General features: G+C 44.3%; 1 protein-coding gene across 1 annotated transcript; it reads right to left on the reverse strand.

Moving 5' to 3' along the window:
• Positions 1-22,876: 22,876 nt before the first annotated feature.
• Positions 22,877-97,537, reverse strand: mtpn (myotrophin). The gene is made up of 4 exons (XM_070900427.1): positions 97,356-97,537; positions 52,459-52,572; positions 51,413-51,496; positions 22,877-23,664 (listed from the first exon to the last, which is right to left on the reverse strand). The coding sequence occupies exons 1-4, from the start codon at positions 97,431-97,433 to the stop codon at positions 23,578-23,580; spliced, it is 363 nt and encodes a 120-aa protein (XP_070756528.1). The 5' UTR covers positions 97,434-97,537; the 3' UTR covers positions 22,877-23,577.
• Between the last annotated feature and the right edge of the window lie 46,642 nt (positions 97,538-144,179).

Here is a 144,179-nt window from a genome sequence, read left to right on the forward strand (position 1 = left end):
CAGCCTCAAAATACGGGGGAGCCAATTTAAAACCGTGTTGAGAAGGAATTTCTTCTCCCAGAGGGTTGTGAATCTGTGGAATTCTCTGCCCAAGGAAGCAGTTGAGGCTAGCTCATTGAATGTATTCAAGTCACAGATAGATAGATTTTTAACCAATAAGGGAATTAAGGGTTATGGGGAGCGGGTGGGTAAGTGGAGCTGAGTCCATGGCCAGATCAGCCATGATCTTGTTGAATGGCGGAGCAGGCTCGAGGGGCTAGATCGCCTACTGTTCCTAATTCTTATGACTCTTATTATGAAAACCGTCCATGACTCCAAGCTCAGGCTGAAGACCATAACCCGTGGCTTCTTTTCTCCTCTACCAACCATCTCCTTAAATCCATCATCCCTTTCACTCTCACCTCCAACAAATGTAAGAAACTGTTAGACTTCTTTGTCACTATGGTTGAGACGATCCATTCAGCGGTGAACTGCTATTTTCCCCTTCCACATTCCCACCAAGCCAAACCTCCCCCAGGCTCTTCCCTGCCCTAGTCCTGAACCTGCATCTTTCTAGTTTCTCTCCTATCTCCCCTCATTCCCTCTCAGCACTCATGTTGTCCATGAGACCCACCTGCTCCCTTGACACGATTCCTATTAAATTGATGAGACTGTAAATGGCTCCCTCTCCTCAGATACTGTTCTCCCTTTCAAAACTGCCATCATCACTTACCTCCTCAAAAAAACCACTTGAGCATTCTGTCCTTGCAAACTACTGTTGCTTCTTCAATCCCCGTTTCCTCTTCTTGAATGTTTTATTGCCCCCCAAATCTGTGACCATCTTTTCTCCAACTCTTTGCTTGAATCTCTCGAATAAGGTTTCCACCCCTGCCACAGCACTAAGGCAGCCCTGAACAAAGTCATACATGTCGTTCTCTGCAACTGTGACCAGACTGTAAAATCCCTCTCCGGCCGGCTCAGTCCCTCTGCTGCCTGACACAGATAACCATATCGTTGTCCTCCAATGTCCCTATTTAAGAAAGGAGAGAGACAGCAAGCAGGCAACTATAGACCAGTTACCCTAACATCTGTCATTGGGAAAATGCTGGAGTCTATTGTTAAGGAAGTGGTAGCAGGACATTTAGAAAATCATAATACAGTCAAGCAGAGTCAGCATGGTTTTATGAAAGGGAAATCATGTTTGTCAAATTTGCTGCAGTTCTTTGAGGATGTAATGAGCAGGGTGGATAAGGGGGAACCAGTGGATGTAGTGTATTTGGATTTCCAAAAGGCATTCGATAAGGTGCCATATAAAAGGTTACTGCACAAGAGAAGAGCTCACGGGAATGAAGGGAGATAGGAGAGAAACTATATTAGAATGGATAGAGGATTGGATAACTAACAGAAAACAGAGAGTTGGGATAAATGGATCATTTTCAGGTTGGCAAACTGTAACTAGTGGGGTGCCACAGGGATCAGTGCTGGGGCCTCAATTATTTACAATCTATATTAATGACTTAGATGAAGGGACCGAGTGTAATGTAGCCAAATTTGCAGATGATACAAAGATAGGTGGGAAAGCAAGTTGTGAAGAGGACATAAAGAATCTGCAAAGGGATATAAATAGGTTAAGTGAGTGGGAAAAACATTTGGCAGATGGAGTATAATGTGGGAAAATGTGAGCTTATCCACTTTGGTAGGAAAAATAAAAAAGCAAATTATATTTAAATGGGGAGAGATTACAAAATGCTGAGGTGTAGTGGGATCTCGGGGTCCTTGTACATGAAACACAAAAAGTTATCATGCAGGTACAGCAATGACTAGGAAGATAAATGGAATGTTCGCCTTTATTGCAAGGGGGATGGAGTATAAAAGTACGGAAGTCCTGCTTCAACTGTACAAGGTATTGGTGAGACCACACCTGGAGTATTGTGTACAGTTTTGGTCTCCTTATTTGAGGAAGGATATACTTGCATTGGAGGCAATTCAGATAAGGTTCACGAAGTTGACTCCTGAGATGAAGGGGTTGTCTTATGAAGAAATGTTGAGCAGGTTGGGCCTATACTCATTGGAGTTTAGAAGAATGAGAGGTGATCTTATTGAAACATACAAGATACTGAAGGTACTTGACAGGGTAGATGCAGAGAGGATGTTTCCCCTCGTGGGGGAATCTAGAACTGGGGGGATAATTTCAGAATAAGGAGTCGCCCATTTAAAATGGAAATGAGAAGGAATTTCTTCTTTCAGGCTCGTGAATCTTTGGAATTATTTCCCCCAGAGAGCTGTGGAGGCTGGGTCATTGAATATATCTAAGGTGGAGACAGACAGATTTTTGAATGATAAGGGAGTCAAGGGTTATGGGTAGCGGGCAGGGATGTGGAGTTGAGGCCAAGATCAGATCAGCCATGATCTTATTGAATGGCGGAGCAGGCTCAAGAAGCTAAATGGTCTACTCTTGCTCCTTTTTCTTATGTTCTTATGTTCCATTGCCCACCTCAGTGGGACCATAGCCTGTATCTCCAGTTTTTGTTCCTGCCCCCAACACTGATACTGCTCCAGTCCCCAAAGGAACTATGCTTGCTCACCCCACTTAATATCTCCTTTAGCTCAGCTTCCACAAAAAAAATTCACCTCTGAAGGGCCTGAAGAAATTTTTCTACGTTAAGTGCGCTATATTAATCCAAGTTGTTGTTGATATGCTTGCTTCCAGAGCTCTAGTGCTTACTATCAAACAAAGTAACAGTGGAATGATTCTCTATTTTTGACAGGAATTTAGAATAAGTTTTTTTCTCCTCAGTAATATTTTTCCCCTCCTGAAGCATTGATACCTTTCTGGAATATGGTTTAACAGATGTCAGTCATGCTCTGATACCTCACTCAAAAGGGTCATTATTCATGTGTGAGCCTCAATAGCAATTGTATACAAGCTAATCAACCACAGGAATATAATTTCTGGGTGCAGTCCAGTATTCATCTGTCATACACATACACACGCACTTCCAATGGAGGTTGCTAGATAGTGGTCAGGAGCAAGGAATAGGTCGGACAGAGGGGTCAGTATTGGAAACAGAGAAAATCTTGATGCCAATATAAGGTACACATAGCATCAGTGTGGGAGATAGGGCAAATGTAATGACGTGGGACACACATAGTGATGATTCTGATGCAGTGCTACAAATAATGGGTAAATCTTTGGAGTAACATTGTCAATGGTTTAACTGTTTTTAATTCCCACCACAAATTATGCACTTCAGACATTGATTACTGCGACATTAATCCTAGCTGCTTACTCAGTCTGAACCTGTCACCAAAAGCACTGGCTTTTATCTTCACCGCTAGCTTAAGTCCGTGCCTTACCTCACTGCTAAAATCCTTATCCATACCTGCCATAAAAACATAAACAGGAGTAGGTCATATGGCCCCTCGAGCCTGCTCCACCATTCAATAAGATCATGGCTGCTCTGATCATGAACTCAGCTCCACTTCCCTGCCCGCTCCCCATAACCTCTTATCCCCTTATCATTCAAGAAACTGTCTATTTCTGTCTTAAATTAATTCAATGTCCCAGCTTCCACAGCTCTCTGAGGCAGCAAATTCCACAGATTTACAACCCTCAGAGAAGAAATTCCTCCTCATCTCTGTTTTAAATGGGCGGTCCCTTATTCTAAGATCATGCCCTCTGGTTTTAGTCTCTCCCATTAGTGGAAGCATCCTCTCTGCATCCACCTTGTCAAGCCCCCTCATAATCTTATACGTTTCGATAAGATCGCCTCTCATTCTTCTGAATTCCAATGAGTAGAGGCTCAACCTACACAACCTTTCCTCATAAGTCAATCCTCTCATCCCTGGAATCAATGTAGTGAAACTTCTCTGAACTGCCTCCAAAGCAAGTATATCCTTTCCTAAATATGGAAACCGAAACTGCATGCGGTATTCCAGGTGTGGCTTCATCCCCTTTGCAATAAACGCCAAGATACCATTGGCCTTCCTGATCATTTGCTGTACCTACATACTATCCTTTTGTGTTTCAAGCACAAGTACCCCCAGGTCCCGCTGTACTGCGGCACTTTGCAATCTTTCTTCATTTAAATAATAATTTTCTCTTTGATTTTTTTCTGCCAAAGTTCATGACCTCACAATTTCCAACATTATACTCCATCTGACAAATTTTTGCCCACTCACTTAGCCTGTCTATGTCCTTTTGCAGATTTCTTGTGTCCTCCTCATATATTGCTTTTCCTCCCATCCTTGTATCGTCAGCAAAATTGGCTACATTATACTCAGTCCCTTCTTCCAAGTCGTTAATATAGATTGTAAATAGTTGGGGACCCAGCACTGATCCCTGTGGCACCCCACTAGTTACTGCTTGCCAACCAGAGAATAAACCATTTATCCTGACTCTCTGTTTTCTGTTAGTTAGCCAATCCTCTCTCCATGCTGATATATTACCCACAACCCTGTGAACTTTTATCTTGTGCAGTAACCTTCTATGCGGCATTTTGTCAAATGCCTTCTGGAAGTCCAAATACACCACATTCACTGGTTCCCCTTTATTCACCCCATTGTTACATCCTCAAAGAACTCCAGCAAATTTGTCAAACATGACTTCCCCTTCATAAATCCATGCTGACTCTGCCTGACCAAATTTTGCTTTTCCGAATGTCCTGCTACTGCTTCTTTAATAATGGACTCCAACATTTTCCCAACCACAGATGTTAGGCTAACTGGTCTATAGTTTCCTGCTTTTTGTCGGCCTCCTTTTTTAAATAGGGGCATTACATTTGCAGTTTTGCAATCTGCTGGGACCTCCCTAGAAGCCAGGGAATTTTGGTAAATTACAACCAACGCATCCACAATCCCTGCCGCTACTTCTCTTAAGACCCTAGGATGCAAGCCATCAGGTCCAGGGGATTTATCTGCCTTTAGTCACATTATCTTACTGAGTACCGCCTCCTTAGTGATTATGATTGTGTTAAGTTCCTCCCGCCCTATAGCCCCTTCACTGTTCCAGTGTTGGAATATTATTAGTGTCCTCTACCGTAAAGACTGATACAAAATATTTGTTCAGAGTTTCTGCCATCTCCATGTTCCCCATTACTAGTTCCCTGGTCTCGTCCTCTAAGGACCAACATTTACTTTAGCCACACTTTTCCTTTTTATGGGCCCAAGTTTCGGCCTCAGTTGCTCCTGATTTTTTGGAACAACTGGTGGAGAACGGAGTTACTTAGAAATTCAAATTCTCGGCATTTAGTTTGCTCCAGTGCTAGTCAGTTAGAGCAGTTTCACTTTGGAACAGAATTTTTTTTTCAAAAGGGGGCGTGTCCGGCCACTTACGCCTGTTTTCAAAATTTCAGCAGTGAAAACTTACTCCAAACTAACTTAGAATGGAGTAAGTGAAGATTTTTGTACACTGGAAAAAACCTTGTCTACACTTTAGAAAATCAGGCGTAGGTTACAAATCAGGCGTAGGGAATGGGGGGGGGGTTTAAAGGGAAGTTTACAAACATTAAACACTTCAGTTTTACAAATAAAGAGCCATCATCAATAATAAATGATAAAAACATCAATAAATCAACTAATAAATCAATCAAAAAAAATTAATAAGAAATAATTTTTTTTTAAATCAATAAATAAAACATTTTCTACTTACCGACTGCAACACCGGGAGTCCTCCAACAGCGTGCTGGGATGTCCCCCCACCCCAGTGTGTCTCTGTCAGTGTTTCTATCTCTCTGTCTGTCTGTCTATGTGTGTCTCTCACTCTCTGTCTGTCAGTGTCTGTGTTTCTGACAGCGAGGGGAGGAGGAGGAGGGGGGTAGAGGGAGAGAGGGGGGGTGTAGAGGGAGGGAGGGGGACAGGGGAGGGGAGGGGGGGCAGGGTGGCAGAGGAATGGGGGAGAAGGAGGAGGGAAGGGGGAGAAGGGGGAGGGGGGAGAGAAGTGGGAGGGGGAGAGAAGGGGGAGGGAGGGAGGGGGGGTGAGAAGGGGGAGGGGGGTGAGAAGGGGGAGGGGGAGAGAAGGGGGAAGAGAAGGGGGGAGGAGGAGGAGAAGGGGGGAGGAGGAGAAGGGGAAGGGAAGGAGGAGAAGGGGAAGGGGGGAGGAAAAGGGGGGAGGAGAAGAAGGGAGAAGGGAAGGGGGAGAGGAGAAGGGGAAAGGAGAAGGGGGGCAAAGGGGAAGGGGGGAAAGGGGAAGGGGGAAAGGGGAAGGGGGAAAGGGGAATGGGGGGGAAAGGGGAAAGGGGGAAGGAGAAGGGGGAAAGGGGAAGGGGGAAAGGAGAAGGGGAAGGAGAAGGGGGGAAAGGAGAAGAGGAGGGGAAAGGAGAATGAGGGGAAGGAGAAGGGCGGGGGGGGGGAGGCTGAATGGGCCGGGCCCGGCCGGGACCAAGACTTTGGGCAGGGCCCGTCCCCAGCACCAGATTTACAGGTAGGTGGCATTGGGTCGGGCCGGGTCCGGGGTCGGGAGTGCGGGTCGGGTCGGGGGGAGCGCGGGTCGGGGTCGGGAGCGCGGGTCGGGTCGGGTCGGGTCCAGTCGGGGTGGGGGTTGGGGGTCGGGAGCGTGGGTCGGGTCGGTGGGGGGGAGGATGGAGGTCGGGTTGGTTTGGGTAGGGGGGGGAGGGGGGGAGGGAGGGAGTGTGGGTCGGTTTGTGTCGGGGGCAGGGGGAGGGAGGTCAGGTTGGGTCGGGTGCGGTCCGGGGGGGGGGGGGGGGGCGGTCGGGAGCGTGGGTCGGGTCGGGGGGGTGGTGGGAGGGAGGTCGGTTCGGTTCGGGTTGGGGGGGAGGGAGAGGGAGGTCAGGTCGGGGAGGGGGGGAGCGCGGGTCAGGTCCAGTCCGGTGGCGGGGGGTGGGGGGGTGGTGGAAGGGGGAGTCGGGTCGGGTCGGGAGGAAGCAGGAGCTAGGTGTAGTGAGGCCATTCGGCCAGGGCTAGGGGCTGCGTGCTTCGGGCCCCTCCCACACAGTTTTGGGCGCCTGGAGCTACTACACATGCGCGCCCACTGTAGCTCTATGAACTCTTCCTCAAGGCTACACTGACCAATTTGATTTGTCCAATCAATATGGAGGTTAAAATCACCCATGATTATTGCTGTTCCCTTTTTACAAACCCCCACTACTTCCTAGTTTGTGCTCCAACCAATAGAGTTGCTACTGTTAGGGGGCCTATAGACTATGCCGACCAGCGACTTTTTCTCTTTATTATTCCTTATCTCCACCCAAATTGATTCAACCTCTTGATCCTCTGAGCCAATATCATTTCTCACTAATGCACTGATCCCATTCTTTATTAACAGTGCTACCCCACCTCCTTTTCTTTTCTGTCTGTCCATCCGAATTGTCAAATACCCCTGAATATTTAGTTCCCAGTCCTGGTCACCTTGCAACCATGTCTCTGTAATGGCTATCAGATCATACCCATTTGTCTCAATTTGTGCCATCAACTCATCTATTTTGTTACAAATGCTATGTGCATTTAGACAAAGTGCTTTTAAGTTTGTTTTTTTACCCTTTTTTCCTGCTTGTTTCCTCTCCCCTTCAAACTCACTTTCTTTATTTTTCCTTTCTAATACCAGCTTTACTACCCTCCCTACTGAATCTATTTTCAGGTTCCCAACCCCCTGCCAAGCTAGTTTAAACCCTCCCCAACAGCACTAGCAAACCACCCCTGGGAGGATATTGGACCCGGCTCTGTTGAGGTGCAACCCGTCTGGCTTGTACAGCTCCCACCTCCCCCAGAAACGGTCCCAATGCCTCAGGAAACTAAAGCCCTCCCACCTGCACCATCTCTCCAGCCATGTATTCATCTGCTCTATCCTCCTATTTCTGTACTCACTAGCTCGTGCATTGGGAGTAATCCAGAGATTACTACCTTTGAGGTCCTGCTTTTTAATCTAGCTCCCTAAACTCTGTCTGCAGGACCTCATCCCCCTTCCTACCTATGTCATTGGTACCGATGTGGACCACGACCTCTGGCTGTTCACCCTCTCCCCCCAGAATGCCCTGCAGCCGCTCGGTGAAATCCTTGACCCTGGCACCAGGGAGGCTGTTATGTCTTTAATAATCTTATGAATGACTCCATGAGGTCTAGTATTGTACTTGAGCTGTTGTGACCTTAGTCCCATTTATTGTAACTCCAGAGTGAAGCACAAGCATGGTGGGCAACCTTTTATACTGGGCCCTATGCAGGTGACCCTCAGGTCTCCCACCGCAGTGCCCTCTGGTGGCACTCCTTATGTGACTATACAATTAGTATACATGGTCTACAAACATGACAGAGGCAACATACCATCGTGGAGTCACGTCTGCGGCCGCAGAAACGCCTGTTTGCTCCCCTGACTAGTGAATCCCCTACCACTATAGCTCTTCTATTCTTTTTCCTCCCCCCTGTGCAGCTGAGCCACCCATGGTGCCATGGACTTGGCTCTGACTGCACTCCCCAGAGCCACCATCGCCCCCACCAGTACTCAGAACAGAGTACCGGTTGGAGAGCGAGATGGACTCAGGGGACTCCTACACTACCTGCCTAGTCCTCCTCTTCTGTCCGGCGGTCCCCCACTCCCTCTCTGCCTGCACACTCTTAAGCTGTGGGGTGACCACCACTTTGTATGCCCTTGTTTTTAATTGGATACCGTCCTTTATTTCTTTAGTTAGCCATGGATGGCTATCTTTTCTCTTATACCCTTTCCTCCTCACTGCCTCCCCTCCCCTCCCCTCTCTCCCTCCCTTTAGAAATCCCTTCCTAAACTTACAATGAAAAACCTCCTTAAAACAACATATTTTGCTTTCAGCCATCTTCCTATTCCCACTCTATGAAGCGCAATGCTTCAACCAGAGTCAGAAGGTCAGGGATCAAGCCCCACTTCAGAGACTTGAGCATGTGTTCTCAGCTGACATTTCAGAGCATTATTGAGGGATTGCTGCACTCTCAGAGATGCCAACTTTTGGATGAGATGTTAAACCAAGTCTTTACACTGTCAGGAAGGACCTATTTCCCTTAGCAGAGAGGTCAATAAGCAGATGGCATAGGTTTAAAGTAGTTGGTAGAAGGATTAGAGGGGAGATGAGGAATTTTCTTTTTATCCAGCAGGTGGCGAGGGTCTGGAACTCACTGCTTGAAAGGATGGTAGAGCAGAAACCCTCAAAACATTTAAAAAGTACTTGGATGTGCATTTAAAGAGGCATGACCTACAGGGCTACGAACCTAGTGCTGGAAGGTGGGATTGGGCTGGGTAACTGCTAGAACTTGCTTTGTGTAAAGTCAATCAGCATATCTCAAGGCCATTAGTTTGTATGAGTCTATTGTATACCCATAATAGTTATTATACTATTGGTGTCTGAGTAACAACTTGCATTTGGAGACACTCGAGCCTGAATCATGAGGAATCATTTAATAGAGTTTAAGAGATTTCCTTACATATTGGCATCCCTGGGTAGGCTCGAGATAAAGTGTTGAATAAAAATAAGTTGGATTGTTAGACACGGTTCCGATGGAAGGGATACAGTTTGCGACTAAGTGAAATAAATTAGTGGAGCACCCTTTGGGTTATAAAAAGGAAGATGTTTACGACTAAGTGAAATAAATTAGTGGACAGTCTCTCTGTGACAAGTTGAGTACAGGAGGTAGGCGCCATAGTGGAAGAGTTAGTCAGTACTATTCAGAAATATGCGGATAAGCTAGGAGCATGCAAATCGTTAGTATCTGAGGTATACAGTCTGGGACAGATATCGGATTACCCAAAAGGTTATGGAAAGAAAAGAAAGTTAAATGGCATGATTGGAAAGCCATGATCATTCTGTGGCAAATCAGAAAATAACCAAATTAAAAGGATTAGAAGGACACAGGGCAGTGGGAGGGATGAATCAGAGTAGGTTGATTGAGGTTAAGGAGCAGTTAGAGGACAAAAAGCAGCATTGCAAGTCTCTGTTCGGATCACTTTCTTATTTATGGATTGAGATTGGCGATAAGGCCACAGCTGGGAGAAAAGGGCTGATAAAACAATACCAAAGGAAAGTCGACAACGGAATGCCGCTCTAAGGGGTATTCTTAAGCAACAAGTGAAGGACCAGAAAATTGCTGGAAAGAAAGCCAATCATGATGTGTGTCAAGAAAGAGGGAGGAGTAAGAAGGAATTAGAGGAAGAAAGAGAGAGGAGTAAAACGGAGCAGGAGAAGGAGTTAGCGGAAAAGTTTGTAAAGGCATAGAAGTTCGAGGAAAAGTTTGAGGAGGAAAAGATTGAAAAGGAGAAGATGGAGGAGACGTGTGAAGAGAAGTTTGAAAAGGAGAAGGGGAAATTGTGCAATAAAGAGCAATATTTGGAAAGTCAGTGTGTGAATCAAGGGAATGAGAGTAGTAGCCAGCAGCAACGGGCAGGAAAAGCAGAGAAGGATAGTGAGGATTTGAAAGCTGCCATTAGAGTAGTGCAGAAACAGGTTGTGGATAAATTATGGGATCAGCAGGACCATGTGGAATGCAAAAGGAAGTTTAAAGAGTTGCAGGATCAATTCGGAGTTCAGAGAAGCATCATGTGTGCCATGACCTCATGGTCTGGGAAGCTGCTGAGGCGATTGTTTAGAAGATGGAAAAAAAAGAAACTTGAAGGCGAAACCGACTCTTAAGCTGCCAGCCTTTGTGCCAAGAGAAATAAAACAGGATTTGCTACGATGGATTTTTGAGAAGTCATGGAATGTCTTGTGTGTAAAAAGGTGTCTGTTACGTTTGTTTTAGCTCCATCCACTTTTATGTGCCGAGAGCTAAAGCTGTTTAACCCTTTGTGTGCTGATAAATTTGTTAATGTATGGTTTTGTTTAAAATCAATTTGAATTGTAACAAAGCAGTGCCTTCTTAATTTGGTTACTGCACATTGGAAAAAAGAGGGAAAAAAGAGGAAAAAAAGGGGAAGACATCCTATACAGTGTGGAACAGAATTGCTTCACAGAATGTTTCAATTTAATAGTGATGTTAATAACGATTTTTGCTGCGGCCCCGTCCAACTACCCAACCGGCGAGGGTGACTATATGGCCCTGGGACTCTCTCCCTCACCCTGGTTATTCACGCACTGGTCAAAACAGGACCGGAGGCCAGAAGAAACAGAAAACAAACTGATAAGTAACTAGATACTGTGTTTCATCACTTCCCAGGTATGGCGAGAATCGTTAGGTGGATGCACATGATAATCGAATTGGGCATGCTTCAAATGTGTCACTCAGCGATGATTAAAGGTTGGTGGTCCTCAAGATGAAAGGTATAAATATAATCCGACCAGGGAAGAAAGGGATAGAGAAATCGAATAACAACTGAGTCGATGGTGGAACTGCTGCTGGGAGGTGGCAAGCATACTGTTTTATGGGAATCGAACTACTGGCGCACATGTGGAGGAAGGGAATGGAGGTCGGTAAAATGCATTTATAATGGAAATGGAACAGCGGTGGGGATTAGTGGTGGTGGTTTCAAGACCGATTTGGCATGTTTGTCCCTCCTGTAGGGGATGTCAGGTGCCCTATAAAGGGAAAATATATCAACAACCTGATGAAAAGAATGGCCTGGTAATAATCCAAATGATAAACAGGCACCAGTTCTGGAATAGGCAGTGGTAACGTCCGTTGTGAACCGGGTGACGATAGTGCCGATGGCAACTCTCGTGAGGTTAGAGGCCATTGGGAAACGCTGTCGGAAGTCCGGGTCCCCCTTGTCCTATGGCACTCCCTAATCCACAAACAAATGGGTTAGAAGTGATGGAATCAACTGATTTGTTATATAATATGCACTTTGAAATTGGTCCGGTTTTTTATTTAACCTCTCTGCATATGCTTGATGATTGTGCCACAGTAGCTACCTTAATTTGTTTTGTCCCATGTTGAAGGAAGTGATAGGAAGTTGTAAGCGAGGAACTAAAGGAAAGGTTGGAGGAGCCCTGACTCAGACATGGGTGAAGAGCCGAAGGATGAGGACAGGAGCTACCGCTGGCGTGGGCGGCCTAAATCGTATAAATGTCGAATCTATGTGAGAACATGATGAAGTCATGCGCAGGCAACTGCAGGGGCTTTTAACCAAATTAAATGACCAAAGTGGTGACCTAATCCATGAACAAGGTAATATGCTGTTATCCACCCAAGAGACAGTGGCGGCCATGCAGTCCATCTCGGATAAGGTCAATGAGATTATTGGGGAAAACAACCAAGAGTACGCACAGCAGAATGTCTCCAAAGCAGTCATCTGTAGTATGTTGGAAGCTTTGCGCTGACCTTGCTACAAAAAGGATTGTCTGACCTTGAATCTAATTGTATTCCTGCCTTTGTCAAGAATCACTACTTGCCCATCTGGCTAGGAACCAATAAGATGGAGGAAGAATATACATGCATCAGGCGCAAGGCCTGGCCTTTTTCGCCCCTCAGGCCAACTCTCAGGGCAGTGAAGGCCAGGTCCCAGTGATATTGGCAATCCCGATCATTGTGAACTCTACAGCTCCTCCTATGCGGTTGTGTACGGTAGAATAAGGAATTTCGGGACCATCCCCATGTTCATTGTCAAAAAAGGGCACGTGGCTAGCCCCAGACTTTGCCCCAGAGTGTTGCCGACAAGTTGGAAATGAGTGGGTGTGTAGGTGTGATGAGTACCAACACACTACACCTGCGTGTGGATTCACATTGAACGAGCATTCTCCAAACTGCACAGTTGCCCTAAGCTGATGCAGTTCTGGCCAGGCGAGAACTGCCTACGTGGGCAGGGGAAGGTACTGCGTTACAATTAGTGCCTCACACTTACATCATGGGGAAACCCTTTGCCCCATTAATAGCCCTATGTTCTGTCTCTCCCAAGAGTTACCGGTCAAAGTTGGAGGTAAAATGTTATTACCAGTTCACCTGCACAATGTTACAGAAATACAGTTGGAGCTGCCCCTTCAAGAGCAAGCTCTAAGGTCGGTGGTCGACTTTGGCCACCCGATTCCCCATCCCCTATCTCTTAGTTTGAAGTCAATCCTTCAACGTACAGCTGTCTCGCAAGAACATTTGGTTCGTATGCAACAGGATAATAAAGATATCTGGAGAGGAATCAAAACCTTAGGAGACCACAAATGGTGGGAAATGGTATATAATGTGGGGCAATCTATCTGGGCTCATATGCTCTTTTATGCTTTCTTAGTTGTTCAATTTGTTTTGACCATTACTGTCATGAGTACTTTGATTATTAGTAAATAAGTTGGTACTGTGCAATTTGTAGGTTTGCAGACTCAAGATGATCAGGCTGAGAGCTGAACGCAATTGGAGAGAAAAGGAAAAAAAATGAACCAGAGTGTGAAACTAAGGTTCATTAGGGGGGAATCTTAGAACTTGCTTTGTGTAAGGTCAATCATCATATCTTTAACCCATTAGGATGTGCTGGTATTGGAGATTAGTCGGGACAATGGGAGTAGCAGAAAGCAGACAGGTTGGCTACATCCCATGTGAGGTCATCATAGGCAGTCACTCGGAATTGAGGAAGATTTGCTTCCACTCTTAAAATAAGTCCTTAAGTGGCTGAACAGTCCAATAAGAGAACCATAGTCCCTGTCACAGGTGGGACAGATAGTCGTTGAGGGAAAGAGTGGGTGGGACAGGTTTGCCACAAACTCTTTCCAGCGCAGCCTTCGGTCATCTGAGGAAGAGACTGTTTGAAGACCAGGACCTCAAATCTGGCACCAAGCTTATGTCTACAGGGCAGTAGTGATACCCACCCTCCTATATGGCTCAGAGACGTGGACCATATACAGTAGACACCTCAAAGCGCTGGAGAAGTACACCAGTGCTGCCTCCGTAAGATCCTGCAAATTCACTGGGAGGATAGATGCACCAACATCCCCAGCATCGAAGCACTGACCACACTCGACCAGCTCCATTGGGCGGGAAACATCGTCCGCATGCCAGACACGCGACTCCCAAAGCAAGTGCTCTACTCGGAATTCCTACACAGCAAGCAAGCCCCAGGTGGGCAGAGGAAACGTTTCAAGGACACCCTCAAAGCCTCCTTGATAAAGTGCAACAATCCCACCGGCACCTGGGAATCCGTGGCCCAAGACGGCCCTAAGTGGAGGAAGAGCTTCCGGGAGGACACTGAGCACCTCGAGTCTCATTGCCGAGAGCATGTAGAAATCAAGTGCAGACAGCGTAAGGAGCGTGTGACAAATCAGACACCCCACCAACCCTTTCCTTCAACCACTGTCTGTCCCACCTGTGACATACTGTAATTCCTGTATAGAACTGTAGTCACCTGAGAACTCACTTTTAGAGTGGAAGCAAGTCTTCCTTGCTCTCGAGGGACTGTCTATGATGATGGAGGATTGGGAAGGAACCTCACTTCAATATACATTCTGGGCATCATGTGATATGACTCACATTAAGAGGGAATGTACTTTAAGGATGGCTGGAAGGCTTTTGAACTGGTGACAAAGTACAGATAACAGCCTTCTTATAGGGAGAGCTCACGGGATGGTCGGAAGTCTAACACCATGCAAAGGCCAAGCTTGGCCACCTTGGGTCTGCAGGAATCCAGGTTGTATTAGTCTATTATATAACCATAATTGTCATTATATTATTGGTGTCTGAGTAATAAACTTCCATTTGGACAATACGCTCAAGTCTTAATCATTTAATTGAGTTTAAGAGATTTCCTTACAGTAGCTCTTTTTTGACCAGTGCGGACACGATGGGCCGAAGGCCTCCTTCGGTGTCGTAACCTTTGCATGATTCTATCTCTAGGGCCTCCTCCTCTGCTGGAGTCAATTGACTTAAGACTGGCGGGCTACCTTCGATTCTCTGCCTCTCCCTATTGTTGTGGGCTCTCTTCTGCAAGGAGGGAAAGAGAACCTTGAGTGAGAGTGAGGGAATGAGTGTAAGGAATGGTTGGACTACATTTGTAGAGGGTGACTATGAGGGAATGGCATGACATTGTCAAATCGTGTTACTTGCTGTGATTGCATTAGGATGAGGGGGAGTGTCAATGGTGGTTAGTCAGATGAGGATGTGAGTAGGTGCATAGACAGAGAGGAATAGATAGATCTGCAAGGTAGGTTGGTGTGCCAAGTGATGTGCAGGTGTGGATTCGGCAAGGCAGAGTGATAAGACTGTGGTGACAGGCACATCAGGGTGTAGGTGAGTGTGGCATTGCACTCACCATTCCTGAGCTCATGAGATAATTGAATCTTTTCCAGCACTGGATCTACATCTTTCTGACCACATACCTGCTACCGACCTCCTCTGTGATCTCCAGCCATGCCCTTGTGTTTTTGGGTGGTCGTTTCCGTCGATCGCCAGGGAAGAGGAACTCCCTGTGTGCTCTTACTGCCTGTACCAGAACTTCCAGGGAGGCATCGGTAAATCTTGGTGCTGCCCTCTGCCTTATCTCCATGACCAACAGTTATTTTATAAAGCGTTATTGAGGCCTCTAGAAACCACCTTATGAATTCTTACATCAACCTGCAAATGAGATGTGTGCAAAGTTGCTTTAAATATCAGCTTTGAAAATGAGTCATCGGTGAGGTCATCAGATGTGCTCCATTTCATTGGGCCAGGAAACTCATGACTTTTAATCAAGGCCAGAGTTAAAACGCGCAGTGCAGAACATGCTATTCACATCTTCGGGTTCTCTGCCCGCACATAAATAACCCGACTCTAAGGTAAAGATTTTGGCCTACTAGTCTATCCCCCTCCATTGAGGTTTTTGCTCCAACATCCCACATTTATTGAGAATAATTCTAATATGCCCTTTCCAAGTCAAACATCATTCTATAATTAATATCAACGTAATTAGTAAACAAGTCCATGCAGTCTTCGAATCAGGTAATCAATGATGTCCACCTCCACCTAGTAAGTCTACCCAATTTCAATTATTAGTTCAAAGAGTAATTACTTCACGCTGGTGCAGGTATTATTTTTGAATGAAGATCATGTTGCTACTTTAAAATTAGGGGACATTTGTGTCGGAGACTTTTTACCAGAACCCGTATGACCATCCTATAGGTCCTATGCCAGCACCTGGTGCAGCCATTTCAGATTCCTTTCACTGCACAAGACATCCAAGTGTTAAGTTGTGTGGCATTTTGATTGTGGTAGCTAGATGTATGAAAGTCAGTCTCAATGGTTCTTCACATGATATACTTGGCTATGAGGTATCAGAGATACCAAGCATGTTCATCAATGACAGAGTACAGTACTATACAAGTAGTATGGAATTTAAAGCCAAAACATGACATATGGCAGCTAAAGACAGCCAAACTCCTATACTCTTCATGGGCAGTAATCATCATCATCATAGGCGGTCCCTCGAATGAGGATGACTGGCTTCCACAAGAGCTCACGTTTCAATGAAGGACCCGATGTTCCAGTCCTGAACTCAAGTTGAGGGGTGGAAGATGCCTGTACGTGAATTTTTTAACGTGTGGTGACCGTTGCACATCAGCCACCACATGGGCTTGAGAGAGCTAGGCCTTTATCCAGTGACAGGGATTAACCAGGACGACTGGAGACCTGCTCTTCTGCACGGACCTAGTGCACACACACATTGCAGTGTGGGCTGGTCCATGCTGCCCCATGGCACTCGGCTCTTCTGGACCCCATACCCTCATTCGCCGTATCTCGACCACCATGTTCCAGGGCCCAGCCCTCCAGCTCGATTTATAGCCCCAACCTGCACTATAATACAATGGGTACCAATAACAGAAGAAAAACTGAACGTGGTCGTGGGAGTTCCAGGCAGAGATAAAGGGGCCTGAGAGTCGAGAGGAGCCAGCTGCTGCAGGGACAAAAAAAGTTAAAAAAAAAAATCTAAATGTGACATCACAGCCAAGCGGGTAAGCGATTGCCGAGTATTTTTCTTTTCAGTAGGGAACCTTTGACATCGCTGTAAGTAGGAACTGTAAGTAAATATACATGATCTTTATTATGTAAGAAGAGCTAGATAATTAAATCGGCTGTTTGCTGAGTAGCAGCTGGGTGTGTTCTGCTAAAGTTGAGAGTTTAGTTCTACTCGCTAGTTGCGAATGTAACTAGAGGGATGGCAGGGCAGCTCATTCCTGTGGATTGCACATCCTGTGGCATGTGGGAAGTCCTGGATGCTTCGCGCAGCAGGGGCAACCATGTGTGCAGGTAGTGTCTCCAGTTGCACCAACTCAAGCTCCGTGTTTTGGAGCTTGAGCAACAGCGGCACATGCGTGGGACTGAGAGCAACGTGGATAGCATGTTTCTTGAGATGGTCAGCCCGCAGCTTAAGAGTGTGCAGGCAGAGAGGAAGTGGGTGACCGCCAGACAGAAGAGGAGGACTAGGCAGGTAGTGCAGGAGTTCCCCGAGTCCATCTCGCTTTCCAGCCGGTACTCTGTTCTGAATATCGTTGGGGGCGATGGTGGCTCTGGGGAATACAGCCAGAGCCAAGTTCATGGCACCATAGGTGGCTCAGCTGCACTGGGGGCAGGTTGGGTTGGGGGGGGGGGGGGGGGGAAGGTGGAGAAAGGAGGATTCAATAGTCAAGCGAGCAGATAGGCATTTCTGCAGCTGCAGACCTGACTCCAGGATGGTATGTTGCCTCCCTGGTACCAGGGTCAAGGATGTCACTGAGCAGCGGCAGGGCATTCGAGGGGAGGGGTGGGGGGGGGCAGGAGAGGGTGAACAGCCAGAGGTCATGGTCCACATCGGTACCAATGACAGAGGTAGGAAGAGGGATGAGGTCCTACAGGCAGAATTTAGGGAGTAAGGAGAGAGAGATTAAAAAGCAGGACCTCAAAAGGTAGTAATCTTCAGATTACTCCCAGTGCCACGAGCTAATGACTGCAGACATAGGAGGATAGAGCAGATGAATACGTGGCTGGAGAGATGGTGTAGGCGGGAGGGCTTTAGTTTCCTGAGGCATTGGGACCACTTCTGGGGGAGGTGGGACCTGTACAAGCCAGACAGGTTGCACCTCAACAGAACCGGAACCAATATCCTCGCAAGGGCCGGGGGGGGGGGGGGGGGTTACTCGTGCTGTTGGGGAGGTTTTAAAGTAGCTTGGCAGAGGGATGGGAACCTGAAAATAGATTCAGTAGGGAGGGGAGTAAAGCTGGAATTAGAAAGCAAAAATAAAGAAAGTGAGTTTGAAGGGGAGAGGAAACAAGCAGGAAAAAAGGGCAAAAAAAACAAACTTAAAGACACTTTGTCTAAATGCACATAGCATTGTAACAAAATAGATGAGTTGATGGCACAAATTGAGACAAATGGGTATGATCTGATAGCCATTACAGCGACGTGGTTGCAAGGTGACCAGGACTGGGAATTAAATATTCAGGGGTACTTGACAATCCGGAAGGACAGAAAGAAAGGAAGTGGGGTAGCTCTATTGATAAAGGATGGAATCACTGCAATAGTAAGAAACGATATTGGCTCAAACGATAAGGATGTTGAAACAGTTTGGAGTGGAGATGAGGAACAAGAAGGGGGAAGTCACTGGTGGGCGTAGTCTATAGGACCCCTAACAGTAGCAACTCTGTTGGTCGGAGCATAAACCAGGAAATAGTGGGGGCTTGTAAAAAGGGAACAGCAATAATCATGGGTGATTTTAAACTCCATATTGATTGGACAAATCAAATTGGTCAGGGTAGCCTTGAGGAAGAGTTCATAGAGTGCGTAAGGGACGGGTTCCTTGAGCAGTATGTAACGGAACCAAGCAGGGGTCAGGTTATCTTAGATCTGGTCCTGTGTAATGAGACAGGATTAATAAACAATCTCCTCATAAAGGATCCCCTCAGAATGAGTGATCATAGCATGATTGAATTTCAATTTCAGATGGAGGGTGAGAAAGTTGGATCTCTAACCAGTGTACTAAGCTTAAATAAAGAAGACTATGAAGGTATGAGAGTAGAGTTGGGTAAACTCAACTGAGAAAATAGATAAAAAAATGTAGGACGGATGATGAACAGTGGTGTACTTAAGGAGATATTTCACAACTCTTAAAAATATATTCCAGTGAGGAGGAAAGGGTGTAAGAGAAAAGATAGCCATCCGTGGCTAACTAAAGAAATGAAGGACGGTATCCAATTAAAAACAAGGGTGTACAAAGTGGCCAAAACTAGTGGGAGGACAGAAGACTGGGAAGCTTTTAAAAGCCAGCAAAGAATGACTAAAAAAATTATGAAAGGGAAGATGGACTATGAAAGTAAACTAGCACAAAATATAAAAACAGATAGCAAGAGTTATTATAGGTATATAAAAAGGAAAAGTATGGCTAAAGTAAATGTTGGTCCCTTAGAGGAAGAGACCGGGGAACTAATAATGGGGAACATGGAGATGGCAGAAATTCTGAACAAATATTTTGCATCAGTCTTTCCGGTAGAGGACACCAACAAAATTCCAATAGTGCATAGTCAAGGGGCTATTGGTGGGGGGGGGGGGGGGGGGGGAAAAGAGAAATCACAATCACGAAGGAGGTGGAACTCAGTAAGATAATGGGACTAAAGGCAGATAAATCCCCTGGACCTGATGGCTTGCATCCTAGGGTCTTGAGAAGTAGCAGCAGGGATTGTGGATGCATTGGTTGTAATTTACCAAAATTCCCTGGATTCTGGGGAGGTCCCAGCAGATTGGAAAACTGCAAATGTAACGTCACTATTTAAAAAAGGAGACAGACAAAAAGCAGGAAACTATAGACCAGTTAGCCTAACATCTGTGGTTGGGAAAATGTTGGAGTCCATTATTAAAGAAGCAGTGTCAGGACATTCGGAAAAGCAAAACTCGGTCAGGCAGAGTCAGCATGGATTTATGAAAGGGGAGTCATGTTTCACAAATGTGCTGGAGTTCTTTGAGGATGTAACAACGGGTGAATAAAGGGGAACCAGTGAATGTGGTGTATTTGGACTTCCAGAAGACATTTGACAAGGCGCCACATAAAAGGTTACTGCACAAGATAAAAGTTCACAGAGTTGGGGGTAATACATTAGCATGGATAGAGGATTGGCTAACTAACAGAAGAGAGTGGGAGATAAATGGTTCGTTCTCTGGTTGGCAAGCAGTAACTAGTGGGGTGCCGCAGAGATCAGTGCTGGGACCCCAACTATTTACAATCTATATTAACGACTTGGAAAAAGGGACTGAATGGAACGTAGCCAAGTTTGCTGACAATACAAAGATGGGAGGAAAAGCAATATGTGAGGAGGACACAAAAAATCTGCAAAAGGACATAGACAAGTTAAGTGAGTGGGCAAAAATTTGGCAGGTGGAGTATAATGTTGGAAAGTGAGAGGTCATGCAACTTGGCAGAAAAAAAAAAATCAAAGAGCAAGTTATTATTTAAATGGAGAAAGATTGCAAAGTGCCGCAGTACAGCAGGACCTGGGGTTACTTGTGCATGAAACATAAAAGGATAGTATGCAGGTACAGCAAGTGATCATGAAGGCCAATGGAATCTTGGCCTTTATTGCAAAGGGGATGGAGTATAAAAGCAGGGAAATCTTGTTACAGCTATACAAGGTATTGGTGAGGCCACACTTGGAGTTCTGTATGCAGTTTTGGTTTTCATATTTACGAAAGGATATATTTGCTTTGGAGGCAGTTCAGAGAAGGTTCACTAGGTTGATTCCGGGGATGACTTATGAGGAAAGGTTGAGTGGGTTGGGCCTCTACTTATTGGAATTCAGAAGAACGAGAGGTGATCTTATCGAAACGTATAAGATTATGAGGGGGCTTGACAAGGTGGATGCAGAGAGGATGTTTCCACTGATGGGGGAGACTAGAACTGGAGGGCATGATCTTAGAATAAGGGGCCACCATTTAAAACAGAAATGAGGAGACATTTCTTGAGGGTTGTAAATCTATGAAATTCACTGCCTCAGAGCTGTGGAAGCTGCGACATTGAATAAATTTGACAGAAATAGACAGTTTCTTCAACGATAAGGGGATTAAGGGGTTATGGGGAGCGGACGGGGAAGTGGAGCTGAATCCATGATCAGATCAGCCATGATCTTATTGAATGGCGGAGCAGACTCTAGGGGCCATATGGCTTACTCCTGCTCCTATTTCTTATGTTCTTATCTTATTTATTTATAGGGAATGTTGATTAGGTTCAAATATTGGTGCCTCTTAAATGGTACAGGAGTTCCTCTGAATTTCTGGTGATGCAACTTGTTTATTTATGAAATAAAGAACTATTTTTAAAAAAGTCAACCGTTCATATGGCTTTTGCTAAAAGGGGAAGGGGATAGGAAAAAAAAAAAAGAGAGAAAAGGAAGGCAACACGAGAGAATTCAAAACAGCCTGTTATTAGACGCTTTAGACAGCAGAACATAATTAGCTCTCAGAAAAAAAGATAAAACAGTAACAGGTGAAATGTAATCGAACACAATTCAGCAACTGGCCTCCATTAATGCCATTTTTGACAAAAGCTCACATCCTTCATTGCACTTCCGATTAGGGAGTAGGGTCATTGCTCTGCAGTATAAAGTTTGGCAGCTCTTTATTGTCGAGCACAGTATGTGCCCTGTCAAGGTGATGGAGAAAGATGGTGCCAGTCAGGTATGTTCATTTATTTTACAGCAGTCTTCCTATTTGACTGAATTTAATGGAAGAAAGTAATTAGTTACATCCAGAATGAGCCTCTGAAATGATTTTGCAGACAGGCATCATGCTTGCTTGCACTAAAGAATAAATTGAATCAGATAGCACAATTGAACACACACATGATCTGTATACACAAGGAACCCTGCAGCTACTCAATTGTTAATTTCCTTTAATTCCAATAACATTTTAATGTATTGCATTTAATATATATGTCAGTTGCTAATATCTATTTGAAAATCACCATCCTATGAAATTTGCAAAGTGGAAAGCACAGCCCTAATTACCCAATTTCCAGTCTCTGACCCCCCCCCCCCCACCCCCCCCCCCCACAGCCACATGCGCACACACACACAAATACCATTGTTCAATTTAATACTGTGTTTATATGACTGATTCTGAAGTGATATATCTTGTATGCAGGCATGTTTTGTTAAATAAATAAAGCTCAATCCAAACTGACTAAAATCACACATTTAACCATACTTTAATCTAGCACATGATGAAAGAACTACAAATAACTCTTATAGGCTGACACACTCACCAATCACTTGCCCACATAAAAGAGGTTGCAGCTAAACTTACACCTACACTTCCAGTGTCAGGCAACAGTGGTACCATTGAGCCAAGGCTGATTCAGAATATTACGAGTTCAAGTCCCACTCCAGAGACTTGAACACATGAATCAAGACCAACACTTCGGTGCTGTACAGAGGGAATGCTGCGGTGTCGGAGGTGCTGCCTTTAATACGAGATTTTAAACCAAGTTCCCTTCTGCTCTCAGGTGGATGTGAATGATCCCATGGCACCATACAAAGAACAAAGTTTTTTTTTTCTGGTGTCTTTGTCAATATTCATCCCTCAATACCCACTACCAAAGACACATTAACTGATCATTTATCTCATTATTTGTGGGACCTTGTGCACAAATTGGCTACTGCATTTCCCTACAACAGTAAATATTTCACTGGCTGAAGTGCATTGGGAAGTCGTGAAAGGCACAACATAAATGCAAGTTTGTTCTCTCTTTCTGATTAACCAGCTTGCTTAACCAAATTTCACATTTTCCCCTTCCTGGGCTGTGTCAGTTTTGTTTTAAATTAAGAGGATATAATCCAGGGGAAAAAAAACAATTGCACATGAAGGAGTCAGGCTCCTGAGGTTACTTGACAATTTGAAAATGAGCATGCAGCATTCTCAATGGAGGTGCTCGGAGATAAGCCGGTTGTTGGTTCCAGAAACCTGCCTGGATAGTTTGCATCTCCCACAGTCAACAACATGGAAAGTTTAAAGCAAAGGCAAAATCGGAGGGTTTGTAATATACACCAATAGAAAGTCTACAAGACAATGAAAACAAGGTAGATTACACACATCTTTATTTTATTAAAACAGATTTCTCAAGTCACTGATTATGCAACAGGAATAGTGATAGTTCATCACTCAATAATCCAATTGTTATCACGATCATCCTTAGAATTGTATTTTTTTTTTACAACATTCAAGAATCATTATGGTTCACATGATAATCAATACCCAAAAGTCAAAACGGGAAACAAAACACTTGAAAGGTGCCTTCAAAACAGTGAGGCTTTGCCACTGCCAAATCCTCAAATTTTAGAACTGACCTGCCACACTTTGGGTACTGTATGAGGGGAACATAACAATAAACCTCTTAACTCTGGATAACTTTTCAGCACAATCATTTAAAGAGCTTCTGCTTCACTCTATGGTCCACAACGTAGGAACACAAGCCTGAGTAAAAGTGACTCAGGAAGATGGGCACGTGTAGCATAATCGTGATACGAACTGCCTTCAATAATCGCAGCAATTTATTTTTGTGTTGAACTATCTCTAGTGAGGCGTGGAATCAGTCCATTGTATGCTGTGCAAGAGCTCTGATATTTATGTTAACCAAGATGTCTGTAACTGTACAAAAACATGCTACAAACTTGTCTGTTTAGTCAGAATTAAAAGGTGCACTCGGAAGCGGAAAGAAGTGAAAAGGGAAAAAAACGATATGAGATGGTGCGGCACAAGGCCACGGCAAAGCAAGACAACCGTCACTTGAGGAGTTCTCTCATTTCAGGGCTTCCAGCAAGTTCCAAATAGCTCTTTCCATCAGGGCCTTTCACTGTTTTATCAGCACCCTGTGGGGGCAGGAAAAGATGAAAAAACACAATTAATTAGAAACAAACTAGACAGATGATGTTCACATTACAAAGTCCTAAATATTGGCTTTTGTTCAAAATGAAAAGAAACAAATAGGATCATCACTTAAAAATAACACCCAGGGGAACAAAACAACGAGACAGGCTTTAAAATAAATGTCTCTGCTGATCTAATAGCAGCAAGCTGGTGAAAAGAGAGAGCATGGACTACAGATTAATAAGTCTACCACTGCCAGTGTGAGGCTGCCTTGAAGCAACTAACAGGTCTTACTCAAGTGAAAAAAAGTAGTCACTTTGATCAATTTCCAAGGTTCAAGCAATATAACCTATAATAATAAAACATTAGTCATCTTAAAAGGAATCATTTAATATTTGAACCATTCCCAAGCACATCCAAACTGACCAATGAATTTACCCAATACAGCTTCACTGCTGAGGGACAGTTACTGAAGCTCCGCTACAGTGGGAAAATAACTAAACATGATTTCAGGCAAATTAGATCATGCATGTGCCTGTTAGCAGATTAGTTCAATGTCCTTTCTAAATATCCTCACATTCATTTCAGTTCTAACAACATAACTACTGGATCTTGGATATTCTGCTACTGTATATTGTGTACTAAATAATTAAAGCTTTGATCCAGAGCAGCCTCTGCTGGTTTGACAATCAGTGCCTGGGTGCCATTAACGTTCTGGCCTTTTTGCAGGTCTCTGGTCTGTAAAAACATTTCCCGTTTCCACTATAATGCTTTACTGAAATGCTAGTGACAGCTTAATGATGTATGTGGTGAATTTAATGTGTTCAATTATCACACATGAAATAGATTGGTAGAACATTAAAGCTAATGGTATAAGGACAATTTTCCCATAATATATTGGTGGCAATACACTAAATCAGTCTAGTGAAACACTGGAACATCATGCGTCAGGAACATAGCCATCAAAAGTGAAGACCATTAAATACATGTTTTAAATGTTCAAGTCTTAATGATATAAAAACATGGAATAAAAGATCTTATGGTCACCTCTGCAACACGCACTTTACAGATTTCAAACTACTCAAAATGAAGAACAATGCCTATTTCTGATTGAGTGCAGGCACGATCATTGCCCCTCTGCTAACATGGAGACTGGATTGTATGCAAGTCAGCTTTTTCCATCGCCAGGCAACTCTTTGAATGACCGCATCATAACATCGGTTGCGGGAAATTGGCCGAGATTGGCATTATTTCTTTGATTATTTAGTTATTTATTTAATAAATCTGAAATTCTTAGTTGAGCTGGACTCCTGGGCCTGGCAGATAAATCAAATGCAAGTGAATGGCCTACACATTTGGCCAGGCAGAACTTGGAACAGTGAGCCTGTCACAGCAGTCAATACATCTGATGTAGTCAGTCAGTGAGTGACAGAAGAGGCTGGACTGACCAGGCTTTTTAAAATAATTAAAAGGAAATGTGTATTTATTTTATAAAAAGTGCTTACCTGCAATGATATTCTATACCTTACACCATATAGTAGCTACTGCACATAAAACATTTCCTCTCCCAGCAGAGATCAGAGAACCTTGCATTGAATTCTACAAAATCACTAGGACCTACTTCCTTCCAAGTATCAAGGAATGAATATTTGTACTAAATCCAAACACTCAGTGCATTTTGTACATTGTCCTTCCTCTCAGTGGTTACAACATACATTCCCATAACTTATCAGTAGGATTTTACACTCTAGATACCACCTAGACTTCCCCCTTGAGGGGGAAGAGAGAGAGAGACACGAAGGAATTGAATGTAATAGCTCCAAGTTTGCAGATGACACTAACCTGGGTGGCAGTGTGAGCTGTGAGGAGGATGCTAAGAGGCTGCAGGGTGACTTGGACAGGTTAGGTGAGTGGGCAAATGCATGGCAGATGCAGTACAATGTAGATAAATGTGAGGTTATTCACTTTGGTGGCAAAAACAGGAAGGCAGATTATCTGAATGGTGACAGATTAGGAAAAGGGGAGGTACAACGAGACCTGGTGTCATGGTACAGCAGTCATTGAAAGTTGGCATGCAGGTACAGCAGGCAGTGAAGGCAGCAAATGGCATGTTGGCCTTCATAGCGTGAGGATTTGAGTATAGGAGCAGGGAGGTCTTGCTGCAGCCACATCTTGAATATTGTGTACAGTTTTGGTCTCCTAATCTGAGGAAGGACATTCTTGCTATTGAGGGAGTGCAACGAAAATTCACCAGACTGATTCCCAGGATGGCAGGACTGACATATGAAGAAAGACTGGATCGACTATGCTTATATTCACTGGAATTTAGATGAATGAGAGGGGATCTCATTGAAACATAAAATTCTGACAGGATTGGACAGGTTAGATGCAGGAAGAATGTTCCCGATGTTGGGGAAGTCCAGAACCAAGGGTCAGTCTAAGGATAAAGGGGTAAGCCATTTAGGACCGAGATGAGGAGAAACTTCTTCACTCAGAGTTGTGAACCTGTGGAATTGTCTACCACAGAAAGTTGTTGAGGCCAGTTCATTAGATATATTCAAAAGGGAGTTAGATGTGGCCTGTACAGCTAAAGGGATCAAGGGGTATGGAGAGAAAGTAGGAATGGGGTACTGAAGTTGCATGATCAACCATGATCATAGTGAATGGTGGTGCAGGCTCAAAAGGGCCAAATAGCCTACTCCTGCACCTATTTTCTATGTTTCTATTGCACTAACAGCAACACTTATCCTATGTAACCAAAACCCTTGCTCGACAACCTTATGGCATCATCAGAGCAAGGGATCTCATGTCAGTAATAAAATGTTAGCATACATGAAAGATAAAAATTTGGTGCACAACATACAAAACCAACGATACAAAAATAACTCGCAAAAAGACACAGTAAGCTACACCACCAAACTGTGTCTGGTCAGAAAGAAAGGAGGGGCTAGCTAAGAGGATGATTTGCATTTAAGTTTGAACTTCTTTCAAGGAATAAGGAAGTTTAGCCTTTGGAAAGTAATCTTCTATTGTTATTTGTTCAATATCTACATACAAAATAAGCAGACCATTCTACAAACTACTGGAAGTGGATCTGAGAGGACCTGCACCTTCAGATTAACTTTGAGTTGTGATGATGCATACAATTCACACTATTTTGTCAGCCACTGTTTTATTAGTCAGTCAGTTGAGATCAATCTAAAGCCAGAACTTGGAACTTTGCTCTGTTGCATTTAGTATCCTTGGAGGATTCAAGCTCTAGACTTGCACAGCCATGCAATCTGTCCATATAGCTTGAATGACTTGTGAAAGATGCTAACAGCTTTTGGGTTACAAACAGCTAGTGTTTCCATCAACCCAAAGAACTACGCTCTACGGCCTGATAACCGTAACGGTATGTTTTATTTATAAAAGAAACATGATTGGGCTGCAGGAGTTAAATCAAAAAGGTACCACACTTACTCGTGTACCACAGCAAACGAGTCTAAACTTATGGAACATCTTACTTTACACAAAAAGAACTGCCATAGAAGCACCAGGCAAAAAGCAGATTTGAGTTAGATTCAGTTTTGCCCCATTCAAAAGTTGCCATGCAAGCATCTGTCTTCCTAAAATGTGGAACCAATGTATTTTTGTAACCTGGAAAATAAAATGGCTGCTGCAGCATTTTATATATTTAGTTCCCTTGGGGCTCCACGGGACGAGCAAACACGCCGAATACACTTGTGACACCAGCAGTGTGTATAGTCCAGCACAGCACAGTTTTCATTCACTTAGAACTAGACTGTTGCTGCACAAACAGAGGCCACTCATCCCATCAAGTTTGCACCAGTATTTAGCTTCATGTGCCATCTGGACTAATCACCACTCCCCTATTCTATCCCTTACCTTATCATAATCCTTCATAAACTTGAAGATTTCATTCAGGTCACTTCCACACCTTCTCAGATGAATAAAGCACCAACTTCACAAGTCTCTCAATGAGCAACCATCTTTGGAAACATCAGTGAATCAATGCTACATCTTTGCTATTGTTTTACATTATTCTTGTTTTATATTCTGCCGGGGTGGCAACTCCCTAGGGAGCTCCCCTGAAAACAAATTTAACCTTGCAATTTTGCGTCATCCGACAACTTTTCACTCTCAACCTCCTCCCCTCCCACTGTCTAAACTTTCCATAGCCTTAATAGATCCTAATAGGGGGTACATTTTCTTAAACTTTACCTTAAACCCTAATACAATTCCCATAAATTCGGGCCGACCTCGGGCACGAACCTTCCCTCCTAAACGCCACACCACTCAGACGACGAGACCAGATTACCAGCGACGACCAAGCCTCCTGCAGCAGCGACCTGGACCTCTTCCCTCCTTCGGCAACCTTCTCCGGCGACGTCGACTCAGTTGCCCCACCCGATCCCCGACGACGCCTGGTGAACCAGGTGAGCCTCCGACCAGGCGATGGGGCCATTCCCAGCGACAGTGGCTGGGTCTACCCTCCTCGGTGGCGATTGGGCCTCCTCCTCTTCAGCGACGATGGCTGGCCTCTCCTTCCCCGCTGATGACCTGGCCTCTTTTCCCCCAGCACATGGTGAGTGCCACGGCTGTGACCACTCTGACCTTCCACACTCAACTACAGCGGAACACTGACCCTCTCAATGCCTGCCCCCAACCAAGCAGCAGAACACCTACCATCAAGGGCACAACTCAGCGCCGAGCTTGCGGCCAACATCTCGCCGTAGGCAACTAGGTGCATACAGCAGTGCCCGGTCTCCAGTCGCCTTGCATCCCCTTGCCACTGGACCAAAATCTTGCTCGACTAAGCCCATGTGGTAGTCGGTGTGCAACGACCATCCCACGTTAAAAGAATTCATGCACAGGCATCTGCCCCTCATCGAATATAAAGTTCGGGACCTGGAATGTCAGGACCCTAATGGACAACTCCAACAGCGATAGGCTGGAACGCCGCACCATCATAGTTGCCCGGGAACTTAGACGTTTTAACATCGACATCGCTGCCCTAAGCGAGACACGGCGGGCAGGGGAAGGCCAGCTCAAGGAACATGGTGGAGGTTACATCTTTTTCTGGAAAAGAAAACCAGAGGAAGAACAGCGCCTTCATGGAGTCGGCTTTGCTGTCAAAAATGAACTGGTCGGCCGCCTCAAAGACTCCCTCTGCGGGGGTAACAAACGCCTCATGACCCTTCGTCTTACCCTATCGCGGAACCAATGCGCCACAGACATTAGTGCATACGCCCCAACACTCGATGCAATGGATGAGGCTAAAGAGGGCTTTTATTCTAACCTTGAGAGATCCCTGTTTCGCGTCCCCATGGGCAACAAATTGATCCTCCTGGGTGACTTTAATGCAAGGGTCGGCAAAGACACAGCCCTTTGGGGAGGCGTGATTGGCAGAGAGGGGGTAGGGAAATCGAACTCTGACAAAATGTCTAGAACACAAACTCATCAACATCCTGTTTCGCCAGAGGGACAAATACAAGGCATTAGGCAACACGCTCGTTCCAAACACTGGCAGCTGCTGGACTATGTCATCGTCCGAGCCAGGGATCGCAAGGATGTGCGCATCACCCGCACCATGACAGGAGCTGATGACTGCTGGACGGACCATCGCCTAATCCGATCCATCACCAATATTAATATAGCCCCAAAGCAGAGGGGACAGCAGAAGCAGTGCCGCAAAAAAGTTAATACCGGGGCACTTAGAGACCCAGCTAAGAGAGCTCTATACAGCCATGGCCTCTTAGCCAATCTGGTGTGCCATGATGACCGAGACGCTCAATGCCCACAGCGCGTGGTCTGCCCTCCAGGCCTCCATAACCAATGCCTGTGAAGAGACACTTGGTTACTCAACCAGAAAACACCAGGACTGGTTTGATGAAAACTATCGGGAGATCCAAGAACTAATAGATCGTAAGCGCAGAGCATTTCTGAGCCTCAAGCAACAACCCAACTCGAGAGCTACAAAGCAATGTTAGACGACTCAAGGCTGAGGTCCAACCAAAAACCCGGGACCTAAAGAATAGATAGTGGATGGAGAAAGCGCAGGTGATACAACAACTAGCTGACAGCCATGACATGAGAGGATTCTTCATTGCAGTCAAGGCCACCTACTGTCCAAACTCCCAAGGCCCCACCCCACCCCTGGCCAAGAACAGGGAAACACTCATCAAGGACACCGAGACTGTCAGGGCCCACTGGAAGGAGCACTTTGAAGATCTCCTCAATCGAGACTCTGCCTTTGACTCGAGTGTTCTCAACTCCATCCCGCAGCATGCAATCCGCCACTACTTCAGTGAAACCCCAACGCTGCATGAGGTAGTCAGCCATAAAACAGCTCAAGAACAACAAGGCTACAGGTGCGGATGGAATTCCTGCTGAGGCGCTAAAATATGGCGGAGAGGCGCTGTTGGCGTGGATACACGACCTCATCTCTCATTTGGAGGGAGGAGAGCATGCCGGGAGATTTCAGAGATGCAGTGATCGTGTCCATTTTTAAATAGGAGAACAAATCCGACTGCGGCAACTACAGGGGAATCTCCCTGCTATCAGCCACTGGGAAGGTTGTCGCTAGAGTTCTCCTCAACCGTCTTCTCCCTGTGGCCGAGGAGCTCCTCCTGGAGCCGCAGTGCGGATTTTGTCCCCCACATGGAACGGATATTATCTTTGCAGCACGACAACTGCAGGAAAAATGCAGGGAGCAGGCCTTATACATGGCCTTTACGATCTTACAAAGGCCTTTGACACTGTCGACCATGAGGGCTTATGGAGCATCCTCCTCCATTTTGGATGCCCCCAAAAGTTTGTCAACACCTTCGTCTGCTCCACGACGACACGCGGGCCGTGATCCTTACCAGCGGATCCATTACAAACCCATTTCACGTCCGGACCGGGGTCAAATAGGGCTGAGTCAACGCTCCAACCCGCTTCCCTATATTCCTCGCTGCCATGCTCCACCTCACTGTCAACAAGCTCCCTGCTGGAGTGGAACTAAACTACAGAACCAGTGGGAAGCTGCTTAACCTATGCCGCCTCCAGGCCAGGTCCAAGATCACCCGAACCTCTCGTTGAATTGCAGTACGCGGACGCCGCCTGCGTCTGCGCACATTCTGAGGCTGAACTCTAGGATATAGTCGATGTGTTCACCAAAGCATGGGCCTTACGCTTAACATCCGTAAGACACAGGTCCTCCACCAGCCTGTCTTCGCCGCACAGCACTGTCACCCAGTCATCAAGATTCACGGCACGGCCCTCGACAACGTGGACCACTTCCCATACCTCGGGAGCCTCTTAACAAAAGCAGACATTGATGTGGAGATTCAACATCACCTCCAGTGCACCAGTGCAGCTTTCGGCCACCTGAGGAAAAGAGTGTTCGAAGACCAGGTCCTCAAACTTACCACCAAGCTCATGGTCTACAGGGCTGTAGTAATACCTGCCATCCTGTATGGATCAGAGGCATGGACGATGTACAGAAGACACATCAAATCGCTGGAGATATACCACCAATGATGTCTCCGCAAGATCCTGCAAATTCCCTGGGAAGACAGGCGCACCAACATCAGTGTACACGCCCAGGCTAACATCCCCAGCATTGAAGCGCTAACCACACTCGATCAGCTTCGCTGGGCAGGCGACTTAGTTCGCATGCCAGACTCGAGACTCCCTAAGCAATTGCTCTACGTGGAGCTCCTTCATGGCAAACGAGCCAAAGGTGGGCAGCGGAACCGTTACAAGGACACCCTCAAAGCCTCCCTGGTGAAGTGAGACATCACCCTGACACTTGGGAGACCCTGGCCAAAGATTGCCAGAGGTGGAGAAAGTGCATCCGGGAGGACGTTGAGCTCTTCGAATCTCAACGCCGTGAGCGTGAAGAGGTCAGGCGCAGGCAACGGAAGGAGCGTGTGGTAAATTAGTGCCACCCCCCTCCCTTCCCCCAACAAATATCTGTCCCACCTATTCAGCCACCAAAGAACTCACTTTAGGAGTGGAAGCAAGTCTTTCTCGATTGAGGGACTGCCAAAGATGATATTCTGTGTGTGATGGGGTGCCTAAAACTGTACTCTTAACTGTAAACCAAGATCTTGGACAAATGTGACATTACATCGTTGCTTTTATATTCAATGCCACTAGATACAAAAAACAATGATTTTGTTTGCCTTTAAGACTTCTACTTGCTCTTCCTGTTACCTTTAATGATCTGTGTGCCTCAACTACAGGGTCCCTCTGTTCTTTACTTCCGAAATGTATTCATTCAGATTTCTGAATTGCACCTGCCAAAAAATCTGCCTATCCTGTTAACCAATCAGTGTCCTCCTGGCCTTTTACAATGTTTATCACAACTTTCAATCTTTTCTCCAAAGTTGGTACCATCAGCAGATTGGGAATTGATCTCTGAATTCCCAAGTCCAGATCATTTATGTATAAAGTATAAATGACCCCAACTTGGATCCTGTGGAACACTACTCATTACATTTTCCAGTCCAAGAAAGTTCATTTTATTCTTAACATTTTCTTGCTGCCCTTTAACCATTTCTATTCATGAGGCCATATTCCTCTTAACTGTATGTGCCAATATTTTTGCCACAAGTCTCTTATGTAGCACCTTATCAGATGTTTTAAAAAAAATCCACTTCAGCCACATCCACTACATCTATTCTCCATTTTTAATGGCTTCTATAAGGTTGGCTAAGTACAACTTGCTTTCTAAAAATCAGTGTTTATTGGCAAAAAATAGCTCCCGTTTCCCCAAGTGCTTAGTAATTTCACATCGGAAACATCCTTTACTATTAACTCGAGTAGTTTACTAAATGAAGACAGACCAACTGGCCTATAATTTCCTGATTGATCCCGGTCTCCTTTCTTGAAGAAATGAAGCACATTTAGTACTCTGGCATAATTGTGCTTACATTATTTGAAAATTATAGCCAGAGCATCTATTTCTTCCCAAGCTTCCCACAGCAGCCTTAGATGCATTCTCCAGCAATGTGGACTTCAGAACATGGCATGGATAGTATGTTAGATGTGGCTGAAAAATATAGCAATATATATTAAACACCTCGAAGAAATGATCCATTTTGGTATCCTCCAAGAATTATTTTTAGTGACTGTAATTATGCCGGTTGTGTTGTCTCCTCAAAATCAGGAAGGATACCTGTTGGATGGCTAATTTAAACATGCAGTGTGTGAGTTGCACTGTGAGCTTTCCCTTCCAGATCCATTGAAAACCCCTGGAAGTTGTGGCACCTGGGAGCTGGTGTGTCAGACAGAGGAAATTAACGGATGGCCTCCAGGCAAACACTTCTGTTAAAGAAACAAATCTGAAACATGATTGCTCACAAGACATAATCTAATACTTCATGGCAGTTCCCCAGAATTTACCCCTGAATAACACAAGCTGTAGAAGATATGTCAACTTTTATTTCCTTTAACAGGGGACATTGCATCTTAAAAGTGGTTTTCCATTGGGGAAATTAGAATAACCAATTCAGAGCACATGATATTCTACATGCAGTTTATTAACAAAAGCTCTTGATTGACAGATTGTAACCAAGCTTTGTGAATAGAGATGCATAAATGAAATTGTGAAAAGTATTGAAACTTTGGAAACACTCATCCCCAGAAAATTCCTAACACTTTCTTTTTCTGCAGTGCCTTCACAGCCTGCTTCCTGTGATAAAACACTGGTGCTCAAATAGACTATTAAGAGTGACCTCTTACTCTTTTGGTGATTAGCTATATCCTGCTTTGTGACAATAGGTCAACTCTCAAGATTGCACATAAGGTATTTAAACAAATGTAATATAAAGCAAACTTCCAGAAGCAAGCAATTACTGTTCATTACATAAGCACAAGCTGCCTAGTAGTGGAATGGTTAAGAGCCATATTAACCCCTCTGTTCAGGTCTTGGTTCAACTTAGCTGGTCGTGTGTGATGCATTTCATTCACTCCTGTCTAGGTCATTTGGTTACACAACTCACAAGGACCTCCGGTTAGAGGCACCCACTCAATGTAGCTTGTTTCCAAGTCTTCGTCTTTCAGGCTTGCTATAGGGGAACGTGGAGTGGTGTTGTGGAGGAGGCTAAAATCAGTTTTCTCAATCTCAACAAGTTGTTAATGTTTTGTTAAGACAGAAGGTAAAGGATAGGAGAGGGGACTAAGGAGATGGATAGATGCAAAGTTAATGTAATGTTTCATTAAATCTAATTCTGTTTTTGGCAGAAATAATAGAAAAGCAAATTATAATTTAAATGAAGAAAAATTGCAAAGTGCTGCAGTACAGAGAGACCTGGGTGTCCTTGTGCATGAAACACAAAAAGTTAGTATGTAGGTACAGCAAGTAATCAGAAAGGCAAATGGAATATTGGCCTTTATTGCAAGGGAGGAAGAGAGTATAAAAGCAGAGAACTCCTGCTACAACTGTACAGGGTACTAGTGAGGCCACATTTGGAGCACTGCGTACAGTTTTGGTCTCTGTATTTAAGGAAGGATATACTTGCGTTGGAGGCTGTTCAGAGAAGGTTCACTAGGTTGATTCCGGAGATGAGGGGGTTGACTTATGAGGATAGATTGAGTAGGTTGGGCCTATACACATTGGAGTTCAGAAGAATGAGAAGTGATCTTATTGAAACTTATAAGATAATGAGATGGCTCGACAACGTGGATGCAGAGAGGATATTTCCACTCATAGGGGAAACTAAAACTAGTGGACAGAGTCTTAGAATAAGGGGCCACCCATTTAAAACTATGAGGAGAAATTTCTTCTGAGGGTTGTAAATCTATGGAATTCTCTGCCCCAGAGAGCTGTGGAGGCTGGGTCATTGAATATATTTAAGGTGGATACACAGATTTTTGAGCGATATGGGAGTAAAGGGTTATGAGGAGCAGGCAGGGAAGTGGAGCTGAGTCCATGATCAGATCAACCATTATCTATTGAACGGCGGAGCAGGCTCAAGGGGCCAAATGACCTATTCCTGTTCCTCTTTCTTGTTAGCAAATATGGTAAAAAAGCATATTTAGTGTGTAGTGTAGCTTATTAAACAAAAGCTTTACTTCTACATTAGGTTGGCAATATGGTCCTCGTCTCATTTTTAGATTATAAAATTCTACGCGGGCTTTTAAAATGTTAATGTTCTGAGTACTGAAAGAGCATTTCAGCAGGAAAGCCGTATCAAATTGTGATTTCAATAAAGCTGAGTAAATCAATATTTATCCTGACTTTCCAAGTCAGTTTGACTCGATCAAACTTCAACCTGGGTATAAACCACTGTATTTCCTGTCAATGTCAACAGTGGCTTATCAGTATTCATTTACATTAATTGGTTATGGCATATTTTTGAGTCGATAACCAGCGGCGCATCCCCCAACCAGGAGGCCAGAGGCTGGCTATCAATTGGTTCTCGGACCTCATTATTGTACGCAGGATGTCCCACTGATAAATTTGGTATTGCTGTGATGGTATTACACCCGAAAAACAGGTGCGCCGTGCACCAATTTATACTCCGATTTGTCCATTTAGGATCATATTGCCAACGAGGATAAGGGTGGGCTTGAAAACTAAATGAGAGGTTTACAGTATGGTGAGTTGGAGCGTAACCAGAAAGGTGTCCGATTTCATGATCGAATGTTACTAAAAGATCAAAGCTTATGGCATAGACTGTTACAAACTGCCTAGTTTTGCGACTTTTCTTCCACCAAACGTAACTGTTCAATTGGTGTCAGGCAGAAGCAAAATTTGTGCTACTGCAGCTTGATTTAAGTTTTTTTTAAACTTCTGATTTAACCATTTTATTACCATTAACAAAATAGTTTTTTTAGCTACAATTTTTATTGATTCAGAAACCAAGATGAATAATGAATCTGTAGGTAGAGAGTAGAGAGGAAACCAGCGAGAATGATAGCTGAATTTAAACTGCATTAACGTTATAACTGTAGATTTGGTGCAGATTGGTTTTGGTTTTGATTTGCATTGCCACTGAGAAGTCACTGTGTAAATCTGGAGCAAAGCACAGTGAGACTCCCTGCAGGAGTTGCTGTGTGAAAGCAGCCTTCGAACTCTTATTTACAAAGATTAGGTATAGGGTATTGGTGTTATTCATTGTGGAGAAACATGCCAAAGGAAGGATAGTCTTGTCTTGGAGAGGGTACAACAAAGGTTCAATAGTTTGATTTCTGGGATGAGAAGGTTGTCTTATGAGGAGAGATTAAATATAATGGGCCTATACTCGCTGGAGTTTAGGAGAATGAGAGGTGATCTCAGTGAATCATACAAGATTCTGAAGGGGATTGACAAGATAGATGCTGAATGGCGGTTTCCCCTGGCTGGAGTCTAGAACTAGGGGGCATAGACTCAGGATAAGGGGATCGGCCATTTAGGGCTGAGTTGAGGAGAAATTTCTTCACTAAGGGTTGTGAATCTTTGGAATTCTCTACCCCAAAGGGCTGTGGATGCTTAGTCGTTGAGTATATTCAAGGCAGAGAGCAACAGATTTTTGGACTCTAAGGGAATCAAGGGATATTGGGATCGGGTGTGAAAGTGGTGATGAGGTTGAAGATCAGCCAATGGCAGAGCAGGCTCGAGGGGCCATATGGCCTACTTCTGCTCCTATTTCTTGTGTAAACTATCAGGTCTCCATGATCTGCCCAGCCTCCTAAACCAACAACAAAAAAAAAGTTACTCTAAATGTGAGCAGCCCTAGTTTAGGTGGTGGATTGGAGCCATGGAGCTGCACCCATACAATGTTCTAACAGTGTCTTTCCAACCACCTTTGTTTGTGTTACCCATTGGTGCGTAACTCCACCTCTTCACTATCAACTCTAACTTATTTAGCAGAACCAGCTCAATCCCATTCCCCATTACTTCATGCAACCACTAGCTCACAATCCTGACTAATCCTTTGCAGAACCACCAAAATCCTTAACTGGACTTTGAGCGGGAAGTCAATTAAATTATTCAAATTCTGAGGCAAATCAGGAGATCACAAATTACACTATGAGCCAAGAGAAAACCCTCCTTAGAAGCACACAGGATGTTTCCACTATGTGTTGTTGGACCCTGGACGAAAACCCACAACAAAGTTTTAATATAGAGATTAAAAATCTGCAAATTCTGGAAATCTCACTAGTTTAAAACGAACGCTTTCGGATGAATGTTTGTATCAAAAACAATAACCTATTTTTTCTCTTTACAGATGCCAACAAACCTGGTGTATTTCCAGTATTTTCTGTTTTCATTAGTGTTTTATTATGGGCTTGAGACCACTTGGTGGTGCTATGCCAAAACAAAGCTGACGTGGTTCAATTTCTGCACGACTACTCAATGGTTCACAAGAATATATTTCGATACAAAAAGCTAGCAACTGACTAGTCTCTGTGTAGATATCAATTAGTCCTTAGTTATTCTTCAAATTAGACCCCAAAAATAAGGGTGGGGAAAGGGAGGAAGGAGGAGGAAAATCTCAGCAGGTAAACTCAACAAAACAGGGTTTTTATTGCAATGAATCCTGGTGAAAAAAGTCCCCCCAAAAAAAACAGATGCAGTTCCTGTTTTTAGGACATTATTGGAGTGCACCATTACACAATTGGCAAGGATAGCAACTGCAGAATAGATCTCAATGTAGAAAGTATAAATACCAAACACAAACCATTCAAGGCTGAGGTAAGGCAGATGGAATAGTAGACTGAGTATAAACATCAGCACAGACTAGTTGGGCCGAATGGCCCATTTCTGTGCTGCATATTCATGGATGTAAACCAGGCCAGGTTGATGTCAGCCAGGTCAGTATCAATGAGACAAGGTGAGGGTATTCTTGCAATTTTAAGTTTGATTATTTTGAAATGCTTTTTTTTCTCCTGATATATACATATCAAAGCTTTAATGTCTATCTCATCAGTTGGCAAGCACAAGTATAAATAAATGTTATAATCCATAGCTCATCCTGTACCTTCAGTCCTTTACAAAACAAGTAATGGGAATGATTCACTGATCAAGAATCAGGAACTCATACCCACACTGAATCAATGAAAATACCGTATGCTCAAAGGCTATTAAATCAGTGTTTCGGTTGAATGGATTACAGACATCAATGATGAAGCAAATTGGACACAAGCCCAACACACCTGTACAGCCACAAGATAAGCTGAACTCCAGAAATACCTGTAGTAATTGAAAAAAAACGCAGACCGAATTAATGACCATCTGCCCAGTCATCGGGAATGACGAGTAAATGCAGTAGTGACAGCTGCCAGATGGTCAATACACACTCCACTATCAGGCAGACACTGATGGATGAGGCAGCAGTTGCTGATTGGACTGGGAATAATAGAGCTACCATAAGAAAACAACGGTGCCAATCCAACGTGAGTGCGCTTCCATCAAAACTGTCACTACTCACGAGCCCTAATTTTAAGAACTCCATTCAATTAAAAAAGGAGCGCCTTTAAAGCTATATAGAGATAATACACAGATACCAAAGGTGAGATCCAACTGTCTGGCAGTCACACATGCATTAATACTGATGACAATGTCCAAACAGGTTCTTACACGTGTGTACACAGATACAGAATTATCTAACAACCTTTCTCTTAAATATTATAAACATAAAATATACATTATATATAAAAACATTTACACACAAATGCACACCCACCCACGGGCACACACACAACAAAGGTCAGTCAAATAAAAGTCGGGAAAGAAAGAGGAAGAACAACCTTTTTTGCGAATCCCATTCTTTTGACTGCAGGAATGACAGACTTTAAATTCCTTTTCATTTATATTTCCACATAACCTAGACAGTTATCTAGATTGTATGGCAAAGGTGAGAAGATGCATCTGTTTCATCCCTATCCCTTGACTGAAACATGCAGTTATACTAATGGACTGCACTTCCATCATGTTGCATTTGATGAGAACGGGGACAATGGACCAACTCATCTATCAGTTCATGTTTCAGTTGCAATGTACTCATCAACAGGACATACTATATCATTACACTTGCCTTCCTCCTGGAGTTGGGACTCTCCATTTTGCACCCCACCTCCACAAATTACAATGTTACCCAAATTGCCATTTCAATCAAACATCAGGCAACACTGACTGTTTTTGACATTGCACTTTCAACTATTTATTCGGAACACTCAATTGGATGATTATTCAACAACAACTTGTATTTATATAGCACCTTGAACGTAGTAATATGTCCCAAGGCCTTTCACAGGAGCGTTATCAAACAAAATTTGCCACCGAATCACAAAAGGAAATATTAGGGCAGATTTGGTCAAAGAGGTAGGTTTTAAGGAGCATCTTAAAGGAGGAAAGAGAGGAGAGAGGCAGAGAAGTTTAGTCAGGGAATTCCAGAGCTTAGGGCCTAGGCAACAGAAGGCTCGGCCATCAATGGATGAGCGAAAATCAGGGATGCTCAAGATGCCCTGGTCCTTTTAGGTGGTAGGTTGCGGTTTTGGGAGCCTTGGCGAGTTGCTGTAGTACATCTTGTAGACGGTACACATTATCAGCCACAGTACGTCGGTGATGGAGGGAGTGAATGTTTAAGGTGGTGGATGGGGTGCCAATCAAGTGAGCTGCTTTGTCCTGGATGGTGTCGAGCTTCTTGAGTGTAGTTGGAGCTGCACTCATCCAGGCAAGTGGAGAGTATTCCATCACTCTCCTGACTTGTAGATGGTGGAAAGGCTTTGGGGAGTCAGGAGGTGAGACACTCGCCACAGAATACCCAGCCTCTGACCTGCTCTTGTTGCCACACAGTGTGTGGCTGGTCCAGTTAAGTTTCTGGTCAATGGTGACCCCGGGATTTTGATGGTGGGGGATTTGGCGATGGTAATGCCGCTGAATGTCAAGGGGCGGTGCTTAGTCTCTCACTTGCTGGAGATAGTCATTGCCTGGCACTTCTGTGGCACGAATGTTACTTGCCCCTCATCAGCCCAAGCCTGAATGTCATCCAGGTCTTGCTATATGCTACCAGTGAGACAGAAGATATGCTAAAGATTTATCTGAAGATGGAGAGAAAGTAAATGCTATATACAGAACACTTGCCTTTATTAGCCAAGGCATAGAATACAAGAGCAGGGATGTTATGCTTGAATTACATAAAACACTAGTTTTTCTAATTCCTGGCATTACCATTTGAATTTGGGCCATCATCCCTTTTGTCTCTCTAATCGCTCCTGTCTTCCAACCTATCATAGACCTTCCCTGTTGTTCTTTCTTCCTCTCCCCCGTTCAATGCTCGTTAAGAATCTGTTCTTTTCGAACACTTTCCAGTTCTGATGAAGGGTCATCGACCTGAAACGTTAACTCTGCTTTCTCTTCACAGATGCTGCCTGACCTGCTGAGATTTCCAGCATTTTCTGTTTTTACTCCTTATTTGTAAGCAGTTGCTGTCATTATCTGACAGGAACCATTCAAATGGCAGCAAGAGGTTTCTGATTCAAACCCTCCACAGTCACACAGCAGCAGAATAACTAATGAGCCCTGTGGTTATTGGGAATCCAGAGACAGCCACACAAAATAAACTCAGCAACAACTGAGTGTCAGGAAGAACATGCACTTTGGCAGCTGGGATTCACAGTTGAGAAGGCTGTACATAGTAATTAGGATTGACTATACACAGCAGAGTTTCTCAGAATTAAATCATACATCAGGAATAGCGTGAAAGGATTCATAAATATTATTGTAGCCATACGTGGAGAGATTACTAAACATTGAAATAGAAATGTTTTGGCACAGAAGGTGGCTATTCAGACAGTCTTGTCTTCACGGAAATTAGGTCCCTCTTGGAAGCCAAATTTACACAGCGTCATTATGCTGATTGCTCCCCACAACCTTCAGTATTCTTTTAATTATCCAGCACCTTTTTGAATGTTGTAACCAATTTGGCATTGATTACCATTTGTGACAAACTAATCGATATTGAATGAGTATTAAAAGTTTCTTCTAACCACCCTGTGATGTATTTAGTACTTATCTTGAGAGCATGGCCACAATTTACTTAGCAATGGAAATAATTTACATTCCATCAGCTTCATCTCAGCCTTTCAGCATATCTATCTTTCTTCCTTTTCTCTTATGTAGAACCAAAGAATAGTGTAGCACAGGTGGCCATCCTGTGTATTGAATCAGCACCAGCTCAATCGAAGAGCAATCCAGTTAGTCCCACTCCCCTGTTCTTTCCCCATATCCCTGTAATTTTTTATCCTTCAAGTATTTCTCCAATTCCCTTTTGAAGGCTACGATTGAATCTGAATCCACCACCCTATTAGGCAGTGGTTTTCAAATCCCAAGCACATGTTGCCTAAAAACGTTTTTCCTCAAGTTGCCTCTTGTTCTTTTGCCAATCATCATAAACCTGTGCCTTCTCATTATCGACACCTCAGCCATTGGAAACAGTTTCTCTATATTTACTCTATCTAAATCCTTCATGATTTTAAACACCTCTATCAAATCTCCTCAGACATCTCTGCTCCAAGAAGAACATCCCCAGCTTCTCTAGTCTATCCACGTAGCTGTAATCCTTCATCCCTGGAACCATTTCTTATTTCATAAGAACATAAGAAATAGAAGCAGGAGGAGGCCATTTGGCCCCTCGAGCTCGCTCCGCCATTCAATAAGATCATGGCTGATCTGATCATGGACTCAGCTCCACTTCCTATGGGAAAGGCCCCATAACCCTTATCCCTCAAAAATCTGTCCATCTCCACTTTAAATATATTCAATGACCCAGCCTCCACAGCTCTCTGGGGCAGAGAATTCCAAAGCTTTACAACCCTCAGAAGAAATTTCTCCTCATCTTAGTTTTAAATGGGCGGCCCCTTATTCTGAGACTATGTCCCCTAGTTTTAGTTTCCCTATGAGTGGAAATATCCTCTCTGCACCACCTTGTCGAGTCCCCTCATTATCTTATATGTTTCAATAAGATCACCTCTCATTCTTCTGAACTCCAATGTGTATAGGCCCAACTTATCATCATCATCTCCAGAATCGACCTAGTGAACCTTCTCTGAAGAGCCTCCAATGCAAGTATAGGTTGAACCTCCCTCTTCCAGCACCCTCAGGACCTGGCCCGTGCCGAATAAGGGATTTTGCCGGATAAAGCGAGGTCAGCCCGGGGGGGGGGGGGGTGGTGAGAGAGAGAGAGAGAGAGAGAGAGAGAGAGAGAGAGAGAGAGAGAGAGAGAGAGAGAGAGAGAGAGAGAGAGAGAGAGAGAGAGAGAGAGAGAGAGAGAGAGATCCCGGGAGGGGGAGGGGAAAGAAAGAGTCAGCACAGTCCCCCAGCCACCAGAATCATGCCAGGCAAGGGATGGTGCAGGATAAGGGAGGTCCAACCTGTAAATCCTGACTTAAATAGAGACCAAAACTGTATGCAGTACTCCAGGTGTGGCCTCACCAATACCCTGTACAGTTGTAGCAGGACTTCTCTGCTTTTATACTCTATCCCCCTTGCAATAAAGGTCAACATTCCATTTGCCTTCCTGATTACTTGCTGTACCTGCATACCAACTTTTTTTGTTTCATGCACAAGGACCCCCAGGTCTCAGTACTGCAGCACTTTGCAATTTTTCTCCATTTAAATTATAATTTGCTTTTCTATTATTTCTGCCAAAGTGGATAACCTCACATTTTCCCACATTATACTCCTCCTGCCAAATTTTTGCCCACTCACTTAGCCTGTCTATATCCCTTTAAAGCTTTTTTGTGTCCTCCTCAATTTGCTTTCCCACCCATCTTTGTATCATCAGCAAACTTGGCTACATTACACTCAGTCCCTTTATCCAAGTCATTAATATAGATTGTAAATAGTTGAGGAGCCAGCACCAATCCCTACCGCACCCCACGAGTCACTGTTTGCCAACCGGAAAATGACCGATTCATCCCGACTCTCTGTTTTCTGTGAGTTAGCCAATCCTCTATCCATGCTAATATATTACCCCCAACCCCGTGAGCTTTTTATCTTGTGCAGTACCCTTTTATGTGGCACCTTATCGAATTCTTCTCGAAATCAAAATACACTAGATCCACTGGTTGCCCCTTATCCACCCTGCTCATTACATCCTCAAAGAACTCCAGCAAATTTGTCAAACGTGATTCCCCTTTCATAAAACCATGCTGACTCTGATTGAATCATGCTTTTCCAAATGTCCCGCTACTGCTTCCTTAATAATGGACTCCAGCATTTTCCCAATGATAGATGTTAGGCTAACTGGTCTAGTGTAAAAATAAAACTGGGAAGGTGGCTCAACCATGGCTAACAAGGAAAATTTGGGATAGTGTTAAATCCAAGGAAGAGGCATATAAATTGGCCAGAAAAAGCAGCAAACCTGAGGACTGAGAGAAATTTAGAATTCAGCAGAGGACGACAAAGGGTTTAATTAGGAGGAAAAAATAAAGTACGAGTGTAAGCTTGCAGGGAACATAAAAACTGACTGCAAAAGCTTCTATAGATATATGAAGAGAAAAAGATTAGTGAAGACAAATGTAGGTCCCTTGCAGTCAGAATCAGGTGAATTCATAATGGGGAACAAAGAAATGGCAGACCATTTGGACAAACACTTTGGTTCTGTCTTCACTAAGGAAGACACAAATAATCTTCCGGAAATACTAGGGGACCGAGGGTCTAGCAAGAAGGAGGAATTGAAGGATATCCTTATTCGTCAGGAAATTGTGTTGGGGAAATTGATGGGATTGAAGGCTGATAAATCCCCAGGGCCTGATAGTCTGCATCCCAGAGTACTTAAGGAAGTGGCCCTAGAAATAGTGAATGCATTGGTGGTCATTTTTCAACATTCTATAGACTCTGGATCAGTTCCTATGGATTGGAGGGTAGCTAATGTAACCCCACTTTTTAAAAAAAAAGAGGGAGAGAGAAAACAGGGAATTATAGACCGGTTAGCTTGACATCAGTAGTGGGGAAAATGTTGGAATCAATTATTAAAGATGTAATAGCGCATTTGGAAAGCAGTGACAGGATCGGTCCAAGTCAGCATGGATTTATGCAAAGGAAATCATGCTCGACGAATCTTCTAGAATTTTTTGAGGATGTAACTAGTAAAGTAGACAAGGGAGAACCAGTGGATATGGTGTATTTGGACTTTCAGAAGACTTTTGACAATATACATTAATGATTTAGACAAAGGAATTGAATTTAATATCTCCAAGTTTGCAGATGACACTAAGCTGGGTGGCAGTGCGAGCTGTGAAGAGGATGCTAAGAGGCTGCAGGGTGACTTGGACAGGTTAGGTGAGTGGGCAAATGCATGGCAGATGCAGTATAATGTAGATAAATGTGAGGTTGTCCACTGGTGGCAAAAACACAGGCAGATTATCTGAATGGTGACAGATTAGGAAAAGGGGAAGTGCAACGAGACCTGGGTGTCATGGTATATCAGTCATTGAAAATTGGCATGCAGGTACAGCAGGCGGTGAAGGCGGCAAATGGCATGTTGGCCTCCATAGAAAGAGGATTTGAGTATAGGAGCAGGGAGGTCTTACTGCAGTTGTACAGGGCCTTGGTGAGGCCACACCTTGAATATTGTGTACAGTTTTGGTCTCCTAATCTGAGGAAGGACATTCTTGCTATTGAGGGAGTGCAGCGAAGGTTCAGCAGACTGATTCCCGGGATGGCAGGACTGACATATCCAGAAAGACTGGATCGACTAGGCTTATATTCACTGGAATTTAGAAGAATGAGGGGGGATCTCATAGAAACATAAAATTGACAGGATTGGACAGGTTAGATGCAGGAAGAATGTTCCCAATGTTGGGGAAGTCCAGAACCAGGGGTCACAGTCTAAGAATAAGGGGTAAGCCATTTAGGACCGAGATGAGGAGAAACTTCTTCACGCAGAATTGTGAACCTGTGGAATTCCCTACCACAGAAAGTTGTTGAGGCCAGTTCGTTAGATATATTCAAAAGGGAGTTAGATGTGGCCCTTACGGCTAAAGGGATCAAGGGGTATGGAGAGAAAGCAGGAATGGGGTACTGAAGTTACATGATCAGCCATGATCATATTGAATGGTGGTGCTGGCTCGAAGGGCCTGCACCTATTTTCTATGTTTCTATGTTTCCTGCTTTTTGTCTGCCTCCTTTTTTTTTTTAAAAATAGGGGTGTTACATTTGCGGTTTTCCAATCCGCTGGGACCGCCCCAGAATCCGGGGAGTTTTGGTAGATTCCAACTAATGCATCCACCATCTCTGCAGCCACTTCTCATTTCAGTATTGGATGTAATAGCAACTAACTTGTACTTATGGCCCCAAGTTTTGGATTCTCCCATCCACAAGTGGAAACATTCTCTCCACATCTACCCAGTCATAAATTAAGACCTCTCTCAGGTCACCTCAAAGTCTTCTCTTTTCGAAAGAAAATAGCCTCAACTGTTCAATCTTTCCCGATAGCTTTAATCTCAGTTCTAGTACCATCATTGTAAATCTTTTTTGCACTCTCTCCAATGCCCTATGTCCTTTTTATAGTATGGAGACCAGAACTGTGTGCAACACTCCAAGTGGGGCCTGACCAGGGCACTATACAAGTTTTTCTGATGATTGCAGTGTTCAGTTTCATTCACAATTCCTCAGATGATGAAGCAGTTCATGTTTGCATGCAGCAAGACTTGGACAACATTTTAATTTAGAAATCTAAAGAGAAAGGTCAAAGCAATGTAGCGATTTGGGTAAAAAATAAGTAGACTGAAGGAAGGGATAGAGAGTTTAATGGTAGGAGTGCAGCAGAGAATAAGGTCAAAGCAGAGAATAATGATAAAATGATTTAAAGGCTTTTTATCTGAATGCATGAAGCATCTGCAAAAAGATAGACGAACTAGTGGCACAAATATAGATAAATGAGTTTGATCTAATAACCATTAGAGATGCGGTTGCAAGGTGACCAAGGTTGAGAGCTAAATGTTCCAGGGTATTTGACGTTTCGAAAAGACAGGCAGAATGGAAAAGGAGCCCTGATAATAAAGGATGACATAAGAACAGTGGAGAGAAAACATCTCAGCTCAGAAGATCAGGAGGCAGAATCAGTACAGGTGGAGATAACAAATAACGGGGCAGAAAACACTGGTGGGAGTAGTATATAGGCCCCCTAACAATAGCTATACCGCTGAACAGAATATCAAGAAATAGTTGGAGCTTCTAACAAAGGTTAAGCAATAATTGTGGGGATGTTAATCTTCATATAGATTGGACAAATCAAACTGGCAAAGATAGTCTGGAGGAGGAGTTCATGGAATGCATTCGGACAGTTTCCTAGAACAATACGTCATGGAATCAACCAGGGAAGAGGCTATTTTAGTTTTTATTGTATAATAAGACAGGGTTAATTAGCAATCTCATAGTAAAGGATCCTCTGGGGCAGAGTGATCATATGATAGAATTTCACATTAAGTTTGAGTGACTTGCCCAAGTCAGAATGTAGAATCTTAAACTTAAATAAGATCAATTACATAGGAATGAGGAGCAAGTTGGCTACGGTTAAAAAAAAAATTGAAAAACTGTCTCCTGACTTCACATGCCCTAACCTCTCATGAGCCTACCGTGTGGTACCTTATCGAAGGCCTTTTGAAAATGCAAGCATATTACCATCGTCTACTTTTACCTCTTCAAATAATTCTATTACGTTAGTTAACATGACTTAGGCTTTCAGAATCTATGCTGACTATTTTTTATTATATTTTCTGTCTCTAGGTGCTCTTCTATCACTTCTTTTAGAATAGAATCCAGTATCTTTCCTATCACTGACTTTAAGAGGACTGGTCTATAGTTCCCAGGTTTTGTTCTATCTTCCTTTTTGAATATAGGAGCAACATTAAGAACAATCTATTTTTTTTTTTCCATTTGCCTGAATGACCAGAGTGAAGAAAATATTTAATAGTGAATATTTAAGCGGTGGTGTTTCTGCCAGTCCTCAGGCACTATCCCTTCTTCTCATCATCATAGGCAGTCCCTCGAAACGAGGATGACTTGCTTCCACGCTGAAAAGGGATGAGTTCACAGGTATTTCAATGAAGGACCTAATATTCCAGATCCCGAACTACATGTTGAAGGGTGGAAGATGCCTGTGCGTGGAGTTTTTTTTTTAAACGTGTGGTGGCCGTTGCACACCAGCCACCACACAGGCTTGACAGAGCTAGGTCTTGGTCCAGTGGCAAGGGTTAACCAAGACGACTGGAGACCTGCTCTGCTGCACGGACCTAGTGCGCACACATATCGCAGTGTGGGCTGGTCCGTGCTGCCCCTGGGCCCTCGTCTCTCCTGGGCCCCGATCATGTCCCTCTACAATCTCTCGCCGCTCTTTCGTCCCAACCTCGCCGCTCCAGCTGCACCTGTCCGCGCTGCAGTCAGCCGTCGCCCTCCTGCAGCAGCACGCGCTGCTCCCTGCAGTGGTATGCCGCCGCATGTTACTCTCTCCAATGGCCCTGCCCGCTGATGGTCCCGGCCTGCAAGACCGTGCCGCCGCACACTGCTTGAACCCACGACCTTCTGGCCCAAAGTGCTCCACTGAGCCGATCTGGCATGCGCGTGACCAGCAGCGAGCCCAATGCAGCTAGGCTATGGGCACTCCATCAGTTAAAGAAACCCCTCTTCTATTGTTCTGGTAAATGGACTATTACATATCTCCTATTATAAGGAGCACAAAAATTCCCAAATTATTCCAGATATGGTCTAATTATTGTATAGTTATTAGATCTGCTTTTCTACGCAATCTCTCCTTATATAAACCCTAAATTGCTCATTTACCTTCTTAATAGCAGTTATCTGTCCATCTAGATAAGGGTTTATGTATCTGCACACCTTTGCTTGCATACCTAATAGGGAAATGTATCATTTAATATACATTTTCGTCCTAAAATGTACAGCCACATTTTGGTTATTAACCTGCACATTCTCTTAGCCTGTTTATGTTCTCCTGTATTCTCTACAGCTGCCTTAACTCTTCCTCAGAGTTCTGCATCAAACTTTGATAGCCGCTTTGGAATTTCAGATCATTTATATATTTATTTGGAAAAAATATTGGTCTGAACATCAATCCCCAAGTACCTCATCAGCCATCTCAATCTGAGAAACATGGACCTACTGAAACCATTTGCTGTCTGCCTTTCAACCAGCTCTAACCATACCACTACTTGCCTTTTTATTCCATTAGTTCCTGCTTCTGGTTGATATCAACCCTACTGGAAAAGCATATGTGGATATCAGGTGAGCACAGGATCTGCTCAGCTATGATACCCCCTGCAGTTGAATACTTGCCAACACTCTACCTGCAGCGGTCACTTAGGTGAAGTACGAGGAACTGTATCTCAACAAGAATGCTTTCAAGAGAAAAGGGAGGCGATGGGGTAAAACTGGTAAGAGGAAACAAAAATTTGTACATGGGACCGATAACAGCTCGGTAACTAAAAGCACAGTATGGTGTGGTACCGAGACAGGCAGATCAGGAGAATTTAGGGTTCAAGCCCCTCTATGTTGCACTAATCAATCACAGCTAGGACAGTGGTCAGGTTTCTACATTTGACCTCAGCAAACAACAACTGGTGGAGGGAAGAAAGAACTGAACCTTGGGAAAAGTGTGTTTATATGTAGAAGATAAACAGAAACCGATGCTGCGGACAGGATAGAAGCAGAAAGAGCAGCTGGTAAATCAGTGCTGCGAACCATGCAATTACAGCCCATCAGTGTCTGTAACAAACCTGCACAACTGAGACTGAGATCAGCCTGCTAACATCTTTATGACAGTCACTTCATGTCCCTACCTCAGTCCCCCAACTAGCCACTAATGTCACATGCTGCAGCTGTTGTCTGCTAGATGAAAGATGGGAGCAATCTAAGTTTAACCATCTTTCAAAGTATACATAGTGGATTCAAAGTATACATATATGGAGAAACTCCCAAGACTTCACCATGCAACTAGAATCTGAAGTGTTTTTTCCGATGAGCACCAATCTGCATTTTGTACACCATGTTAAAACAGACCTGTGCACTTTTCATTACAGTTTTTAAAAAAAATGCTGTGATGAGGCTTGGTAAACAATTACGTAAAGCTATTTTAGGGTGTAATTCACATAATGGCACACAAACAACAGGATCCACTACAATCACAGTTAATATACATGCAATAGGAACTTTGTGACTTTATGACCAAATCCAACAGCACTCTGATGTAGGTACTGATCATATACTGGACTGCTCCAATAATAACAAAGCAAATCACTAGCCTTCTACATTCTTCCATGACATGTGGGTGTGGGGTTGCAGCATTAGAAAATCTTTCTACATTATGTCACGGATTCGAAAAGCCAAATGGCTCCTTCTGCGTTGTAACCAGTAAGTTTAAAATGAAACAGGGGCAGGTTCTATAAACTGTACTAGTACTAAGGTATTCATGGATCCTGACTTGTTCTGGGTCACTGATACATGTACCCAATTCCAGCAACGCAGGAACATGGTACATGTATTAGTGACCCAGAACAAGTCCGAAGATCAGGCCCAAGCTTATGGTCTACAGGGCTGTAGTGATATCCGCCCTCCTGTATGGCCCAGAGACGTGGACCATATACAGTAGACACCTCAAATCGCCGGAGATATACCCCCAACGATGTCTCCGCAAGATCCTGCAAATCCCCTGGGAGGACAGACGCACCAACGTTAGTGTTCTCGATCAGGCCAACATCCCCAGCATCGAAGCACTAACCACACTCGACCAGCTCCGTTGGGCGGGCCACATTGTCCGCATGCCCGACACAAGACTCCCAAAGCAAGTGCTCTACTCAGAACTCCTACACGGCAAGCGAGCCCCAGGTAGGCAGAGGAAATGTTTCAAGGATACCCTCAAAGTCTCCTTGATTAAGTGCAACATCCCCACTGACAGCTGGGAATCCCTGACCAAAGACCGTCCTAAGTGGAGGAAGAGCATCAGGGAGGGCGCTGAGCACTTCGAATCTCGTCGCCGAGAGCATGCAGAAAACAAGCGCAGGCAGCGGAAGGAGCGTGTGCCAAACCAGACTCCCCACCCACCCTTTCCTCCAATGACTGACTGTCCCACCTGTGACAGAGACTGTAGTTCCCTTATTGGACTGTTCAGTCACCTGAGAACTCATTTTTAGAGTGGAAGTAAGTCTTCCTCAATTTCGAGGGACTGCTTATGATGATGAGTACTAGTATGTAATCTTGTAAAGCCAGGATTTTCAAATGTAATCCAATTTGAGGCAGTTAATGAATGATAGAAGCTTGGTGGCACAAACAAACAAGACACATTTTGATGGGATTCAATTTTTCACCCAAGTATTATGCTCAATTCATAAGTGAACAAGCTCTTTGCAATAACTACTGCAGAGAGTCCAGACATTTTAGATATTCTAATAAAGTCTACACCAATCAATTATTAATTTTAAATCGGTAAGAACTTCTGATTGGGAATCAAGTTGTCATTAGGCAGGCTTCAATACAAGGTAGTAAATATACTTATCTGGTTGATCAGAACCTATTCTAGTGGAAAATATTTTTACAATAATAAAATATCCCTTAAAATATATTTATTCAGGTCAACCTATGCATTGCAACACTGTCTTCAAATGCAAACTGAGATAAACATTGCAAATGTAAGGGAGACTATTTAAAAACAAAAATCCATGTCCAGTCTTTAATATAATGCAGTGATCCTTCCTAATGTGCCTGCAGTTTGTTGCACAGTCTTGCGTGGGAGGACTATCGGCCAGGGATAGCAGCGGGTCGGGTGGGGTGCGTGGAAAAGGCTCTTCTAAATGTTGCAATTTGCTTGAGGTTTTCTCTACGAGGGAAAAGGCTCTTGATGCTGTGATGTGTCTGGAGTTGGGACTTCAAGGGAAAAGGCTGTTCTGGAAGCTTTTTTTGAAATTTGCCTGCAGTTTTGCTCATCCATGGAAAAGGCTCGTCTGTAAGTTTTATTTTGCCCGGTTTATTTTTACCTGCAGTTATTTGCTCAGATAAACGTGGAGGACCTTCAACCAGGGATAGAAGCTGGCCAGTACCTATTTCATTAAGTTAAAGTAGGGTTTTTCCAAACTGGCTCTAATGTCTCTGTGCGCCATTTTTAAAAACATCGGTGATGGGGAAAATGGTCTTAATGGCCAGAAATGGCACTGATTCACTTTTTAAAAAAAATGTACACCAGCGCTAAAATATCTGCCGCCAAAAACTCTGGTGCAGATAGTTGGCACCGGTACCAAAACTTTGACGAAAATTAAAACTGACCATCTATGCCAAAAAGAAATCACTAGGCGCCAAAAAATCGGTGCCCAATGATGGCGAAAATAGGGGCCAAAGAGTTAGAGTAGTGAATGGTCCCAGCAAGATCATAATCTTCAACTTAACCTGAAATATACTTTATAACCTGTCAATGAACTAGACATCGAAAATAAGCTCCAAAGCAACAGATTATATGGTCAAAACTCAAGGGGCTGCTAGGAGTGGAGAAACTTGTAAAATAGTCTCACCACCAGTAATAAATTCAGACTCTAATTTTAACTTTCTCCCCTCCCATATTCCTATCGTCAGCGACAGATCCAAACTCAGATTTCCTTTTCCCGATTAACAGTAAATGAAAACTGCCAACAGTAAAAAGCAAGATTATCCTTACATACTGGAGGTACCCACTGACCTCTCATCAGGGGATCAGTGATGTACTGCATGTACCAGACACTTTCCCCAAGCCTCCGCCCAGCCAGAGACCTCAAACATACTGTACCTACCTTGGATACCAGCAATTTCACACATTCTAAATGTCCCTCGTAAAATGCTGACAGAAGTGCTGTTATACCATGTTTATCTGGAGCCTGTGGATCAGAGAAACAGGAAATATCAAATATAGTTAAAAAGTTGATATCTGGTTAATGCTATCAACACAAGCAAAACTTCCCAAGACTGCATAGATCCAAGGAAATTTCATTAATACAGCTATTGAAACAGAGTTTGTTCTCAAATTAGTGTTCACCAGGGATTGATACTCAGCTTTTCTCTAAATATTAGGAGGAATAGAGAGTTGTATATCCAAGTTTAGGAGTGAAATCAGGAAGCACTGTTTCAATCAAAGGGCAGTGGAAATATGGAACTTGCTCACCCAAACGGCTGTGGATGCTGGGACAATTGAAATTTTCAAGACTGAGATTGATAAGATTTGTTAGGAAAGGGTGTCAAAGGATGTGGAGAAAAGGCATTACCATCGTCTACTTTTGCTGGTACAGATCATCTACAATCCAATTAAATGGCAAAACAGTCTAGAGGGGTGAACTGTCTATGCCTATTCCTATTTGTATTAAGGCAACACAGGATTCAGTCACTGTTTCTAATTACAAGATCAATGTATTCTAACCCACCATTTGAGATTTTAATTAGAGGATCTATAAAATTAGATAAAGATGGTACAAGCACAGATTACATTTAAAATGGTATCAATCTAGTACTGAAATATTTAAGTTGATGTGCAGATGAGTAATATTGTAAAGGAAAGTTCAATGGGTGGGATGGGGGGAGGGGGAAGAAGGAGTAAAGGGATGATTTGCTTTGCGTTTACTCTTCTTTCAGTAGTACATTTGACTACTGGGGATGCATACAACTTATCGTCAGAGAGTTACTGGTTTTGAGCTTGGAATTAGACTCAAGAACACAAGAAATAAGAACATGAGAACTAGGAGCAGGAATAGGCCACATCTTCTACATCAACACTACTATCTGGCCCTTTTGACATTCACATAACTAACATTTGACATTCAGGAACTTCTACTTATATCTTACTTACATTAATCTCTGCTCCCATGTGAATCAGGAACTCCAGAACCTCACATTGACCACAATCTGCTGCAAAGTGGATGGCCCTCCGACCAGCTAATTGTACCTTGTTCACATCTACACCCTGAAGACAGAAGATGCAAAAAATGACATTATGATGAATGTTGCACAGTATGTTTATATTCATGATAGGTATTCAACCATATAACTACAAGAACTGATAAACCCACATGCAAAAATGATAAACACACAAGCCTGGCACTGGCTCGACAGGCCAAATGGCCTCCTTCTGTGCTGTAACCATTCTATGATTCTAATCAGTAAACTTTATTACACTTCAGTTGATCAGTGAAATTAAATTGACTTACATGTCTCAATGTACATTAAAAAGCACTGGACTAAACAACCAGGCAGGAGAGAACAAATGTACATTACAACACAATATCTGCAAATTATATCTTCTTTAAAAATAATAATTCTATGGCTTTTCTGGAGAGCTGGAAGACCTCTGCACAACTGAAAATCCCGAATATCTTATCACTGACAGAGCGCTGCTGCTCAAGGGGTCATCTATAATGGTCTTAATTTAATAACATTCTCCTGTGATTAAAAACCATTCATAGAAGCCCCATCCTAAGCTTCTCCCCAAGATTTTCTCCCTTCTATCCTTCCTCAACCTCTGCACTGAACGACTCCTCATCCTTGGTGATTTCAATCTGCATCACAGTAGCTTTCACCCGCTCTCCTCCAAATTCACTATCCTACTGTCCTTCCTAAACCTTCCCCTCCATTTGAACTCTCATCATGGTCACCCACTCAAACTCACCATTTCTCAGGGCGCCTCTACTCTCATGATTTTGACCGGCTATCTTCGACCACTCCCTCGCACCCCTCACCACCCACATTTTTCTTCCTTCTTTTAATTAACTTCCTTCTGCACCGGCTTTACAAAAAAATCTCCAAAGTTGCTTACAATTGTACTCAAACGCCTAACCATTTGCACACCACTCATCAAAATACCTCAGCAACTGATGATATACTCAACCATTGCCTCGCTTCCATCTTCAATGTCTGCAGCACAGTGAAAGCTTCACTGTCTCTCATCCTGGTCCCGTTATCATCCTGGCCATCTTTGATTCCTCAAGTCCAAGATGCAGAAACATGAGCATTTCTGGTGCACAACTGACATAACCATCCATTGCCAGAACTGGCTCAGCTATCCACTGATAGATCCAGCTCAACCACATTAAGCTCGACCTTATAGAATCATAGAAATTTATGGCACAGAAGGCGGCCATTCGGCCCATTTTATCTGTGCCGGCTGAAAAAAAAAGCTATCTAGCCTAATTCCACTTTCCATTTCTTGGTAAATAGGTTACGGCATTTCAAATGTATATCCAAGTACTTAAAAAAATATATATAATGAGGGTTTCTGCCTCTGCCACCCTTTCAGGTAGTGAGTTTCAGACCTCACCATCCTCAGTGAAAAAAGTTAGTCAATTCCCCACTAATCCTACTACCAATTACTTTAAGTCTATGCCCCCTGGTTATTGACCTATTACTTTCTCTGCTAAAACTGCCCACTATTCTTGGATCACCCTGTCGGGCAAAGGTTCAGGCTCATTTTCTCTATCTACCATCTCCTTAAATCTCTTTCCCTTGCCCTTCCACCCTCACCTCCAACAAGCATGAGAAGCTCATGGATTTCTGTCACCAATATAGAGATCATTTGTTCAGCTGTCGCTACTGCTTCACTTCTCCCTTTTGCCTACAAGGCTAAACCTTCCTTCAATCCTGCTCCGACAATAGTCCCAAACTGGTTTCTCCCTCATCTCTCTGTGGCCTCTCCAAGGTCTTCTCACCCATGAGACCCATCAACCCCATTCCCCCTATTTTTAAGATGCTATATAGATGCATGTTGCTGCATTAGTTGGAGCTGTCTATAGTTGTTTCTTTAGAACCAACATAGAGGTCAGTGAGGCTGGGTGCGACAGGAGAGCAGGATGTGGTGCAAGATAGGATATGGGCAGCAGAGTTTTGAACGAGCTGAAATTTATAGAGGGTGGAGGATGGGAGGCCGATCAAGACAGCATTGGTGTAAATAAAGTTTTAGGGTAACAAAAGCCTGAATGAACGTTTCAGTGTGGATGGGCTGAGGCTGGTGCACAGGCAGGCCTTAGTAAGTTGTGGAAGTAGGTGGTCTTTGTGATGGAAAGGCTACAAAGGTTTACACAACTTTCTAAATATTTCAGTTCATGCTCAAAAGGCAAGCTCAATAGGGTCACACAGAATATCTCTATTTCTTCCAAAAGCAAACAATGGTGTAATCCTCCTCTTCCTCGGTGTTTCAACTGGCTTACAAACTCCTTAAACCCTTCTCAGAACTTGGGATCTCGAGTAGTGAAATGCTCTCCCATGGAGCATTAAATCGTATCTAATCTCCCATGTTGTTGCTCACAGCAAGTCAGATGTTACACTGTTCTACAAGGACAGAAGCTTTCTATCATGCAAAACACAATTTATTATTCTGCAGTTAAGGAATGGACTATGCATCACCTGGCCTGCCCTTTAAGCTACAAGACCGTATTGCTATAAATAAGTGCATTCAGGTAAATTAGAACGCAATTGTTTTTTCACACTAAGAGGTCAATTGCTGGAAACGTTTCTTTGAAACCAATAGGAAAATATTTCAGTGTTATGACACGAGATCAATCTTATCCATTAGAAATTGTTGATTAGCCACAGGTATGACTATGGTAATACTGTTATAGCCACATGCATTAATTTTAGTAGAAAAACACCTTAAATACTCTCGCACAAAACAGGGTAAAATCATCATAGGCAGTCCCTCGGAATCGAAGAAGACTTGCTTCCACTCCTGAAGTGAGTTCTTTACTGGCTGAACAGTCCAATACAAGAGCCACAGACTCTGTTACAGGTGGGACAGGCATTTGTCGAGGGAAGAGGTGGGTGGGACTGGTTTGTCGCACACTCCTTCCGTTGCCTGCGCTTGACATCTTCACGCTCTCGGAGTTGAGATTTGAAGAGCTCAACGACCTCCCGGACGCACTTTCTAGGGCGGTCGTCGGTTAGGGACTCCCAGGTGTCAGTGGGGATGTCGCACTTTATCAGGGAGGCTTTGAACTATGTGGCCTGCCCAACAAAGCTGATCGAATGTGGTCAGCGCTTCAATGCTGGGGATGTTAGCTTGGATGAGGACACTGATGTTGGTGCGTCTGTCTTCCCAGGGGATTTGCAGGATCTTTGCAGAGACATCGTTGGTGATACACCTCCAGCAACTTGTTGTCTTCTGTACATCGTCCATGCCTCTAATCCATACAGGAAGGTGGGTATTACTATAGCCCTGTAGACTATGAGCTTGGTGGTAGATTTGAGGGCCTGGTCTTTGAACACTCTTTTCCTCAGGCGGCCGAAGGCTGCACTGGAGGCGATGTTGAATCTCTGCAACAATGTCTGCTTTTGTTGATAAGAGGCTCCTGAGGTTTGGGAAATGGCCCATGTTGTCGAGGGCTGCACCGTGAATCTTGATGACTGGGGGGGGGGGGGGGGTGCAGTGCTGTGCGGCAAGGACAGGCTGGTGGAGGACCTTTGTCTTACGGATGTTATGAAAGCATGGGCCTTACGCTTATGCCTTGGTGAATACATCGACTCTATCCTAGAGTTTAGCCTCAGAATGTGCGCAGACGCAGGCGTCGTCCGTGTACTGTAGCTCAATGACAGAGATTTGGGTGACCTTGGACCTGGCCTGGAGGCGGCATAGGTTAAACAGCTTCTGTAGTTTAGTTCCACTGCAGCGGGGAGCTTGTTGACTGTGAGGTGATGGATGGCAGCGAGGAAGATCGAGAAGAGGGTTGGAGCGATGACGCAGCCCTGTTTAACCCTGGTCCGGACATGGATTGTGTCTGTAATGGATCCGTTGGTAAGGATCACGGCCTGCATGTCTTTGTGGAGCAGGCGATGGATGTTGACAAACCTTTGGGGGTATCCGAAACGGAGGACGCTGCTCCATAGACCCCCATGGTTGACAGTGTCAAAGGCATTTGTAAGATTGAAAAAGGCCATGTACAAGTGCTGGCACTGACCCCTGCATTTTTCCTGCAGCTGTTGCGCCGCAAAGATCATGTCTGTTGTGCCCTGTAGGGGACAAAATCCGCACTGTGATTCTGGGAGGAGCTCTTCGGCCACAGGGAGAAGACTGTTGAGGAGGACTCGAGTGACAATTTTCCCAGTGGCTGATAGCAGGGAAATCACCCTGCAGTTGCCGCAGTCGGACTTGTCCCCTTTTTTAAAAAGATGGTCACGATCACTGCAGCTCAGATCTCCCGGCATGCTCTCCACCCTCCAGATGATAGAGATGAGGTCGTGTATCCGCTCCAACAGCGCTCTCCGCCATACTTTAGCGCCTCAGCAGGGACTCCATCTGCTGTTTCATAGCTTTGCCTATCTCGTGCAACATTGGGGTTTCACTGAGGTGGTGGCGGGTTGCATGCTGCGGAATGGAGTTGAGAACACTCGAGTCAAAGACAGAATCTCGATTGAGGAGATCTTCAAAGTGCTCCTTCCAGTGGGCCCCGACAGACTCAATGTCCTGGAGTGTTTCCCCGTTCTTCCGTAGGTGGCCTTGACTGCAATGAAGAATCCTCGCATGTCGTGGCTGTTGGCTAATTGTTGTATCACCTGTGCTTTCTCCATGCATTACCTGTTCTTTAGTCCCGGGTTTTTTGTTGGATCTCAGCCTTGAGCCATCTAAAGTTGCTTTGTAGCTCCAGAGTTGGGTTGTTGCTTGAGGCTCAGAAATGCTCTGCGCTTGTGATCTATTAGTTCTTGGATCTCCTGATCATTTTCATCAAACCAGCCCTGGTGTTTTCTGGTTGAGTGACCAAGTGTCTCTTTACAGGCACTGATTATAGAGGCCTTGAGGGCAGACCAAGCGCTGTGGGCATTCAGCATCTCAGGGTCATCAAGGCACGCCAGATAAGCCGTGAGGCACTGGCTGCTTAGGGCTCTCTTAGCTGGGTCTCTCAGTGGCCCGGCATTAACTTTTTTTGCAGCACTGCTTCTGCTGTCCCCTCTGCTTTGGGGCTATGTTAATGTTGATGAAGGATTGGATTAGACGGTGGTCCATCCAGCAGTCGTCAGCTCCTTTCATGACGCGGGTAATGCGCACATCCTTGCGATCCCTGGCTCGGACGATGACATAGTCGAGCAGGTGCTAGCGTTTGGAGCGAGCGTGTTGCCACGATGCCTTGTATTTGTCCCTCTGGCGGAACAGGGTGTTGGTGATGAGGAGTTTATGTTCTAGACATTGTGTCAGTAGGGTACCGCTGAAGTTGGCTTTCCCGACCCACTCTCTGCCAATCACGCCTCCCCAGAGGACTGTGTCTTTGCCGACCTTGGCATTAAAGTCACCTAGGAGGATCAATTTGTCATCCGTGAGGACGCAGGACAGGGATGTCTCGAGGTTGGAATAAAAACCCTCTTTAGCCTCATCCGTTGCATCGAGTGTTGGGGCGTACACACGGATGACTGTGGTGCATTGGTTCCAGGATAGGGTAAGACGAAGAGTCATGAGGCGTTTGTTAACCCCGCAGGGGGAGTGTTTGAGGCGGTCGACCAGCTCATTTTTAATAGCGAAGCCGACTCCATAAAGGCGGCGTTCTTCCTCTGGTTTTCCTTTCCAGAAAAAGGTGTAACCTCCATCTTGTTCCTTGAGCTGGCATTCCCCTGCCCGCCGGGTCTCGCTTAGGGCAGCGATGTCAATGTCAAAATGTCCAAGTTCCCGGGCAACTATGGCGATGTGGCATTCCGGCCTGTTGCTGTTGGAATTGTCCATTAGGGTCCTGACGTTCCAGGTTCCAAACTTCATATTAACGAAGTGGAAGATGCCTGTGGGCGAGTTCTTTTAACGTGGGGTAGCCACTGCACACCGGCAACCACACGGGCTTATCTGAGCAAAGTCTTGGTCCAGTGGCAAGGGGGTCCAAGACGACTGGAGACCAGGTACTGCTGTATAAGCCCAATTGCCTACGGTGAGGTGTTGGCCGCAAACTCGGCGCTGAGTAGCGCCATTGACGATAGGGGCCCGAGGCTTGGTTGGGTGGCAGGCATTAGGAAGGTCCGAGGGATGTTTAAAAAAGTTTCTTCCAAGGTTTCCAAAAAGTTATTTAAAAGTTTCTCTAAAAAGTTTAAGATGCAAGTCAGTAGTAGGAATTCCAGCCCCTCGAAGAAATTACGGCAGCTTAGTCCTTTTGGACGATTGGCCCAGAGCCCCTTCGGCCGGTTCAACGCCGGCCCCGGAGCCCCTTCGGCCAGTTTTAAAAAGTCTTGGATGATGTCCCGGTGTAGGCTGCAAGCCCTGAACAGGAGCCACAGGCCGGTGCAGGGGTCCCTCCCGCCCGGGATAGAAGCAGGCCGGTGCAGGGTCGTGATGACAGCGCTCGGGCTTCTGAACGCCACCGCCACTCTCCTGCTGCAAAACTCTGGCCTCGCTCCCTCTCCCAAAGGTAAATATACTTCACATGTATATTTGTTTAACATCTACCACCATTTAGTAATCAAGGAAGTAAAGCACTCAATGATCAAAAGACACTTGCACACACTGCACAAAAGGAGTATCGAGATCATATGCCCAACAATGGTGTCTATTACTCACTTTTTATTTACTAATGAGAAATGTAATCATCCATATCTGGATTCCCAATTAACCACATGTGGCTATTGGACAACACTGCACGAGGCAGTCTGGTGACAGTACATAAATGAATTTTTCCGAAAATGGTCCGAAAATGTCAAGTTGATTGATGACTTAATGCAATGTGGCCTGTGTTTTTTCACAGCCTGTCTAAATGCAGCCTGGCTGCAGAGTTTGAATTCTCTATCACCTGTCCTAATATCTCGTGGCTCGGTGTCAAATTTTGTCTTATAATGCTCCTGTAGCGTGTGTTGAGATGTTTTACTACATTAAAGGTGCTATATAAATACAAGTTTGTGTATTGCTAGTTGTTATTTTGCTGCTAATTGTATATGGATAATGCCCATGCTAAACTTGGTAAAGATTTGTGGAATTAATATAATGTTTGCTATAAATCAAAAAGCTTGCTCTGATCTGCCCAATAGAGCATTTCTTGAGGGCAAAAGATTGTTTCCCATCTTTTAACTGAATTATGATCGGTTGAACATCGAAAGTTTTGAAGGTAGATGATCAGAAAATCTGGTGTGGCCTAGGAACTGTTTTTGATTGGGGAGCACAGACCTGTTTTGAGAACTTGCATGGCTTGTTCTACCTTATGACCATGTCATAGAGGGTATGAAATGGAACCAGAATAAAACAATAATGTTGGCAACTCCATGGGCAGGAACGGTCCCACATTTCATTCTGCCTAGTTGGCTATTAAAGTGGTACTTGTAAATTTGCTCAAGGAGCGATCTGTCTTGTTCTCTTTGCATACAACCTCATGCATATTCCTTTCCATTGTCTGCATTGTTTCTGAACATGGTGTGGGCTGGTGTCTCAGTCTGAAAAGAACACTCGCGGAGGAGGCAGCATGCAGAACTGTCGTTGATTTTGTACAGGAACCAAAGCTATTTATAAAGTAAAATGTAGACCCAACTTCCTTTATTCTAAGCAGCAGTTATTCTCTTTGTAACACCACTAGTCTTGTTCATGGCTGCGACACACACAAACTTGTACTGGCAAAAGCTCACTGCTTTAACACAAGGCAGATCTCGAGAACTGATGAAGGGTTATAGACCTGAAGTATTAATCCCACCAGTACAGATGCTGACTTGAGTGTTTCTGGCATTTTCTGTTTTTGTTTGAGAACTACTAGTCTGTTACCATGAATTCATTTAAAAGTTGTTCTCTTTGCATACAATCTCATGCATATTCCTTTCCATTGTCTGCATTGTTTCTGAACATGGGCAGATCAGAGCAAGCTTCTTGATTTATAGCAAACATTATATTAATTCCACGCTGAGACACCAGCCCACACCATGTTCAGAAACAATGCAGACAATGGAAAGGAATATGCATGAGATTGTATGCAAAGAGAACAAGACAGATCGCTCCTTGAGCAAATTTACAAGTACCACTTTAATAGCCAACTAGGCAGAATGAAATGTGGGACCGTTCCTGCCCATGGAGTTGCCAACATTATTGTTTTATTCTGGTTCCATTTCATACCCTCTATGACATGGTCATAAGGTAGAAGACGACATGCAAGTTCTCAAAACAGGTCTGTGCTCCCCAATCAAAAACAGTTCCTAGGCCACACCAGATTTTCTGATCATCTACCTTCAAAACTTTCGATGTTCAACCGATCATAATTCAGTTAAAAGATGGGAAACAATCTTTTGCCCTCAAGAAATGCTCTATTGGGCAGATCAGAGCAAGTTTTTTGATTTATAGCAAACATTATATTAATTCCACAAATCTTTACCAAGTTTAGCATGGGCATTATCCATATACAATTAGCAGCAAAATAACTAGCAATACACAAACTTGTATTTATATAGCACCTTTAATGTAGTAAAACATCTCAACACACGCTACAGAAGCATTATAAGACACAATTTGACACCGAGCCACGAGATATTAGGACAGGTGAGAGAATTCAAGCTCTGCAGCCAGGCTGCATTTAGACAGGCTGTGAAAAAACACAGGCCACATTGCATTAAGTCATCAATCAACTTGACATTTTCGGACCTTGGGTAGCGAGCCAATTAAAACGTTAAAAGACTATTAATTGAGCCAATAAGGTCAAAGAAGGCGAGTTCTTTTCTGTAAATTGAACCCGGTATAAATACAGCCATTTTGACCATGTGGTTTCAGTAAGACAAAGGAACTGGCAATCAGCCAGCAGCTTGTTGCTCTCTGCCAAGATTAAAAAGTTAAAACTACCATCGGAGTTCGTATTTCATTGGAAATTAAGGGATCTAACAATTTTGGCGCTGTGAACAGGGTCGCTGAGGAAAGAAACTGAATTTTGGACATCGGACCTACATATTGAGGTAAAGACACCTCTTTTTAAAAAAAAAGCCCTCGGTCAAGTCTAAATTCGCCTCTCCTTCTACGCGATTCCGAAAGCCTCCGGTTTGCGAACCCTCCGGTTGGTAGTCGGCTCGAGGTCCCAAAGACAAAAAACTTCGGCGGTGTGTTAGTTAATTAATCACCGACCTATTGATCGGCGAGAGAGCCTACGACTCGAGACCCCAGTAAAGAAATGGCAGCAGGAGATAAGAGCAAAGAATTGCCTACAACTGTTAAAGGTGGGCAGGCACCACCTGAAGTTTCGTTAGATGAAATCCTCGAACAGTTGAAAGAATATATAGAGCAACAATTCAACTTATCTAAAACCTGTATTAAGATCGAACAAAAGTACAGAACCTCCAAAGGACAATGGTCCTTGGACGAGATTAAAAGGGTCTGGGGAAAAACGACCCGTATGAAAAATAAAGAGCGAACTAGATGGTCCCTAGCGGTTATGGGCCAGATTCGAAACCGGAATGAAATTATAATGCGTTCCCAACATGATCGAGAACTGACCAGTACAAAGGATCAATTGCAAGCAGTTTGTGCGCAGCTGCGACAGAAAAAGCTTGAACTTGAAAAGCTGGAAGCGGAAGTTAAAGATCTTAAAGGTGAAATTAAAGATTGGAAAAAATCATTAGGTCAAGAGACAATAATAGGAAAAGGAAAATGTATTGATCAATTCCCAGGGTACCCATGTTTGGGTAAATTAAAAGCGCAAACCCGAAGACACGACCGAGGAATAGATACGGATTCTGAATCCTCCGACAATACAGTGTGGGAGGATGATGAATTAGGGGTGCGCTTTGCCCTGTTTAAAAAAAGACGAGTTGTAGTCAAATCAGAAGAGACTGCGGATGAGGGCGGAACCAAAAAAACAAAGAGAAGGGTGTACGAAGAATACTTAGTTCATGATCCGGCAGACCCAGAGAAAATTGATAAATGGTCCAAGGAGTTGCCCAATCCAAAGAAAGGGGGAGTAAAAACCTGGAACCAATTGGACCGCTTAAGAAATATATATCAACTGCATCCCTGGGACGGAGTGCAAATTTTGACCATAATGGTGCCAAAAACACAGGGAAGAAAATTGAACGACAAGGTAGATGAAGCTTTGGGGCAGAATGAGCAAGAATTAGACGCAGGATGGGAGGCGATTAAACACTGGCTGCAAGCCTTCAGTCCAGCTAAGACAGACTGGGGAAAAATTGCAGCCTGCCAACAGAAATGAACAGAGGAGATCCTGGAGTATGACGAGCGGTTTAGATGCACGTGGCTAGAACATTCGGGTATGAATAATACGGATGAGGAAATGGATGAACAAGTGTTTGGACCCCTGAAAGCAGCTTTCGTGGCAGGTCTAAAGCCAGAACTGTCCAAAATGCTTAAGGTAGTGTTACCGGACTGGGAAAGTAGAGGAACTACCTTTGCAGCATTGGTGGATCGATGTAACCAATTAGATCGGGATATGGGAGCTAAAGTCCGAGCTGTACAGGCTATGGGATGGAAATCCCAGGATTCCGATAAACAGTCATTAGGAAAATTACCTGGAAAATGTCATTATTGTGGGAAAGAAGGTCACTGGGCCAAGACGTGCAGGGCAAAACAGAAAGGTCGTGGCTGGGGAAGAGGATGCAGCCAGGGATACAATTCAGCCAACAAGCCAGGCTTGTCACAAGATAACGACCTCATAGAAGCATTTAAGCGACTGACAATACAACAACAGAAGGAGATACTTGGGATAGCAAAAAATGATTAGAGCCCACCCTGGCCCACCTCCTCGCACTAATACAACAAAGGGGAGATGGGCTATATATAACTGTGAGGGTGGGCGATAAGGATGTGGACTGTCTTTTAGACACAGGGGCGGAATTAACATGCTTACCCCTACAATATGGAGACTTTTTGCCGTTGGATGGTAGGGCATGTACAGCCTATGGAGTTGGGGGCCATAAAATGGAAATTAAAAGGACAACACCGGTACTTATAGGGCTGGGTCCACATGAACTAACCACGCCGGTCTGGATAGGTCCAGTAGATCAACCCCTTTTGGGAATGGACGTTCTAATCCAAGTAGATTCATCGTTGCATTTCGAGGATGGTCGGGTGACATGGTCAATTAGAACTTTGAAGAAAGAAGAATTGAAGGAACACCCGATATGGGCTAAAGATAAGAACGATTATGGCCTACTCCAGATGGAGCCTGCATCATTTACATTACGTAGGATTTACACTGTCCTTATCATCCACAATCATCAGGACAAGTAGAACGAATGAATCGAACTCTGAAACAACGGCTTGCCAAATATCATCAAGAAAGAACACCATGGCCCCAGGCACTACCAATAGTGCTATGTAGCATTAGGGCAACCCCGAACAGAACTACAGGTCTAAGCACATTTGAAATTATAACAGGAAGACCCATGTCGCTGTCAAGAACTATCGATTTATGGAAAGCTGATGTTCACTTAATGGGTGACAATTTGTTATCATACTGTCAGAACCTAACCAATGCTATTAGTTCTGTTTCCCGACAGGTATCGGCAGCTTGGGGTAATCTACCCGAAGGAGGACACGACATCATCCTGGGAGTCTGGGTGTATGTGAAAAAGTTGCATAAAGAACCTTTGGGTGCCAAGTGGGAGGGACCTTATCAAGTGTTATTGATCACCCAGACAGCTGTTAAAGTCCAAGGAAAGAAAGCCTGGATCCATGCTTCACACGTTAAACGAGCACCCGTAACTGAAGCTGAAATCTAATAAGGACAATTACTTTTTGCGAAAATGTATAAATTTACTGTATTATTGATTGTAGGTATCCTAGGCATAGGCCTACTTCTTACTAGCCGACCTTCTGCACCAATAGGAAATAGCAAGGGAATTACATGTAAATACCTTTTTATATATGTCATACATTTATGCCAAACAAGGTAACATTTCTAGTTGTTGGGTGTGTGCGCATATTCCTATTCACTCAAAGGGAGGGATTTCCTTGAGGCCAGTTCCCTTGAATATCTCGGAAATGGCTGAGTGGATAATTAATCAAAACAAAACAGGCAATGCGTTTCAGGATACGGAAAACTGGGCACGTAAATGGAAGTCAGCAGGTTACAATCGGACTACCTTTGAAGGGGGATACCAACCGTGCTACAATAATTCCAAACGGCCCCCATTTTTTGTTATCACTAATACAACGGGAATAGGAAGACCGGGGGAAATCGGTCTGTCTGATTAGAAACATCAAAGGAGGCCAAAATATGGGGTATAGTAACTGCTCCCGGAATTATAATATAATCAAGTCACGGAACCGTCCAAACTGGGCCGATGTGGGAATTTTTAACGTAACGGGGATTCTGAATAAAACAGATGGAAAAACCTGGACAGGCCCCGGAATGTTGCTGACAAAGAAACAGCTAACATTCACTGCATATAATGGCATCTATTGGGTGTGTGGCCACAAGGCCTACCCTTGGCTGCCCCAGAATTGGATGGGATCCTGCTATTTAGCCTACATTGTGCCTTATATGTATCATATAAAGTCACTGTCGGAACATTTACACCGTCCTAAGAGAGCTATCACAGAAACAGAGAGGTTCTTTGCCATCCTGATCCCTGGGTATGGGACCGCCAAACTGGCAAGGGAATCTATTAACATGGCATCCGTTGTGGAATGAGTAGCCAATGATACCTCAGAGGCCCTAGTTAAAATCAATGCAGAAATGGTAGCAATCCGCACAGTAACCCTACAGAATAAGACTGACCCTTGATTACATCCTGGCTGAAAAGGGAGGTACTTGCACCCTACTCGGAACTGAGTGTTGCACATATATCCCAGATAGCTCCTAAGAAATTACCCACTTAGCGGAGCATATCCAAAAGGAGGTAGAAAAACTTAAGCAACCCCCATCATTCACTTTGTGGAGTGGAGCCACTGAATGGCTAGGTTCAATAGGAACTTCATTGGTGGAAGGTTTAATTCTATTTGTTGTAATTGTTTTACTTTTATATTGTTTGTTTATGTTGATTAAATGTTGTTACGACCAGGCGGCTGTAGCTGCTGTCCCGCAGGAGAGACACCTTGCAGGTCCCAGCAGACCGTCTGTACGTGGCACAGGGGTATGTTATGCTTAAGGGAAGGTTGTTTACTGGTCGAATTAAGATATTGATTTCGATTAAATTGGAATAAGGTTAATTAACCTACTAAAACCAGACTTCCATTGTGGCCACGATGGAACTCGGGTTGGTGTAAATTTGTGTGGAAGCTACTAGTCCGGACATGTGGCGAAACACATCAACAAATTTTAGAAGGAAACTCTATTAACATGTATGAAATTATTTTGTAGAATGTTTAACCAGTGATACCTGATGTTTTATGATTCAGTTTGTGAAAGGATCAAAGGGGGGATTGATAGAGAATTCAAGCTCTGCAGCCAGGCTGCATTTAGACAAGCTGTGAAAAAACACAGGCCACATTGCATTAAGTCATCAAACAACTTGACATTTTCAGACCTTGGGTAGCGAGCCAATTAAAACGTTAAAAGACTATTAATTGAGCCAATAAGGTCAAAGAAGGAGAGTTCTTTTCTGTAAATTGAACCCGGTATAAATACAGCCATTTTGACCATGTGGTTTCAGTAAGACAAAGGAACTGGCAATCAGCCAGCAGCTTGTTGCTCTCTGCCAAGATTAAAAAGTTAAAACTACCATCGGAGTTCGTATTTCATTGGAAATTAAGAGATCTAACAACAGGTGACCAAAACCTTGGTCGAAGAGGTAGGTTTTAAGCAGTGTATTAAAGTAGGAGTAAGTGGTCGAGAGGCAGAGGTTTAGGGAGGGAATTCCAGAGCTTGGAACCTAGACAGCTGAAGTCATGATCTTATTAAATGGCGGAGCAAGCTCAAGGGGCTGTACGCCCTACTCCTGCTTCTAATTCTTGTGTTTTTACAGTTGTGTTGGAGGAGGTTACAGAGATAGGGAGGAGGTTAGAGATAGGGAGGGTCGAAGCCATGAAGAGATTTGAACACAAGGATAAACATTTTAAATTTGAAGTATTGTTGAATAAGGAGCCAAAGTAGTTCTTCGAACACAGGGGTGGTGAGAGAACAGGGCTTGGTGTGAGTTAGGATACAGGCAGCAGTTTTGGAATGAGCTCCAGTTTATGGAGGGTGAAAGATGGGAGGCGAGCCAGGGGAGCATTGAAATAGTCAAGGCTACACTCCAATACTGGAATCAATGACAAATGGATGCCCAAATGTTGTTGGGGGTTAAAGAGGATGTCATGATTTTGGAGTTTTTTCATCATGACGTCACACAAAATCCCTTAAAAACTCAACTTTTAAATGTTTATTGCTTACCTCCCTGCAAAAACAGGAAATAGTGTTCTTTCCACGCTTGCACCAGCTGTGCTATCTTCTGTACACAATAGGAGATGTATTGAACTGAAGCGCACAATCAGTGGGGTGGGGTGGCTCAGGTGAGCGGAAATATAAGTAGTCAAAGAAGGAGAAGGCAATAAAGCAGGGTAGCACTGGGGGAAAATGAAAACCAGAGCATGACAGGAAGGGACAGAACGTATAACCATAAAAATGCATCATAAAGTGGGGTCAAAGCAGGAAAAAAATGGTAAAAAAACAAATTTAAAAGCTCTATTTGAATGCACGCAGCATTCGTAACAAAATTGAGTTGACAGCACAAATAGATACAAATGGGTATAATCTGATAGCCATTACAGAGACGTGATTGCAAGGTGACCAAGGCTGGGTACTAAATATTCAAGGGTATTTGACAATTCGGAAGGACAGACAGAAAGGAAAAGGAGGTGGGGTAGCTCTGTGTGGTGGCTGGTGTGCAACGGCCATCACACGTTAAAAAAATCCGCACACAGGCATCTTCCACCCTTCAAGATTTAGTTCGGGACCTGTGAACTTTTTGGCATGGAAGCAAGTCATCCTCGACTCGAGGCACCGCCTATGAGCTCTGTCAATAAAGGATGAGATCAATGAGTTAGTGAGAAACAATATTGGCTCAGAAGATCAAGATGTTGAATCAGTTTGGGTGGAGATAAGAAGAATAAAGGGAAAAAGTCACTGGTGGGAAGAGTCTATCGACCCCCTAGCAGTAGCTATTCTGTTGGACAGAGTATAAATCAAAAAATAATGGAGCGACAGCAATACTCATGGGCGATTTTAACCTTCATATTGATTGGACAAAGCAAATTGGCCAGGGTAGCCTTGAGAAAGAGTTCATAGAATGTATCGGAGATAGTTTCCTTGAACAGTAAGTTGCGGAACCAACCAGGGAGCAGGCTATCTTAGATCTGGTACTATGTAATGAGACAGGATTAATAAACGATCTCCTCGTAAAGGATCCTCTAGGAATGAGTGACCATAGCATGGTTGAATTTTAAATTCAGTTTGAGGGTGAGAAAGTTGGATCTCAAACCAGTGTCCCAAGTTAAACAAAGGAGACTACAAAGGTATGAAGGCAGAGTTGGCTAAATTAGACTGGGAAAATAGATTGAAGTGTGGGACAGTTGATTTAAGGAGATATTTCACAACTCAACAAAAATATATTCCAATGAGAAGGAAAGACTGAAAGAGAAGGGATAACCATCCATGGCTAACTAAGGAAATAAGAGATGGTATCAAATTGAAGAGAAGGGCATACAAAGTGGCCAAGACTAGTGGGAGGCCAGAGGATTGGGAAACTTTTAAAAGCCAGCAAAGAATGACTACAAAATAATGAGCGGGAAGATAGATTATGAAAGTAAACTAGCACAAAATATAAAAGCAGATAGTAAGAGTTTCTACAGGTACATAAAAAGGAAAAGAGTGACTAAAGTAAATGTTGGTCCCTTATGAGACTGGGGAATTAATAATGGGGAACAGGGAAATGGCAGAGACTTTGAACAAATATATTGTATTGGTCTTCATGGTAGAAGACACTAAAAACATCCGAATAGTGAATAATCAACAGGCTATAGGGAGGGAGGAAACTTAAAACAATCACTAAAGTAGCAGCATTCAGTAAAATAATGTGACTAAAGGTGAACAAGTCCCCTGGACCTGATGGCTTGCATGCTAGGGTCTTAAAAAGTGGCTGCAGAGATAGTGGGTGCATTGGTTATAATCTTCCAAAATTCCTTGGATTCTGGGGAGGTCCCATCGATTGGAAAACCGCAAATGTAATGCCCCTATTTAAAAAAGGAGGCAGACAGAAAACAGGAAACTGCAGACCAGTTAGTCTAACATCTGTCATTGGGAAAATGCTGGAGTCCATTATTAAGGAAGTAGTAGCAGGACATTTGGAAAAGCATAATGCAGTCAAGCAGAGTCAGCATGGTTTTATGAAAGGGAAATCATTTTTGACAAATTTGCTGGAGTTCTTTGAGGATGTAATGAGCAGGGTGGATACGGGGGAACCAGTGGATGTGATGTATTTGGATTTCCAGAAGGCATTTGATAAGGTGCCACATAAAAGGTTACTGCACAAGATAAAAGTTCACTGGGTCGGGGGTAATATATTAGCATGGATAGAGGATTGGTTAACTAACAGAAAACAGAGAGTCGGGATAAATGGGCAATTTTCCGGTTGGCAATCAGTAACTAGTGGGGTGCCGCAGGGATCGGTGCTGGGGCCTCAACTATTTACAATCTATACTAATGACTTGGATGAAGGGACCGAATGTAATGTAGCCAAGTTTGCTGGTGATACAAAGATGGGTGGGAAAGCAAATTGTGAGGAGGACACACAAAATCTGCAAAGGGATATAGACTGGCTAAGTGAGTGGGCAAAAAGTTGGCAGATGGAGTATAATGTGGGACCGTGTGAGGTTATCCACTTTGGCAAAAAAGAGAAAAGGAAATTATAATTTAAAATGGAGAAAAATTGCAAAGTGCTGTAGTACTGAGACACCTGGGGTCCTTGTCCATGAAACACAAAGTTAATATGCAAGTAATCAGGAAGGCAAATGGAATGTTAACCTTTATTGCAAGGGGAATGGAGTATAAAATCAGGGAAGTCCTGCTACAACTGTACAAGGTATTGGTGAGGCCACACGTAGAGTACTGCGTACAGTTTTGGTCTCCGTATTTAAGGAAGGATATATTTGCATTGGAGGCATTTCAGAGAAGGTTCACTCGGTGGATTCCGGAGATGAGGGGGTTGGTTGACTTATGAAGATAGGTTGAGCCTATACTCATTGGAGTTCAGAAGAATGAGGTGATCTTATCAAAACATAGAAGATAATGAGGGGGCCCAACAAGGTGGATGCAGAGAGGATATTTCCACTCGGGAAACTAAAACTAGGGGACATAGTCTCAGAATAAGGGGCCGCCCATTTAAAACTGAGATGAGGACAAATTTCTTAGAGGATTGTAAATCTATGCAACTCTCTGCCCCAGAGAGCTGTGGAGGCTGGGTCATTGAATATATTTAAGGCAGGGATACAGACAGATTTTTGAGCGATAAGGGAATAAAGGGATATCGGGAGCAGGCAGGGAAGTGGGGCTGAGTACATGATCAGATCATCCATGATCTTATTAAATGGCAGTGCAGGCTTGAGGGACCAAATGGCCTACTCCTGCTTCTATTTCTTATGTTCAACAAGCAATCATTGTATGGAAATGTTGCATTAAGTTTGGTGTCATAAGGAGCAATCATGGTCACATGGTCTTGTCAAACCCGATTTGATGACAACTGAGCTCTGAACTAATCTTTCCGCTTTTGCCATTAAAGCTAAAACCAGGAAATTTGCACATGCTCATAAATAACTAGGCTTCAAAGTATACATGGTCAAGAGAACTGAGGAACAGAAGGGCAAGGTTCTATATGTAGGCTTTACTGCATTTAAATAAGTAAACCTAAGATAAGCTTGCCTTCATTTACTAAAACACAAAAATCACAGCATTGTCATTCTGTCAGGTCACGAGGTGGCACTTGATTAGCATTTCCAGTTAAGGGAGAAGCTACTCCTATCACGCTGTTTAGTAGTGCCTGTACATTCTACCACTAGATGGCATTCAAATGTTCCAGTTTGCCAAGCACTTTGAAATTTTCAGAGACTCCATTATCCTTGTTGGTTTCTCTTGCTTTCCCACTTTCACTTCAGACAAGTGGATTTGGGGAATTTAAATATTTTTATATTTATTTTTGTTTGCTTGATCTGCTTCACACTCCAGTGCAATGCTGAGGGAGTGCTGCACTGTCGGAGGTGCTGTCTTTCGGATGAGACATTAAATCGAGTGTCTGCTCTCAGGTGGACGTAAACGATCCCATGGCACTACTTCGAAGAACAGGGGAGTTATCCCCGGTGTCCTGGCCAAAATTTCTCTCAACCAACATAACAAAAAACAGATTGTCTGGTCATCATCACATTGCTGTTTATGGGAGTTTGCTGTGCACAAATTTCTGCCGCATTTCCCACATTACAAAAGTAACTACGCTCCAAAGTACTTCATTGGCTGTAAAGCGCTTTGAGACGTCCGGTGGCCGTGAAAGGCGCTATAAAAAAAGCACATTTTTCTTTCATTTGTTTCTTCACGGAGGCGAGGCAAAGAATAATAATAACCAGTCTGCTACTGACAAAACAAGATGACAAAGGATAGTCAGTCAATAGTCTGGCACTGTCCCCCATTCTTTTAAAGTGAACTAGAACTTATTTGTCCTAGCAAAGTACCATTCCATTTGTCCTGTCCCAAATTTGTGCCCCCCTCTCTTGCATTTAGCTGCTTGAATCCTTCCAAAATGACCCTATCCAAAGTTATGAATGACATTCTCGGTGACTGTATGCCAGACATGCAGTTTGATTGCAGAGAGGCAGAGGTGGTTCCAAGACAGGTGGTGAGGTAGAGCTCGATGAAAACTGACCCCATGGTGACATCATGCACAAACAATGGACAGTATATTCAAAACCAAAAAAAAGACTTGCATTTATATAGCGCCTTTCACGATCACTGGTCGTCCCAAAGCACTTCACAGCCAATGAAGTACTTTTGAAGTGTAGTCATTGTTGTAATGTAGAAAACACGGCATCCAATTTGCACACAACAAGCTCCCACAAACAGCAATTAAATAAATGACCAGATAATCTGGTCATTTATTTCATTCGCCTCTCTGCTGTTTTTAAATATAGTTGACCACACCATCCAGCTCCAATGCCTTTCCCTCCACTGTCCAGCTCAGTGAGATTGCCCTTACTTGGTTCCACTCTTGCTTATCCATTTGGAGCCAGAGCATCTCCAACAATGGTTCCTCTTCTCAAGCCCACAGCATCACCTCTGGTTACCTCAAGGATCTACCCATAGCACCCTCCTCTTCATCATGAATGAATGTGAGCCATGGCTCAGTTGGTAGCACCCTTGAATCACAAGGTTGTAGGTTCAAGTCCCACTCCAGAGACTTGTGCACAAAATCTAGGCTGGCACTCCAGTGCAGTATCGAGAGTGTGTTACAATGTCGGTGGTGCCGTCTTTTGGGTACAACGTTAAACCAACTGCTCTCTCAGGTAGACGAAAAAGATCCCATGGCATTATTTCGAAGAAGAGCAGGGGAGTTATCCCCGGTGGCCTGGTTATTTATCAACATAACAAAAACAGATTATTTGGTCATTTATTTCATTGCTGTTTGTGGGAGCTTGTTGTGTGCAAATTGGATGCCGTGTTTTCTAAATTACAACAATGACTACACTTCAAAAGTACTTCATTGGCTGTGAAGTGCTTTGGGACGACCAGTGATCGTGAAAGGCGCTATATAAATGCAAGTCTTTTTTTTGGTTTTGAATATGCTGTCCATTGTTTGTGCATGATGTCACCATGGGGTCAGCTTTCATCAAACTCTACCTTACCACCTGTCTTGAAACCTCCTCTGCATTTCTGCAATCAAACTGCATGTCCGGGAGCATAGAGTCTCAGATAAGCCGCAATTTCCTCAGAGATGACTGAAGCCATCATCTTTGCCCCCAGGCACAAACTCCATACCTATGCCAAAGACTCCCTCACCCTTCCCAATAAGTCTCCAGCTGAACAAAACTGTTTGGAACCTCAGCACCTATTCAATCCAGGTGAGCTTCCAACTTCATATCCCCTCAAATATCCTCCTCTGAGATGAGGAGGAATTTCTTCTGAGGGTTGTAAATCTGTGGAATTCTCTGCCCCAAAGAGCTGTGGAGGCTGGGTCATTGAATATATTTAAGGTGGAGATAGACAGATTTTTGAACAATAAGGGGATGAAGGGTCATGAGGATCAGGCAGGGAAGTGGAGCTGAGCCCAAGATCAGATCAGCTATGATCTTATTAAATGGCAGAGCAGGCTTGAGGGGCCAAATGTCCTACTTCTCTTATGTTCAAAACAACTGCCAACTTTACCTCCAACATCGTTCAACTTCACTTCTACCTCAACCACCTGCTGCTGAAACCCTCATCCATGCCTTTGTTATCGCCAGACTTGACAACTCCAATAGTTTACTGGCCTGTCTCATCCTATCCTGCATAGACTTCAGATCGTCCAAACCTCTGCTGCTCATAACCTATCCAATACCATGACCCACTTGTCCATCCCCAAGTCCCCAGTATCCCCTTTCTCTCAGGATTTAAAATTCGCCCCTCCATGTCTCTGTAAGCTCTAGTCCTTCAACTCTCCAATCTAGACTCTTGACTGCTTGTGCATTCTCCTCTTCCTGCACCTCGCCATTTTCAACTGTGCAGTCAGCTGCTGAGCCACGATGCTTTAGAATGTTTTCATTAATCCCCTCCACTTTTCCATCGTCTCCTACAAGACTGCTCCTAAAATACACTTCTTCAAACAAGCTTTGGGTCACTCTGCTCGCTAGCATTCATTTTTTTGATTATGTTATAGAAACACAGAAAATAGGTGCAGGAGGTGGCCATTCGGCCCTTCGAGCCTGCACCGGCATTCAATGAGTTCATGGCTGAACATGCAACTTCAGTACCCCATTCCTGTTTTCTCACCATACCCCTTGATCCCCCTAGTAGGAAGGACTACATCTAACTCCTTTTTGAATATACTTAGTGAATTGGCCTCAACAACTTTCTGTAGTATAGAATTCCACTCTCTGGGTTCACCACTCTCTGGGTGAAGAAGTTTCCCTCATCTCGGTCCTAAATGGCTTACCCCTTATCCTTAGACTGTGACCCCTGGTTCTGGACTTCCCCAACATTGGGAACATTCTCCCTGCATCTAACCTGTCTAAACCCATCAGAATTTTAAACGTTTCTATGAGATCCCCTCTCATTCTTCTGAACTCCAGTGAATACAAGCCCAGTTGATCTAGTCTTTGATATGTCAGTCCCGCCATCCCAGGAATCAGTCTGGTGAATCTTCGCTGCACTATCAATAGCAAGAATGTCCTTCCTCAAGTTAGGAGACCAAAACCATACACAATACTCCAGGTGTGGCCTCACCAAGGCCCTGTACAATTGTAGCAACACCTCCCTGCCCCTGTACTCAAGTCCCCTCGCTATGAAGGCCAACATGCCATTTGCTTTCTTAACCGCTTGCTGTACCTGCATGCCAACCTTCAATGACTGATGTACCATGACACCCAAGTCTCTTTGCACCTCCCCTCTTCCTAATCTGTCACCATTCAAATAGTCTGTCTCTTTGTTTTTACCACCAAAGTGGATAACCTCACATTTATCCACATTATACTTCATGCATTTTCCCACTCTCCTAACCTATCCAAGTCACCCTGCAGCCTCATAGCATCCTCCTCGCAGCTCACACTGCCACCCAACTTAGTGTCATCCGCAAATTTGGAGATACTACATTTAATCCCCTCGTCTAAATCATATTTGCCATGCACGGTCTGCCCGATGTCCTTGTGAGTGACAACGGGCCAAGTTTTACCAGTGCCAAGTTCAAAGAATTCATGACCCGTAACAGGATCAAATATGTTACATCTGACCCGTTTAAACCAGCATCCAATGGTCAGGCAGAAAGAGCAGTACAAAACCATCAAGCAGGGCTTGAAGAGGGTAACGGAAGGCTCACTGTAGACTCGCCTATCCAGAGTCCTACTTAGCTACCGCACGAGACCCCACTCGCTCACTGGGATTCCACCTGCCGAACTGCTCATGAAAAAGGCACTTAAGACAAGGCTCTCGTTAGTTCACCCTTATCTACATAAATAGGTAGAGAGCAGGCGGCTTCAACAAAGTACATATGATGACGGCGCAAATGTGTCACACGAGATTAAAATCAATGACCCTGTATTTGTATTGAATTATGGACAAGGTCCCAAGTGGATTCCTGGCACTGTTGTGGCCAAAGAGGGGAGCAGGATGTTTCGGGTCAAACTTTCAAATGGACTCATTCAGCAGAAACACTTGGACCAAATCAAACTCAGATTCACTAACTATCCTGAGCAACCCACTTTGGACCCTACTTCTTTGACCCCCCAATACATACACCAGTGGCAACTGAAACCATTATGAAATGCTTTGGCACGTTTTTGTGTTAATGGGGCTACATAAATGCAAGTTTCGGTTATAGTACTATAAGTGTGTAAATAGTGTTTATATACAGTACACTTTCAATGGTACACTCCCGACAATGAGCAGTGCACCAAAATTGAATTCAGAGAGTATAGGGATTCCATTAAATAAAAGCTTGATCTTAGAATTCCTGTACAACAGTGAATTCACCAATAGCAAGCAGAGCTGAGCTTCGAGAAATTCAATTCCACTAGCTCTTCCAACCATCTTAACTTTTTTGTCCTAATGTAGACCAGATTCCATCATGCCAAAAGGCAGAATGTTTATAATTGAAGAATATATGCAATCATTGTAGACGGGGACAGGGCAACATTACAATCACTATTCTTCACTATTCTCCGTCCTTGCAAACTACCGCCCCATTTCCAACCTCCCTTTTCTCTCCAAAGTCCTTGAACGTGTGGTCACCTCCCAAACCTGTGCCCATTTCCCCCTGAAATTTCATGTTTGAATCCCTCCAATCAGCTTTCCGCCCCTGCCACAGTACCAAAACGGCTCTTAAGTCACAAATGACATCCTTTGTGACTGTGACAAAAGCAAACTATCCCTGCTCATCCTTCCTGACTTGTCTGCAGCCTTTGACAGGATTGACCACTCCATCCTCCCCCAAGGCCTCTCCACTGTCGTGCAGCTGGGTGGGACTGCACTCGCCTGGTTCCACTATTATCTATCTAATCGTAACCAGAGAATCACCAGCAACGTCTTCTCTTCCTGCTCCCACATCGTTACCTCTGGTGTCCCCCAAGGATCTATCCTTGGTCCCCTCCTATTTCTTATCTACATGTTGCCTCTTGGCAACATCATCTAAAAATACAGCATGAGTTTCCACAGTATGTTGATGACACCCAGCTCTACCTCACTACCACTTCTCTCGACCCTTTCACGGTCTCTAAATTGTCAGACTGCTTGTCCGACATCCAGTTCTGGATGAGCAGAAATTTTCTACAATTAAATATTGGGAAGACCGAAGCCATTGTTTTCGGTCCCCGCCACAAACTCCGTTCTCTAACCACTGACTCCATCACTCTCCCAAACCTATCTGAAGCTGAACTACACTGTTTGCACCCTTGATGTCATATTTAACCATGTAATGAGCTTTCGATCAAATATCCGCAGCATAATTAAGACTGCCTATTTCCACCGCCGTAACATCACCCATCTCCACCCGTGCCTCAGCTCATCCATGCCTTTGTTACCTCTAGACATGACTATTCCAACTCATTCCTGGTTGGCCTCCCACATTTTACCCTACGTAAACTGAAGTGATCCAAAACTTGGCTGCCCATGTCCTAACTCGCACCAAGTTCCGCTCACCCATCACCTCTGTGCTCGCTGACCTACACTGAGACCCGGTTAAGCAAAGTCTCGATGTCGAAATCCTTCCTGGCTGCCCCTCCCTATCTCTATAATCTCCTTCAGTCCCACAACACCCCATGGCCCCCTCCCCGCTCTGTAGAATTTACCAATATTTCGCAAAGATTCCTGGTACCTTTCCCCTGCAGAGGAAAAGAATCTCTTTCTGAACTTTTAAAATGGAAGGAAAACCTTCAGGACACAAATGAGTTTAAAAGGGCAGACGAGGCCTGCAGGGGATAAAAGGGGATGAATTCATGGAGACCCCCAACCCCCCTAGTGTTTGGACTCATAGGAAAGGGAATTTAATTTGGAACTATTTACCGGAAAGTTTGAAATCCTAAAGTGCACATGGAAGAAACTACGAACTTTAATCGAATTTGGGATTTTTAAAAAAAAGTGAATGTTGGGTCCGCAAGAAAAGGGGTGGGGTCAATCTCTAAAGGGCCAGTTTGGACATTGGAGCTAATCAAAATGTCTGGGAACTGTTTACCCTCGAAACTTGCCCCTAGAAAACATTAGCATTTAAGCAATCGACCATGGAAGAAACATCATCACCCCACCCAGAGGACCCAAATGTCACATACATATTCCAACACCTTTTCAACAGGCATAGAAATATCTGGCTCAGGCTAGACTAGCACAATGGACGAGAGCTCATCAACTTCGAAAAGCCTATTAACGCCAGATTAAAACCACTTAATCAAGTTTCAGTTAGCTGGGCTGCAAAATCGAAACAAAGAGCTGGGCCAGATTTGGTGGGTGATAAGGAATCCTTTTTGGGGTATATCTATTCCCAGATTTACCAGGAAAATACACAGACTCGAACACAGACAGACACAAGCAGCCGGAGCTGGGAGTGAAGAAATGGAGTAGTGAAGGAAACTACAAGAAATCGTCAAGGACCGACCGAGCACGAGGCCCACGAAATGGAAGGTTGTCAGCAACCAAATTGACAAACCTGGGCACCACAACCAGCGAAACGACCAACCGAAACCAACTCAGCAAAAACTGAAGAATCAACATTTATTTCCACTCTACAATCTACTTCTGAACGATCCAACGGTTGAGAAATTACAAAAAAGGACTAACTAAAACTATTCCTAACCAAAGAAAGTGGGTTCTTATCCCATACATCCAAAACGCAACTTACCACATCAACGGACGCACTCCAACCGAAGACTACGCAGTCCGAAGTCCTCTCCTCCGTCCGGGGTACGGCTCGCCTAGAAGGCCAAGTGCAGCGAACCCCAAAATCACGATTCACCGGCAACTGTCAAAAGGGATTGGTGAGCATAGCCCCTGAACCCCCAGAGCTATAACTTAGTTAGTTAGGGAAATTGGGAGGGGGGGAGGCTGGGATAACTTGTGTAAATGTATCTGCATTCTCCTCTTTATCCCATTTAGAGGTTAAGCTGCATTCTTTTCTCCACAGGCTGTAATTTGACATTTTATTTAATGTGTTGTACCCCTCAGTGTGTATTGGTATTACTATTGTGTGTGTGTTATTAAAGGTGTGCCTTTTACTTCTTTTTAGACACAATAAAGCCATACCTGCTTCCTACCTTGAAACCGATTGCCGGTCACAGTCCCTTCATAATTCCAGTTTCTAGAACCAAGGGTGTGGGAGCGATTCAGAACTGCTCACATAAGGTCAGAAGGGAAAGTTGACCCCCTGAAAACCACCCCTTATAACCCCCCCCCTCCCACCCAGAGATATCTACGCTCTTCTAATTCTGCCCTCTTGAGAATCCCTGATTAAAATCACTCAACCATTGGTGGGGGTGTGTCTTCTGTTGCCAGGACCCAAGCTCTGGAATTTTCTGCCTAAACCTCTCCGCCTCTCTTTCTTCCTTTTAAGATGCTGCTTGAAGCCTATCTCTTTGACCAAGCTTTTGGTCACCTGCCCTAATTTCTCCTTATGTGGCTGGGTGTCAAATTTATTGTCGCATAATGTTCCTGTGAAGCGCCTTGGAACGTTCCACGATAAATACAAGTTGTGGTTGTTGTGTATTACTGAGCTAGTCTTCTCAAAATATGGCACTTTGTATTCATCCACGGCCCAATTCAGTCCATTACTCCCTCCATTGATTTTGTCACCAATTTATCTTTCACTCGGAGAATTAGTCCCTCAGTACAGGCCAGCTTCATCAGCACAAAATAAATCTGTTTTACCAGGTCACCGACAAGATGAGAGAGAAAACCAAATGTATTTCTCAAAAAAATCTCTTAGTTGTTGCAAGATGCCCATTTATCATTGCCCAGGGCATAATCAGACCAAAGAGTTACCAGGCAAGACATAATAAAAGAGTCTAAAAATCTTGGGAGAAATGTGCTGTACAGAGAAAAAAAAAAGAAAAGCACTCAATTTAGAACCATGAGATTCAACATCACAAGTAATCAATTTGTTCCAAAGTCAAACTGAGTATAAGTTACTGTGATCAGAGAAGCTTTTGTTTAGTACTTTCCATAGCATTGACGTGATTTGCAGTTCTGGTCTATACTCAGACCAGTAATTCCAATTGACAGGGAAGGCAACTAACTCCTCAGATAAGATTTGAAAAGCAGGGCCTCTATACTTTATGGGTCAACTAGCCCTTCCAGAAATAGCTTTAAAAAGGACAGCATTTCAATTTACTACATCAGAGCTTAACTTTTGTCACCTGATCTTGGATTTCAGGCTTTTCTGCAAAAATATTCAACTCCTCCACATTATCCAGAGCTGCAAGACTCTCTCATCCTTCAAAACTTGCATCTACACTTTTCAAGATGCTTTTGCATTGACAGTTAGTGGCTCTCTTATTACATTGCTAAATCCAGCTATCTTATCTCAGTAGCAAAATTGCAGACTGACAAAAACCAGGAGTCAGTTAATGGACAATAGTCTTGTGGAATCAAAACTAAACAAACACCTGCTTTAATAACATTTTGCAAAACGAGAAGAAATGATGATTCAAGCAATGCTCCTGAACAAATCTGTAACTGGCATTGCACAAGAACATACTGCTGTATCAATGCTAGATCAATGTACAGGAAAAGATCCTCTGGTCCATCCAGCCTGTCCCACACAATTGAGATACTTTGAGCATCACAATATATAGGACTGCCCATCCTACCAGAGACCATGTGATCTCCTGGGAGAGGTGAAAAAAAACATAAAACCGCAGCCCAATTTGGGGCGGTGTGGTGAAAACAATCCTGGGAAAATCCTCAGCCTCCCATCGAATCTAGTCCAGATCACTCTGGCCCAGTTAATCTTATGCTGTGCCTACCTTTTGTACAAGGTGATCTCCACCCCAGCCAGAAGAATTACACTGGACGGGCTTACAGACATCGACCTCAGCACTGGCTTCGGATATGACAAAGACACACCCAGCCCAGTTGACTCTGCAAAGTCCTCCTCACTAACATCAGGGGAGAGCTATCCCACAGACTTGTCAAGCAACAGCCTAATATAATTATACTTTTCAGCCAACGTCCCAGACTCTTCAATCGCCATCCCTGGGTATGTCCTGTCCCACCGGTAGGACAGACCCACCAGGGGTGGCAGCACAGTGGCATACAGTCAGGAGAGTGTGGCCCTGGGATCCTTAACATTGACTCTGGACCCCATGAAGTCTCATGGCATCAGATCAAACATAAGAACAGGAGGCGGCCATATGGCCCCTCAAGCCTGTTCCGCCATTCAATAAGATCATAGCTGATCTGATCATGGACTCAGTTCGACTTCCTGCCTGCTTCCCATAATCCCTTATCGTTTAAGAAACTGTCTATTTCTGACTTAAACTTATTCAATGTCCCAGCTTCCACAGTTCTCAGAGGCAGCAAATTCCAGAGATTTCCAACCCTCAGAAGAAATTTTTCCTCATCTCTGTATTAAATGGGCGACTCCTTATTCTAAGATCGTGCCCTCTAGCTCTAGTCTCCCTCATCAGTGGAAACATCTCTGCATCCACCTGGTCAAGCCCCTTCATAATCTTATACGTTTCAATAAGATCACCTCTCATTCTTCTGAATTCCAATGAGTAGAGGCCCAACCTACTCAACCTTTCCTCATAAGTCAACCCCCTCAACCAACCTAGTGAACCTTCTCTGAACTGCCTCCAAAGCAAGTATATCCTTTCGTAAATATGGAAACCAGAACTGCACACAGTATTCCAAGTGTGGCCTCACCAATACCCTGTATAGCTGTAGCAAGACTTCCCTGCTTTTATACTCCATCCCCTTTGCAATAAAGGCCAAGATTCCATTGGCCTTTCAGATCACTTGCTGTACCTGCATACTATATTTTTGTGTTTCATGCACAAGTACCCCCAGGTCCCATGGGCAAGGAAATCTCCTGTTACCACCAACTGCCTTCCCCCAGCTGATGACTCAGTACTCGTCCATGTCGAACACAACTTGGAAGAAGCACTGAGGGTAGCAAGGGCACAGAATGTACTCTGGGTGGGAGACTTCAATGTCCATCACCAAGAGTGGCTCGGGAGCACCACTACTGACCGAGCTGACCGAATCCTGAAGGACATAACTGCCAGACTGGGTCTGCGGCAGGTGGAGAGAGAACCAACATGAGGGAAAAACCTACTTGACTTCATCCTCACCAATCTACCGGTCGCAGATGCAGCTGTCCATGACAGTATTTATGTTGTGTAGCCCTCCATTGTGTTGTGCAACACTACCACCGTGCTAAATGGGATAGATTCAGAACAGATCTAGCAACTCAAATCTGGGCTTACATGAAGCGCAGTCAGCCATCAGAGTTGTATTCCACCACAATCTGTAACCTCATGGCCCAGCATATTTCTCACTACCATTACCATCAAGCCAGGGGACCCACCCCTGGTTCAATGAGGAGTTTCGAAGATCAGCCATTATCTTATTGAATGGTGGAGCAATCTCGAGGGGCCGCAGGCCCTACTCCTGCTCCTAATTCTTATGCTCTTAACTAGCCGCGCCTCTAGCCAAGCTGTTCCAGTACACCTACAACACTGGCATCGACCCGATAAAGTGGAAAATTGCCACAATATGTCCTGTTCACAAAAAGCAGGACAAATCCAATCCGGCCAATTACCGCTCCATCAGTCTACTCTCAATCAATCATCGGCAAAGTGATGGAAGGTGTCATCGACAGTGCATTCAAACAGCACTTACTTACCAATAACCTGCTCACCGATGCTCAGTTTGGGTTCCGCCAGGCCACTCAGCTCCAGACCTTATTACAGCCTCGATCCAATCATGGACAAAAGAGCTGAATTCCAGAGGTGAGGCGAGAGTGACTGCCCTTGACATCAAGGCAGCATTTGACAGATTGTGGCATCAAGGAGTACTAGTAAAATTGAAATCAATGGGAATCATGGGGAAAACTCTCAACCGACTGTAGTGATAGCACAAAGGAAGATGGTTGTGGTTGTTGGAGGTCAATCAACCCAGGACATTGCTGCAGGAGTTCCTCAAGGCACTACCCTAGGCCCAGCCATCTTCAGCTGCTTCAATGACCTTCCCTCCATCATACCATCAGAAATGGGGGTGTTCGCTGATGACTGCCGTGTTCAGTTCCATTCTCAACTCCTCAGATAATGAAGCAGTTTATGCCCGCATGCAGCAAGACCGGGACAACATTCAAGTTTGGGCTGCTAAGTGACAAACAACATTGGCACCATACAATTGCTCGGCAATGACCACTTTAACAAGAGAAAGTCTAACCACCTCCCCTTGACATTACCATTGTCGAATCCCCCACCATTAACATTTTGGGTGTCACCATTGACCAGAAACTTAACTGGACCAGCCACATAAATACTATGATTACAAGAGCAAGTCAAAGGCTGGGTACTTTGCAGTGAGTGTCTCACCTCCTGACTCCCCAAAACCTTGCCACCATCTACAAGACACAAGTCAGGAGTGTGATGGAATAATCTCCACTTGGCTGGATGAGTGCAGCTCAACAACACAAGAAATTCGACATCTTCCAGGACAAAGCAGCCCGCTTGATTGGCAGCCCATCCACCACCTTAAACATCTGCTCCCTCCGGCACCAGCGCACCTTAGCTGCAAAGTATACCATCTACAAGATGCATTGCAGCACATTGCCAAGGCTTCTTCGGCAGCACCTCCCAAACATGCAACTTCTACCACCTGGAAGGAGAAGGGCATCAGGTGCATGGGAACACCATCACCTCCACATTCACCTCCAAGTCACACACCATCCTGATTTGGAAATATATTGTCATTCCTTCATCGTTGCTGGGTCAAAATCCTGGAACTCCCTCCCCAACAGCGCTGTGGGAGTACCTTTGCCACGTGGACTGCAGCGGTTCAAAAAGGCATCTCACCATCACCACCTTCTCAAGGGCAAACAGGGATGGCAATAAATGCAGGCCTTGCCAGTGACACCCGCATCCCATGAATGAATTAAAAATAAAAACCAGCCAGAAACAGGTCCAGCTCTTGCTTAAGAAATTCAGCGAATCGGCATCCACCGCACAAGCCAGAAGCCTGTTCCAAAGGTCTACTATTCTCTGGAAAAAGATCCACCACATGATATCGGACCTAGATCTGGCCTCATACAACTTAAAATTAGCAAGGAAAAAGGGAAAGGTTGATCCTTTTAATGAACTTTACAAAAAGTTGTTACAATAATAGAACCAAAAAAAAGCATTAGAAAGGAACAACAGCTGTCCGTCTGACAATAACAAGGCTCTTCTTTCTAGAAAGGCTCCCCCCCACAGCGTAAACTGCTACATCATCTAAACCATTCCATCAGTCTGCTACGATGGCAGCATTGCCATTCAACACCATATACTAATGCTGACTGATGGTACAGTGGCAAAAGTGCAAGGCCACCACAGCATAACTGTTTGGACAGAGGGATGTAAATTCTAAAATTAACAGGTTAGCTCCTGAACAATGCACAACCCCTGGAGACTGTCACTGTACTTTTACAAATGCTCCCCACCCCTCCATAATAAATCCTTGATGGGAAGCATGCCCTGGAGTGCAGGCTGCTGAGGAAGACCAACAAACCTCAGAACTTTCAGGTGCTGGCCTGGAAGGCTATCAGGTCAGAATGCCTTCATCATGTCATTATAAAAAGAGTATAATGCCCCTTTTATTGATAATCAGCAAGTGGATCTGTAGAAATATATATGAATGAAAAAGGTCACACTTTGTATTTTAACAGATGATTACACAGGAACAAGATCAACATAGTCCCAAACAAACACTACTGATCTTGTTTATAATTATTTATACAGGGAATGAAGGATCTCCCTCAAAAAGCACCTAGTTGTGTGTGGTTACCTCAATCTCTGACTCTTATCTTTCAGTATGGTGCCTCCATTATCGGTACTCAATAATGAGTTCAGAACACAATTAAATTCCAGTTTGAATATCAAGTCTAATCTTTAATGTCATTAAGGGAAAAAAGTCATACTCCATCACACCCTTGTTTCACAGCTAATATAAAAGTTTTGCTATTATTTCATAATGACCTTGATGACCCACTAGAGACCATCCACATACACAACAAAACCGCACACACAACAGAACGGATATTATGTTAGGTACGGTAGTATGATGTTGATGTTATTGGACGAATAATCCAGAGGGCTGGATGAATAATCCAGAGAATGCAAGTTCAAATTCCGCCATGGCAGTTTGAGAATTTGAATTCAGCTTAATAAAACAAAAAGCTGGAATTAAAAAGCTGGTACTAGTAAATGTAACCATAAAGCTGTCGTGAAACCTGAACTGCTTCATTATATCCTTCCTTCAGGGAAGGAAACATGCTGTCCTTACTTATAGGCCCATCTGGCCTATATGGAACTCCAGTCCTACACCAACATGGTTGATTCTTAACTACCCTCTGAAGTGTCGTACTCAGCCATTCAGTTGTACAAACCTTATACAATGTCCCACGTTGCCCCACCTGCAATTCACTGCGACGCCACCATGAGATGGAAAAAATCATGAGCAATATCAACCTTCCCATTCATAAAGACTTGATAAACCCACCACAAAAGTGCTTAAAATTGAGACGGCAATTCTGGGAAACAGCAGCCTATATTTATTAAGCTGCTATCAATCCACTACCCAGATGGACGGAATCGTGGGATGCTGCAACATAAAGAACCGACACCTCATCACTGACCCAACATCAGAGGTCCCTGGCTTAGACCTCCCTCGAAGACAGTGGACAGCACTTCACCGAATCCACACAGGTCACGGACCATGCGGCTACCTGCTCCACAAGTGGAAGATGAGGGACGTGTGTGACCATGACCATGAGTCCCAGACCATGGAATACCTCACATCAACCTGTCCACTAAGATCTGCTGAGGGAGGAACCGCATTCCTGCACTCGGCATCTCAGGAGGCCATCGAATGGATAGCCAAACTGGATATCCCATTATAAGCTATTCCCGTCATGCGAAAGTAATAATTGGACAACTACAAAAGCAAAATACTGCAGATGCTGGAATCTGAAATAAAATTGAAATGCTGGAAATACTCAGCAGGTCAGGCAGCATCTGTGGAAAGAGAAATAGAGTTAATGTTTCTGGTCAATGACCTTTTGTCAGAACTGGAAAAGTTAGAGATGCAACAGATTTTTAAGCAAGTGTAGGGGCAGGGAAAGGGGGGAGGGGAGGAAAGATCTGTGATAGGATGGAAGGCAGAAGAGATTAAGAGCCAAAAGGGATGATAGTGTAAGGCAAAAGGAGATGGTAATGGGACAAGTTAAGAAACAAAAGAGGAGTCTAGATAGGGTGTAAATGGAGATGGCAGAATCATCAACAGCTGCCATGGAAGAGAAAAAAAAACAGAAAAAAATTGGGGCAGAGGATATGGTTTGAAATTGTTGAACTCTATGTTGAGTCCAGAAGGCTGTAAAGTGCCTAAACAAATGATGAGATGCTGTTCATCGAGCTTACATTGAGCTTCATTAGAACAGTGCAAGAAGCCGAGGATGAAGAGATCAGTGTGGGAATGGAGCGGAGAATTAAAGTGACAGGCGACCGGAAGCTTGGGGTCATGCTTAACGACTGAACGGAGGTGCTCTGCAAAGCGGTCAACCAAGTAGTTGCATAAAAACTGCTGCAGTGGTTCAAGAAGGCAGCCCACCACCATCTTTTCAGGGCACCTAGCGATGGGCCAAAAAAATATACCTATGGCATTTAAAATCTCATCGCTCTCCTCCCACAGCCCAAAACTAAACCACTTCCACTTTCTATTGGCTCCATTGCCAACTTGTAATATTTATAGAGTAGAGAGAGTATGTTGTGCTGTTGACATCCAGCCATTGCTGCCCAAGTGATAGACACATGATCAAAGCAACTCTGCTGTATCTGCACACCTTTTACAGTTCAGGTATAGAGGGATATTGTTCAAAGCTTAGGAGTTTGCCACCTGGGACAATGTTGCTTGATGAACACATACCCAAAGTGGACAGTGGGAACAGCTGAATTAAAACCTTTCCTGACATCAATGCATCAAACCCATGCTTAGGGAGACAACCTCAATGAATGGATTCAGGTATTCTCCACCACCCTACCATGGGGTCAGGTAGCTTTAGCAAGGCACACTTCTCCTGCAGACAACACTACATGAGAAATATAACAGAACTGCAATGTGTTTAGAGAAATGGAAACTGATGTTCCAGGAATCGTGTATTTTGAGAGATACAAAACAAGTCAGTTTATCTCAAATCATCTGCAACAAGAAACAAACAGCAAGACCAATACTCTAGAACAGCAGGAGTCATCATCTATAACATTTAATAGTAATGAGTGTGTGTATAGGCTGAACAGAAAGCCGAGAACATTAACTTTCACTTAAATAAGTACATTAAACTGAAAAGAGGAATAGGTCCTCACATCGTGCATTCAGTAAAATGCTGATTAGTAGAAGTAGTGTACGAGTTGGGAGGAGGAGGAAAAGCAAAGATGTTGATGAGAGGACTCAACAGGAAGGTAAAGAAAACATATGGACAAGAATGTAGTGACCTACACGGTCACAGATTGTAGTCAAAGCCATGCATCAGCATTATTTAGACAAGTTGCATTCAAATCTTATGTTTATTACTGTGCACTATGCTAGGGGTTAGAGTTTATGGTTACACAGGATTAAAATTAACTGTGCTCATTGAATTTGAGGGGGTAAAAACAGAGGGAGAACTTTGTATATACAAGCATCTCTCTTCTGTGAAGAACAAACAATAGAAATGAGTAAACTGCTACTAGCTCAAGAGTACCAGTTGTACCTCTCCAGTCCGGCACCCTTGGGACCTGACCGGTGCCGGACCAGAGAATTTTCCGGACCACAGGAGGTCACACCGACCCTAGCATTGTCAGCAGTACTCTAGACTTACCGGGTACTGGTGACAATGACCCGTCCGCGTTCTGTGCATGTGCTGCGCACGCCTCAGTAGTCGCCACATTCCTCGTACCCTCTCCGTGCCGACCAAGGAGGGAACACCGAAGGCAGTGGGGAGAAGAGGAGCAGCCAGCCCCAGGACAACAGCACGCCGACCCAACCTCGGAGGGAACACCGGAGGCAGCGGGGAGCAGAGAAGCAGCCAACCCCAGGACAGAACGTGGGATGATGCCGGACCAGGGATGTTGCCGGACCAAAGATTCCCGGACTGGAGAGGTACAACCTGTATATTGAATTCTCCGTTGTAGCTGTTAAGTAACTACTGGGGATAGTGCCTAATCTTGCAATAACATCCCCAACACAACTCCAACGGCAATGCAAGCCCCTTTAAACCAGTCATCCACAGAACAGTTGATTCGTATCCCAATGAGACCAAGATTGTTCTTTTCTATTATAAAGCCTTGCTATAGAATTCTACTGTCAAGAGCTTGTTTTTAAATATCCAGTTGTATTTCTCTGCACAGTTCCACAATACAAGTTATCCTACCAGCATCACAAACCAAAGTTTGTATCCACTAGAATCGATACTGAGCCCTAAATACAACCCTACCCTCAGGCCATTCTTGCCACCCACCAAGAGATGAACGAGGTAAAACAGCTCAGATGCACTCGCAACAGTCACAAAAACATGGGTGTGTATTTGAGGTCCATTGACTGCACTGTGATGTGGTAAGCCTGCTATCTCTTTGGTTCCTCAGTGAGGCTACCAGTTTGTTTTTGAGACTGTTGCTATTATAACAAACATCAGCATTTTATTACTTGAATGTCACCATTCTCTTCAGCTCCTTGTGGGTGACAATAGGGACCAAAAGACATGGGAAGTTCCTTGCTGGGCAGTGTCAGTTGTAATAGCTAAACATCTTGGTTTGTGAGGGATAAGTTGTATTGTGGAACTGTGGGGAGAAATATAATACAGGTACAACGTCTGAAATCCAGAATCCTTGGGACTGAGTCCGTGTCGGTTTTTGGGTTTTGCCGGATTTCAGACAAGAAAATCAATAGTCTGAAATCCAGAATCCTCGGGACCGAATCAGTGCCAGATTTCTAGTTTTGCTGGATTCCGGACCTTGCCGCAGACCGAATCTGTGCCGGATTTCGGACCACGCTGCCCGCCGATCCTCTTCGCTCCTCCGCTCGTTGATTCCCAGCCCCCCACTCCTACCCTGCTGCCGCCGCTGCGTTTTTTTAGCGCTTTCCTTGTCCCTCGCTGCCCGATTTGGGACATTGTACCTGTATTTAAAAACAAGCCCTAGGCAGTGGAGTTCTAATGCAATCATGATTAATTCTAATCATGCAAAAGAACAATTTTGATCCCAGTGGAATATTAACTCATTATTTTGTGATGTGGTTGAGGTGCTACAAGAAGCCTGTACACTAGGGATGTGATCACAAGGTTAGGCACTATCCCCAGTGGTATTTTAACAGATTCAATGGAGAATTCAATACTGTACAAAAATAAAGATGCCACTACCATTGTAAATCTTTCTGCCTTTTTAAATCCTGTGGCAGTGCAGGCTATGAATGAGCGGGAAGATAACACAAATACCGATAAGTAATTTGAAGTACAGGCAATGAGTGAGAAGAGGAACAAAAATGCAGATAAATGATTAGACTGAATACTACAGTACCTGCATCCTTACTATACCTGAATCTTCTGCAGCCATCGCAGCACTAGATGAACAATGTTAAGCTAGACTGGGAAAAGCAAGAAAGTTAAGCATGCAACAGTGTACCACTCTGACTGGTTGCAGGCTCCAGTGAAGTTTAAATGACTCTAATTGGGAAATCCAGCTTAATGAAAAGGGGACTAACTTTTGTACAGACAGGTCCCAGGGAAGTGGAGGCGTGGAAGGTCCTGTAATGCATACCACGTATATGACGACAGATCAGCTGTTTTAAGTCTTGATCCTTTACTATCAGTCAACAAAAAGTAACAAGCCTGGATGGTTGGTCGGTCACAAGTCTGGACATGAAGCTAGTGAAGTTTGAATGATTCAAATTAGTAAATACAGTTCCCTGAAGATGCCTACTACACAATACACAGTAGCACACACCACCACCTTAAAAGGCAGGTTTAGTCCATCTGACCTCATCTCCAGAATATGAACCCGACTATCAGACCATTACTGTTGTTTAAATAAGGCCAGTGCCCTGGCTTCAACCATCCTTCCTGGTAACCTGTTCCAGCTGTCGATTCTGGCATCTGTCCCAAACATTACCCTCAATTCTGAAGTTATACCCTTCTGAACTACTGCTATGGCATATCTGAAAGTATCGTTCTGCAATTCTGTATGCCACTAAGTTATACTTTCAATGAGTCGCCTGGAAACCCATCATTTTGTTCCTCATACATTACCACTCTAACAAAAGGAATCAAATAGTTTATTTCCTCTGCAATACCTTTCGGGCTTGGATGGTCCCTGATGTTGCAGCAGCTACAGCTGTATGCAGTATTCCAGGTACAGTCTGATCAAAAATATATATATTATACACAGCACTTTGCATTTGTCCATGCTGAATTTAATTTCCCACCATTCACCCAGTACTTACATTGTCAAGCGCTCTTTGTTAAGATCCTGGTTGCCTCTTCAGAATCCAGTTTTCTTTATCTCTACTCCACTCGAGCTGGGTGTCCACTGCAATTTTCACTATGCAGCACGAGGAACAGGAACAGAGGTTTCTCAACAAAGACCTAGAGTACTGAATGTCCACATCTGCACTGTACCTTTGAACTTTGGAAGGGTCCCTACAATTATCTGGCATGAGAAAAGGGATCCTTTCCCAGACAGATAATCAAGGCTCTAATGGAGCCAGGATTGCATTGCTTAGTCAATAAAAGAGCCTCTTAAGTGTCTGCGTACATTTTGCTTTGTTACAAATCTTGAATTTTGAGATGACAAGATGTGGTAAGAATTAGAAATTAAGAAAAAGTATGTAAAAGGATTGGAGAACAGAAGGAACTGTTAGATGTTTTCTGGACAAAAAGCATAGAAGAGCAGCAGGGTTAGTGACAACATTTTAAATATGTCTCTCCTTAAATTCTGCTTCTTTTCAAAAAAAATGTAAGATATACTTGTGCTGAATAGAAGTCTAAAATAAAAGGGTGTACTGACATATATGCAATGTATAAGAACACTCTGATACAGCACAGGCCAACAATGAATTACTGTTACACAGCAGAGAAAATATATAGTTGATGCTGTACTGATATTCTAATTCTTCAGCCCTCACCCAGGTAACATTGGAATAATTAGCAACTTTAAATCTGACCGCCAGACTTGAACCATCTGGTGGGTGAGGGTGCAAAGTTGGTCTGCAGTATTTTTGTATACGTCCCAAGGAATGGGGCAAAGTGGCACTAACAGAAACATCAGACCAGATTGTTGCTAATCCTTTTATTTGGGGAATAGTTTGTGCAATGTTTTATAATCCAAAGACCAGCTGCTTTGTATATTAAGGCTAGAGAGCGCTTCAGTTACAGTCAACCATTTCCTCCCCTTCACCCAAGCATAAATACTTGTGCCAAGAATCACCTACAACAATCTTCAATGCAGACTAACCAGACAGAAACATAACCAATAAGAAAATGAAATATAATTTTCAGTGCAGAAATTTAAATGAAATCTGTATGGATCCAATAGTCAACACAGAAATTGTTGTGACACTCCATGTGAATAATGCATCACTCTCCACCTGCACAGCATCAATTATACTACATAGAATCACTGGCCGACAAATTCGTTTAGGCACCAAATGGGTGTGGGGAACGATCCCTGTATCCAAAGACGAAGGTTAGAAGATCACATGAAACTGATCCTCATCTTAATAATTGCGCCTCCACAGGCAGCTTGCCCGACTGAAGAACTGAATTTAAGGATGCCTGCCATGCCGGCAACAGCCCTTAGTTAAGGCTTGGGGGGTGGACAGAAGGAGTAGAATGGGAGCGGGTGATTAGGGGTGGGCAGGGGGTGATCGTGGGCAGGCAGGGGCAGACAGAAGGAGGAGAATGGGAGAAGGTGATTGGAGTGGGCTGGGGGGTGGATGGAAGGAGAAGAGAAGGTGATCGCGGGTAGGCAGAGGCCCTCGGGTGCAGTGGAGCCGCAAGGAGCACTCCTGTTTCTCCTGACTCTGCAGAAAAGTTCCTAAAATTCTTTCATTGGCGACCGAAGAATCTCTAGCAGTACACACCTCAGACCAATTTTGATAGGCGGGCAGGGGAGCACCAACAGACATTAGACCCCCTCATTTACACATCTAAGGGGCCTAACGCCCATTTTAAGCAGCCTCCAGGGATACCTGAAAAATGGCCCACTATCTGGTTGGATGTTTTTCTGGTTTTCTTGGGGCACAGGATGTTGGTCCCAGAAATTAGGTCGCTTTGCACCTGTAAGATAAATGCAACTATATCCAATTTCTATTGCATTGATGATTAATTAGGGGAAGAAATACTTAATGCAATTGCCTTTGTTCCCTTCAGTTATTCTCATCTCTAACCATTCCCCCCAGACAACCTCTTATGCCTATTCTTCGAAAGGTTTTTTTTTTAAAAAAGCAAAACTTTTTCCAGTTCAAGCAAATTAATAACCCAGAGTACAAAATATAACCGGGTTAACGCCTCAGTAATGGTTACATGAAGTAATCATTGAATTAAAATTCTATCACAAGCACTAGATCTACATTTTAAGACCTTTAAGTAACAGGAAAAACCATCAGGCCAATTAAGCTGGGTTTTTCCTGAGATTTCTCAATTTGACCTTTTTGCCGTATTCAAACTCTTCTCGCTTTAGAAGACGTAATTGCCATTTCAACTCATTTATATTGCTTACTGTAGTGCTCTCCCCAGCAAATTATTCTACAAATCTATTAGCTATTGTATAAAATTAATCCCGTCTGACTTACTTTTTTATTCCGAACAATTTCTAAATGTTTTCTCAAATCCCACCACTTTCTTAAACTGCTACCACTATAATACTTTTCTTTCGTCCTTTCAGTACTACCAATCAGCCATGGTGTCTGCCTGCATTACCCGAATAAAAAGATCTCTTGTGCATGTTGTGTATATTATAAACATTATATTTGCTATGCATCATTTTGTAAATATGAAAAACAGACTTGATTATATACATTATGCAAAAGCCCTAACCCAATTGTCCACCATTTGTGGCACGACTATTGACAAACTATTATTTCTGCCTCTTTGCAGTTAAAAGTATCTTATTGTGCCAGGATCATCTTGCAGAACAGAGGCAATTCCAAATCAGGAAGCACTTTTCTTTTATTTTTACATATAGAAAGCAGTGGAAATCTTAAATTCTCTAACCTAAAAGACTGTGGTCCGGTGTCAATTAATATTTTTAAGACAGAGATCGACAGATTTTTTGTTAACCAAGAGTATCGAGGGATAAAAAACAAAGACGCATGAATGGAGTTAAGTTACAAAGCCTGATCTAATTGAATAACAGAACAGGCTTAAGGTGCAGAATGGCCTACTCCTGTTCCGATGATTGTTGCCATGCCTGTCTGACACCAAGTTATGGATGAGCTGGGATTACTTGCACTCAACAATGGCAAAAACAAAAACTATGCTCACACCCAACAGAAATTCCACCCTCAAGGCTCCTGATCACATTCTCTTCCTAGATGCCACTTAAGCTCATCCCAACAGTACACATTCTGCTCAATCCTAAACTGAGCTTCAAACATAGAAAATAGGTGCAGGAGTAGGCCATTCGGCCCTTCAAGTCTGCACCACCATTCAATAAGATCATGGCTGATCATGCAACTTCAGTACCCCATTCCTGCTTTCTCTCCACACCCCTTGATCCCTTTCGCCGTAAGGGGCACATCTAACTCCCTTTTGAATACATCTAACGAACCGACCTCAACAACTTTGTGGTAGAGAATTCCACAGGTTCACAATTCTCTGAGTGAAGAAGTTTCTTCTCATCTCGGTCCTAAATGGCTTACCCCTTATCCTTAGACTGTGACCCCTGGTTCTGGACCTCCCCAACATCAGGAACATTCTTCTTGCATTTAACCTGTCCAATCCCTCCAGAATTTTATGTTTCTATGAGATCCCCTCATTCTTCTAAATTCCAGTGAATATAAGCCTAGTCAATCCAGTCTTTCTACATATGTCAGTCCTGCCATCCCGTGAATCAGTCTGCTGAACCTTCGCTGCACTCCCTCAATAGCAAGAACGTCCTTCCTCAGATTAGGAGAACAAAACTGTACACAATATTCAAGGTGTGGCCTCAGTAAGACCTCCCTGCTCCTATACTCAAATCCTCTCGCTATGAAGGCCAACATGCCATTTGCCTTCTTCACCGCCTACTGTACCTGCATGCCAACTTTCAATGATTGATGGACCATGACATCCGGTCTCGTTGCACTTCCCCTTTTCTTAATCTGTCACCATTCAGATAATATTCTGCCTTCCTGTTTTTGCCACCAAAGTGGATAGCCTCACGTTTATCTACATTATACTGCATCTGCCATGCATTTGCCCACTCACCTAATCCGTCCATGTCACCCTGCAACCTCTTAGCATCCTCCTCACAGCTCACACTGCCACCCAGCTTAGTGTCATCTGCAAACTTGGAGATATTACATTCAATTCCTTCATCTAAATCATTAATGTATATTGTAAATAGCTGGGGTCCCAGCACTGAGCCCTGCGGCACCCCACTAGTCACTGCCTGCCATTCCAAAAAGGACCTGCTTATTCCTACTCTTTGCTTTCTGTTTGCCAACCAGTTCTCCATCCACGTCAATACATTACCCCCAATACCATGTGCTTTCATTTTGCACACTAATCTCTTGTGTGGGACCTTGTCAAAAGCCTTTTGAAAGTCCAAATACACCACATCCACTGGTTCTCCCTTGTCCACTCTACTAGTTACATCCTCAAAAAATTCTAGAAGATTTGTCAAGCATGATTTCCCTTTCATAAATCCATGCTGACTTGGACCGATCCTGTCACTGCTTTCCAAATGCGCTATTATATAATTGATTCCAACATTTTCTCCACTACTGATGTCAAGCTAACCGGTCTATAAATCCCTGTTTTCGCTCTCCCTCCTTTTTTTTTAAAAAAAAAGTGGGGTTGCATTAGCCATCCACCAATCCATAGGAACTGATCCAGAGTCTACAGAATGTTGAAAAATGACCACTAATGCATCCACTATTTCTAGGGCCACTTCCTTAAGTACTCTGGGATGCAGACTATCAGGCCCTGGGGATTTATCAGCCTTCAATCCCATCAATTCCCCTAACACAATTTCCTGACGAATAAGGATATCCTTCAATTCCTCCTTCTTGCTAGACCCTCGGTCCCCTAATATTTCCGGAAGGTTATTTGGGTCTTCCTTAGGTGAGGACAGAACCAAAGTATTTGTTCAATTGGTCTGCCATTTCTTTGTTCCCCATTATAATTCACCTGATTCTGACTGCAAGGGACCTACATTTGTCTTCACTAATCTTTTTCTCTGCACATATCTATAAGAAGCTTTTGCAGTCAGCTATTATGTTCCCTGCAAGCTTACTCTCATACTCTATTTTCTCCCTCTTAATTAAACCTTTTGTCCTCCTCTGCTGAATTCTAAATTTCCCTCAGTCCTCAGGTTTGCTGCTTTTGCTGGCCAATTTATATGCTTCTTCCTTAGATTTAACACTATCCCTAATTTCCCTTGTTAGCCACAGTTGAGCCACCTTCCCCATTTTATTTTTACTCCAGACAGGGATGTACAATTGTTGAAGTTCATCCATGTGATCTTTAAATGTCTGCCATTACCTATCCATGTCAACCCTTTAAGTATCATTCGCCAGTCTATTCTAGCCAATTCATGTCTCATACCATCAAAGTTACCTTTCTTTTAAGTTCAGGACCCTAGTCTCTGAATGAACTATGTCATGCTCCATCTTAATGAAGAATTCTATCATATTATGGTCACTCTTCCCCAAGGGGCCTCACACAACAAGATTGCTAATTAATCCTCTCTCATTACATATCACCCAGTCTAGGATGGCCAGCTCCCTAGTTGGTTCCTCGACACGTTGGTCTAGAAAACCATCCCTTATACACTCCAGGAAATCCTCCTCTACCGTATTGCTACCAGTTTGGTTAGCCCAACCTATATATAGATTAAAGTCACCCATGATAACTGCTGTACCTTTATTGCATGCATCCCTAATTTCCTGTTTGATGCCATCCCCAACCTCACTACTACTGTTTGGTGGTCTGTACACAACTCCCACTAGCGTTTTCTGCCCTTTGGTGTTCCGCAGCTCTACCCATACAGATTCCACATTATCCAAGCTAATGTCCTTCCTTACTATTGTGTTAATCTCCTCTTTAACCAGCAACGCTACCCCACCTCCTTTTCCTTTCTGTCTATCCTTCCTGTATATTGAATACCCCTGGATGTTGAGTTCCCAGCTTTGGTCACCCTGGAGCCATGTCTCCGTAATCCCAATTACATCATATCCATTAACAGCTATCTGTGCAGTTAATTCATCTACCTTACTACAAATGCTCTTCGTATTGAGACACAGAGCCTTGTTTTTTTTTTAAAACTCTTTGTCCTTTTAGAATTATGTTGTAATGTGGCCCTTTTTGATTTTTGCCTTTGATTTCTCTGCCCTCCACTTTTCCTTATCTCCTTTCTACCTTTTGCTTCTGCCCCCATTTTATTTCCCTCCATCACCCCATCCATCACAAAACTGACGACTTCCATCTTTGAAACATCACCCATCTACACTGAAATCTGCAGCTGACACATTCTTTCCTACTTCCCGGTCTCTAACTCCCTCTATGGCCTCTCATCAGGATGTGATGGGCACTCTTATCTGAGAGATGAGATCACGAGGTTTGGTGGTCCAATCGCTCTCAGCTATTGTGGGCTGTATTCTGCTTGAAGAAGAATGCAAAAAGTGACAAATATCCTTTATGTGATTTGTGATATAGCAAAACAGAAATTATGTCAGGTGCCTGCAACCAACAATGACATACCTTATGAAGCTTTTAGCAGTGTAAATAAAAGCCAGGTTGTGAACAAAATACAGCCAGCTGAAGACTGGTTGTAAATAACATGCGGCTTCCTGGTTATTAATGGTAAGCAATTCAAGGTCTTGGAGTGTGAAGGGAGATGACCGCATGTAGTACATTCTTGACTCCTCTTGTCTTCCCTGCCTTGGTAAAGTCATCAACATTTTTCCAGATGAGAGTTGCTATGCATGGCATTATTCCATTAGCACTATGTCCTGGTAAAGCTCTCACCACTGCTGTTGTGCTGCTTTATTTTAAGGCCTACACCACTCAGATTCCCTCCACTGTATAATTTCTGATCCAAACACTTCAAGCCGACTTGGCAGACATTGCTCGCAACCACATTTTCTAATTCCTCCAGGAATTGTGTGCTGACCCCTTTAAGTTGCTGCAAGTCCTGCAGCAGGACACAAGTCTGCAGAGCTTCGAATAAGATATAATCAGGAGCGCATCAGTTATTAAAATTAAACAGAAACTGCAGAGAGGCAAGCATACTTGACTTTGTGTGGGTGCAAATGGCACTGGCTATTATTCCACTCACATTTCCCCCGATGTCCTGGCCAATATTTATCTCTCAATCAACATAAAAAAAACCCAGATCATCTGGTCATTATCACATTGCTGTTTGTGGGAGCATGGTTGTGCGTGAATTGGCTGCCACATTTCCTACATTATCACAGTGACTACACTCCAAAAGTACTTCATTGGCTGTAAAATCCTTTGTGACATCTGGTGGTCATGAAAGGCATTATATAAATCCAAGTCTTTCTTTTTTTACATATACACACAAAATATCCCAACAGTATACAGATTATATAAACTCTCAATTGTAGAATATAAAATCATAGAACGATGCAGCACAGAAGGAGGCCATTCAACCCATCCCAGCTCTTTGGTAGAGGTACCCAATTAATCCCACTCCGTTGTTCTTTCCCCATAGCCTCAGGAATGACAAACCATTCCTGCAGTTCAAAGTTTACTTCCACACCCTCAGGTTATGATACCTTGCTATCTCAGTTCCTGTGTAATAGACTAAATACTCAAGTGACTGTGTACGGCACAAATTAATTAATAGGGACATAGATTTAAGCTTTATACATGGTCTGTAATTACATGATACAAACCTATGTGGCCCAAGATGACCAAAGCTTGCTCTGCACCAATTTCAGGGTACATAAATTACCTTAACCTGCTACCATGACTACATGAAGTATATTACGTGTAACCTCGTAGAACTCAAGACTACCACTGTACAAATTTATGAATGATATCACACCCATCTATGATTACCAGTTAAATATTAGTACGCAACCCAGTTATATATATAGACCAAAAGGCCTTTCTCGATGGTCTTTATATAGTAAATGGACATTTTTCCTTCTCCGCCGTACCCTCAGCCCGATAGAGACAGGCTGGCCGGGACCGCTATTTCCTGCCCTTCCGCCCCAGCTCTGCCGCCTCCCACACCAGAGACTGGCAGGCCTCTCAGCCTTCGCCCTGCTCGACGCCCCAAACTCGCACCTTCTCCACTAAGTTCTTCACTTCCTCCACATCTCCGTTCCTGACGGCCCAGATTATGTTCATGTCAGATTCCGACATGTTTTGTTGCGGCGGGCGGTGTCTCTGTGCGAGCTGCGGGTAACGGGTCGCGGGGAGGAAGGGAAATAAACCCACACCCAGGGAAGGATATTAGTGCAACACCGGCAAGGGCGGTATATACCACTTCCGGTCTGGCTGTTTCCATTCCAGAAAGCGACTCGAGTAACTTCCAGTTTTTACTGTGCGGGACACAATGGTAACTTAGCAACAGAGAATGAGAATGGTAAGGGGAAGAGACCGGGAAGGGGAATAAAAAGGGGGTAGGGAGGAGAAAAGACGGGGAAAGGGGGTAAGGGGAAGAGACTGGGGGAAGGGAACGAAGGACGGTATCCAATTAAAAACAAGTGCATATAAAGTGGCCAAAACGAGTGGGAGGATAGAAAATAGGGAATCTTTTCAAAGCTAGCAAAAAAAAAAAAAAATAATGATTAAGAAAGGGAAGCTAGACTATGAAAGTAAACTAGCACAAAATATAAAAACAGATAGCAAGAGTTTGTATAGGTATGTAAAAAGGAAAAGAGTGGCGAAATTAAATGTTGGTACCTTAGAGGACGAGACCGGGGAATTAGTAATGGGGAACATGTAGATGGCAGAAACTCTGAACAAGTATTTTGTATCAGTCTTTACGGTAGAGGGCACTAACAATATCACAACGTGGATAGTCAAGGGGGCTATAGGGGGCGAGGAACTTAAGAACATAAGAAATAGGAGCAGGAATAGGCCATAAGGCCCCTCGAGCCTGCTCCGCCATTCAATAAGCTCATGGCTGATCTGATCATTGACTCAGCTCCACTTACCTGCCTGCTCCCCATAACCCTTTATCGTTTAAGAAACTGTTGATTCCAGAGATGAGGGGGTTGACTTATGAGGAAAGGTTGAGTAGGTTGGGCCTCTATTCATTGGAATTCAGAAGAATGAGAGGTGATCTTATCAAAACGTATAAGATTATGAGGGGGCTTGACAAGGTGGCTGCAGAGAGGATGTTTCCACTGATGGGGGAGACTAGAACTAGGGGGCATAATCTTAGAATAAGGGGCTGTCCATTTAAAACTGAGATGAGGAGGAATTTCTTCTCACAGAGGGTTGTAAATCTGTTTAATTCGCTGCCTCAGAGAGCTGTGGAAGCTGGGACACTGAATAAACTTAAGACAGAAATAGACAGTTTCTTAACCGATAAGGGATTAAGGGATTATGGAGAGCGGGCAGGGAACTGGACCTGAGTCCATGATCGGATCAGCCATGATCGTATTAAATGGCGGAGCAGGCTCGAGGGGTTGTATGGACCACTCTTGCTACTATTTCTTATGTCCTTATAGAAAAGGGGATGGGGAATAGGCAGGGGAAAGAGGGGATGGGGAATAGGCAGGGGAAAGAGGGGACGGGGAATAGGCAGGGGAAAGAGGGGACGGGGAACAGGCAGGGGAAAGAGGGGACGGGGAATAGGCAGGGGAAAGAGGGGACGGGGAACAGGCAGGGGAAAGAGGGGACGGGGAATAGGCAGGGGAAAGAGGGGACGGGGAACAGGCAGGGGAAAGAGGGGACGGGGAATAGGCAGGGGAAAGAGGGGACGGGGAATAGGCAGGGGAATAGATGGGAAAGGGGACAGGGGAATGCACGGGGAGGGGAATAGGCAGGGGAAAGAGGGGACAGGGAAGAGATGGGAAAGGGAGCAGGGGAATGGACGGGGAGGGAAATCGACAGGGGGAATGGGGGGGGAAGGAACTAGAGGGGGGGTGGGGAATGGGAAGGGGCTAGACAGGGAAAGGGAATGGAAAGGGGAATAGATGGAGGGGGGGAAGTGAAATAGAAAGGAGGGGGTAAGGGGAATAGACGGGGGAAAGTACACTAGTAATGACTGAGGCAAGGTATTGTACTTGAACTGTGGTGACCTTAGTCCATTTATTGCAGCTCCTGAGTGAGGGTACAGCATGATGAGCTCCCTTTTATACCTGGTTACCTGTCGTGTACAGGTGACCCCCTAGGTCTCCACCAGTTGCACCCTCTGGTGGTACAAGCATAGTGTATACAGTGTGAAGGTACATTCAGTGGTCTTATGTAACTGTACATTGAATGTACAAGGAGTATACTTATATTATACATACACAACATCACTCTCCCCTGTGTGCTGTAGCCCTAGACTTGAGTGCCCAAAGCCCTTGCACCTTGCCTATGTTTTAGCTTGGCTGTGTCCTTATTGCCACAACATTGGGAAATGGTCAGCAGTGGATGGTTTGAGGTTGAGTGGGTTCTGGGTGTGATCCATGTGTGTCCATGGCTACATACATCCATTTCCTCCCCCCCCCCCCCACATAGACTATGTGTGTGGCTCAACATCTGCATGTGCATAAATGTACAGAAAGAAAGAACAAAAAAAAAACATAGAATTAATTACATCATTGTTTGGGTTCTGCAATAGTGGAACAAGTACAGTTTACAGGTAAGGTACATACGTGGTATCACAGTCTTGCCCCTGGGGTGTAGGTGCAGGTGGGTGAGGATGCTAGTTCCAGAGTGCCCGGACTGTGTCCAGGTTGTCTGATGGTGGCGCTGCACCCCCTGCCAGCTGGGTGAGCTCGGATCGCTCACCTGGCTGAGTCTCAGGGCCTTTGCCGTTGCCGAGTGGTGGGCAGAGCCACAGGGGTGTGTGGCCTCCCTGTCCTCCTTTGAGGGCTGTGGTGTCTCCCTGCTGCCCTTCAGTGATGGTGGGAGCCTGGTCATCCCAGGTCCCATTGGGAAAGCTGGAGGGTGCTAGCCTTTTGCTCCCTGTACTGGCCCTGGTGGCCAGAGAGGGGGCAGGGTACCGGTAGTGGTGCCTTTGCCGTCCGCTGATCGCTGGCCCTGCAGCTGGTATGCTCCCTCTGTGTGTGGCCACGCTCCCTGGGGAATCACATTGGTCCCGGAGGCGCAGGCTACATGATCGGGTAGCCCGCTGGACCTGGGTGCTTCCGACGGGAGGTTGCCCTTGTTTTGTCGGCATGCATGTAGAACCTGGCAACGTACATCATTACTTCATTTACAGTTATATTATATTGGTTCCGACTGACTTAACATGGTTAGTTACATTTACATACTTGCATTTGTCAATTACATCATTTACATGTGTATCACCGGCATCGCTGTATAAAGAGTGGATGTTGCACAAGCGGCAATTTCGGTAGTCATGTGGCTGACTAGTAGTTGCCTGCGATGGTTCCTGAGTTAAATACCAAATTACACGGTGGGTGGGGTGGTTTGACCCATCCACCTCCACGGAGGTGGGTGGGGGGCTTGACCCATTCACCTCCATGGCACGAACCTGGTATTGCAGTACTTCCAGGAACGGTGCTTGGGCTCTAGGCCTTTTGGCTAAGAGCATTAGCGCAGAGTGATCCTTGACAGGTGCAAGGTGACCTCTGGCGTTTGTGATCTGACAAAGAATTGGAAAGATTGGCAACGAATTAAAAAAAAATACCAAATTACACGCTAGACAAATGACAGTATCGTTAATGCTCGTTTAATACAGGAAAAGTACAAGACTCACCACTTATACTCTAATTACTTAATATAAAAGTATAAGACTCACTACTTATACCCAATTTAACTCTGCAGAAAGGCGTTCCAAAGGGTGTTCCTTTCCACTCCAAATACTAACTCTGCTCAACTCTGTTTTAACTCAACTCTGTTTAACTCTACTCTGTTAAACACTGTTCAACTCTGCAAACAAGGTGTTCCTTGCCACAGATACTAACTCTGCTCAAATACTCTGTTTAACTCAACACACTCTCATAGTTACCCAATACGTCCCGGGTGATCAATCCGGTCCGACACTGTTCCTTCAAGGGTCGCTCCCTGGTCCCTGCTTCTGTCGAGTGTTAGTCCTGGGTTCTCACTACGGACTGTCCCAACGTGTCCATTTTTATACCTTTTTTTGCCCCTTTGTTAGCCGTATAGGTTGCTACTAATTGCCTACTTGTTTCTACAAGATACAGAGACATTCTGCTGTAATCTCAACTTGTCTCTGCCTACAAAAGTTATTACCCAGTTGAGAGTCTCCCTTCCCATGTGCGACCATTAATTTGACCTCTGGAATCTTTCCTATCACCCCACTGCTGTGGCCATAGCTGGCCCTGTGATGGTGGGTGACTCCCTCCTATCCGTTGGTCTTCAATTTGTTATTTCTAGCCTGACCTTTTCGGTCGTTAGCAATTGCTGGAGCTTTGTTAATTGGCATTTGGCTTTATTATTTCGTGACTTTCCCTGATGGTTACAACTCTACCTCATCCCTTATCTCATTGACCCTGAGGTTAACGCCTGCTTGTTTTTTTGTGTGCAAGAGAGCTTGTTAGTTTTTTTAGACCTCAGCTCTGAACTAACTTCTTAAACCTTTCTGATATTTCCACAGTGGAACTGTCCCTTTAATTGTGATGGGTTGCCAGTCTCTTTTAAGAGGGCCTTGCAATCTTTATCCCAATCCGGTTCGCTGCTCGGCATCACGTGTTGCTCCCTCAATGTTGCCCCTCGTGGTCTGGCCGCCACCATCTTTACTTCAGGTGCTTCACCTCGTGGTGCGGGCGTCGCCATCTTTCTCTCCACGAAGTAGGCTGCTGTGATCTTTTTTTCCCCAGATTCTGCCACGGAAGCAGGGAAGTTACCTTCTGCGCCGATTCTCTTCCTCTGGAGTCCTGCCACTGGAGCCTGGGAGGTGAGGTCGGGTTGTTTCGGCTGGATCATCTCGCCGTTGGGTTGAGCAATCTGTCGTCTCCTCGCAGTCGAGTTGAGCGGCTGGTTTCTCAGATAAGGGGTGGATCCAAATTTGGGGCCGCGTAGGACGTCGATCACCTGAGGCTGGACGTTCTTCCAGCTCCAACGGATTTGTTTCATCCATCTTCTTCCAAGCAGCATTGGACCATCACCAGCAACGATCCACAAAGGTAACTTGTGCATCGCGCCTTCATGGGACACCTGGACATCCATGCTGCCAACGACTAGAATGTTTGTGTAGGTGAGCAGCTTCACTTGGATCAGCATCATTTTAGGTCGTTCGATTGGATTGTCCCAGAGTTTCTCAAAGGTCGCCTGATTCATCAGCGATTGGCTCGCCCTGTCTCCACCTCTATCGTGACTGGAACATCGTTGATTTCGACATCCATTTTCAGCGGAGAGCTCTCGGTGGTGCAGGTAAACACTCCGTACACCTCATCATGGGACTGAACTGCCTCATGGACACTCTTATAATCATCGCCCGAGTCCAGATGATCAGCCAACTCTTCATCGACTCGGTGAGTACAATTTCTCTTGCACATTCGCTGGAGGTGGCCCTTCGTGTTACAACGTTTGCAAGTATAGTCTTTGTAGCGGCAATGGTGGGCTCTGTGATTTCCTCCAAAGCGCCAGCATGGGGTTGACCGGTTGGCTCCATGTGGCGGACTCAGGGTTGCGGGACTCAGGGTTCTGTTTTCTCTATCCCGAGAGAGACTGCTAGCAGCAACCTTCGCTCTGAAAGGCAACAGTCAGTTCACGTAACTTGCCGGGTTAAGAGTCCTGGGAGTGAGTCATCATCCGCTTGGAATCGCAGGCCGAGACCAAGAACGCCTGGCTCACATTGATCTCTTTCTGCAGGGTGACCGTGGTGTCCGCAGAGAGCAGCCTGTGGAGAAGGCCCTCGTGGCCGATTCCAATAATGAAAATGTCCCACAGTGCTTCGGTGAGGTGGTCGCCAAAATCACACGGTGCAGCCAATCGCCTGAGTTCTGCAGCATACTTTGCGATTTCTTGGCTTTTGGGCCGCCGGTATGTGTAGAACCGGTGTCTGGCTGTGAGGATGCTGCCTTTAGGTTTGAGCTGTTCCTGTATCATCGTTACGAGCTCCACATATGTTTTAGTTGTTGTCTTTTCTGGGGCTAGCAAGTCTCTGACGAGGCCGTAGACAGTGGGCCCACAACTGGTGAGCAGGATAGCTCTGCGCTTATCAGCCAGCGAGGTCAGTGTGTCTCCCACCAGGCCGTTCGCAATGAAAAAATGTTCAAGCCTTTCCACAAAGGCCTCCCAGTCTTCCCCATCAGTGAATTGTTGAAATGTGCCAAGGTTAGCTATTTTTCACGTGGAAATTCCTAATCTCGTCACCAGTTACTGTGTCTGTGAGCACTCTAGTAATGACTCCACGAGGCAAGGTATTGTACTTGAACTGTGTGACCTTAGTCCATTTATTGCAGCTCCTGAGTGAGGGTACAGTATGGTGAGCTCCCTTTTATACCTGGTTACCTGTCGTGTACAGGTGACCCCTAGGTCTCCACCAGTTGCACCCTCTGCTGGTACAAGCATAGTGTATACAGTGTGAAGGTACATTCAGTAGTCTTGTGCAACTGTACATTGAGTGTACAGAGAGTATACTTATATTATACATACACAACAGAAAGGGAATGGTAAAGGGGAAGGGGAAGAGACGGCGGGAAGGGAATTAGATGGGGAGGAAGGGGGCAGGGGAATAGTTGGGGGGGGGGAGAAAGGAATAAACGGGGGAAGGGGAATAGACTGGGGGAAGGGGGGCAGGGGAATACATGGGAAAGAGGGGGAAGGGAATAGACGGGGGGAAGGGGAATAGACAAGGGGGAAGGGGGGAGGGGAATAGACAAGGGGGAAGGGGGCCAGGGGAATAGACGGGGGGTAGGGGAATAGACAAGGGGGAAGGGGAATAGACGGTGGGAAGGGGGCACAGGGGAATAAACAGGGGGGGAGCGGAATAAAGGGAAAGGGGAGAAGGGAATAAACGGGGGAAGGGAATAAACGGGAAGGGGAATAGACGGGAAAGGAAATGGAAAAGGGGAGGTGGAATAGACAGGGAAGGGGAATAGACAGGGTTACTGGGGGGGACGGGGAAAGGGAATAAATGGGGGCAAAGGGAATAGACAGGGGAAAAGGGAATAAACGGGGGAAGGGAATAGACAAGGGGAATAGATGGGGCAAGGTGGGGAGGGGGAATAGACAGGGGGAAAGGGGAATAGATGGGGAAAGGGCAGAAGGGGAATAGATAGGGAGAAGGGGAATAAAGGGGGGAAGGGGAATAGGCGGGGGGGGGGGGAAATCGACGGATAATGGGGGGGCAGGGAAAGGGGTGAAAGGGAATGGAAAGGGGGAAGTGGAATAGACAGGGGGGAGGGAAATAGATAGTTAATGGGGGGGAAAGGAGGAGAAGGGAATAAACGGGGGAAGGGGAACAGACGGTAAAAGGGAGGGGGAAGGGGAATAGACAGGGGGAGGGGAGAAAGAGAATAGATAGGGGGGAAAGGGAAGGGGGGCAGCGGAATAGACAGGGGGGATGGGGAATAGACGGGGCAGGGGGAATAGACCGGGAAGGTGAATAAAGGGGAGAAGGGGAATAGATGGGGAAAGGGGAATAGACAGGGAAAGGGGGGAGAGGAATAGACAGGGGGAAAGGGGAATAGAATAGGGTGGAGAGGGGAAGGGGGAATGGGAATAGAAAGGGAGAGGGGGAAGGGGAATAGAAAGGGTGGAAGGGAAGGCGGGTGGAAGTGAGAGCGGGAGAGTAAAAGAGTGAGAGGGGAGAGAAAGAGGATGAAATGGCACGTCTTTAATTAAGTGTTTTATTATTTGTTCCTGAAACGAACAGTGTGAGCTGCGAGGAGGATGCTATGAGGCTGCAGAGTGACTTGGATAGGTTAGGTGAGTGGGCAAATGCGTGGCAGATGAAGTATAATGTGGATAAATGTGAGGTTATCCACTTTGGTGGTAAAAACAGAGAGACAGACTATTATCTGAATGGTGACAGATTAGGAAAAGGGAAGGTGCAACGAGATCTGGGTGTCATGGTACATCAGTCATTGAAGGTTGGCATGCAGGTACAGCAGGCGGTTAAGAAAGCAAATGGCATGTTGGCCTTCATAGCGAGGGGATTTGAGTACAGGGGCAGGGAGGTGTTGCTACAGTTGTACGGGCCTTGGTGAGGCCACACCTGGAGTATTGTGTACAGTTTTGGTCTCCTAACTTGAGGAAGGACATTCTTGCTATTGAGGGAGTGCAGCGAAGATTCACCAGACTGCTTCCCAGGATGGTGGGACTGACCTATCAAGAAAGACTGGATCAACTGGGCTTGTATTCACTGGAGTTCAGAAGAGTGAGAGGGGACCTCATAGAAACGTTTAAAATTCTGGCGGGTTTGGACAGGTTGGATGCAGGAAGAATGTTCCCAATGTTGGGGAAGTCCAGAACCAGGGGTCACAGTCTAAGGATAAAGGGTAAGCCATTTAGGACCGAGATAAGGAGAAACTTCTTCACCCAGAGAGTGGTGAACCTGTGGAATTCTCTACCACAGAAAGTAGTTGAGGCCAATTCACTAAATATATTCAAAAGGGAGTTAGATGAAGTCCTTACTACTCGGGGGATCAAGGGGTATGGCGAGAAAGCAGGAAAGGGGTACTGAAGTTTCATGTTCAGCCATGAACTCATTGAATGGCGGTGCAGGCTCGAAGGGCCGAATGGCCTGCTCCTGCACCTATTTTCTATGTTTCTATGTTTCTATGAACTGTCTGCCTATCACTGGATGAAAAAAATCAGGAGAAGGGGAGCTGATATTTCCGTGGGAGGGGGAGGGACATTTTATTTTTGGTACAAGTCCCTGGAGCAGTCGTCAAGCTTAAAGTGCGGAGCAACCAGATTTTGTACTGAAGGCCTGAGGAGGTAGCAACAGAAATTCAGGAGAGGAGCAACACAGCTGAAGTGTCACAGCCTTCAAAGAAATGGGGCTGGCTTTTGGTCACTGCCAGAAGTACCAGCTGGACCAAATCCCGCACAGGACATGGGAAGGTTAAAGAAAAATGTTACAGCGCCAAGTTGTGTGTCCCTCTCCGCCTGTCACTTGGGGACAATTGGAGCTAATGTTTTGTGGAAGCAGGTTTTTAATTGAGCAATGGAGCTTTTTAAATAATAGTTTCACCACAGAGCTCTGCAGTTTGTCACTCGCTTGAAAGAAACAGCTGTGACTGATTTTATTTTATTTCTCTCTCAAGCCAATTTATTTTTAACCTGTGCAAGCCAAGCAACAAACAGGCCCAGCAAAGATAAGTTTAAAATAATATTTTTGTGGAGTACTCCTTTGGGCCCTACAGAAATCTCTGGGCCACTGCTGCCCTGGGACCACTTGCTCCACCATCACAACCCCTTGCTACCTTGCTGCTAGCCAAAGCAGTTCAATATTGGTCAGCCTTAATACAGCGAGCTGCAACAGGACATCCATTGCAGTACAGATAGAAAGCACCTCAGACATAACATTTTAATATTGATATGTATAGATATAAGATAGTTAAGGGAATATAAAAGTTAAGTTCAAAATATTACTTTAAAGTAAGGACTCTTCCATTTTCCCAGTTTCTCCATCTCCGTCGCATCTGTTCTGATGACGCCACCTTCCATACTAGTGCTTCTGATATACCTTTTTCCTCAACCGAGCATCCCCCTCTATCGTAGTTGATAGGGTCTTCAATCTGGTCCGTTCCATTTCCTGCACTTCTGCTCTCACCCCTTCCCCTCCCTCGCAGAACCACGGTAGGGTTCCCCTTTTCCTCACCTTTCACCCCAGTAGCCTCCACATTCAACGGGTCATTCTCTGCCATTTCCGCCACCACCAAACACCTCTTCCCCTCCCCTTCCAGCATTTCGAAGGGACCGTTCCCTCCGCGATACCCTGGTCCACTCTTTAATCAGCTCAAACACCCCTTCCTCTTCTCATGGCACCTTCCTGTGCAAGAGCAGGAGATGCAACATCTGCCCTTTTACCTTCTCCCTTCCCACTGTCCAGAACCCCAAATTCTCCTTCCAGGTGAAACAGCAATTTACTTCTACTTCTTGCAATTTAGTATACTGTATTCGCTGCTCACGATGTGACTTTCTCTACAATGTGGAGACCAAACACAGATTGGGTGACCACTTTGCGGGACACCTCTGTTCAGTCTGTAAGCGTGACCCCGATGTTCTGGTCGCCTGTCATTTTAATTTTCCATTCCACTCCCACTCAGATCTCTCCGTCCTCGACCTCTTACACTGTTCCAATGAAGCTCAACGTAAGCTCGAGGAACAGCACCTCATCTTTCGATTAGGCACTTTACAGCTTTCTGGACTCGACATTGAATTCAACAATTTCCAATCATAACTTCTGCCTCCATTTTTCCAGACGACAATTGTTGATGATTTTGCTATTCCCATTTACCCTCTTCTAGACCGGTTATTGTTTCTTTACTTGTCCCATTACCATCTCCTTTTGATTTGTACAATCATACCGTTTGTCATTTAATCTCTGCTACCTTTCACCGTATCACAGACCTTCCCTTTTGTTCTTTCCTCCCCGCCCCATTTTCCTTGTTTCTGCACTTGCTTAAAATCTGTTATATCTCTAACTTTTTCCATTTCTGACGATAAGTCATCGACCTGAAACGTTAACTCTGTTTCTCTCTCTCCACAGATGCTGCCTGACCTGCTGAGTATTTCCAGCATTTTCTGTTTTTATTTTAAATTAAATTGTGAGAGTAGGTCTGGGCAACACGGGTAAAAGGTAAATGTCGGACTGATATCAGTGAGTGCTGAGCGAGACCAGAGCTGGGATAAATGAATGCGGCAGGCCCGAGAGCAGAGACAGCGGACCTGTGAGGGACCGGAGCTGGCAGAAAGGAGCAACTCAAAACAGGTAGAATTTGAAAGAGTGACGTCCAAGTAAAAAACTTAAAGTGACGTCGGCACAAGGGAAGGAGTTGATTGGTGAGTAGGTAATGGGTGTTTTTTTTTAAGTTTTAAGTTTATTTCTTCTAAGTTAGTTCTTAGTCTATTAAATAGAGGCATGGCAGGGCAGCTCAGTCCGGTGGAGTGTGCATCCTGTGCCATATGGAAACTTCAGGACGCTTCCCGTGTCCTGGACAACAACATGTGCAGGAAGTGTCGTCAGCTGGAGGAGCTCGAGCTCTGGGTTTCGGAGCTTGAGCAGCAGCTGGAGTCACTGCGGTGCATCCGTGAGGCTGAGAGCTTCAAGGATAGCAAGTATGATGAGGTGGTAACTGCACAGCTTAAGAGTGTGCAAGCAGAGAGGGAATGGGTGACTGCCAGACAGAAGAGTAGGACCAGGCAGGTAGTGCAGGAGTCCCCTGAGTGCATCTCACTCTCCAATTAGTATTCTGTTCTGAGTATTGGTGAGTGCGATGGTTCCTCTGGGGAGTACAGCCAGAACCAAGTTCACGGCACCACGGGTGGCTCAGTTGTACAGGGGAGGGAGGGGGGAGGGGGGCGGGGGGGGGGAGGAAGAAGAGTGGGAGAGCAATTGTGGTAAAGGATTCAATAGTTAGGGGAACAGACAGGTGTTTCTGCGGCCGCAGACGTGACTCCAGGATGGTATATTACCTCCCTGGTGCCAGGGTTAAATACGTCTCTGAGCGGCTGCAGAACATTCTGAGGGGGGGGGGGGGGAGGGTGAACAGCCAGAGTCGGGATCTATATTGGTACCAATTACATAGGTAGAAAGAGGGATGAGATCCTGCAGGAAGATTTTAGGGAGCTAAAAAGCAGGACCTCAAAGGTAGAAATCTCTGGACTACACCTGGTGCCATGGGCTAGTGAGTTTAAAAATGGAGGGATAGAGCAGATCAATACATGGCTGGAGAGATGGTACAGGAGGGCGGACTTCAGATTCCTGGGACATGTGGCAGGGGGATGGGGGCACCAGGATGTAACATTAGAAAGGGAAAATAAAATGCTCAAAGGATTGGGAGAGGCAGAGAGCACTAAAGTAAAAATTTGTGAGGTATTATGTGGGCTGAAACTAAGAGAGAATACAGGATGGTCCCACGTGGGTTTACAGTGTATGTATGTGAACGCACAAAGCGTAGTAAACAAGGTAAGTGAGCTGCAGGCACAGATAGCCACATGGGAATATGATGTTGTGGTAATAACTGAGACTGGCTCAAAAAAGGGCAGGATTGGATGTTAAATATCCATGGTTATAAGGTGTTCAGGAAAGATAGGAGGTGGTCTGGCAGTATTGTTTAAGGAGTATGTTACAATGCTGAATAGGAAGGATGTCCTGGAGGAGTCAAAGACAGAATCTATATGGTCTAGAGTTAAGAAATAATAGAAGTGCCATTACACTACTAGGTGTATTGTATAGATTACCAAATAGTGGGAAAGATATGGAGGAGCAAATCTGCAGTAAAATTACAGAGTGGTGCAATAACTATAGAGTAGTATAATGGGGGATTTCAACTATCCTAATATAAACTGGCATTGTAATAGTGTTAAAGGCAGAGAAGGGAAAGAATTTTTGAAATGTGTTCAGGAGAACTTTCCTGATCAGTATGTTTCTGGCCCGACGAGGAAGGAGGCATTGCTAGATCTGGATCTGGAGAATGAGGTGGGGCAAGTGGAGCAAGTGTCAGTAGGTGAACATTTAGGGAACAGTGATCATAGTATCATAAGGTTTAGATTAGCTATGGAAAAGGACATGGAGCAATCGAGAGTAAAAATGTTTAACTGGGGGAAGGCCAATTATAGTGGGATAAGAATGGATCTGGCCTGGGTAAACTGGAATCAAACATTGGCAGGCAAAACTGTAATGGAACAATGGAAGGCCTTTTTAGCAGGAAATATTTCAGGTACAGTTGAGGTACATTCCCACTAGGTGCAAAGGCAGGGCAACTAAAATCAGGGCTCCCTGGATGATAAAACAGATAGAGAATATGATGAAGCAGAAAAAGAGCGCATATGACAGATGTCAGGTTATAAATACATCTGAGAATCAGGCAATATTTAGAAAGGTCAGAGGAGAAGTGAAAAAGAAAATAAGAGGGGTAAAGAGAGGGTATGAGAATAGAATGGCAGCCAATATAAAAGGTAATCCAAAAGTCTTCTCTCGGCATATAAATAGTAAAAGAGTAGGTAAGAGGAGGGATGAGGCCGATTAAGGACCAAAAAGGAGACTATGCATGGGGTACTAAACGAGTACTCTGCATCTGTTTTCATCAAGGAAGAGGATGCTGCCATGTACATAGAGAAGGAGGAAGTAGTGGAGACACTTGATAGGATAAAAATTGATTAAAGAGAGGTATTAAAAAGGCTGGCTGTACTTAAAGTTGATAAATCACCAGGAGCGGATGGGAAGTATCCAAGGATGCTGAAGGAAATGAGGGTGGAAATCGCGGAGGTACTAGCCATAATATTCCAATCTTCCATAGATACAGGGGTGGTGCCAGAGGACTGGAGAATTGCAAATGTTACACCATTGTTCAAAAAAGGGTGTAAAGACAAACCCAGCAACTACAGGCCGCTCAGTTTAACCTTGGTAGTGGGAAGCTTTTAGAAACAGTAATCAGGGACAAAATTAACAGTCACATGGATAGGTGTGGATTAATTTAGGAAAGCTAGCACGGATGTGCTAAAGGCAAATCGTGTTTACTCAACTTGATCAAGATTTTTGATGAGGTAACAGAGGGGGTTAATGATGGCAATGCAGTTGACGTAGTGTTCATGGATTTCCAAAAGGCATTCGACAGAGTGCCACATTATAGGCTTGCCAGCAAATTTGAAGCTCATGGAATAAAAGGACCAGTGGCAGCCTGGATACAAAACTGGCTAAGTGACAGGAAACAGAGAGTAGTGGTGAACGGTTGTTTTTCAGACTGGAGGAAGATATAGAATGGTGTTCCCCAGGGGTCAGTACTAGGACCACTGCTTTTCTTCTTGTATATTAATGATTTGGATGTGGGTGTACAGGGCACAATTTCTAAATTTGCAAAACTTGGAAGTATAGTGAACAGTGAGGAGGATAGACAGGCTGGTAGAATGAGCAGACACGTGGCAGATGAAATTTAACGGAGAAAAGTGTGAAGTGATACATTTTGATAGAAAGAATGAGGGGAGGAAATATAAACGAAAGGGTACAATATTAAAGGGGGTGCATGAAAAGAGAGACCTAGAGGTATATGTGCATAAATCATTGAAGGTGGCAGGGCAGGTTGAGAAATCTATTTAAAAAAGCTTACGAGATCCTGGGCTTCATGAATAGAGGTATAGAGTACAAAAGCGTGGAAATTATAATGAACCTGTATAAAACACTGGTTCGGCTTCAACTAGAGTATTGTGTCCAATTCTTGGCTCTGCACTTTAGGAAGGATGTGAAGGCCTTAGAGAGGGTACAGAAAAGATTTAAGAGAATGATTGCAGGGATGAGGGACTTCTGTTATTTGGACAGACTGGAGACGCTGGGGTTGTTCTCCTTAGAGCAGAGAAGATTGAGAGAAGATTTGATAAAGGTGATCAAAATCAAGAGTCTGGACAAAGTAGATAGAGAGAAACTGTTCCCATTGGCAGAAGGGTCGAGAACCAGAGGACACAGATTTAAGGTGATTGGCAAAAGACCCAAAGACGACATAAGAGAAAACGTTTTTTACACAGCAAATGGTTAGGATCTGGATTGCACTGCCTGAAAGGGTGATGGAGGCAGCTCAATCACTGCTTTCAAAAGGGAGTTGGATAAGCAACTGAAAACAAAATATTTGCAGGGCTACGGGGAAAGCGCTAGCGAATGGGACTAGCTGAAGCGTTCCTGCAGAGAGCCGGTACGGGCTCAACAGGTTGAATAGCCTCCGTGCAGTAACCATTCGATAATTCATTCTATGATCAGGATGTTCTTCATGCAAAAGTGATTAACATCAGGAATAGCGTTTGAGGCAAATGGAGCAAAGTCTTTGGGATCATTTAATAAATAATTGGATGCTGCAATGGGGGGTCTTTAGCATCTTTCTGTTTGGATAAATTAAAATAAGCCAAATGTTAGTAATAAAGCTAGAGAGTGAGAGTTAGAGAAGGAGGGGGATTGGTAGCAACAAAGAGGGGACAGGAATGGGATAGGAGAGAGAAACAAACACCAAGGGCCCAAACTTGGTGGCCTTACCGGCCACTGCCTCCGAGTTTTTTGGGTGGTCTCCCCTCGGTGCCAGTTTCCACTAGGCCTCCCGCCGGTGGGAGGGGAGGACTGCTGGAAACTGTCCGCTGACAGCCACTAGCGCGCAAGGCGTGTAGGTGACCTCCCGCCCGCCGAGCTGGCATTTTGGTCCGGGCGGGAGTTGGCAGCAGCAGGGGTAAGGACCGCTGCGTGACGGCAGGTCTAACCCCAATGGTACGTAAGAAGACCTGCAAAAAAAGGTTAGTGAACTTTTATTTATTTTTTCAACAATTTACGTGGATGGGGGTCCCCTGAAGGTGTTCCAGTGGGTTTTATTTTGTGTGTAAATTTTTATTTTTAGCTGTTGCCCCCTCACTGGGCCCGACTCAATCCTCAGAGACACTTTGGCGTCGAGATTGGGAGCTCCCGCCCGCTGCCGCCCAGATTCACGGCGTAAGTTGTTTTTTTGCTGCTGGGCGGTACTGGCATATTTTATAGAGTAATCTTCCTGGCAAAGTACCACCAGGTCTCTCAGCGGTCCTTTGGGCGGGCCTTAGCTTTCACCAAGAGTAGGAGGGAGAACAGCAGCGGGAGAGAGGGCAAGAAACAGACAGGATGGGAATGAGAGCAGCAGAAGAGAGTAGGAGTTACAGAGAAAAAGTAATGGGAAAATCAGAGGTAATGGGAGCAAACTGGTGAGAAGAAAGGTATGTGAGATACGAATTGGGAGAACAGGAGAGGAAGCAAATGAGATAGACAGTGGCAGCTACAGAGAAAGTGAGAGAGAGAATAGGAGCAAAAATATTAGGAGAAAAAAAGAGAGCAAGAGAAGAACCAGTAAAGAGAGATGGAGCAAGAGAAAGAGGCAAGAAACAGAGAGGGTGGAAATGCCAGAGAATGGAAACAACAGAGGAAGATGAAGAGCTACAAGGTTAGAGATTTAGGCAATAGGGGAGAGACAGAAAAAAATCAAAATAAGAGAGAGGGACCAACAGAGAGCCAAATAGTGAATTGGAGGAAGAGAGGATAATCAAGAGTGCACAAGCGAACAACAATGAGAGCAAAAGAAGAACAGGAGTGTAGGAGAAATAGAGAAAGGTGGGAGTGAGCGAGAGTAGGAGAAATAATGGTAGGTAACAAGGGATCTGCAGAAACAGCAAGTAAGAGAAATAGAGAGAGGGAGGTGGGAGAGAGATAGATTGAAAACAACAGAGAAAGCAGGAGCAAGATAAAGAGAGTGTCGGCAACAGCAAAATTGTGGGAGCAACAGAGTGAAAGATGAAGAGTTGATGGGAGTGAGAGTGGGAGCAACAGAGATAGAGAGCGAGGGAAAGAATGGAAGGAAGAGAGTACAAGAAAGAGAGTGGGAGCCAGAGCAAGCGTGGGAGCAAAAGAGAAAACAAGTAGCAAGGAAGCAACAGGGAAAACGAGCAATATGGAGAGTGGGTGCAACAGAGTGAATGAATAAGAGAACAGAAATGGAAGGGAGGGAGCAGCTGAGAGAAAGTGAAAAGAAAAGTGGGAGTGAGAGTAGCGAACCAACAAAGTGAGCAAAAGAAGGAAAGGGAGACACAGTATGGGAACAAGAGAGTGGGAGAAACGGAGGGAAAGATTGGGAACATTAGGGAAAGAGACTGGAAATGAGAGAGCATGAGTGGGAGCAAGAAAGAGAGTGTGCCAACGTCAGAGAGAAAGTGGGAGCAATGTAGAGCATGAGAAAAGAAGAGCTGGAACAACAGAGAAAGCAAATGGGAGCAACAAAGATGGACACAGGAGGACTGGGAGAAAGAGAAAGAGCTGGTGCAACTAAAGAGAGTGGGTGTAGCAAAGAGAGTAGGAGCAGCAAAGCGAGTAGAGCAACAACGGATGATAGAGCAAGAGAAGAAGATGCAGTCGTATTCAAATACAGTAAAATGGTTTCTGACTGATATTTGTGTTGATGGTGCAGGATATCATGGGGGAGGAGTGTATGTACTTGATAGCTAGGAACAAGCTAGAGGTGGGTCAGGCAGAGGGCTGGCTGACAATCAGAGTTGAGTTGGCAGAGAGAGTTGAAGGTGGGAACGGTTCATGCATCAGGTAATATGCCTTTCTTAATGGATTCTAGCATGGTTCCAGACACACATACTCACAGCAGGTGTTGTTCCACAGGCTTAAATGCAACATAAACAGTAGGAGGCCGAAAATTCCCGAAGTTTTATTTACCTCGGAGGACTTGACAGCCTTCATCAGTTCACCAAGGTATTTAGCAGGTCCCAGAGTTCCCTGGCTCATTTCATCTGAAACCTGAGGTGGATGATCAGATGGATTGGATGTGATGCTCTTCTCTGGCCTTCCCTGCATAAAAGAATTTGGTTGCCCCCATAATTTATGTTTAAGGTTGTGATGAACTCACAGAGACATCTTTTATCATTCAGAATCCTGTGATCACAATGCTGTGAGGTCACAAATGCAGAAACATGAAGACTTTTTTTATGCGGACTCTACTGGAAAATTATGTTTGAAGATATAAGAGGTGCCATCTCTTCAAATTCCTCCTTGACATTAAATACTATCAACTGAAGTAGACAGGTTCCTATTACAAATCTCTGGACAGCAACATTCACCTTGACCAGTGTAAGAAATGAACTTGAGCACTTGCCTGTAACCTTAAATGTTATCTTTATCCTCCTACTGTGCAATATTTTAATCATTACTAACTAATCAATCCTACATTTACAGACATGAACAGTATTCTAGTTATGCAATTAAGTGTTGGCACTAAACACATTATGATAATTAGCTCGAATTTCCATATATAAATTATGTAAATTAGAACACTGACTTTTCCTAAAAGCCAAACATCTATGTTCGATTGATACAGTAATGTGGTTTCCCTGATTAGTGCCCTGTTTGAAATGGCAATAATGCATTATGCTAATTAGTCTGAATTTACAAATGCACCACGTTAATTACTGAACTTTTCCCAAGAACTGAAATTTTGTCACTCAGATCATTAAGACTGTATGCTGCTAAGTAAGGCACAAGATGCTAAACTTCAGTGAAAAGTTGCTGAAATACAAGGAGAAAAATGTTATGCTTAAAACCAAACCTGTAAACTGAATAAAAACAGCAAATGTGTCAGTTTTTATTTCAGATTTCCAGCATCCGCAGTATTTGCTTTTGTAAACGAAATAATTCCTTTAGTTAGCACATCACTCAATCAAGCAGACACAAGAATGACATGTTACATGAGTTCAAATACCCAACATCCCATGTCACATGGGCTACAGTGCAACACCAAATATATTATCAATTGTTACATACAGTATAGATATAAGATAGAGGTGTCACGTATGCTATAATCTCATATCATCACCATGTCAAATACTAGAAGATAGATTGTTCAATTGTTAACGTCTGATTTCAGGGCAAAAAATGCATTGGAGAATGAAATGGAGATCGGATAGGCTGGATATCTAATCCTTTGTTATCACAATTTAAATGGCCCAAGGAAATGCTACCAGTTTGTGGATGCACTTAAATAAGGTCACGTGATGATGTAACATTGTCCATTCAATTTTTTGGCAATTCCATCAGCTTAGCACTGGAGTGGGATTATGAACCCATAATCTTCTCACTCAGAGGCAAGAATGCTACCACTGAGCTAAGGTTGACACTTAGCTCCAACACCAGACTCCATAGGCATTAGTACACAATTCTCAGATGGTATCTATGTTTTATGGGGTGCAGTACCAGAGTATCTGTAGTATTTGGGGTATACAGGCACCAGGAACTTCTGTTGTATGGGATAAAGTACCGGGTATCTGTGTTATATAGGTTACAGTAATAACACATCTATATGGGATATAGCATCAGTGCATCTATTATATGGGGTACAGTATCTATATCTTTGTTACATGGAGTACAGTACAAGGGTAACTGTTAAATGGGGTACCAAGGTATCTATTATATGGGGTACTGTCCCTGGTTTTCTCTCATATGGGGCGCAATAGCAGGTTATCTGTGTTATAAAGGGTATAGTACTATACTGGGGAATTGTTATATGGGGTATTTTATGAGAGTAACTAATAATATAAGACACAGTACCACAACATCTGTATTGTATGTGGTATTGTGCCATGGTATTGCTATGTTACCATCATACAGTACCAGATTATCCCTGCATTGTGGTGTCTAGACATAGTATGATGCTGCTTTGTTGAATGCTGATACATGCCTCATCACCAGTAAACACACCATATTGTTCAATATAAGTTATATTTGTTGTTTTGAATCAATCATTTCTCTTATAAAATTGATGAGTCTCAGTAGCTGATGTCAAGCATTGCTCCTCTGTGTCAGACAATAGCATTGCCTGTGTCTCCCGAGAGAATGCAATAATGGTAATCGGATTTCAGCTGGCAGCCTCAGGCCTTTCTGTTGCCAGAGAAACCCTGATAACAGCCACAAAAAATCAAATAGGTTTATAACTGTTCATAAAGTGATCTGCACCCACCGGATGTAACACACATAATATTATTTTGTTAAGAATTAGAGTTCCAAGCTGTTTCTCACAGATTAATTCTCCTGCCTGGCATTACATAGGCGCTGCCTTCCTGCAGTGAATGGCAAAGAATGGCCCTGAATGGGAAAGATTGAAGCATTCATTTATATTCCACGTCCCTGAAATACTTCACAATTTGTAAACATTTCCATGAAAATATGACAGGATTATTCAGCCCTTGGTGTGTGTGAAACATTTAGGGGGCAAAATTGCCCCTCCTCTTAGCATGTTAAGCAAGACACTTTTTGCATGGCCGGGGGGGGGGGGAGGGGGGAGGGGGGGGGCGTTACCGTATCCCGGGAAATTGCCCCAGAGTTTGCAGAGGTGGCCTGAGGGTAGCGACCTGGACAGCCGCACAACCGACGATGACGTAATCGCTGAAAGCAGCAATCCTTCAGTGACATGCACCAACCCTTTGCCACCCCACGGGGGAAATGTCCCCGTGAGGCTGCCACAAGTGGGTATCAACGCCAGCTTTGCGGAAGTTAAAGGGGAGGTCGCCAGCGCCCTGTGCTACCATCATACCTTTTTGCCGACTCTCGGGTTGGCTTCCCTATCTATATTTTCACGTGGTCCCAGCTGCAATCGTGCAGCCCGGCAATCCATTTTGGGGCTGCAGGTCCGGTACCACGCTGCCCTGGTGGTCGAGTGAAGGCCATCAGGGACCTTGCAGAGTGCACAGCAGCCCTCCCCTTTAAGAGCATCCACGTAGCGCTGCACTACTTATCCCGTTAGCGCAGCTGGTCCCGCTCCTAAAGGAAGTGGAGCGTGCGAGATTGCACTCCACGTCCTTTGAGGTGCGGTAAGCGTAATTCAGCGGCTAGGGCGGCACTTCTGCACCGGGTGCAGGAAGTTCCAGCTCCGGTAGGTTCCCGCCCCCAATCAGGACGCAGGGCAATTTTGTCCCCTTACTCTGTTCAAGATGTCAGATCTGGGGAATGAATGACGTCTAACCTAGATCTAGCCCTACACAACTAAATTTGTGACCCCCTGGTCCTGCCTAACCTATTTAATTGAAATAAACTGTCAGCTGGAACACTGTCTATTCCCTTCATTATCTTATAAACCTCAATCAGATCCCTCCTAAGTCTACGCTGCTCTAAGGTATAGAATCCCAACTCTTTTCACCTATCTTGATAACTAAAATGCTTTAGACTTGGAATGAGTCTAGTGACCCTCTTCTGCATCCTTTCCAGAGCCTCAATATCATCCACCATGTGAGGAGACCAAAACTGGACACACTATTCCAAGTGCGGCCTGACTAAGGTCTTGCACAAGGACAAAACAGTACGCCTCGTCTTATACTCAATTATCCTATGGATTCACCCCAACACCCTATTTGCTCTAGCTATCGCTGCACGGCATTGCTCATGTACCTTTAAGGATTTATGCACTAGAATGCCCAAATCTCTTTCTATCTCCACCATCTTTAATGCCTTTCCCTGGAGGGTGTCTGAATGTTGAGCATTTGCTTTACCCACATGCATAACACTGCACTTTTCTAAGTTATACGTTATTTTCTAGTCTTGAGCCCAATCTCCCAACACATTAAGATCTGCCTGAAGCAGACCAGCCTCTTCTACAGTTCCAGCATGCGCACAAATCTTGGTGTCATCTGCAAATTTGCAAATTGTGCCCCCAACCCCCAAATCCGGATCATTAATAAAAATAGGAAAAAGCAACGGTCCCACACTGATCCCTGCGGGACACCACTGGTGACCAGATCCAAATCTATCTATAACTACTTTTTTGCCTGCATCAAAATCCAAGTTCAGAATCCAACTCAATATATTTCCACTAATACCAGAAGCTCCGATCTTATAGAGAAGCCTCTTCTGTGGTACCTTGTCAAAAGCTTTTCAGAAATCTAAGTAGATAATATCTACTGGGCTTCCCTCATCCACCAACTTTGTAACTTTTTCAAAAATTACAATTAGATTTGTGGGACATGACCTATTTGTTTATGAAGCCATTTAGGGTGTCCCTACTATGTCTCTCCCTATCCAAGTATTTATATATTGCATCCCTTATGACTCCTTCAAGCATCTTTCCTATTACTGATGTTAAACTGATGGGCCTATAGTTACCCAGGTCTGTCTTGTCACCTTTTTTAAAAATGGGGACTACATTAGGCTCCTTCCAATCTGTAGGAACCATTCCAGAGTGCAGTCAGCTATTAAAAATACAGGCCAGGGGTCACACAGCACATGTCCCATCTCCTGGAGGACCCTCGGGTGGATATCATCCGGCCCGGCTGCTCTATCTATTTTCAAGTTCTTAATTCTTTCTAAAACAATATGTTTGTCTATGTTAATATTAATACTAACAAAACTAGTATTATTAAATTTTATTATTCGTGCATCATCTTCAAGGGTGAATACTGATGCAAAGTACTCATTTAATATTTCTGCCATACCTAGTGAGTCCTTGAACACCTTTTCGTGGCCCAATACAGTCTTTGATACTTCTCTGAATCAGAGGCAAGTGTGCTACCACTCTACTAGCCAATCGGAATCGTATAATGTTGTGGTCACTGTTGTCCAAATGTTCCCCCACATGGAGGCCTGATATGAGGTCAGGCTCACTACTAAACACCGGATCTAATATATGATTATCCCTAGTTACTTCATTAACATGTTGTGTCAGGAAATAGCCTGTATTGCACTATGGTGGTTATAAAGCTACTATAATGTAACAATACCCAACTTGGGAGCAACAAAGCAGCTCTACAAATGGCTGAAGGTTGCGGTCCAACAAAAAACCCGCAACCTAAAGAATAGATGGTGGGTAGAGAAAGCACAGGAGATTCAGCAGCTGGCCGACAGCCATGATGTGCGAGGATTCTTCACCGCAGTCAAATCCACCTATGGCCTAAGGCCCCACCCCACTGCTGGCCAAGAACAGAGAGACTCATCAAGGACACTGAGGCAGTCTGGGCCCGCTGGAAGGAGAACTTCGAAGATCTCCTTAATCGAGACTCTGCCTTTGATACGAGTGTCCTCGACTCCATCCCGCAGCATGCTACCCGCCACCATCTCAGCAAAACCCCAGCCCTGCACGAGGTAGAAAAGGCCATGCATCAGCTCAAGAACAACAAAGCATCAGAAGCAGATGGAATCCCCACTGAGGCACTAAAGTATGGGGGAGAGGCACTATTGGCGCGAATGCTGACCTCATCTCTCATCTGGAAGGAGGAGTGCATGCCTGGAGATCTCAGAGATGCCGTAATCATGACCATCTTTAAAAAAGGGGACAAGTCCAACTGAGGCAACTACAGAGGAATCTCCCTGTTGTCGGCCACTGAGAAAGTCATCACAAGAATCCTCCTCAACCGTCTTCTCCCTGTGGCTGAAGAGCTCCTCCCAGAGTCACAATGCGGATTCTATCCACTGGAGGAACAACGGACATGATCTTCATGGCACGACAACTGCAAGAGAAATGCGGGAAACAGCATCAATCCTTGTACATGGCCGCCTTTGACCTCACAAAGGCCTTTGACACGGTTAACCATGAGGGATCATGGAGCGTCCTCCTCCATTTCGGCTTCCCCCAAAAGTTTGTCACCATCCTCCACCTGCTCCACGACGACATGCAAGCTGTGATCCTGACCAACGGATCCACCACAGACCCAATCCACATCCGGACCAGGATCAAGCAGGTCTGCGTCATCGCGCCAATCCTCTTCTCGATCTTCCTTGCTGAAATGCTCCATCTCACTCTCAACAAGTTCCCCGCTGGAGTGAAACTAAACTATAGAACCAGTGGGAACCTGTTCAACCTTTGTCGCCCCCAGGCTAGATTCAAGATCATCCCATCCTCTGTCATCGAATTACAGTACACGGACAACACTTGCGTCTGCGCACATTCTGAGGCTGAACTCCAAGCCATCGTCAACATCTTCACCGAGGCGTACGAAAGCATGGGCCTTACACTAAACATCCGTAAGACAAAGGTCCTCCACCAACCTGACCCCGCCACACAGCACTGCCCCCTGATCATCAAAATCTACGGCGCAGCCTTGGTCAACATGGACCACTTTCCATACCTCAGGAGCCTACTATCAGCAAGGGCAGACATCGGCGACGAGGTCCAACACTGCCTCCAGTGCACCAGCACAGCCGTTGGTCGCCGGAGGAAGAGAGTGTTCGAAGACTAGGCCCTCAAATCTGGCACCAAGCTTATGGTCTACAGGGATGTAGTGATACCCGCCCTCCTGTATGGTTCAGAGACGTGGACCATATACAGTAAACACCTCAAATTGCTGGAGAAATACCACCAACGATAACTCTGCAAGATCCTGCAAATCCACTGGGAAGATAGACACACCAACGTCAGTGTTCTCGATCAGGCCAACATCCCCAGCATCGAAGCACTGACCACACTCGACCAGCTCCGTTGGGTGGGCCACATCATCCGCATGCCCGACACGTGACTCCCAAAGCAAGTGCTCTATTCGGAACTCCTACATGGCAAGCGAGCCCCAGGTGGGCAAAGGTAACATTTCAAGGACACCCTCCAAGCCTCCTTGACAAAGTGCAACATCCCTACCAGCACCTGGGAATCCCTGGCCCATGACCACCCTATGTGGAGGAAGAGCATCCGGAGGGTGTTGAGCACCTTGAGTCTCGCCACCGAGAGTATGCAGAAACCAAGTGCAGACAGCAGAAGGAGCATGTGGCAAACCAGACTCCCCACCCACCTTTTCCTTCAACCATTGTCTGTCCCACCTGTGACAGAGACTGTAGTTACTATATTAGACTGTTCAGTCACCTGAGAACTCGCTTTTAGTGTGGAAGCAAGTCTTCCTCGATTTCGAGGGACTGCCTATGATGATGTCACCTTGTATTCAACCTATGATGTTCCTCACCTCGGAGTGCAGAAGTAGCTTTGCCCACTTTCCCATTTCTGTCACCTGTTGTTAGCAACTTTCCATAGCACTTTTTAATGTAATAAACTTCCCAAGACACTTTACAAAGGAGAAGTAGTAATAGCAAAATAAATAGACTTGTGAAGCTTTTATAGATGTGGGGAGAAATAGTAAGGTGAAGCGGTTTAGAGAGCGAGTTCCAGCGGGTAGAATCTAAACAGTGGAAAGATCACAATGACTGAAGAGCAAACACTACCATAGGCCATGGGCTAGGAACTAGAGCTAGATTGGTTTCAGAGGTAGATTAGGGCAATGCTATGTTGGCATTTGTAAATGAAGAGAAGTGTTTTGAATTTGTTGCTTTGGAGAAGAGGGAACCAGTGGAGGTCAATGAGACAGGGATGATGGGCAAGCAGGACTTAGTGCAGGTGAACGGGTTTTGGATGAGGTGAGGTTTGCATATGGTGGAGCTCAGAAGGCTAGTGCAGAGGGAATTGTCAGAATTAAATCGTAAGATACCAGCATTGACATATCTCCACTTGATAACCAAAGATTCCTCCCAAATAAATAACATTTCCTGAATTGGTTTTCTGATCTGAATTTAAGACAGTTGAATTTTGATAGCTTCAGATTCTTGAATCAATTGCAGTTGCCTCACTGCCAGCTGAAATGAAAAATACAAGCTTAGCTTTGTTTTAAAATAAACTATCATTTGATAACAAATATAAATATTCACTTTTTTAATTCCTTGCTTCTTTTTACATGATGGACAATGACAAATTTACAGAGAACAATTTTCAATATAGGTTGAGTGTAGAGTAGATGAATGTGCCTAATTAATGATCGCAGCAAGGCTACACGTCTGTCAAATAAAAGAACTGAGAATATGAAACTCTGTTTAAGCTTGTGTTGATAAGACCATGTTAATAACCTAAATTATTAGAAGATATACCTTTTAGCACATTTCAAATGAGGTGACTCTGAAATTACTAGTTATTTAAATTATTAAACAGCAATATTTTCAGAAATATAATTCTGACTCTCGCCCAAATAAAACCCTCACCTCTCTACAGCCCTCAGCTGTATATAATATTAGATTTTGTTGCTAATAGTGCACCAGAAGTAATTAGTAACCTGGAGCTATTAGATAATCCTTGAATGAAATAACATTTCTCTGAACAAAGAAAACGTTTCTAATGCGGGTAAAAATTTATAATTTAACATTTTACGCAATAGTAAGTGGCCATGGAAGCAATCAGAGGTGTCAGCAGAGGCTCCACTGTCGTGTTAATGGAGCACCACTGTCATGTTAATGGAGCTGACCACTCATTTCATGTTGGACAGAATGGTCTCCATGCTGTGCGCAAAGCCCCAACACAGGTTGGAGCTGGACTCCTCCATGCTCTGAGCCATTGTGTGCAAGTTTGCTGGCAGGCTGCCCAATGCACCTAGCATTTCCTAGTCTATGCCCATCAGCTTTCTTCAGCATCTGAGTCTTCTGCAACAGTGCTAGTATGTGATCCTGCCCTCCGGCAAGTTGATACTCATGGCATCCTGTTCCTCTGAACTAGTTTCTGCACACTTGTGGCCAGTGATTCATTATGTGATGACCCCTCCTCTAAAGTACACCTGATGCTAATCTTTGAGCAAGAAATTGCTTGCTCTAGCTAATAATGCATCGATGACTTAATGAACTGCGCACTGCTGATTGGCAAATGTTACTGATGCCTGCATTGGTTACCTGGAGTGGTGCTGTGGAATAAAAGTTAAGGATTTTTTTTTTCAAAAATATACTTTATTCATATAAAATTTTCACAATACATTGGAAAATAGCTCAGTACCTTGTGGTCAGTAATTCCATACAATTCATTTGGATGCTGACAGCAGTTCCATACAATGCACTAGCGTGCATTTCATTTCAAGATACAGTTTAGTACAATCCGTAAATCACGTTACATGTAATACTGTGCAAATGAGGGTATTACATGGAGCAGATGAGAACAGGTTTACAGTAGATTCCAGGATACATTTCAATACCGATCATGAATCACGTTACATGTAGCACTATGCAGATGAATGCAGTACACGGACCGGATGGGGATACATTTACATTTCTTTACAAGTTACTAAACAGTGCAGAGACTTTCATTATACATGGCACAACACAGGTGTTTTTCAGTACATGGTGCTCTATGTATACAAGCAGATTAACAAGCACAGCCCGAGAGGGGTCTGATTCCATCCCCTGGGTTTACCGTGGCGGAAGGGCCTTAAACTGTGGCTCTTCCCCATCGTGCCTTTGTGGCGACTGCACCAATCTCAGCACGTCCTGTGGGAGGCAGTCGGCCAGTAGGAGGCAGTGGTCAGAGAAGAACACCGGCGTGATGTCGGTGGATCTGACCTTGAGCATGTAGGACACAAACAGGAAGTCTATTCTGGAAGGGATGGACCCGTCTGGTCTCGACCAGGTGTATCTGCGCGGTGCTCCATCTGCAGGGTTGCTGAAGACGTCACACAGCTTGGCATCTTTCACCACGTCCATCAGGAGTTTGGATGTGGTGTCCAGTTTGCTGTCAGCTTTGCTGGATCGTTCAGCCCCATCAATGATGCAGTTGAAATCATTGCCCAGAATGACCAGTCTGGATGTCGCCAGCAGCAGTGGGAGCTGCTGGAGGAGGGCCAGCCGCTCGCTTCTGAGAGGCGAGGCATACACGTTAATTAGCCTTAGAGGAAAACTTTTATACAATACATCTGCTACGAGGAGGTGGCCACCCATCACCTCCTTAACTTCGATGATGGTGAAATGGCCTCCCCGCAGCAGAATGTTCAGGCCGGAGGAATGGCAATCATTGCCTCCTGACCAGATGGATGGTCCGTGGGACCACCATTGCGACCACTGCCGGTAACTGCACTCCTGCAAGAACAGCAGGTCTGTCTTGACCTTGGCGAGGTACCCCAAGGTGGAAACACATCACGTAGTCGACTTAATGCTACGCACGTTAATGGATGCAATCTTTAAACCCATTTTAAAATTGGCGATTACAATCCAAACATTACATTTCGAACATGCAGTTCTTTGGCTGTGTGACCTGTTCCCGTATACATAGATTAGCTTTAAACTCTTCTACTGCACCTTAGCTGAGATATGGGTTGTCCTCTGCCTTGGGGATGCTTCAACCAGCAGCGTGTAAGCATCCCCAAGGCAGAGGGTCAACTGGGCGGACCTTGCCTGGTGTTGGTTGTTCCTTGTGTACATCCCCTGTGGTGTCGTCGCTCACAGCGTTCTGGAGCTGGAGTGCATCTGTCGCTTCGTCGCTTCCGGAGATCCGGAGCGGGGATGCATTGGTGGCTTCGTCGCTCCCGGAAATCCAGAGCTGGACTGCGCTGGTCGCATTGGCGTTTTGCCTCTTCTTCTGCTGGTGGTAGTGGGGGCTTTTGCCTCGCCCTTCGTCATCAGAAGAGCTGCAGCCACTGCTGTCCGTCGTGGATGGTAGCCGTCTTTTGCTTCTCGTTTCTGCAGGAGGCCTCTTCCTTTGACTTGCGTTGCTTCTTCTTCTTGGTGACACGGTGCCATTACTATTCCTCTTCTGCTTCTGCTCCTTCCTCTTCCATGGACTCGGTGTCTCGGGGGGGAGTTTCACTGCTGGGTGTTAGTGTCTGGCGGCTTGCCGTGGCAGACTTTCCTTCCTCCTCTCGGTCAGTGTCGACTAGGGCGGTGGTTTGTTCGCACGGTATCTTGGAGGGGAGGGAGGCGTAGGTCTCCTCTTGGGCGTTGCACTCCTCAGCTTTCTCCTCACATGTCACCATGTTCTTTGCCGCCTGCGCATAGCTGAAATTGCGCTTGGGGCAGGCCTTATATAGATGTCCAGCCACACCACAGAGGTTGCAGCACTTGCTCTCTTTGCAGTCCTTTGTCTGGTGTCTTGCAGTTGCGGCAAATGTTGCTTTGCAACTTGCCGCCACGTGGCCTGCTTTCCCACAGGTTCGGCACAGATTGGGTTGTCCGGCGTACACCATGTTTCCTCTGCGATGGGAGGGTGATTAGTGGTTCCCAAGTCAGCATTGACCGTAGTGGTTCACTCGCCTCCTTCAATCCTTTCAGGAACTTCAGGCATAGGGTGACATTTCTCAAGGTTACATCAAAGTAACCTCTCTTCGGGATGTCCTGCAAGACGAAGACAGGGATGATTAAGACCTTAAGAGCCATCATCATTCTATTAGCTGTGCTGGAGATGGTCTGTAGGTTTGCATGCAGCATGTGGCACAGCACAGTGATGGTTTCCTTGGTAAAGCAAAACAACTGTGGGCACTGCTTGTTGGACAAGTGAAAGTATGTGCGCCTCTGCCTACATATTCTGGCACAGGAATACCTACTAAATGCTCGTGACGATGGTGCAAAAAGTCAGCACCAAGGACAAAATGATCAATGCAATAACTTTTTAAATGCTCCTACAAAAAACGAATAGTTGAAAATTCTGCCAAAACAATAAACTAGCTTTAAGATGCTTTACTGAGCAGGCTTTGTCTGTTGTAACACTGATGGAGCCAATTATTATGAGTAAGACTAAAGCTGTGGGCAGAGCCTCACCCACAGTTGTAGAATTCAGCATGTATTTTTATATGAGGCCCACACATGCTGGTTGTATTACCTCAGTAAACTGATGAAAAACACCATCTGGAAAATTGGGCTTTGATTGAATTGGGTGTGACATCACGCACTAATTTTTTGACCTGCACTGGCAAAGTCCTGTGCCGCAGTCGTTTCACAAAATCAGGGTTATTGGGCCAGACTTTTGGCTTCATTGTCAGCGATTTTCTTGGCGTTACAGCTGTTTTTTCGCCCGGCGAGAGTTTCCATGTAAGTTTTTGAACGTTATCGCCCACATCTGAAGTCACCCGCTGGGACCAAATGCCCACGTGCAATGCTGAGAACAACCACCAGGGTGTAAGTTTGGGCTCAACTGCCAACGTCCAGATCGCCGAGAGACCCGCTTAAGGGGGGACCCTGCAAAGAAAGGTAAGATAAAGGTTATTTAATTATATTTTTAAAATTTTACCACAGCGATTAGGGTTAAAACAGTCTTGGGAATGCTTTTACATCTGTTTATTTTTTTAATGAAAATTTTATTTTTAAGTTTACCCCTATCTGTAGGCCCAACCGCAGCCTCAGACTAAATTTTACTAGTTACTGATCATTCCGGTAACAACCACCCATTTGTCTAACTTTGCACAAAACTGCCTAGAATGAGTGTGCAACGCCCATTTCTCACCAGGTGATCAGTTCTACTTATCTTTACCTTCAAATCGGAAATTCTTGCCCGCTTTTTTCGCCGAACGTTAGCGGTCCTTCTCAGCGGGCAATTGGGCGTTGAGGGCCTTTGTGGAAAGTCTGTCCCATTGTGTCAATTAACTTCCAATTATACTTGTGAAGCTACTTTCATTGGATGTCAATTATGATGTAGTTGTTTTATTTTTATATAGAGAAGCCTTCGGGGGCAAAATTCAGTTACACCTCATTTGGGGGTGGTAACCGAGAGGGGCGAGACTTCCTGCACCCGGCGCGACATTGATGGAGTGCACCTCCGCTCTGGGAGCAGAGGCCGGCCCGATTCATGACCCGCAAGGCTGGCGTGGGCATCACCCACAGCAGCCTCGCAGGGCGCTGACCAATTTCCGCCGCAGGGCACAAAGGGGTCACCGTGCATGGCGATGACCTCATTGTCGGAGACGCGGCAGCCTGGCATGTTACTAGCGTGGTTGCAGCGCCATCGTGTTCGCATCTCCGCTAACTCCCATGCAATTTCTCTGGAGCCGGTGGCCGCCTCTGGACGAAAACAGGCTCACACCCTGTTAGCGTCCCCTGGTGCAGAAGAGGGGAATTTTGGCTCCTTGATATCTTACATTTCATGGTGAAACCACTACTAAAGCTAAAAAGAGAACAATTAATGCAGTGGGTGGGGATTAGGCTTCTTTGAGAACTAGCTATGAACACTATGATTCTGTTTACAAGACACTGGTGTATGTGTGTCTGGAAATTCAGAGCCTCTGGGTAAATAGGAACTTTCTCAGAATGTAGGAATGAAGTGCCCTATTTCAGTTTGTTCTTTGTATGCAAAAGATTTTTTTAAACAATTCATACTGTTGTTTGTAGTTATAATGAGATGGAGGCTCCCTCCTCAACATACATTATGAGCCCCCTGATGTTCTCAATCTCACTACATTTATCTTTCTTACGCACTCACTGAAGTTTTTAAAAAATCTTTGGAACTATTATGAGTACGTTCATCAACTTATCACAATGCCAGGCAAGAGATAGCTGCATCGAATGTATGTTTTTCAGTACCAATCACATATTATTGTTTTTGGCACAGATTGTACAATAAACTATGTACATCAGTAATGTTTTAAAGAGCCTTTTAAAGGGCTTCCTGTGAATTAATCCCATCTAAAATGCAGATTGCAGCTCTGCGGTGTGATAAAGCAGTTTGGAAGCTGCAGTAAGAATCAGTTATTTCATGTATATCACAGTCTGACGTTCATTTTCTGTGGCAATCCTCACAATAGTCCATTGCCTCTGGAGAGACTTAAGCCACATTTGGAATTTGGGCTCAACGGCCCAGTAATCTGTCTCCGTTGTGCTGTGTCTGTTCATCAAAAGCTGCTCAGCTATTGCAGAGATAATTCATAAAACAGTATGAAAGTGGCCTGCCTCACTGATAATAGGAGAGAAAACCTTATGCAAGTCTCTTAGCAATGTATTCAAAAAGAAAAAGACTTTCTGAAAGAGTAATTTACTGAAAAAGATTGAAGATCAAATTTCCAATTGGTTAAGCCCAATTAACAAGCTACGGTGAGCGTAACTGGTTGGAAAAATGGGCAAAGATCTATCATGAGAGATTTCGCCCAATTAGTGCTCCGCCTGGTTTTCCAGTCAGGATTTGAATCACTCCAATTTGCAGTAAATTGTATTAGGGCTAGTCCCGGGTAACAGCATATAGACATCCAAACAATTTCCCACGTTTATGTCAGTAGAATGCTCAGTAATCTACCCAACCATACAAAATGGGTGTTCCGGCCTGCTGGTATGTGCTTCTAAGTGGAAGTACATTGAAAGAGCACAGTAGTGGAATTTTTAGCCACATTTGAAACTATTTCCAAAACTTTGATTTTTTTTTTGCCTTTTTCCCACTTAGATGGCCATGAGGGTTTGTGCCAAGTGTTCTGGCATTCCCAGTTTTTGGGACAATGGGTTTCCAATTGGGAATCTGCTGGGGTTTTTTTGAGCAAAAAGAGGAGGATCAACGGAGACCTAACAGACAGGCCAGGCTGAACTAGAGACAGACTGCAACCACTGTTGGTAATCTCACACCTACAACTACAAGCACGGGTGTATCTAGTAATGGCCATGAAAAACTGGAACAGAGGTTACCGGTCAGTAGACAGCCATATGCAGAGCTATTGCATCTGCTGCAAGGATACCTGCAGCTAGCATACACCATAGAGCTGGCACTGTCAGTGGCAATAATGGTTATTTGCACCCTAAGTACTTTTCCTCCACCTCCTTGTGATATCTAATGAGAAGGATGCCCTTGAGCACTAAGCAGGGCTACCCTCCTTGATGCCACTTCACCCTGCACCACCTTCACTTTGCCACCCGTCAAACAGGGATTGGAATGTTGTGCTGCTCCAGACTCAGTTTCCTGCCCCCAGATTTATTGTATCAGGCACTTGGTTTTGCTGGGCATCTCTGTTAAATAAACAGACTTTTCAAAGGCTGGAATTTTTTTTTATGAGGCCACTTATATTTAAGTGGCTGCATCCTTTTACATTTACTCACCACCCTTGGAAGTAGCTTTTAATGGTCTGTTCTCATGCAATTTTCTGCCCTCCTCTGGCAAACTCCCAATGCCAGGCTTTCCACTATAAGCTGACCCTGCACAATCAAATGGAGCCAGTGCAGTAACAATTGGGCAGGAGCTAATAACATACTACCTGTCCAATCAGAGGGTCGATCAGAAAATCTGCTAAGTCTGCTAACTTGCATTCCCATTATTAGTTCTTTTAATGTTAATTTTATTGACTATTAGTGTGATGTTTGATGCAAGGAGTTGTTTCATAATGACTTCGATAGTTTAGAAAAGTTAATAATATGTACAAGTGCAATACTGCATCAAGCTTTGCAAAGAAGAATGTTAATGTTTGGAAGGACCAAAGATGACAAAGAGGTATTTTAAAGTTAATCTTTGGGACTACTCCCATGAAACTCTGGAATATATCACCGATGCGATAATGCCTCCACAAGATCCAACAAATCCCCCGGGAGGACAGACGCACCAACATTAGCGTTCTCGACCAGACCAACATCCCCAGCATTGAAGCACTGACCACACTTGATCAGCTCCACATCGTTTGCATGCCGGACACGAGACTCCCAAAGCAAGCGCTCTACTTGGAACTCCTTCACGGCAAACGAGCCAAAGGTGGACAGAGGAAACGTTACAAGGACACTCTCAAAGCCTCCCTGAAAAAGTGCAACATTCCCACCGACATCTGGGAGTCCCTGGCCAAAGATAAGTGGAGTAAGTGTATCCGGGAGGGCGCTGAGCACCTCGAGTCTCATCGCCGAGAGCATGCAGAAATCAACTGCAGGCAGCGGAAAGAGCGTGCGGCAAACCTGTCCCACCCACCCTTTCCCTCAACGACTATCTGTCTCACCTGTGACAGGGACTGTGGCTCTCGTATTGGACTGTTCAGCCACCTAAGGACTCATTTTAAGAGTGGAAGCAAGTCTTCCTCGATTCCGAGGGACTGCCTATGATGAATGGCAGGGAATGATGCTAATATTGTTTTTTGCTCAAGAAAAGCCCATGTATTTCTGTTCACAATTGTAGTTCCAGAACCATTGGTAACTAAAGATCCAGATGCTGTGAACCTTGGAGGGAGGTATGTTAAGGCAAAGGACACCTTATGTGGGCTGCCCTAGTAGATTTTGATTGGTAGCCAACAGCACAGCCTGAGATATAAATGCAGATATAAACTCTGTGCTCACTGTTTCCTTGCTTTTCTCAGATCCTGGTATTTACCTCTTTTCCTCTCATCAACACCCCAAAAAACATAATTAACTGGTCATTCATCTCCCTGCTGTTTGTGGAATTCTGTGGTGCAAAATGGCTGCCATGCATGCTTGTCTACACAACAACAGTCAGGACACTTAAAAGTAATGAATATATGTGAAACACATTGAAATGTTTGTAAGACACATATGACGTTATGCAATTCTTTTTTCTTTCTTCCTTCGCACAACAAGAGGAATTCCCAAATTATATGACATTGAAGAAATATCTTTTGTGCTTTGTTTCACCAAGTCCGCTGTACTCTGACTCGCACTGTAGCTCCCCTGAGGTGACTATCTCTGCAGTGGTGCTTGGGAAGTATTGAGTGAGTGATAGCATGTGGTGTGAAGGAGGAAAAGAAGAAGGGAGGTTACAATGATGTTCTGATGAGCAGAGTTCACATGTTACTTACATGAGGAGTGACATGAGGGTTTCACAATGTTTTGCTGGCAGTTAATGTGAAGTACAAGAGAGTGAGAAGGAAGAGGTTCAGAAATTTAACTTGAACCTGCAATTGGCACATATCCTGCTACGTGCCTTTTTCCGATATCCTCGATGGCTTTGAAGTGCTTCTTCCTCGTAGGAGATGAAAGTTGGTTGTTTGAAGAGTTGACACCTGTCACAGCTCTCTGTCTCGTGTTATGGACCATCATATCCTTGAAAAAGAATGCAGACTGAGAACTACTTTTGATTACCATATCATGCAGTAAAAGCTTCCACTGACTGCCAGTGAATTGCTGTTACTTATTTTGCGCTTCTGGCATTGACCAATTTCAGCCCAGAGTTTCTTTTCATCTGTTGAGATTATTGACCACATTACCTCAGTATTCAGTTCCATTTGCAACTCCTCAGATAATGAAGCAATCCATGCCCATATGCAGCAAGACCTGGACAACATTCAGGCTTGGGCTGATAAGTGGCAAGTAACATTCGTGCCACACTAGTGCCAGGCCATCTCCAACAAGCGAGAGTCTAACCACCTCCACTTGATATTCAATGGCAATAACCATCGCCGAGTCCCCCACTATCAACATCCTGGGAGTCACCATTATCTAGAAATTTAATGGGACCAGCCACATAAATACTGTGGCAACAAGAGCAGTCCAGAGGCTGGGTATTCTGTGGTGAGTGTCTCACCTACTGACTCCCCAAAGCCTTTCCACCATCTACAAGGCACAAGTCATGAGTGTGATGGAGTACTCTCCACTTGCCTGGATGAGTGCAGCCACAACACTCAAGAAGCTTGACACCATCCAGGACAAAGCAGCTGCTTGATTGTCACCCTATCCACCACCTTAAACATTCACTCCCTCCACCACTAGCACACCATGGCTGCAGTATAGTCCATCTACAAGGTGCACTGCAGCAACTCGCCAAGGCTTCTTCAGCAGCACCTCCCAAACCGTGACCTCTTCCATCTAGAAGGCCAAAGATAACAGGCGCATGGGAACACCATCACCTGCAAGTTCCCCTCCAAGTTACACAACATCCTGACTTGGAAATATATCATCATTCCTTCATTATTGCTGGGTCAAAATCCTGGAACTCTCTCCCTAAGTACTGTAAGAATACCTTCACCACACGGACTGCAGCGGTTCAAGAAGGTGGCTCAGCACCACCTTCTCAAGGGCAATTAGGGGTGGACAATAAATGCTGGCCTTGCCAGCGATGCCCACATCCTATGAATGAATAAAAAAAAACTTCAAATAGAATTTGTACCACTTCTCCATTCGTAAAACTGTCTTCTGGAAGCTTTTTTTAAAAAGTAATTCTGACGAACTTTGTAAAACTTGAATACCTCTCCCATATCCAAGTAGACACTTCTAACATCTCTCGATAACCACTAGACAGGATACAAGTAAAAAGTTTGTGGTCTGATAGGCATTTTGTTTACTCCAGCCTACAATGTCTTTCTTGACTGCTACCTTGTCTGTTATTGTAACCAGTGCTCCTTTGAGCTTAAATCTGTTGTTACTTCTAAGCTACAAATATGTCACCCTACATGTTGTACCTTCTCTCTCCATCTTCACTGTGTTGAAATCAAGACTCATTATACTGCCTCCTACTGTTATTTGTCCTTTCTCGGGATCTCAAGGGCTGGAAATTCAGTTGAATTTTTTTTACGGCGCTAATGTCAGGCGGACACTACATTTAGCGCCGGAAAATGGTTTGCAACAGCAGCCAAAATATTCAGTGGTTGTGCCCTGACAATGGAGTGAAGTGCTAAGGGAAGTCCACATTTTTCTTAGGGCACTAGGCCAGTTTTGTGACTGAATATCCCGTGTTAAAGATCCAGCTTATGTAGTGCCCGAAGAGAGGCCTCCCTGCAAAGATAAAGATCGGAACAAAAAACACAAAAAACATTCCCTATACATTACTCACCCCAAATAAAGTAAAATTGCAAAAAAAAATCTATATATCAATGACACTTACCTCATGCAATCATTGCTTCCCTGCAGAGCTGTTCCCTGGGACATGCCAGCTTTCTCTGGTGTCACTACGGGTGCAGCACAAAGCAAATGTTGCATCCATGACGATATCGGCAGCGTTGCACACTGGCGGGATGCTCCGGGTGATACTCCTCAGCGCCGCCGGTACCAGCACACTGATTTTTTCGAGTGGTGCGAATGCCGGTGCTCACCGCTGCAAACCCTTTAGCGCCCCTGTTCCGACCCACACGAGGGGCGCGGTCCAAACAAATTTCTAGCCCCTAGATTGTAACTCTCAAACTCCCTCAGTCTTTTCCTCCTTCTATTACTGAATCACTACTTCTTTATTTTCCTAATCTCTTTTTCCCTTTTAATCTTATTGGTATCCTGCAATATGGGCCTTCATTACTCACTAATAGTATTCAATAACGATATAAAAAATAATTTAAAAAAATTAAGCTTAATTGTAGTAACACAGCTCTAGTTGTGATTTATCAATTATCCCAAGCATAATAGTGAAACTTAATTTTGACAGTGCAAATAATATAACCCTGATCAATGTCAATGAGCAATAGTTATTTTGCAAGGTTAACTTCTGTAGTCTTTATAGCAAGTTAACAACCATATTCTTTCAACCTTGATTCTGTCTAATGGGTGACATAAGGTAAAGACATAAGACACCTTTGATCAAATGATGGATTAAGTGATGTATAGAAACAACTCAGTATCTCTTGGGTGCTGACAATCAATCTGCTCTCTGACTTGCTGTACTGATTCAAGCATCTGTAAGTTAAAATTACTCTTCAACATGTCCTCTTCAGTTGCTGTCACTTTTTCTGCTTTGTTTGTGACATTTTCTCTATTCAGTCATATCCAAAGAACATGAAAAAGCATGGAATGAGGAAAAGCCATTTGATCGTCTAAGCCGCACCTTCCACAGACTATGTACGGTGTGCCCTATCATGAGCTCTAGCCCATTCATTTAAACTCTTGCAGAATATTCATCAATGCTCATATATATACTATTCAGCCCTGGTCTGTTGACCTCCATAGAGAATACTTCTATCCTCATCCCCAGTAGCATTGAGCCATCATGCCACGTGGAGTAGCTGACCATTTCAATTTACAGCTATTCCAAAATCCTCCAATTTCAGTGGATATTTACCTCAGTTCAATTGCTTTTTCTGTGCATCTGCTCCATGTGTACACCACTCTGGGAAAAATAATTTTCTTCTAACCTTTTGTCTCACTTGAGACGTTCATTTTAAACCCATGTCCTTTAGTTCTGTGCTCCCAGTTCAAGTTAAATATCTTTAGCATTGATACCTCTTAACATTTTAATGGATTGGATTATGTCACCCTTTAATTTTCTTTTCATCAATGAAGAAGCACTATAATTTTCTTCTCATTATCTATAACCTCTGTAGCTCTCCTCTGGTCTTATTTTCTTGATTCACATCTATATATGGTGTCATTCCCTTTTGTATCTCTTGTTTCTCCTATTCTTTTACTTTTCAGCACCTATTGCTACATTCTTTTCTACCATCGTTTTACTACATTCTTGTAATGACTTTGCTCTGTTACTTAATTTACATATGCTAACTATAAATAAAGATACAAAAATTTAACTGGATCAATATTTTGAAAAATGATTAAATACTTTCATCATTGTTGCCATATCTAATTAACACTGACGTGTTCTTAAACTGTAGCAATTAAATTGATTTATCGCTATAATATTTTTCAATCCACACAGAATTAAAGTTTTCTTCAGCTTTAAGCTCAACATATTATTTAAACAAGTTAACCTTATAGAGATGTATTTCTAACACCATACACAGTTTTGGTGAGTGCAGATTTTGGTTGTCGCATAGTTTTGGTAACTATAAAATTTTGGTTAGTTTATACATTTGGCTAGTGTTTGACATTGATGACTGTATAGATTTGATTGGTTTATAAGTTTTGAGAGTATGCAGTTTTATGAGTGTACAGCTTTGGATGCTGTATAGATCAGGTCAGCGCACTGATTTTGTAGCCTGATTTTTCAGCTCCAATCAGGTGTAAGGGACATTGCTTTTTTTGACGCCATCGACTTAACGCAAGCAGTTTGTAAATTACAGGGATGCCCATTTCCAATTGTGCTGGGTGCTGCAAGTTTCAGATTGGGCTACTGAACTCGTTGAAGCAACTGTTTGGGAGGTGAAAACTGATAAATCTACCGTGGGTACTGTCGCAACAAGAGTGTTGTTAGTCCTTCAACAATAACTTCCACATGATTCAGACTCGAGTGATTTATTCAACAAGTTTTAATATAAATTGACTCAACAGTGTTATAATACAGCTGTCCAAGTTAAGGGGCTAGACATTCCTATCATTTTCGGCAGGTTCTCGGCGGTACAGCTGTTTCTCCGCCCGGCGAAGGTTTCCCCCTTAGTTTTTTAATGGTATCGCTCACATCTGAATACGCCTGCCGGGACCAAACCGCCGACATGCGACGCCAAGAAAAATCACCAGGACGTAAGTTTGGCCTCAACTGCCAACGTCCAGATCGCTAAGAGAACTGCCCTGTAAAAGCTGCTTAAACAGGGAGGGAGGTGAGTACTCTGCAAAGAAAGGTAAGTTAAAGGTTCTTTATTTTTTTTTTAATTTTAAAACAGCGATTAGGTGTAAAAGTGTCTTGGAAATGCTTTTTATATTTTTATTTAATTTTTTATTGAATTTTTTTTTTCTCCCCTCCCAGGGCCCAACCGCAGCCTCGGACTAAATTTTAAATACTTACCGTCCATTCCGGTAAGAACCCATTTTATTTAGTTTCCCCTTAACCGCTGACAATAAAGGTGCAACGCCCATTTTCTCGCCGGGCGATTAGTTTTAATTAGTTTAAACATAAAAATGGAAATTCTCGCCAGCGTTACTCACCAAACGTTAGCGGTTTTTCTGAGCGGGCAATCGGGCATTGAGGGGCTCATAGCCCATTGACTCATATTGTTTTTTACAACTTTTTCCAGTTCTGATGAAGGGACATTGACCTGAAACATTAACTCTGTTTCTCTTGCCACAGATGCTGAGTATTTCCAGCATTTTCTGTTTTTATTTCAGATTTTCAGCATCCACAGTATTTTGCTGTTGAACAAATTTTGTTTACTTATTTTAAAACTGAAGCTCTTTTTGGACCTTTTAGTTCCCCAAATATTGTGCCTCACTTGATTTTATCATTTCAAAATTATTCCAAATCAAAAGAGTAGCATTGTTCGACTAACAGGACTTGTCAATGTTCAATTTTATTTCCCTCCAAAACTTCCTTCCTTGATGCACAACATTGGGCATGAACCGTCAAGCCAGGCTTCCTCTCTTTTCTTTTAATGAAGATTTACAGTAACCTAATTAAGAAAACAATATTTTATAAATGTTCGAATTGATTTAAAACAAGACCACACTTCTTTAATTTAAACTGCATAAAGCAATAGCAATTTTTAGCTGTAATCCAATTACAACAAAGTGCTTGAAGAAGTTCAAATTGATCTACTATCAGACACCATAGCAACTGTAATTTGTTTCGTCAAGGCGGAATTTTATCTTTAAAAAAAAATCAAATTCCCTCTTCTTTATACAGCTGCAAAAGTAAACTTTTAGTCAAAATAAATCCACACCAGCATCTTTAATTTAAAATGTAAATCACAAATATTTTCTCCAATTCTGGGTGCACAATATTAAATTAAAATTAACATATTCAACAACCATATTCACACTTTCATGCATCTTAAAAAATATCAATCCTGTAATGGGTTATGAACTCAAAGTGCCAAATTTTATGAGATATTCCCAGGTCAGAGCCCAATGATATTCACACGGTTTAAATCAATTCAAAACCAAAACCATGACTCAAAGTATTTCAAAAATCATACATGTGTATAAATACATCTTAAAATACTTCCAACATCTCAATGACAAGACTACAGAGGGTTAAACTGCTTTGAACTCTGTTAAACATTTGTAGGTCAGCAAACTTTCACACAATCATACGCATTTTCATACAGGGTCGCCCAGGGAATGCTCGAGAACCGCATGTCAATGACTGCTGTGGCTTTTTTTAAACTACTCATATAGGTGTCTTCAGCACTTGGGGAGTTTGGTGTATGTCAGGAGATCCTGGTTCTGAACTCTGGTCCTCCCACTCCCTGTCTCGGGCGTGCTCATACTGGTTTAACAACCTCCGTTAGTTCTCTAGAGTTTACCTTTTCCCACGGTGAATTACTGCTCTCGCTATCTTGTGGGTAAATGAGGTTGGTGTTTATGCCATCCAGCATGCTTTTCTTTTGCTTTAAAATTTCCTCCAGCTCCTGTTTTTTTTTTTGACAGTGCATGGTCTGTCGTGTCTCCTGTGCTACATCGGCTCCCCTGTTGTTAAGGATCCCATTGAAGTTATGTAACAGCTATACAAAGCTCTGGCTAGACCACACCTGGAGTATTGTGTCCAGTTCTGGGCACCATACCTTAGGACAGATATATTGACCTTGGATGAAGTGCAGCATAGATTTACTAAAATAATTCCTGGACTCCAAGGGTTAAATTATGAGGAGAGATTACTCAAACTAGGGTTGTATTCCCTGGAATTTAAAAGATGAAGGAGTGATTTGCTCAAAGTTTTCAAGATATTAAGGGGAACTGCTAGGGTAGATAGAGAGAAACTATTTCTGCTGGTTGGGGAATCTAGGACTAGGGGACATAGTCTAAATATTAGACCCAGGCCTTTCAGGAAAGATGTTAGGAAACACTTGTACACACAAAGGGCTCAAATTTCCCCAGGAGTTGCCCTGCTTTTTTTGGAACAAATAGCTTTTTTGGGAGTAACTTAAAAATTGCAAATTTCCCAATTTAACTTGCTCCAGTGTAAGTCAGTCAGTTAGGTTTTTTTTTAGTTTATTTTTTCTCCAAAAGAGGACATGACCAGCCACTTACGCCTGTTTTGGCCATAGAAGCAAATTTGGCCAGCTAAAAGTTACTCCAAACTAACTTAGGCCAGTGTATGTGGCCACTTTTGTAGGCACAGAAAAACCTTACCTACATTTAAGAAATCAACGCAGGTAGCCATGGGGGGGGGGGGGGGGAGGTGAGTTAGAGGATTCTAAAGCACTAAACACCTTCACAACATCAGCAAAACATCACAACATCTTCAGCACAACATCTTCACAACATCATTAAAAATAAAGGAAAGATAAATCCGTAAACTGAAAATAGAGCAGTCCTACCTTGCCGACTGCAGAATGCACCGGCTAGCCCTTCGGCTAGGCTAGGGTTGGTAGGCACACATGACTGTAGGGGTGAGGGTTGTTTTTTTTTTACAGTTGTTCCTAAATGTTTTGTCGTGATAATGGAACATGATTCAGTCTTAATACAAACTATCTTTTATTGGAAAGTTTACAATGCACTTCAACAACAACAACAGGAGACTAGAACTAGGGGGCACAGCCTCAAAATACGGGGGAGCCAATTTAAAACCGAGTTGAGAAGGAATTTCTTCTCCCAGAGGGTTGTGAATTTGGAATTCTCTGCCCAAGGAAGCAGTTGAGGCTAGCTCATTGAATGTATTCAAATCACAGATAGATAGATTTTTAACCAATAAGGGAATTAAGGGTTATGGGGAGAGGGCGGGTAAGTGGAGCTGAGTCCTCGGCCAGATCAGCCATGATCTTGTTGAATGGCGGAGCAGGCTTGAGGGGCTAGATGGCCTACTCCTGTTCCTAATTCTTATGTTCTTATAGCAACAGCAACAACAGCAAAGAAAGGCTGCACCCATCCCTCACCCACATCTCGGGGAAAGTGCACTTCCTCATAGGGTCGGTGATGGTGGTGGGGGGAGTTGGGGGCCCAGCTTGGGTCTCACCGGTGGCTGGTGGGTGGATTGAAGTGGGAGTGGCTTTTGAGTATGCGGCCTTTGTGCCCTTATTGCAGCAGCTAGCTCCCTCGTGGCATCTGCCATCGTTTGCACACCCTCTGAAATGCCTGCCCTCAGTTCCCGTCTCAGTGCTGATATTTCTCCGGACAGTGTCGCTACCTCATCGCGCACCCCACTGACGGCCGCCACGAGTGAACTTGTAAGGGCATTGGTCTCCTCACCCAATGACATAACCTGATTAACATCTGATGAAGGCTGCATCTCAGGAGAGACTGATCGGCTTCTCCTTCCCCTCGCCATGGGTCTGCCTAGTGGCACCCCTCCAGTGCGAGGCACAGGCTGGGACGATGAGGCACTGTGTGTTCCAACATGCATTTCACCACCCCCACTGGGACCCGCAACCTCAAGGTGTGAAATCATGGAATGTCACTGCGGAGCTCATGGAGTTTTCTGGCAGTGTGATGCCCTGTACTATGGACTGATCCATATCACGATCAGCATTCTCCCGTGAACACGTTTCAATGAACACCTCCTCCCACCACCCGCCTTGGTCAGGAGCGCATGCATCTGGATCTTCTGGTGGATCTTCAGGATGTTCAGGATTGTCTTCTTCTGCAAAATATAACAGAACAGTCAAATGGTTAGCAGCACAGGAGGGGGCAAGATGGATGGCATGCGTAGCAGGCCAGTCAGCAGGTTGATTTGAAGGGCGATGATGCATTTTAATGACTCCCCTCACCCTTGTGTGTGGGTCCAGCTTGTGCAGAGCTGATTCTTTTTCTGCAGGTGCGACTCAGCAAGGCAGCAGCCCTCTGTTCCAGGGGTGATAGTTGGTGCAGATTTGGCGGCCCTCCTCCTGTTCTAAGTCTTTCCCTTTTGTTGTGGGCCAATTTTTTCTGCAGAGATGACAATATAACTTTTCACACATGGTGCGCTTCTGATGGGTGGGACATATACAGATGGTCACATTTACAATTGAAATTCCATTTAAAGATGAAGATATTACTTACACTCACTACTTGACCAACGTCCTGCCATTTCTTTTTGCACTGGCTTCCAGATCTTATGTTATTCACCCCTGCAGAATATTCTTCTGCAACTAAGTTCCATCGTCTTCTCATTTCTTTGGGTGGAACTTTTGTGGGACCACTCTGACTGATATCCAGCTCCAGCCATTTGTCGTCAATGACAGTGACTAGTTTCTCCGCTTCCACATGGAGGAAATTCTTTGTTCTTGTTGCACGCTCTTGCATCATTGGTGTATTGGACTTAAACTCAGGTTATCTTGAAATATCACAGTTCTCACCTTTCCTCCAAATATGCAGCAGTCCTTTCTACTCCCTCAGCCACCAAAAATCACTATTCACACCTTACCTTTATATATGGTCCATTGCCATTGCTACTGAGGACCCGCTCCCTTTAATTGGCCGATCGGCAAACTTCCTGCTCCATTGCGCATGCACGCGTGCTGAAACGCGCATTGCGCATGCGCGCACGCTTAAATGGACATGCGTCCCCCTGCCGGCACTTGAGAAGATGCTGGGCCCAAGCCCTGCCCCCTGCTGGCTGTGCTGAGCAAACGCGTCTGAAGCTCCAACCCCCCCCCCCCACCACCCCCCGTAGTCTCTGCAGCGCCACGCCACGGGACCAGAAGGATGAAGGAGCAGCCAAATTAAAAGGTAAATTTTCGGTGTGTTTTTTGCCCTACGAAGTCGGCGTACCATGGCTAACTAAGCCGCTCTAGGCAGCTGGGGAAATTTGGGCCCATTAGATGGTAGAAGTTTGGAATTTGTTTTCGGAAACGGCAGTTGTTGCTAGGTCAATTGTTAATTTTAAATCTGATGGATTTCTGTTAATCAAAGTTGTAAAGGGGTATGGGCCAAAGGTGGGTCTATGGAGTTAGGTCACAGATCAGTCATAATCACAATGAGTGATGGAGTAGGCTCGAAGGGCTAATTGGCCTACTCCTGTTCTTATGTTAAGGCACTGGTTAACTCTTCTATCTTTTCCTCCCACATTTTATTTAAATCCTCCTGCTCTTCTTGCTTAGCTTTACATGTAATTAATTTCCTAACTTTATTTGCACTTTCAGTCTGAAGGTAATCTACGCAAACATCCTGTTGTAAACTTCCTTTGGTCAAATTGATCGTTTACTTCTAAATTTTGTTCCATCAACTTTTTCTCGAGGTCATAATCGGTTTCAGATTGTTTTTAACATTTTACAATTTGTTGTCCTTGCCATAGCATGACTATAACTTCCCAATTTTAAATTTTTTACACACCTTCCTTTGTTTAGTGCCTGAATCAATTCTCCTAACTGTTCCAACCTACTCCTTCTCCCTATCTTAGGTTGGGGACTAATTCTTCTCAGATTTGAGGTTATTTCTTCCCCTCCGTATTTTAGGCTTGAGGTTTTCCCTCTTCCTCTCTAAGTCAATTATCTTAACACGTGTTATTGTGAAAACTTTTACTCAAATCCAACCCAGTGATGATAATGAAAGCCAATAAATCTATCATGGTTACTGTCGCAACAAGAGGGTTGTTAGTCCTTCATCAATAACTTCCGCATGATTCAGGCTCGAGCACACCAAGTTTTAACATAGATTGACTCAATAATGTTATTATTAGACATCCTGGAGAGATGTATATTGGACATCTTAGGGAGTTAAAGGCTAACAGTTGAGCTTCTTTGCATCTTAAAGCAACACATTTTCCTGGCTTTCCAAGATATAAACAGGATGACATTGAAGTGTGGTAAAAGGAATGCATTGTCAGGTTTTAGGGTATAAACAGGATGACTTTGAAATGTTGCGAGGAGAAGGCATTGCTTATTTTCTGAAATGTAGAGTGCTTCTGTAAGGGAATGAGTGTTACTAATGATGTCACCCATGAGTGGTTTAGTTTTAGGGTAATAAAACAGGGGTAGTGAGCCCATTTGCTAAAAATAACAGTTGGTAAAGGTAGTTGTGTAGGGGAAATTGTTTTGAGGTAAACAATTGCAAACTGTTTACATAGTCTGTTTTCAGAGGATTTGGGAAAGTGATGCATCGTATTGACATTTTCTTTTGATGTAGTCAAAATATGCTACATTTTTTTTATTTGTTCTTGGATGTGGGCGTCACCGGCAAGGCCAGCATTTATTGCCCATCCCTAATTGCCCTTGAGAAGGTGGTGGTGAGCCACCTTTTTGAACTGCTGCAATCCTTGTGGTAAAGGTGCTCCCACAGTGCTGTTAGGTAAGGAGTTCTGGTGCACAAGTCTTCAGCCAAGGATGTTGTCAGGGCTGTACAGGGTGTGCTCAGCCGTTTCTTGATATCATGTGGAGTGAATTGAAACGCTTCAGCCTTGTCATTTTCTGACCTCTGCTATCATTGAGGATGGGGATGTTCATGGAGCCTCCTCCTCCCGTTAGTTGATTAATTGTCCACCACCATTCACGACTGGATGTGGCAAGAGAGCAGAGCTTTGATCTGATTGTTTGATTGTGGGATCGCTTAGCTCTGTTTATAGCATGCTGCTTCCGCTGTTTAGCATGCATGTTGTCATGTGTTGCAGCTTCCACAGGTTGGTACCTCATTTTTAGGTACACCTGATGCTGCTCCTGGCATGCTCTTCTGCATTCCTCATTGAACCAGGGTTGGTCCCCTAGCTTGGTGGTAATTGCAGAGTGAGGGATAAGTTGGGCCATGAGGTTACAGATTGTGGTGGAATACAATTCTGCTGCTGCTGATGGATCAAAGTGCCTCTTGGATGCCCAGTTTTGCACTACTAGATCTGTTCTGAATCTATCCCATTTAGCAAAGTGCCTCACAACACAATGGAGGGAGCCTTCAATCTGAAAATGGGATTTCTTCTCCACAAGGACTGTGCTGTAGTCATTGCTACCAATGCTGTCATAGACAATGCATCTGCGACAGATAGATTGGTGAGGACGAGGTCAAGTAGGTTTTTCCCTCGTGTTGGTTCTCTCCACCTGCTGCAGGCTCAATCTGCCAGCTATATCCTTCAGGACTGGGCCAGCTCGGGCCAGTAGTGGTGCTGCCGAGCCACTCTTGGTGATGGACATTGAAGTCCCCCACCTAGAGTACATTCTGTGCCCTTGCTACCCTCAGTGTTTCTTCCAAGTGGTGTTCAGCATGGAGTAGTACTGGTTTATCAGCTGAGGGAGGGCAGTAATCAGCAGGAGGTTTCCTTGCCCATGCTTGACCTGAAGCCATGAGACTTAATGGGGTCTGGAATCAATGTTGAGGACTCCCAGGGCCACTCTCTCCTGACTGTCAGGGACGGATTAAGGGTGCCTCGGGCCCCAGTCAGTACCCCGGCCATGGGCCCCCTATTCCCATTCACATCCTGCAGTAAATGACACTAGTGAGCTAAGTCACAGGGCACCATACTGAGTATGCATTAGGTCAAGGTCAGGTCAGGTCTACATCTTGGGTTATGTTCTCATTGATACTATAACGACGCTCATTTTATATTTTATTATGTTTCCAAATAATCAAACCTATTCCTTGATGATACCCTGTATAAACAATAAACAACAACGCTTTAATTTTAAAAATCCTTACATTTTAAAACTAAATTGACAATAACAACAATTTAGAACAAGACAGTGCAATTTTTTTGGAAGACTATCATTTTTCATTTGCATTCCTTTTTCTCCACAGAGGCAACTACAAATATAACATTACATTGGTCTTTTCCTAGATTTTTGTCGGCTATACTCGTCAATGATTTTCGAGAAGTCAAGTCCTCACAATGCTCATGATTGAAAGACTATTGGGTCGATCTTGTCCCATTCGGTTCCTGATCTCATCCTTGATGCGTTTTACTTTCGAGAAGGACCGCTCACCACTACAATTTGATACCATCATCGACAGATATATCCGAAGAGCTATTTCAATGTGAGAAAAGATTTGGGTGAGGGTGTGTATACGGAGGAATTAGTACATTCTCAGCTCTGCTGACTTAGTTTGTTTGACAC

Source organism: Pristiophorus japonicus, chromosome 15 (genome assembly GCF_044704955.1).
Source record: "Pristiophorus japonicus isolate sPriJap1 chromosome 15, sPriJap1.hap1, whole genome shotgun sequence".
In the NCBI taxonomy this organism is placed as follows: domain Eukaryota; kingdom Metazoa; phylum Chordata; class Chondrichthyes; family Pristiophoridae; genus Pristiophorus; species Pristiophorus japonicus.

Excerpts from the sequence above, each read along its gene's own strand:
- mtpn (XM_070900427.1), bottom strand. The coding sequence starts at position 97,433 with ATGTCGGAATCTGACATGAACATAATCTGGGCCGTCAGGAACGGAGAT. Across the intron at positions 51,497-52,458 it reads ACATGGGAGCAGAGATTAAT|GCTCCAGATAAACATGGTAT; the intron begins GTAAGTAAGATA and ends TCTGATCCACAG. Across the intron at positions 23,665-51,412 it reads TGAAATTGCTGGTATCCAAG|GGTGCTGATAAAACAGTGAA; the intron begins GTAGGTACAGTA and ends CTGCCCCCACAG.